At 51.5% G+C, this 140571-nt stretch overlaps 2 protein-coding genes across 3 annotated transcripts; one reads left to right on the top strand and one right to left on the bottom strand.

Moving 5' to 3' along the window:
* Positions 1-51567: 51567 nt before the first annotated feature.
* On the top strand, positions 51568-123782 carry GREB1 (growth regulating estrogen receptor binding 1). 2 transcript variants are annotated; one of them, XM_044262065.1, is made up of 32 exons: positions 51568-51956; positions 56620-56739; positions 59021-59197; positions 66710-66892; positions 68238-68381; positions 69386-69514; positions 72846-72959; positions 73398-73541; positions 75945-76130; positions 79604-79957; positions 80861-80989; positions 81609-81737; positions 82556-82753; positions 83472-83652; positions 85325-85520; positions 87030-87166; positions 94818-95157; positions 96134-96249; positions 98138-98337; positions 99926-100015; positions 102721-103349; positions 106058-106160; positions 108433-108591; positions 109516-109658; positions 112783-112944; positions 114655-114859; positions 115214-115388; positions 117607-117825; positions 118912-119047; positions 120004-120204; positions 120681-120819; positions 121977-123782. In XM_044262065.1, exons 1-32 carry the CDS (start codon positions 51800-51802, stop codon positions 122138-122140), a joined length of 5859 nt encoding a protein of 1952 aa, XP_044118000.1. In that variant the 5' UTR covers positions 51568-51799; the 3' UTR covers positions 122141-123782. The 2 variants fall into 2 exon arrangements, with proteins under 2 accessions (XP_044118000.1, XP_044117999.1); XM_044262064.1 differs by having other exon boundaries at positions 99926-100027.
* A 4514-nt stretch (positions 123783-128296) lies between these two features.
* NTSR2 (neurotensin receptor 2) lies at positions 128297-136871 on the bottom strand. The gene is made up of 4 exons (XM_044262556.1): positions 136248-136871; positions 131479-131728; positions 129812-129902; positions 128297-128819 (listed from the first exon to the last, which is right to left on the bottom strand). The coding sequence occupies exons 1-4, from the start codon at positions 136869-136871 to the stop codon at positions 128651-128653; spliced, it is 1134 nt and encodes a 377-aa protein (XP_044118491.1). The 3' UTR covers positions 128297-128650.
* Between the last annotated feature and the right edge of the window lie 3700 nt (positions 136872-140571).

The following is a 140571-nucleotide window of genomic DNA, read 5'->3' as shown; positions in this document are numbered from 1 at the left end:
CCAGATGCTGAGGACACACCTGCAGTCTGTCTTGGGGGCTGGCCTTCGAGGTGCTCTCCCGCGGGGGTGCTTAGTTCTGAGCGGTTAAAGAAGTTAAAGCTCCCGAAGGCCATGCAACTCAATTTTGTGCGTCCCTGGCTCTGGGTCTGACTGCCGAGCCCTGTCCATCCTTGCCCTCCTATGGTACAGTTGCTGTGGAAATTGTTCTCAGGAACCCCGTTTCTGGGGCGCCTGGTTGGCTCAGTCAGTTAAGCGGCTGCCTTTGGCTCAGGTCATGATCCCAGGATCCTGGGATCGAGCCCCGCATCCGGCTCCCAGCTCAGGGGAGAACCTGCTTCTCCCTCTCCCTCTGCCTGCTGCTTTGCCTGCTTGTGCTCTCTGTCTCTCTAACAAATAGATAAAATATTTAAAAAATAAAATAAAAAAATAACAGGAACCCCGTTTCTGCCCAGAAAGTCTCCATGCCTCGCTCTCGCACTGGTGAGCCGAGGCGCCGGCCACACCGTGTGCTGCTCTCTATTCACGGGGCTGCAGAAACCTCTCCGACGGAGGCTGGGTCACCACTAGGGCCTTCTTTCAATTATTTGATCACCATGGAAGGGAACAAAAATGCCTTGTTGCGATTTTAACCCCCTCCACTTATATTTATCTGAGGTCATTTGCATGGGTGAAAAGGAACAGGTTCAGACTTAGCCCTTGGAAGCTCCCTTCCAATCCCCGTTTATACCGTGTAAAGCTTGCGAATTCCCAGGGGGCTTCTCACGCGGAGACAAAGGCAAGGGATAACACCGCATCTTCTCCAGCCCTATGTCTGCACTTGAATATCTAATTCCCAAAGCAGGGTGTCTGGACAAAGCATTCTCTGCTGCTCAGATGCCAGAGTGTTAATGCAAGTCACTAGCAAGAAGAATATTTTTTAAAAAATGCTGATCATTGTTATTTTTCATTAACATTTTATTTGAGATAATTATAGATTCACATGTAGTTGCAAGAGAAAATGCAGAGCTCCTATGTACTCTCCCCTCCGTTTCTCCCAACGGCAGCATCTTGCAAAGCCGTGGTACGGTATCCCTCTGATTGTGCCGTCCCTGCACGGAGCCCTTATGTTGCTCTTTCAGGAACCCAGCTGCCCCTTCCCCACTCCTGTCCTCCCATCCCCGAGCCCTGACAGTCACGGTTCTGTTCTCCAGTTCTGTAATTCGGTTGAGTCACAAATGTTCCGTGCACGGGATTATGCAGTATGTGGTCTCTTGAGACGGGCTCCCTCCTCGTCCCCACTTCGCGTAATCCCCTGGAGACTGACATCCGTTGTTTTGAGTGTCCGTCCTAGATTCTGTCTCATTGTGGAGTCTGTGCTGCGCTGTGGGTATACCACGGTGTGCTGAACCATGAACCCAGAAAGGATATCTGAATTGCGTCCCGTTTTTGGCTGTTACGAATCAAGCTAGTGTGAACATTTTAGGTTTTTGTGTAAACGTGTTATTTTTTGGGGAATAAATATCCAAGGGTCCAATTGCTGGATCTTATGGTAGTTTGTCTGTTTAATTTGATAAGAAACTGGAGAACAGTTCTCCAGGACAGCTTTATCGCCTTACCTCCCACTACTGTTGTGTGAGGGCCCGGTTTCTCCGTATACTCAGCATTTGGCGACGTCGCCCTTTTGTGTTTTTGCCAACCTGATGGGTGTCTACTTATATCTTACTGTGGTTTTAATTTGTATTTTCCTGGTGGCCGCTGAGGCTGACCATCTTTTCATGGCTTATTTGCCATGTATCCTTCTTTTTTGGCAAAATGTCTCTTTATAGTTTAACTGTTGAGTTTTGAGAGTTCAAAAAAAAAAAAAAATCCCAGGTATTGGTACTGTGTTGGGCATGTGGTTTGCAAATATCTCCTTCTGTTCTGTAGCTTGTGTTTTCATCTTCTTCTTGGGTTCTTTCGCAGAGTAGAACTTGCACATTTCGATGAGGTCGCGTGTATCGATGTATCATTTTAAGGATGTGCTTATGGCATCAAACCTAAATAGTCTTTGCCTCGCCCTAGATCATGAAGATGTTCAGCTGTGAGTGTGTGTGTCTCTTCAAGTTCACTGTTTTATGTTTTACATATAAGTCTGTGATCCATTTTGAGTTGTATATGGTATAAAGGTTTAGGTCAAGGTTCATTTCTTTGCAGGTGGATTTCCAGTTGTTCCAGCACCATTTGTTGGAAAGGCTGTCCTGTCCTGCACCGAATTGCTTTTGCATTGATTTTTAAGATTTTAAGAATTGGTGTTTTTTGGAATAGCATGGAGGACATTAGGAGAAGAAAGGGAAAAATGAAGGGGGGGAAATCAGAGGGGGAGAGGGGCCATGAGAGACTAGGGACTCCAGGAAACAATCTGAGGGTTTCGGTGGGGGGGTGTGGGGGAATGGGTGAGCCTGGTGTTGGGTATTAAGGAGGGCATGGATTGCATGGAACACTGGGTCTTACAGGCAAACAATGAATCATGGAACATGACATCAAAAACTAATGATATACTGTATGGTGACTAACATAACATAAAAGAAAAAAAAAAGAATTGGTGCTTTTTATTACCGAGTCAAATATATTGGGTCACAAAAGGGCGTAAAGTTTGCACAATAAATTTGAGGTGCTCAGATACATACTTTAAGGCTTTAAAGAGATCATAACCGCACAGGGTCACTGTAGGTCAGGACTTGCTGGCCCTTAGGTGGGGGTGTGAGACATGGTATGGGGAATCTGGGTGGGTTGGGGGGGGCTGATGTCCTGGTGAATTTTGCTGCAGCTGTGCAGCTGGGCAGCCTTCCCCTCCAGGGAGGCGTGGGTGACCCTGGTGTCCTGGGTCAGTCTGGGGAACACTGACCTTTGGGGTGGAGTTGACCTTGCGGTAGGCATGGGCATGACCTGGTTAGGCTCCCACTTTGTCTCCTCTGTGAGCTGCAGCCTTGCCTGATCTCTGACTGATGTCAGCTGTCAGCTCCCGTGCAGTGTCCCCGCCTCCTCCGTGGCTTCCGGCAGCTGCTGGCCGTTTGGAAACCGGTGTATGGAACACACAGGGCTCGATTGCAGCTTTGGAAGTCCGAGTTGACATTTTAAAAATTATTGTTTTATTTTAAGATGTGTTCTGTTACTCTCTCTCTCGCTCTTGCTCTAAAATAGATAAATAAGTCTTTAAAAAAAAAATGGGGCGCCTGGGTGGCTTAGTAGATTGAACGTCCTACCCTTGATTGTGGCTAAGGTTGTGATCTCATGGGTCATGGGATCGAGCCCTGCACTGGGCTCCCTGCTTAGGGGAGAGTCTGTTTGAGATTCTGTTCTGCCCCTTCCACTTGCTCCATCTCTCTCTCTTTCTCTGAAATAGATAAATGAATGTTTAAAAAGATAAATAAAATGCTTTCTGTTACACAAATGTGTTCATTGGAGAAAAGGGAGATAACACAGTTAAGCAAAATTTATCTGTCATCCCCATGCCCTAGGATAATCCCTGTAAGCACACAATTGTTAATTTTGGAAGGAAGAAGAAGAAGATGATGGTGATTAATGCTTGTTTCTTTCATAAACTCTATTCTCCACCTGGGCCATTAAGACACAAAGCTGATTTGGGGGAAAAAAAGGAAAGAAAGAAATTGTTTTCTCATCAGCGGGATGTGGAGAGTTCTGATGTCGCTGACCGCATCAGCCATGAGGCCCGTGGTGGTGCAGTGGCTGGCGTGGGGGCACGTACCAGAAGGGGGGAGCAGGTGGGCTGCTGCGGTCAGGACTTCGAGAATGGTCTTTTGTTTCCAACGTTTGGCTGTCCAGGATGATGGCCGAGGACATCAAAGACATGTCTAAACACTGTTATCTGGCCCTGTCCTTTGCCCCGAGTGTGTAAGGGGTCTCCCCACAGGGAACCCTGGAGACCAAAGCTTCCATCATGCTATTAATTCCAGGCAAGAACTGATCAATAACATTTGCATTCACCATCTCCAGTGGTCTCTCTGTTTTGTTCTGAGGAAAATTTATTTACTTTGCTGATGAAAAGGCTAGAAAACATTTTCTTCACATTTGAAATGTTAGATGTGTGACACTGCAGAAAAACTCATAAAACACAGAAAAATACAAAACAAAAAACTATAATTCCCCCACCTAGAATAAGTTCTTCTTTTTTTTTTTTTTAAGATTTTATTTATTTATTTGATAGACAGAGATCACAAGCAGGCAGAGAGGCAGGCAGAGAGAGAGGGGGAGAAGCAGGCTCCCTGCTGAGCAGAGAGCCCGTTGCGGGGCTCGATCCCAGGATACTGGGATCATGACCCGAGCCGAAGGCAGCGGCTTAACCCACTGAGCCACCCAGGTCCCCCAGTTCTTATTTTTTTTAAATGTACATGTAAAATACCCGTTTTACCCTAAATGCCATCGCATTGTATGCGTGATTTTTCCGGTAGGTGTGCTAGGAACCTTGAAGGTGTCTTTACTATCAATATTCTACTACGCAAATTTTGGTATCTGTATTCTGTCATAATCCCTTTTTACATAATTGCATTCCATTATAGAATTGTTGCTTTAAAAAATTAAGATGGTATGGCTTTTTTGGTTAGTAAGAGAATTCTTACTGTAGCTAAAATTGTCCACTTGGCTAACAGGAACATGTCAGAGGTATCATTCAAGTAAATTGTTTCTTGGGGGCACAGTTGAGATTTACGGAGTTTTGTTGAGCGGCTCTAGCGTAATTCACATCTTCATGGCAGGGAATGGATACTGGCCAGACTTCTGCCCCTCACCGGGCGCCTCCCTGGGAGGGAGTCTGAGCATGGGTTACCGCTGGTAGGTCCCTGGCACATTTTCCAAGACCAGCTTTTGGCTAAGAAACAAAGAAGATGAAGAGGTAGAGAGAATATTGGCAAGCTACTGCTCGATTTCGGTGTTAGCCTGGAGATGTGAGAAAATAGAATAATTTGGGGGAGGCCGTGTCCCTCCCCCTGTTCGGCTGTCGTGTGACTTGGCTGCCACAAAGAGCTCAGGCTGGAGGTCCCCTCTCACAATCTCACAGTCTCAGATCCTGCAGGGACAACAGCTCTACCTTTGTGCTGACCGCACCGTGTCATGGTCACATGTTACCTGTGGCTCCCCCCCTCCCCCCGGCAGCACAGCCTGCCCAGCTCCTGGAGGGCAGGAACCAGGGCTCCCTCCTCCAGGCCTGCACTGGACCCGAGCAGGGTGCCGCAGCCTCCTGGAACTGGCCGGTGAACTTGTTCAGTGTTTCATGAAGGGACACTGTTTCATCCTGTGCTGTTCCCTGTGGACTTTGCATTTATTCATTTATGTCCTGAGCTCTTCTGAGTAAATTGCTGGCAGTGGTGGTGGGGAGCCCAGGGCAGCCCAGGGCAGCCCAGGGGCAAAGGGATGAGCCTTGGGGGGTGGGGGCAGGATTCTTTCCATGATGGGATGTGACGTGTTTTAGACATTTCACGTGAATCTCTAGGTTACTGTAACGCAGTTCATTACAGAGAGAACGAATTTTTAGATTCTATTTTGTGTTCTGCTTTTTAGGAAGATAATTTTGGGAGGTGCCCAACTGCAAACACGTGGGAAATGCCTGCTTCCTGCCAGGTCCGTCCTACTTTCATTTTCAGGAATCATACTCTTAAAGCCCCCCCACTTTTAAAAAAAGATTTTATTTATTTATTTATTTGGGAGAGAGAGTGAGACAGAGTGAGAGTGCTGGGGAGGGGCAGAGGGGGAGGGACAAGCAGACTCCGTACGGAGCATAGAACCTGACGCGGGGCTTGATCTCACGACCCCCAGCTCATGACCTGAGCTGAAACCGGGCGATGGACCCTGAACCGACTGAGCCACCCAGGCCCCCTGTAGGGTGCCCTTTTCATGTCTGTCTGGGCTGAACTGATTGTAATTTGGTAGAGCCTGCATTTCCTTTTAAGTGAGCAGAGCCAGTGTGAAGTGGAGCCTGGCTCAGCACTTGAAGTTGCTCCTTTAGCCCTTTCCCTGAGTAAAGGCAATACTTACCAATATGAAGATGTTTGCTGGCCACAAACCTTGTGCCAGGAGCTCTGTCTGCATCGCCGCCTGTGTTATTACTGTATCCACAGAATTTCACATAGTGAAGGCCCGTTGGAGGCTGAGTAAGTGCCTGATTATCCGAACTAGCCCACGGGGGAAGTTTCACTATCTTTGTACCTTTGCATGGGAGGCGGAGAAAGCCTCCCCAACGGGGGATTGTGCAGCTGGGCCGCTGGCAGTGGGCATCCACACCGAAGCTTGTCTGCTCTCAAGCCTGTGGTTGGTGCCTCTGGGCTATTCCCCTTCCAGGGCGGGAGGGGCAAGCTTCATTCCCGGTGCAGGAAAAGCAGGAGCTCCAGCTGGTGAAAAGAAAAGATTTTCAGGGCACCTGGGTGGCTCAGTCAGTTAAGCGTCTGCCTTTGGCTCGGGTCATCATCCCAGAGTCCTGGGGTCGAGCCCCGCATCGGGCTCCCTACTCTGTGGGAAGTCGGCTTCTCCCTCTGCCCCTCCTCTCTGCTCATGCACACACACACACACACACACACTCTCTCTCTCTCTCTCTCTCTCTCTCTCAAATAAATACACAAAATAAAAAAATTAAAAAAAAAGGAAAAAGAAAAGAGAAGATTTCCAGAGGATGGTTGTGAGGCCTGAGAGGTGGTCCTGTCCCTGCCTCAACCCGGTGTGGATAGGGGTTTCTCATGTGCCTTGGATCAGAGGTGACCTCCCCAGTCTAGATACCCTGAACTGCTTTAAAGTTTCTGGAAGATACCGTTTACTCTTTCATTGATTTCCTCAGAAACTCTAGTCGTCAATTTGTTGGGGGGGGGAGCAGAATTTAAAAAAAGGTGGTGGTGTTTTGGGTGACTTTGGGGAATGAGCTGAAAACCAGTGGCAGGAGCTGCTGCTTCTCCCCAGTAGTTCCTGATGTGGCAGAAACAATCAGAGAGCCCCCTTGCAAGCCGGGAAATGTTAGTCTGTCCCGCAGCCACTGCTAATTACGGTCTTCAAATTCTCTTTACATTTTGATATATTTTAATGGAATGATAATATTTCCTTTCCCGCTTTTAATTTTGATGTGATATAATTTTTACAGTAATTAATCGAAACTATTTCCACATCTTTGTGTTATATTTAATACGTTTAGAGAAAGGTACGCGTGCATCAAGATCATGATGGATAATAGAGCCCCAGAATATTGACTTTGTCCTTGAGGAACTCTGATAATAACAAATTGATAAATTGTAACAAATGATGAAAGTGGTCCGAGTTACTTATAAACAGACACTGGAAGAAAAGCAGTCGTAAGGTATGCTGTAATAACTAATTCCTTAGGGAAGACAATGGTGCGTAGGGTTGGTGATCCTGCAGGGGTGGTGCAGGGGTGCGGGGAGACGAGTAAGTTACTTACAGTTCTACAGTGAAAAAGTGACAGGCTGGCATGAAAGGTGTTACTATTTATTTTTCTTTATTTTTTATGTTGTAAAATAAATATAGGGGACACACAGTGTTACATTAGTTTCAGGTTGTACAACACAGTGATTCAGCAACTCTGTAATGCTGTGCTCGCGGCAAGTGTAGTGACCACCGGCCCCATGTGATGTTATTACAACACCATGGACTGGGTTCCCCAGGCTGTACCTTTCATCCCGTGACTTACTCATTCCCTAACTGGAAGCCCGTGTCTCCCGCTCCCCTTCACTCATTTTGTCCCCCTGGCCTTCCCGCAACTATCCATTTGTTCTCAGTATTTAAACGTCTGATTCGGCTTTTTGTTTGATCGTTTATTTATCCATTTGTTTTTTACTTTTTTTTTTTTTTAAAGATTTTATTTATTTATTTGACAGAGAGAGACACAGTGAGAGAGGGAAGAGAAGCAGGGGGAATGGGAGAGGGAGAAGCAGGCTTCCCGCCAAGCAGGGAGCCCGACGTGGGGCACCATCCCAGGACCCTGCGATCATGACCCAGGCCGAAGGCAGGGGTTTAACTGACTGAGCCATCCCCTTGTTTTGTTTTTCAGATTCCACATAGAAGTAAAACCATATGGCATTTGTCTAACTTATTTATTTTTGTTTTTACTTCTTTTAAAGATTTTGTTTATGTATTGGATACAGAGAGAGAGCAAGCCTGGGATCATGACCTGAGCTGAAGGCAGAGGCTTTAACCCACTGAGCCACCCAGGCGCCCTCTCGGACTTACTTTACTTAGCATAACCCCTTCTAGGTCGGTCCACGCGGTCGTGAGCGGCAGGATCTCACCCTTTCCCAGCCAGGCTGCCGCGGTTGCGGATTGCTGCAGCCGGTCTTTGTTCGGCGTCTGTGGTGGGTCGGGCACCGGGACAGGCTGGTGAGCCAAACACACATGGGCCCCGCGTGCGTGGGGGTTCAGGGAGTGGGGGAGAGAGACAGTCTAAGAAGCTCTGCATGGACGAGGGGGAATGCACTCATATGGGTAGAAAGTTCCAGGAGAGCAGAGAGCAAAAAAACCCAGTCTAGACTAGGATGAGTTTGCAGAGGGTTGGCGGTAACTGTGAGGCTGTGGGGTGGTCTGTCGTCACCCAGGAAACAGTGTCCAAGGGTGTCGCTGACGTGGCAGGAGTCTGCAGGAGGGCGATGCCAGGAAGGCAGAGGGTGCAGCCAGGGGCCGGCCCGAGCGGACTTTTCAGGGTTTGTTAAAGATGAGAGACTTTAACTTCGAAGAAACGGGAAGCTCTGCTGTGGGGGTTTCAGAGGGTGGGGTGCGAGTGGGGTGCAGGGGTCAGTTAGTGGGCTGTCCCCCAACCCTGTGTGCTTCCCAGGCTGCCTCCGAAAACCTGATGCGCTCTGTGAAGCTTCCTGCCAGGCCGCGGAATGCCCAGGCAGTTGTAGCTGAAGGGGTTGGCGGGCCCAGCCTCTGGCTTTCGAAGCTGGCTGGCAGGTGGCCTTTCTGGGTCCCTCCAGTTGGGATTCAGCTGCATGGATTGAGGGCAGTTGTGAGCTGTTTCAGGCCATCGCCACCACTGGTATCTCCTGCATGCCTTACCTCTACAGACTCCTAGTATTGCAAGAATTTGAGGCACCAGGGACCGTTAATGGGGTGACCTCCCTTCTCTTGCTTATCTGCACAATCCCTGTTTGAAAGCCTGGCAGAGTCCTAGTCTTGTAAGAGAGCTTCCCTGTGCTTGCAGATTTCTCCGATGTCTTCTTTCTCCTCCGTCTGAAGCTTATTGTTCACACTACAGAATCGAGGGGAGATTACTTGGGGGAAACCCTGGCACAGGCAGACCCCGATGGCAAACTCCTTGATGGCAGAGTAGGAAGGGGCTGGTATGCAGGTCCCGACTCTGCACACGTTTGTGCACATCTGGAGAGATGCCAACTCCTGCTTCTTCCTTTGCTTTCCTGAACTTAAGGGCTCCCGACTCCAGCATCTTTGATGAGTCGAGGAACCAAACCAGAAGGTCTGACATTCATAGATGCTGGAACTAAATTCATAATTAAAAAAAAAAAAAGATTATATTTATTTATTTTAGAGGGAGAGAGCGAGAGCACGAGTGTGAGCAGGGGGTAGGGCAGAAGGAGAGGAGAGAGAATCCTTATGCAGATTCCCAGTTGAGTGTGAAGCCGCATGGGGGCTCGATCCCCCAACCCCAAGATCATGACCTGAACTGAGACAAAGAGTTGGAGGCTTAACACACTGCGCCACCTAAGCACCCCCTAAATTCAGACTTTCTGACTCTCTCTCCAGTTTGCCAGCGCCTCGGGCAAGAGAGAGTGCCCCTTTCCTCCCTGCTTCTTCCCTCTGTTGTGTGGGGAGTGGGGGTTGGGGATGGGGGGCTTCTGTGCAGTAACCGAGAAAGGGTGGGCTGGGATTCCATGAGAGTCCATGAGTTACAGGGGCATGATGTTTGGGTGCAGACATCTTCTCAGGACGGTCACATGGGTGCGTAGTTGGAAGACGTATGCCTGTGTCCTCACCTTCGGGATCCCTTGGTAGATTAAATTCATTGAATCCTGAAAAGGTCAAGCAGGAGAGGTGCGTGTGCTCACACACAATGGCCCCACTGCCTCCACGAGCCTGGGTTACCCACGGGGCATAGAAAGTAAATAAAACTTTTCCCTTGTGGATGCAAACATGTACGATGTGCATCACATATATGGAAGAAAATATTTTCTGAAAGTGGAAGTCGAGTGTGTGTGCTGTGGATTTTCTTGCCTATTTGATTCCTTAGTTTGGCAGGGCTGGGACTCTGTCTGTCACCCACTTCCGGGCTCCTTTGCTGGGGAGGGGAACGGCATCACTTGGAACATGAAGGATGAGCCTGGGAGATGGGGTCCCGTTGAGCGGTACCGTTCTCTGTGCCCTCGCAGGAGCATTTCCCACCACGGCGCATCAGCTAGTACTTGAGTGTAGACAGTGTAGACAGCGGGACTTCCCATCGTGGAGAAGCATGGTTTGGGATGGGGGCTGGACACGTAAGCAGGTAGTTAACTCACAGCTGAGCAGAGCAGAGCAGAGAGACTGCACAGAAGCTTTCTCTGGCACAGAGCCTGTGCTGATGGCCCGCGGGCACCAGGCACAGTCAGTAGTCCAGGGCAGGTAACCGCTCAGGCCAGAAATCAAAGCTTCTCTTCTCGTGATCAGTGTCCCTGGCAGTCCTTTCTGTCCATCCTCACTGGATCAGTGTGTCTTGTTAATTGGATGATGGGAAACCCATTGAGGCAAATGGAGAACGTTGGGGGTCTAGCTGGTGTATTTATTATTTTTTCAAGACCGGATGCCTTTGCAAGTGGCTAGGAATTGGGGGTGGCTTTCTCCAAAGGAGATATAGCCTTCCCCTTCTTTCCTTCCTTCATTTGTTAAAAGTTTGTCATGCTTAAGTGTTGGGACATAGGCCGGGCAGGAAAGAAGAGAATAAGGCCTGGGCTTGCAGTTTGGCTGGTGGTAGAAGGAAGGAAAGTGCCCTGAAGGTATTCTGGGGATGCAGGAATGCTAAGGAACGCCTTTGGCTGGAAATGTCACGGAGAGCTTCACGGAGGAGGGTCGTCTTGAGTTCTAGCACTTTGAAGGGACGTGGTATGAGGACGTGGTATGAAGTATGTGAAGAAGAGAGGACTTTCCCTCTGGAATGGAAGGAGCTGTAGGAGCACAAATTTGGAGGTCAGATATCTTTTCTAAAATTGCATTTTTTTAAGGATCTCCAGTTTAGCATTATGGCATGGATAATGATGGAGTCCTCTGGGGCCTCGTTTCTATTTTTCCGTACAAATGAGGCGGGTAGACTCGGTGATTGTGAAGGTGTCAGCTGAGGGCAGCTTCTGGAGCTCAGATGGGCAGATGGACACATCTGGTTCTTGCTGGGCCCCAGGCAGAGCACTGAGCTCTTTACACCGGCTACTTCTGCTGCCAGCCAAAAACCAACACCCGGCTTTGCCTCGTCCTGTTTTGTGGACAAGGTCGGGGAAGCCTGGGGAAGTCACAAAACTGGCTCATGAGTATGGGGTGTGTGTAGCCAGGCCTCGCCAGACATCCCACAGGTCGGGGGGTGGCGGGTCATCCCCAGTGCTCCAGACCCACGGTGGGCTTATAACTTAACACCTTGGTTTTCAGAACTTTCGGGATCAGAGCTTCACCCACAGTAACCATCCTCTAAGTACAAAGTATTTATGTCACCTTCTGAGTTACATGAATTAAATATGGTGATTTTGATACAGAATTACAAAATAGTGAATAACTCATCTAACCAAGGCGTTAAAGCAATATATACTAGTTTTGCTCAGCGGATAATAAGACAAGCATGGATATTTCCTCACACTGAGCTGGTAGCACTAGCAAGGGCAAGACAGTGAAAATACTAACAGCAACAGTGTGGCTCTCCAGGGACTGTCTACTCTGTCTGGCCACTAGGTCCGATGCTTTATGTTTGATAACAAGAAACAGTAAAAGTGAGCCTGTGTCGGTTTACTTTTTAGTTTGTGACTATTTCAAAGAAGTTGTCCAGAACTTGCTTTTCTGTGCGACGGGCATGATTATTACTGACACCGGAGTCCCAGAGGCATGGAGCTCCCACCAGGACAGGCACAGCTACCTGCTTCTCCGAGTCCCTCCTTCCCTTTGCGGGTCTGGTGGTCCACACCAAGCTCGTCCTTCTGCCCCTGCTCTGGGCTGGGGTCCTGAGATCAGCTGCCACCTTGCTGGCCTTGGAGTGGATGAGAAAAAGGCTATTTCGTGCTTTCCTGAGTTATTCTAAGTAAGGATTCTGGTCTTTCCTCAATTCTTTCCTTTCATTCATCTAAACCTGGGCTGTGTTCCTTTGCAATAACGTATTAAAGAAATGGTCCCAGGAGGGAATCATAGCCTGGAAAACCCAAAACCACATGGTAGGTAGAATTGTTTTCCGAGGCTCCTAGACAGTCTGTAGCTCACTTCTCCGTGGTGGAGTCTGCCCTCTCCTTAGAGAGAGAATGAGCGGCTCTTTCAAGTCTGTCCCCACCATGATCCAAATCCCATCTGCCAGGCTGTTCTTCTTGTCTGCTTTCCATCCCCAGATCTTCCTTCTCCAGAGATCCTTAGCAGTTGGAATTTCTAATTCTCTCAAGAAAAAAACCCTAGTGCTTACAACTAGGGCTGGCTTTGCCCTCCAGCCCCACGCATCTGGGACTCAGGAGGACGACACTGGAATACTTCCCAGAGTTCATTTTCCAGTGAGTAGCCGCACCCCACGGGCTCTGTAGCAGCGTGGGCTTTCCGAGTGTGGCCTCCCCTCTGTCCTTTGTGTAGGCCGGGGAAGGTTTGTTTCCCCTCCTTCCTGACGTCTCTGGATCGCCTCTCCTGCTTTTAGGAACAAGAACACACACAATCCTTCCAGGAACAAACAGTCATTTTCCAGAACAGTGTAGTCTAAACCTATATTTAGAATGAAACAAAATAAAACAAAACATTCTTTTTGAAGCCGATATAAACCGTAGGGGTTTGGCTTTAACCTTGCTGAAGATGCTGTTTTTTCTAGATCCACACCATATGCCGCCATTGCCCGAGCAGAGTCCCGAGGACCACTGCCTGCCCAGAGTGCCCTCTCTGGGGTCTTCTGGAGCACACACAACCTGAAAGCAGAGTCCAGACTCCTTTCCCTCACCACTGGCTTGCCAGAAATTACCATCTCCCACCCCCCTCCCCACTGAGTCCCAAAGTTCTAGGGCCAAATCTGCTTTTTCCCTTTTTTCAGTCTTTTGTTGTGGAAAACTTTAAACATACACAAAAGAAAGAAGATTATAATGAGCCTCCAGATAGGCATTGCCCATCCTGAGAAATTAGCAACACATGGAAATCCTGTTTTATCTACCCCATCTCTCCACATACAGGTTTTTTTTCTCTGCTGGATTATTTTATTTATTTTTTTGAAAATTTTTTTTTCTTTTTTAATAACCTTTTCCTAAAGAGGTTGATTTGTTGGGGCACCTGGGTGGCTTGGCCCGGTAGGCATCTGCCTTCAGCTTGGGTCATGATCTGTGGGTCCTGGGATTGGGCCCGTCGTCATGGTCTCTGCTCAGCAGGGGGCCTGCTTCTCCTCTCCCTCTGCCTGCCCCTGACTGCGGCTCTGCCTCCTTGTGCTTTCGATCATATAAATAGAGTCTTTAAAAAAAAAAGGAGTGAGATTTATTTATTTGTTTTGAGAGATCATGAGTGTACATGAGTGGGGGAGGGGCACAGGGGGAGGGGGCAAATAGAATCCCAAGCAGACTCCCCGCTGAGTGTGGAGCCCGACATGGGGCTCAAACTCAGGACCCTGAGATCATGGTCTGAGCAGAAATCAAGAGTTGGACGCTTAACCAATGGAGCCACCCTGATGCCCCTAGATTTTATTTTCTTTAAGTACTCTCTACGCCCAGCATGGGGCTGGAACTCACAACCCCAAGATCAAGAGTCGCCTGCTGCCCAGACTGAGCCAGCCAGGTGCCTCATTGCTGGGTGATTTTAAAGCAAATCCCAGATACATTCAGAAATACTTCTGTGGTGGTGCAGCCTACGGAGCGGAGTCAGTGGCATTATAGTAGCGTTGTATGGGGACAGACGGCGGCCGCACCTGTGAGTATCGCGTGCCCTATCAACTGTTGAGTCAACTTTTACACCTAAACTAAGGTCACATCGTGTGTTAATTATACTTCAATTAAAAAAACAACAACAACAAAGTACTTCTGTGGGTATCTCTAAAGATATTCTCTTTAAAGAAGTCAGTGCACCTAAATAAAAAAATAATAGTAATTCCTTATAATCCAACTTATCCCGTGAGCATTCCGTTTCCCCGACGTATCGTTAATATGTTTTCGCGGTTGGTTTGCTTGTTGGAATCAGGATCCAAACAAGGTCCGTATGTTGCATTTTTATTGATAACTCTCTTAGGGGCCTTTTGATTTATAGTAGTTCCTTCCCCCATCCCCCCTTGCCATTTATTTGTTGAGAACACCAGGTCACTGGTCTCTTGCAAGTCCCTACTTTCTGGATTCTCCTGATGGCGTCAGTGAGCCGTTGTTGAATACGTACCTTTCCCCTGTATAGTCAGTAAATTGTAGCTTGATGTAGAGGCTGAAGGTCAGATTCAGGTTCAGTATTTGTCCAGACACGTCCAAGTGATGCTTTGTACCTTATATTGTGTCACGGCGGGAGGCTTGTGTCTGGTTGTCCCCTCTGTGGTGTTGGGATCAGCCAGTGGGTTCAGGGATCGTGAGCCTGATCTTTCCATGTAAAAATTCCCCATCAGTCTTTCAGCTTTGGATGCAGCCACAGCCGATGGTCCCTGCCAAGATCCTGATTTCATGAGGGCCTGATACCTTGATTCATAATTTCTTCTTCATGTATTTGCTGGAATCTTACGGAGGACGTTCCCTCATTAGTCTTTGGCTACTCTAAAATAAAGTACTTTAAGATACTCTAAAATTCCATGGGAAAGGCAGGGGAAGGGCTTGGCTCTTTGTCCATCAGGTTTCAGAATAATGGGTCATTAATCCCTAGCATCCTTCAAAGCTGACCGAGAAGTGTTGTTGTATTTTTATAAATGTGTGGACGGTTGGCATATTCACAGTGCTCAGTTAAGTGTTTAACTGTTAGTTGCTGTTTTGGGCACTCCTGTCGCCCACCTCTGTCCAGTGGATGGATCTCTTTCCATCAGCTCCCGCAGGCCGGGCTTGGAGAGGCCCAGGCCCGGCATGTGGGGCTCATCCCCTCCCACAGTCTCTTTGAGGACGAAGCTTTTCCCTGTGAATGGCCTTGGGGAACCAGATTATGATGAAGGGGCAGCCACAGGTCACTCTCTGTTTAAAAGATCAAACAATTCTTTGATCTTTTAAAAGTTTTGGGAAGGGCACCAGGACTAAATTTCTATGAATCAGAATTGAATTTTTGTATTTTCTCTATTTGTTCTTCCCACATGTTTTTCTTCCTGAAGTGGCTGACCGCGCCCTGCTTTGTGCCACCTTGACAAATAGTGTTCTGGCTGCTTTAAGAGGCCTCGAGGCCACACTCCCTTTTCTCGAGGTGCCCTGTCAACCACTGACTTCTGGAGAAGGACTCATTTCTTAGAATCATCATCATTTAATTTAGTAGAACTTGAAGAAAAGAATTGTAATTTTTATGGGGCTGAAGTAGAAAATCAAAGAGGCAACTCTTTTCCTATAAATAAAAATTAATTCACTCAACAAGTATTTATCGAGTACTTACTATGTGCTATGTCCTGAGTGTTTGGTCACGCACTAGGAAGATGTGGCTCCTGTAGGATTTTCTTGAAAACATTTGGGCAGGGGGAGAGGTGCATGTTTTGCTAAGGCTTGAGAAGAAAATGAATCTTGAGCTTGGAGGGTGGTGGGTTGAGGAGCCCTCCAGTTTTGGTGGAAGGCACAATGAGCTTGCCCGTGCTGGGATGGAGCAAGGTGATTGGTCCCCTGAGCCTCTTTCCCCACCTGACAGAGGGGGTCAGACCTCTTACCTCAAGAGGCCATCAGAAAAAACAAAAAACAAAAAACAAAAAACAAAACTCATTAAAAAAAGAAAAAAAACCCACAGGGGGTGCCTGGGTGGCTCAGTGGGTTTAGCCTCTGCCTTCGGCTCAGGTCATGATCCTAGGGTCCTGGGATGGAGCCCTGCATTGGGCTCTCTGCTCAGCGGGGAGCCTGCTTCCTTTTTCTCTCTCTCTCCCTGCTTCTCTGCCTACTTGTGATCTCTGTCAAATAAATAAATAAAATCTTAAAAAACAACAAGAACAAAAAACCACACAGGTGCTCGATGACCCAACACTGGATCTGAAGTGTCCTCTCAAGAAAACAATGAAAGAAATGACTCTTCCCAGCAACTCAGGAGACATTTTACGCAGCCTCACTAGTTGTATGTTTGACTTAAGTGAGTACGATGTAAAATTTATAGACAAAGATGATCAGGTCAAAGTGACCCTCCCTCTGTGGCTGGAGCAGCTCCAGGGAAGGATCCTTGGGTGAAGGAGCGGAGGGAGGGATTATGTAGGAAGATGATCATTGATTCTTCCTTGCGCCGTCTGCCTGGGACAGGAGAGTTCGATAAAGCCAGATTCTCGGTTCCAGAGCTGAAGAGAATGTTTTAAAACAGGAGGCCTTATTGGATCTGGTTGTGTTCCTGTTTGTTATTCATATATGGGACCGTAAGTAGGCAGGGCATGGTTCCAGGAACCTCTGCAGATTAATCAAATCTTCTCTCTTTGTTCCCAAGGAAGGACATTGCTTCATCTGTTCTGGGGGCGGGGGCGTCTGCGGGGGGAGGGGGGCCCATAGCTCATCTCCTGACAGAGAGACGGGGGCGTCTTTACCTTAGTCTCATTGCAGCAAGAGCGAGGCCCCAAGCCCCCCCACCCCCCACCCCGTGGGATTCCAATCTGAGAACCGAAAGATGGGTTTCTCAGGGAAGGAAGTCTTACACATCTTGGCTGTTGTAATTAATTTATCCAGGAACGACATTCAAGATCTCTGCCATCATTAGATTTCCCGAATCTCTAGCTCTCTAGCACAGTCCTGGGATCTTTTTTTTTTTTTTTTTTTTTAAAGATTTTATGTATTTATTTGACAGAGAGAAATCACAAGTAGTCGGAGAGGCAGGCAGAGAGAGAGAGAGAGAAGCAGGCTCTCTGCTGAGCAGAGAGCCCGATGCGGGACTTGATCCCAGGACCCTGAGATCGTGACCTGAGCCGAAGGCAGCGGCTTAACCCACTGAGCCACCCAGGCGCCCCACAGTCCTGGGCTCTTAGGGAACCTCTTAGTTACCCTTCAAGGCCTACATTTTTTAGGAAGTCTTCCTTAATCTTCCTAGCCCATAGAATTTTCTCTCTTTTCCGAACTTCTGTAGGCTTAGGTTGGAATTCTATTCTGACTTCTCAGAAACCTAACACGAATGTCCCATTTCCCGATTAGTCTGGTTCATTGAGAGTCCTCAGTCTTGATCTCAAAAAGCAAGAACATCCACCCATCCATCCATCTGCCCTACACCTACCCAACCTTTCATCCCCTTATCCACCCGTCCACCCACACCCCCCCTCCGCCCGTCCGCTCATTGCCCTGCCTTGTTTTCAGTGTTCTCTGAGTAACAGGCCGTGTGCTGGACATTATGGCCAGTGCTGAGGTACCAGAGCTGGAGTCCGAGGCAGACGGTGCTCCCAGAGAGCTCAGCGTCTGGACGTGCTAAGAGGAAGTGTGGTAGGTACAAAAAAAAAGATGATTGAATGCAGACACTGCTATCCCGATGCCTGGGACTCCAGGAAGATATCAGGTTGTTTCTTTATCGTAAATGGTGCAGATATGAACGAGGCAGCTGCTCTCCACCCCGTCTCCCCTGGGTCTTGGCCTCTGGGAGGTTTCTGCAGGCCCCATCTGGCTCCTCCTCCTGCGGGAAGCCCTCCGGAGGCGCCTGGACAGGGAGGGAGGGCAGGGGGCGCTGACCTGGCAGTTTCAAGGTGGTCGCTTCGCCAGCCCCTCCTGCGTCTCCCCGAGAGGAATGCTGCCTAGGAGGACAGAACAACAGATGGTCTCTGGGCAGAGCGATCAGTCATCGGCCCCTCCTCTGGGAACGGGAGGTGACAGCACATTTCTCTGAGAACAGAGGCCAAATCGCTGACGTTAGTCTTGATTCAGCCTGCTAGCGTTCTGTGAAACACTCCAGACTCCTGGGGCCAACGGACGTTCGTCCCCCTCCTCCGGCCTTTGTGATCAAGGGCCCCGGGCCGAGGTGCTCAGGGAGGCTGACTGGGCGGCGCAGGACAGCCGGTCGGGCAGGCTTCGGAACGCCATCCCAAAGAAATCTCTGTAGGGCTCAGCATTCCCGTGTTTCCAAACTGTCCTGGCAAATGTGCCACCTGGGCATTCAAAGTGGAAAAGTGGAGACGGCCCGTCTTGCCAGACATAATGGGTCTCACACGAGTGACAGGAACAAGGGCTCCCACCGCATCTTCAGCCTGGTGGGGGGGTCCCATGCCCGCTGGGGGGCTCCCCAGATGCATCTCGTCCAGGATGCACGCCCATCTTCGGTCTCCCCCAGCCTCTCCTGGAGGCTTGGATTCCAGCCGCCTGAACTTGGGCGTCCTTTCTTGTGTCCACAGTCAGGTGGTCGCCGGGTGCCAGAGCTTCCCTGGGCAGCCGCTGGGGGTGTGCTGGGGAGGGGAGGGCGTGTGTTCTCATCTTTCACTCTCCGTGACTGCTCCTCCCAGGGCGGCTGGAACGGGGTCCTGACGGGGTCCTGACAGGTCCCCACGGGCGGTCACGCTCCTACCACGGCAGCCTCCTGTGCCTTCCAAAACACAACTCGGGTCGTGCCGCGAGGGCTTCGAGCCCTGCTGTGCCTTCCCCTGGGGCTCATCCTCTCTTTACCCTCGTTCCAGCTGCAGTAGGTGGACGAGTCGGACGGAGACGAGAGCCTCACCTCAGATCTGCTGAGGATTGTGGTTATTAACTAGCCCAACGGCCTAGTTAATACTCCCTGCGCCCCCCAGCCCCAGGCTAGATCTTGGGGGGGTCCATCCAAGGGAGAGTTTCACCCTGACGTTACCTAGGAAACTGCCTCGCACAAGGAGGAAAAAAGGGACAGAGTTGCCAGTGCTAATGGGCTTTTTCTGGATAGTTCTGCCTGTTGGAGGGAAGAGCCGTGGCTGCCGTCACCCGGGTAGTGTGGTGAGGGCTCGGAGGCTGGGAGCCCTGCCCTGGGGAGCCCTTCCACCTGGAACTCTAGGAACAGAGCACAGGGATTTTCCGGACATGGCCTGCTGAGTCAAGCCAAGCTCCTTAGTCATCTGGCTCTGCTTATTTTTCCAATTTCCTTCTCTGCCAAGGTGTCTGGAAGGTTCTTTGGTGTGTGCCGTGGCCTAGGGTTACCCGGATGAGCCAGGCTATGGATGTAGGCATGGGTTTGCGTCCTGCAGTGCCCACCTCGATAGCCAGGCTCGCCCCCTTCCTCCCTGCTCCCCTGGCCTACCGTACTTCGCCTTCCTGTGGCATCTCTTCCTCTTCCGGAGGTGAGGCTGGGTTCTCTCTCTGCCTAAAGGTGCTGCTCCTGCCTTGCCCTGTCTGGCTCACCTCCCTAAGCCAGGCGCGGGCTCGTTGAGGCCACCTGCTTGACCGCCTCTTTCCCCGCTGAGCTGAGGTTCTTTAAGCCAAGATAACATGCCTCTTGCAGTGCTTGGTACATAGACGGCCCCACGCAAATTTTTTGAATAAATGAATGGATCATGTATCCGTTGGGCTCAGGATTTGAAATGAGAGAAGGGCTTGATTGGAAGTGGGATTGAGGTTAGCCGTTAGGAATAGGTGGCTAGGTATGGCGTGTGGGAGCCAGAAAGATTAGGAAGAAGGCCTCGCAAAGGTGTGTTCACTGACTGGAAGTGAGGGACCCCACAGGGGGAGTTGTCAGGGTGCTGCAGTTCAGCCTTCCAGACCTCTCTAACTCCTGTTGCTGTCCCTTCTCGATGAACTTCATAGCTCCTGCTCTGTTCCTCCTGTTTCAGCGTGTAAGAATTCCTTGTCTGGGCTCGTCCCACCCCCGATGTGCCCATCTTGTCTCCTTGGCAGCTCGTGAGTATGTGGTCTCTACGCAGTACCGTGACCGAGTACCTTTCCCTCCCTGGACAGTTGCCCCCTGACGGGTGTTCCCGCCAGCCCCCATGATATAGAAACATGGGCTACCGCAGTCCCTGGAGGCTACCTCCTCATTCTAGAGCCATCAGAGGGCAGCTTGGTGGCTCGTGACTGCCTCCAGCGGAATTCTGAACAGTGTTTGCTGAGCGTGGTTCAGTGCTGAGCTCCCGGTCAGGCACCAGACGTGGAAGTGGGCTGAGGAATAGCATCTTCTCTCTGTTCGCCGGGCTTTGCCAGTGCCTGGCAAGTCAGCCGCAGGGGCTTGATGGAGGTACCCGTGAGTGCCCTAGGACCCCGCATATTCTAATTTTGCCTCATTTGGTCAAAAAATAGAGATTCCCCGAAGTCACTGCAAATGAAGGAGCTTGCTGGGAGGGGCAGGAGGGGGCGCGCGTGACTGGGTCATCGGTGGTCATGGGCTGGCTGTGCCCAGGCTGAGACTGAGCGCGTCTGGGTTAAGGCTGTCCTGGGTCCTTGGTGTGGGAGCTGGTGGGACTTGGTCCTCTGCTCTGTCACCACTCTGACCTGGCAGCAAACCGTGTCCCCGCTTTTTCCTGTTCTCCTCCCCTCTGCATCTCTTGGGTTTGGCATCCCAACAGAGGGATTTGGTGCAGGTTCTCATTTTGAGTCATTGCATCCAAGGGCCTTCTTCCCACTCTGCAGGGAGTGCACCATCTCTTGTTTGAAAGGGGGAACCTTGTAACAGAGGGCAGGGCAGGGAAGCTCCTCTTTCTGGAGGGAGCCTGGAAAGGTCCTCTTGGGGAAGATAAGGCTTAAGTCCTTGCTGCAGACTGAATATTGCTGTGTCGCCCCATGAAATTCGTATTTTGAGGTCCACCCCTTGGTGTGATGGTGACTGGGAGGTGGGTTCCTCGGGAGGTACTAAGGGCATGAGGATAGAGCCCTATAAATGGGATGTGTGCCCTTATAAAGGAGACCCTGGGGAGGTCCCATGTCCCTTGTGCCAGACAGAAGGTGGCCGTCTGCAAAACTGGAAGGTGGTCCTCATCAGAGGCCAGCCACACTGGCACCTGATCTCGGACTTGCAGCCTTCAGAACTCAGAGAAATAAATTTGTTGTTACAAGCCACACTGTCTATGGTGTTTTGTTAAAGGAGCCTGAATGAACTAAGATGGTTGAGTAGTGGACTAAGATGTGTTGCATTGGTTTCCTTGGGCTACCATCACTGGGTTCCATACACTGAGTGGCTTACACCACAGAAATGCATTCTTTCCCCCTTCTGGAGCCTCAGTGTCCAAGGTCAAAGTGGCAGCAGGACGAGCTGTCTCTGACACGCTAGAGGAGGATCTGTTCCAGGCCCTTCTCCCGGCTTCCAGCGGGTCGTTGGCTCACGACAGCGTTGCTCCCCTGTTTACGTGGTGTTCTCCCGTGGATGTGTCTATGTTTAAGTCCCCCGCCCCCATAAGCACACCGGTCATATTAGATTCAGAGCCCAATCTACTCCAGTATGATCTCAACTACCTATGTCAGCAACGACTGTATTTCCAAATAAGGGGAGCATTCAGAGCTGCTAGGAGTTAGGATTTTAACCAATGAGTTTTGGGGGGCACATATTTAACCCATAACAGTTATGTTCTTGACTTGAAAGGTACTTGGACAGGCAGTGACGTGGGAGGTGGGGACACACGGGCGGAAGCACAGGGCGGGGGGCGGCTTCTATTTCTGCCAAGGCGATTCACACCTTACGTCTGATCTGTGGCTCACGTCACCCTGCTGAGAAGTTAGTGCTTGGGACAGACTTGGGCACTGTAATTACGTATATCGCTTCAGGTCCATGGGACCTCAGCCTGCCCCCCCAGCTGACTTAAGGACCTCCCCAAATGATTTCCTCCTCTTTTCATATTGGGGCAGCCCAAAGGTGGTTGAAAACGTGGTAACTGGGGGGACCCATTCACTGGTGGGAGACACTTGGCTTCGGCTTGGATTTTGTGTTGACTTCTCAGTTCTGAATAGAGTCACATCCGTCTTAACCAAACCAGAAGGATATGGTCCAATGCCCATTTTCCTGGGAGCAGATTTCTTAGGAGTGATGTCAGCATAATTGGGGGAATTTGCCTGTATGGCTAGTAAGGAAGTCAGGGCAGCTCTTCACTTGTCCCAGCCCGTCTCATGCCCTCAGAGTGGACAGCAGGTGGCTCTAGGGACAGCCTTCTGTGCCTGGTGTGTTCTCTTCCTAGCCTTCCTGGCTCCTGTGGCCACACCTTCCTGCTGTCGTTGTTGGTCTGGTGAACGGACGCTCACCTTCCAGCTCGCTCTCTGGTACTTCCTCAGGACACTCTGCCCTGTCCGTGGGGCTTGACTTGGGGCTCAGGCACACCTGGTTCTAGTGTCCACTGAACTCTTGGGGGGGCCTGGTAGACTTCAGAATCTTGGTTCCTCTCCTGTAAAATAATCCCCACTGGTCCACTTTTCTCAGGTGGTGAGGAAGGATGGAGATAACATGTGGAAGTCACCATCCCTGCTTAATAAACGTGTTCGTGGTTGGGGCGCTTGGGTGGCTCAGTCGGTTAAGCCTCCGACTCTTGATTTCAGCTCAGGTCATGTTCTTGGGGTTGTGAGATCGAGTTGGCTCTGTGCTGGGCACGGAGCCCGCTTGGGATTCTCTTTCTTCTTCTCCTTCTGCCCCTTCCGTCTCCCCTCAGCCCCCTAAATAAATAAATAAATGTGTTCATGGTCTTTCCACCACCCCTGATAGGGGTCACTCTGCCTTCCTGGGGGCCCAGGCTATGACCACGGGTATCACAAAGCGACATGTACTTTGGAGCAGCAAGGAGTCCTTTACCTTGAAATTGTAAGGAATGATCGCGTATTAGCTAGCCTATTTGAAAAGTCTGTTCTTTCTCCAAGAAATTATGCATTAACAATTGTTTTCTGATATAATTTATGACCAGCTTTGTTTGATAGGTGAGTTACTTTTCCAACGACTTCCCTGTTAGGTTGGCAAATATTTTCCCATTTCTTGTTTTGGAAATTCCCCCAAAAGTCATGACTCCCTGAAAATGCATATGAACTATCTGGCATAACATTTTATTGGAAACTTTCGGGCTTTAAGAAAATGTGCTGTTTGACATTCACGTTCCTCGACATTGCTGTTTTGTGAATTGTTTCCGTGATCGGATGGTGGAATGGCTGTGCCAGGGCAGGGCCAGTGAAGCCTGTGTGGTCCTGTAGGGTCAGTCTGTTCCTTCAACTGTAGAAGAGGTGACAGAGACAGCCATCGTGCTCCCTCGGTTACTGAAAACAAAGTAAGGAACTTGGTGTTTCTTCACCCATTTGAAGTTGTCTTCCTGTCCCACAGGCATTGTTCCAGGGGGCTTTCCTACAGGTCTATCTTGTTTTAATGTGTTCATGTAATCCTTGTGTCTGCTACATTTTGCAACTGGTGGGGAAACGTTTAGGAGTAATTAGAGGGTGCTGGTAACTTCTAAAGACCCAGAGAGTTTTCCTAAGAGGGCTTGTTGATTTAGTACTATTTCTTAAAGGGCAGAGGGGGAAAAAGAAACAGCCGCTCTAACAAACGGTCTCTGCATATTCAGTGACTGCTACTACCCAGCTCTCGTCTCCCGCAGCCTGGGGTAGACAACCTGCTGAGGAAACAGGGGGCTTCTTTCCAGATAGGGGTCTCGCGTCAAGGTCACAAGGAACGTATGAACCCTTTCTGGGGGAAGCTTATCGCCTCACAATCATTGAAAGCTAAAAATGAACACATTAAGCATTTTTAGTCCAGGAGAAAGTCATGCTCATTTTCGGTAGATTTGGATTGTCCAGGTAGTGTGACTGTATTTTCTTTTCAGTAGGAGAAGTCATCATTCCTCCTCCTGGGGCTTCTCATCTGTGTCTCAGACACTGAGTTTTCGAACTCCAGGTGCGTCAGATAGGATGAGGTTTCGTCTCTGCTTCCGGGAGGCACTGCCGTGGTTAGGGAGCGTGGGGGCCTTAATTAATGCAGATCTGTTAGGCCTTCCTGGCCTTGGGCAGGTGGTTTACTTAGCCAAGGCTAAAATCTGTGCAAACAACTTACATTATTAGACTCTGATGACATTTTGCTGGCAATTTGAGTATCATGGAGGCAACTTATCTGGGTCTAAATAGGTGAATAGAATGAAATGCGGGAAAAATATAAGCATAAGATAAAAAAAGCTTTTTTTTTTTTTTTTAAAAAACATGAAGGACCCCCTCCCAAGTCTCACCTTATTGGAAGATCTCGTTCAGAAAGTTTTGACAGAAAGACATTAATGATTTGTTTTCCCTTTTAATCAGACCAGTAGTTGAGTACATTTTGAGATAATGTAGTTGGATATAGTCACCTGTGGTGTCATAGTAAAGGCTATTTCGATCTTACCATCTGTGGTCTTGTTAACAGAAGGCATTTGGACATGGGCACTGACCGTGTCTGAAGGTCTTTATTAGGTCTCTGTGATGTTGGGAAGTCCGACCAGCTATGGCTGATTGTCCTGTGTTTTCTCTCATTTGGCCCTTTCACATTTTTTTTTTTTTTAAGGATTTATTTATTTGAGAGAGAGAGAGAGAGGGAGAGTGAAAGCATGAACACTGGGGAGGGGCAGAGAGAGGGGGAGAGAGGGAATCCCAAGCAGATTCCTTGTTGGGTACAGAGCCCCTTGTGGAGCTGGATCTCAGGACCCTGAGATCATGACCTGAGCCAAAACCAAGTTGGATGCTTAACTACTGAGCCATCCAGGCGCTCCTGGCCCTTCTACATTTTATGTAATGACTTGTTTAGTTGTTTTTTATCCTCCCCTACAAGACTGAAGCTCCGTGAAAACATGAACTATATGTATCTTGTTCCCTCTTTAAAAAGATGAGTACTTTTATGCAAGTCCTGCTTTAAGTGTCTTGCGGATTAAACTCTTCCTGTCTCTACAGCAGCTTTTGATGGCAGGATATGAGTTTCCTGTTGCTCTTGTAACAAAATGTCATGAATTCAGTGGCTTTAAAAGGGGGGGAAAAAAAAGAGCCCACCTCAGATGTATCTTAAGATTCTGGAGGTCTTGGTCTCTGCGGACTAGAATCTCTGCGGACCTGTCAGCAGGACCCTGTTCCTTTCTGGCTTCTCCAGGAGGAATCTGTGTTTCTTTGCTCACTTAAGTTGTTGGCGTAATTTAAGGTGGAGGCTGTCTGCTGAGGGCTAGTCCCAGTTTTGATCGTCTTTCTGCTTTTCTCAATCTTCCCTTCCTCCATCTTTAAAACTAGCCACAACTGGTCAGGTCCTTCTGACACTTGGAATCTCTCATTCCTGTTCTAGCCCCCCCAGCTCTCTCCCTCGCCCCCTCCCTTGTCCTCCTCCTCGTCTTCCTCCTCTTCCTCTCTCCTTCTTTTCTTTGTCTCCTTTCTGACCACAAGACAGAGGTTGCCCTCCTCTAAGGACCCGTAACTAGGCGGAATAGTCAATATCTGGGATAATCTCCTCATCTCCAAGTCTGTAACTTTAATCACTTCCCTCAGAAGTCCCTTTTGCCATGGAAGGTGACATTCCCAGATTCCAGGGAGCAGGCTGAGGCCATCCTTGGAGTAGGGGGGGGGAGGGTGGCATCGTCTTCATTTTACAGGTGGGGAAACTGGTACAGAGAGAGTAAGTCATGTTTTCAAGGTCACACAGTCAGCAGGCGGACGCCTGGGTCTCAGCCGCGGGACGTTTGGCTCTAGAACCTGCCGAGGGCAGCAATCATCTCTGTTGCCGCTCTGCCGTCACAGGAGCCCCGGGCAGGTCGCCGAGGTGCTGCACTCGCCAATCTAGCGTGAGTTCACACTGGGCCCTTCTTGGAATGGACTCATGTTCCAAGGTGAAGAAGAGTTTGCAATACACCAGTCCCTCCAGTTTTGGAAGATTAAACAATGGAGCCCTATGCAGATACCCATCTTTGCCAGTTGACCTTGACTTGCAAAGCTGCCCTGCAGTAAACTCCCTTCTGCTTGCCTCTTGGCTCTGAATCCAGCATGTTTCTCCTGTAGATGCTGAGGGCTAAGAAACGGCGGCAGCTCCAGATACCTCTACTTCAGTTGTCATCCAGGAGCTCGCTCTTACTCAGAACTGACTTTACCACGCCAAGAAGCTACCCACAAACCCAGTGCAAGTCGTGCATGCCGTTTCTTGTTTGCTGCTTTGTGCTGCGAGTAAAGATTTTCCTGCCGCTTTACTTTGCAGACACACTGCTGCAAGGAACTCCATGAAAATGTGATGATCAGGGCGCCTGGGTGGCTCAGTGGGTTAAGCCGCTGCCTTTGGCCCAGGTCATGATCTCAGAGTCCTGGGATCGAGTCCCGCATCGGGCTCTCTGCTCAGCAGGGAGCCTGCTTCCCCCTTCTCTCTCTCTGCCTGCCTCTCTGCCTGCTTGTGATTTCTCTCTCTGTCTAATAAATAAATAAAATCTTTAAAAAAAAAAAAAAAGAAAATGTGATGATCAGGGGCACCTGGGTGGCTCAGTGGGTTAAGCCTCTGTCTTCAGCTCGGGTCATGATCTCAGGGTCCTGGGATGGAGCCCCACGTCGGGCTCTCTGCTCAGCAGGGAGCCTGCTTGCTTCCCCCTCTCTCTCTGCCTGCCTCTCTGCCTACTTGTGATCTCTGTCAAACAAATAAATAAAATCTTAAAAAAAAATGTGATGATTAGAACCTCCACCCAGATGTAGGCTTCATAATGTGTGTCTTTGCTTGGACACAGTAACTAGGCATCCTGTCCTTAGCTCAGAGACCTCAGAGTTTGCCCTTGGTCATCTTTGGGCAGATGTCAAGTGTCTTAGGCAGAAGTCCCAAAGTTTTGATTCAAAGTCAAACCAGAAGCACAGGAGGCGCTGGGCATAGCTCTGCTGTTTCAGGAATGTCTAGTCGGTCTCCTTCCTGTACAGGGAGCATGACCGATCACAGGAGGCTGCCCCCGCGCCTCTGCCCCTGGCCGACTGTCTTCACAGCCCGTGTAGCTCACGGTTTTGGGGTCTCTGTGAATTGTCACTGTTGTTTTGACCCATTGGTTCAACGTGCGTGGCTCAGAATGGAGGCTCTCTAAGTACAGACTTGGGCAAGTTTTTTCTTGGGGCTTCTTCAGGCTCCACTGAAAGACTCTTTATTCCCAGAAAAGGGATGATAATTTAGTGCCTCCGAGGAAACACTCTCACACCGACCAATAACTTTGCTTTTAAATGTACCAGTGGGCATTTAGGAAATTCAAATATGAAATTCACCCCTTTTTTCCCCCTTCCTCTTGAGAAGTATTAGTTACAGAAGACAATTTGGGCATTACTGGGGAGGCTCAGTGAAGCCCCACACAAGGAGACCGCTTTTGCAAGGTCCGTGAGGGGGAGGCTAATCCGGGCCAGACCAGACCAGGCCTAGAGGCAGGGTGCACAGCCTGACAGCCGGGGTCGCATCCACTGGAGGCTTGGGTGGCCGGACAGGCAGAAGGGAAGGTTCCCGAGGACAAAGCCAAGGTCTGTCTGAGGGACAGTCAGACCTCTCTGTGGGAGGTGATTGTGACCTGACACTCTGGTCTGGCTCAGTAGTCAGAGGTCTGGGTTGAGCAGAACAGTGTGTGTGTGTGTGTGTGGGGGGTCTTACTCGTCTCTTCAGGCTGGTGTCCAGGATCCAGAAGTTGGAACCTGATAAGAGGAAATGTGTGTGTGGGGGGTCAGTGGCTTGCAAGTGTGATAGATTTGCATTCAAGTCCTATCTCTGCCTCTCACTAGTAGTATGTCCTTGGGTGAGACACCCCCTTTCTGGCCCTCGTGTTTCCTCTCCTGCTGAGCTCATAGGACTGTGTGGGGCGGGGAGAAGGGACGTGCGAAGTGCCTGGCCAGAGCATCCTCTGGGGCAGGTCGTGTGCCCTCCCCGTCGGGTGGATAGTGCATCCTTAAGACAGCTGCTGCTGCACGATGCAGAGAGCACCGCGGTATTTTGGCATTTGCCGTGTGGCACCGTGTCCTCTCGGAACATCCTCTTCTCCCTAGAAGGTCAGCGTGACCTCGTTGTCTGGGACAGATTTGGCCTTGGTCTGCTCCCATCTTATCATTGCTCTTCATACTGTGCTTTCCAAAACACATCACTCATCTTGTCGCTGGCTGAATGGGCACTGGACTCTGTGTGGTTCGTGGCAGACAGCTCTGTTCATCGTCAGCTCGGTGTGTCATGTGACGGGCCCCAAACCCGGTCACCGTTCAGAGACTCGGTTCTGAACCCCTAGTCTGGATGTCCCCACCACTAACTCCATCTGTGGCATATCTTCCCTCTTCTCTGACTCATGGCACCCTTTGCACACTGCTCTCTGAGCGGTTCTTGGTTGTGAACTTGACGTACACGGGCTTAAACGCTCTTCCGAGTTTAGCTTGCCCTGGGACCCACTGACAGTTCCCGTGTGGGGTGCGATGCTTCTGAAGGCTTGTCCCAGCATTGTGTAGAGGCAGCAGGCACTTGGTAGTGTTTTATGGGAGGCTTATTCTTATTTAAAAAAAAAAAAAAAAAAAAAAAGGAGGGGCCCCTGGGTGGCTCGGTGGGTTAAAGCCTCTGCCTTCGGCTCAGGTCATGATCCCGGGGTCCTGGGATCGAGCCCCACATCGGACTCTCTGCTTGGTGGGGAGCCTGCTTCCCCCCGCCCTCTGCCTGCCTCTCTGCCTACTTGTGATCTCTCTCTCTGTTGAATAAATAAATTAAAAAAAAAAGTCCATTAGGGACTTGAGTTTATGTGGCTTAAGATGGCCCTAGTTTTATGAATAGTCTTAAACATTACTCTTCTCTCTTCTTCTTCATCTTTCTCACTTTTTTCCATTTACATTCATTCTATGGTATTTTATGAGACCATGTGGCTCTAAGCTTTCTTCCTTTGTGTCATTAGTTCCCTTAGTATAGGAGAGTAGAGAGGGTGAGTAACATAGTGGCAAGATCGGGAACTTTAGATTTCAGTTAATCTGTGGTAAGCACTAGCTGCGTGATCTTGGTTACTTAATGTCTGTGAGCCTTAGTTTTCTCATTAGTAAGATAAGAATTTCAGCGAAGGTGAAATAAAGGTATCGTGTGTCCAATACGAAATGCAGTCTTAGTCTGTAATTACCCGCTATTTCATCCCTTTTGTTTTGGGGAGGCAACAACTTTCGATCCTTTCAACTGCTTCTTTTGGTAATTATCTTGACATTTCTAGAGAACATATTTTACTACTTCTTGATTTTTGAATTTGGGGTAATATTTATTAGCTTCTTGATAGGGAAGATAAGGATTTTTCTCTCACACTTGCCCTCTTCTCCCCATACAGATACACCCATTTGGGTCTCCATCCTTCCAATGGGGTCATTCATAGTTTTCGATAACTCGACTCCACGTACAGTCATTATGGCAATGTAACCATTTTGACAGCTGAGCCATGCACGTGGTATTAGTACATCAGTACATGTAGTATTAGTTTTTGTTTTTCCCACATAGCTTTCTGTTTTACCTGAAATTAGTAAGTGCCTATTTTTTTATGTGCGCTGATCACTGTGTATCTGGTGGTCAGCACAAAATGGTGAAGTGGTAAGTGCTGGTAGGCGTATTACCTGAATGGGAGAAATGTACCAGTTCTTCAGGGGAAGGAACTTTCTGCCCCTGGCATTAAATTCTCAAAATAATTCCTGTTGTGGGCTTACATGTAAATGATGTATAACACAGTGGACCTAATGTTAGCAGATTCCGAAAGTCACTTCCGAATGACCGTTTTCCATGACAGTGTTGGAAAAAAGTCAGTATTATACTAGTATAGTGAAGCTACCATTAATCTAAGAGGAACCCAGCTAATGGGGTTAAACATGTCCTGTGGTGAAACTTGATCCGAGAGTGAACTTGGGCGCCTGGCGGATTAGATGGGACCGTGTGTCTCTTAGACAGTCCTTTCTCTCTAAACAGCAGGATGGCACTCATTCATTCAATCAGGAAGTAAATGGAGACGGCCAGCGTGGGTTGGACACTAAGGAGTCTGTAATCAACAAAACAGATGTGGTCTTTGCCCTCCTAGAGTTCATGGTCTTGTGGGAAGACAGACATTGAAGCGTGAATTGTTGGTGTGGTGAGTGTTGTAAAGAAGGAGGCAGGGTGGCCTGGGAGGCTGTTCCTTCTTATCATTGCTTTCACCCAGTTCTAGGTCTACCAGTAATTGCACAAGGTCTGTACATCTATTGTTCTGCTGATACAGATTCACTGAATTCCTTAATTTCCCTTTCCTTTCACTGTTTTTGTGGCTTCTCTGCTGCATTGACAGTCAAACTGCTGCTGAATGGAGGAAAGGTGTGAGATTGCAGAATCAGTCTTTCTGAGGTTGTAAGATCACATTCCTTTAGTAATGAAACTTGCTCAGGGAAACAGGACACCTGAGATTAGGTTGGACACTCCTGGTCCTTCTATCCACACTGGAAAGGGGCCCTGAATTCATGTGTTTGCTGCTGTGTCTGAAGAAAAGATCAGAAAAATCCTGGGGTCAGTGTTCTGGTAGAAGAGAAGACCAATGACTTGCCAAGGATGGAGACCTTCCTATCGCTTTATATCCACTCCAGATTCACGTTTATGTCAGAGCGAGTCAGTGGCAGACCTCTCTTTCAAATCTGTTCGCAAACAGTGAGAGTTTATAACGTGTGAACTCCCTCGTTGAAAGTAGCAGAATTATTTACTTGGATTAAATGTCCTATTCTTTGTCTTTAGAATGGTAGAATAGTTTATTGTAAGATGGAGGGTTGGACCAGGTGATAGTTTTGAGTTCTCTTTTAGCTGTAAAATCTATGGTTATGTTTTATAAAGCCCTTTGCCAAGCTGTATTCTTTGAGCATTAAATGGTACACATTCTGTCTTTTCTGGGAGAAATCCTTAAAACCAGTACTCTTATGAAATGATATACATTTGTCAAATTTTACTTTTTTCTTCGTCAGTGATAGATAACTTTTCTAAAAGAATGGCCAGATAACTTTTTTAGTTTGGAAGTCATTCAGTAATCGGATTGGATGAAGAATTCACCCTTGACAATTTTTTTTCAACTGGCTTGGGCAATTTTCAACATGGCTCAAATGCCCTCCTAGAGTTCATGGCATATTACCAGAAAGCTGTGACTTTGGTCACTAAAGTCATGCCATAACTTTGGTCACTAAAAGTAGAGAACTGTAATGCAGTGTAGTTATTACCTTCAAAAAATAACCAGAAGACTAATTATTTTTATTTTCTCTGGTTTGTATGTTTGGTTTCCATAATGACTTTGAAAATTCCCATTCACCAGGACTCAGAAGAGCTTTCTCTTTGGAAAACAATGGGAAGAAATTCTAAAAATAAAGCATTTAAAATAATGAAATGGCCAGATCTGTAGTAAAACCTGTGAAGATGGAGGAGTTCCCCTCACCCCCATTAGGGAAAAACCCATGCAAAACAGTAACTGGAGAATCTAGAATATATTGGTCAGAGGCTAAAAGTATAAGGTAAAAATGAGATATTAATACTCACAGAAGCTTTCTTGGTTTGGTAAGAGAAATCGAAGGGCTGGTTAAGAATTTAGAATGGGGCAAGAGAAGCTTACAAACATGGAGAGACGCTTAACTTCACTAGTCAAGAGGAAAATTAAAACCACAGTGAGATACCATTTCTACTAGACGAGCCAGAATTTGAATGTCTGACAGTATCCAGGGTGGATAAAGACAGGGAAGAACCATGTTCCATGGTTCTTGTTCTCCAGACTCTTGTAGGAACCTAAATTGGTACAGCCTCTTTGCTCTGGGGGGCGCTGTTTATGCAGCCTACAATGTGAATGGTGCTCCCTGGGGTTGTGTGGCAGCCGTGACCCCTGTGCCTGGAGCAGGAGACACACACTGATGTTTATAGAAAGATGGGGAGTTTGGTGTTCGTGGAGGGGGCATCCCAGGTCTCTCTTGGGGCAGAGAAGTTGTGTCCAAGTTCACCCACCCCAGCCCGGACCTCTGTCGACCCCCATGTCCAGTTCCAGAGGAGAAGGCGTCCCGTAGGTGGGTGGGCTGGTGTTGCGGTGGGGGGCAGCTTCGGGCAGGGACTCAGGAGGACGGCTGGCCTGGAGGACAGCTCTGGGGACGTTTGCTTCCCATTCGGCCCCCAGTAGGGTGCCCCGTTTACTCTGGGGGGGGGGTTGTCACCTGAGATGCTGAAGTAGATGAGGGGCCGGAGATGAAGGGTGCTGCTAAGAAGACACCCAGCCAGGGCACCCCTTCCCGAGCGGCTCCAGACCTGCCTGGTGCAGGTGGCCGTGGTATGTCCGTGTGGCTCCAGCGCTCACGCCCCTTCACCTTCCCATATTGTGCTGCCCCAAAGTGGACTCGCACTTGATGGAATGTTATGATTCGTATCCACCCCCCTGCGGGCCCCCTGAACTTGTTTATACAAACTGCACATGACTACTTGTAAAAAATGTAAAAAATGCAGACAGTGGGCGCCTGGGTGGCTCAATCAGTTAAGCGTCTGCCTTTGGCTCAGGTCATGATCCCAGGGTCCTGGGGTTGAGTCCCCGCTCAGCGGGGTCTGCTTCTCCCTCTACCCCCACCCCCATTGCTCATGATTTCTCTCTGTCTCTCAAAAATAAAAAAAAAATCTTAAAAAAAAATACAGAAAATTAGGAAGATTTGTCCATAATCCCCTCTCCCCAAACATCCACTGTTAAAATTGTATATTTCCTTCCAGTCTCTTTTCTGTGCATTTAAACAAATTACAGTTGTTTTAGGTGCTAGGGACGGGAGTGAGATAGCTTTCCATCTGTGTGTGTGTTTTCTCCGTCTTCTGTTATTCATGCTCCTTTGGGATCCTTAGGTATGTTGTGTTGCATATACAGAAACTCTTCTTGACAATGAGTCAACATTAGCAAGAAGCAAGTAGAAAATGTCCACTTATTCCTGGAGAGTTTAGCAAATCTCCCACATTTTGGGTCATGACTTCTCTTTCTCCTTACTTTTGCAAAGTTCACCTGTAGTGCGCCGATAGGAGCTCTTCTTCAATAAACACTCTCTTGGTTTTTATTTCATACTGGGTTCTGGGGAAACAGGTTCTAGGAGCTCCCGATTTGAGGGGGGGGGCATCCACGAAGATTATACTTCTGTCTGGTAAAATCCAAGGCTGAGCATGAGTGGCTTCTGTGATTAGACCTTGCTTCTGAGGAGCGGGCGGGCGGGCAATGTCCTTGCTCTGAACCAGAGCCACAGAGCAGTTATCTTTTCCTAAGCCTTTGGCTGTTGTTGTTACAAGGTTCACCGCAGACTTTTGCAGTGAAGAAACAGTACAGTAACTGGGTCGTTCTGACCTAGAACCAACCAAAATACTTCTAATTACTGCAGCAGACAGTGATGAATCACGCTTAAGCAAGCTTGCCGCCTTTTCAGTCCGATGCGCGCACAGTCAGAGTCCTTGCTCCTCAGCCAGTGAGGCACGTGCTCCAGCAAGTTTGGGTCTGTAGGAGGAGAGAGGGCTGCAGACCTTCCCGGCCGGCCCCGGAGCTGCTGGTCCCCCGAGCTAGTGCAATGAAAGGGGGTCTTCATCTTTCTCAGAGTCGAAGCTCCCTGACAGTCCGGCTGTCCGTCATGATTTTCATCACCAGATGCCTGATAAAAGCTCAACTCTTTGTTGAGCACCTACTACATCCCTGGCAGTGAAAAGGTGCTTTCCAGTCCTGGGGTCATGTAAGGCTTCCCACAGCCTTATGATGATAGGTATTATTATCCTCCTTTTGCTGAGTAAACGGAGTGTCTCCGAAGTGTAGGGGATACGGGGCGCCTCGCGGATGCCCGGTAAACGAGTGACTGACAGCTCCAAGCTAATTAATGGGAGGGGGAGGCAAAAGGAGAGAACTCGGCCACCATGAGCCTGAAGAGCCGGTCCCAGAAGTTCAGAGGCTTTGTTCCTCTCCGTTATTCCTTTTTGCAATTTTTAAGCTCCAAATTGGAGGTGAGGTCAGGGAGGGAAGGGGGTTTCAGCGCAGGCAGATAATGTGACACAGAGGAGGGAATGGTTTGTGACTAGCAGGGACATCAGCTGACTAGTTCTAAATAAATAAATAAATAAATGGGAAAACACTTAGGTGCCAGCCCCTGTGCTAAATACTTTATTCCATCGTCTTATTTGATCCTCACCAAACCCCTTTGTTATCTTGGGCTCTTGACGGAGGAAACCAGAGCTCAGAGGGTCAGGGCGTCTGCCCAGGGCCACACAGCTACCAGGTGGGTGAGCTGTCGTGTGGGAACCCAGGTGCCAGCTTGCGGCTTCCCTGAGGCGTGGCTACTTTCTTGTAAACAAAAGCAAGGAACGGAGATTTCATTATTTATCCTTGGATTTTGTTTTCTATTTGGTGGAAGGAAAAAAAAAACCCAAAACGGATGGTAGGTGGGTTTCTTGTATGCTAATAAAACCCAACAAATGGCCTTATCCCAGGAACAGATTCCGGCTTGGTCCATGCGGGGAGAAGGCCAAGCAAAAGATGAAAGTTTTGGGGTCACCAGAAATAACCCACTAGCTGGGGCTGGCATGTGATTCACTGGGAGGGACCACGTATTCCAAACCAGAACCAGCACTCCGTGTTCTTTAAGATGATATAATACAATGCTCTCTAATAGAATGCAGTGTGCCTTTGTCCAAGGATCAGAGAAATTCTAGAAGGTAGTTTGTGTGCAGAAATAACAGTAATACGTCATGGCCGATTTTGCTCTAATGAGACATGCGTTCCTCAAAATCACGGCATCACGCAGAATTGCGTGGTAAGAACCACACGCGTCACCGGAAAATCGGGGTTACAGTACGCACTCAAAAACTTATCAGTGACACAGTGGGGGAAAAGATACAGTCCTGTTAGAAAGGAAAGCACAGTTTACACATGCAGAATGGCTAGGAAGTACATATTGCTCTAAGTGTGGGACTTGACTGTGAAGTGTGAAGTAAGAGCAATGAAACTTTGCCTGTGGAAGTGGGTGGTGGAGGGGTTGCAGCTCGTGAGTTATTGTGAAGAAGGAGGGAGGTGTGGAAGGTATGGAAAGTTCTAGCACCAGATGTGGATGGGCGTGCCTCACAGCGTGCACGTGGTGATAGAGGTAGCCGTTGGGTGTTGGAATCACTCCTAAGCACATAGAAAATTCACAGATTTATCAGTCTGTTGGTATGAATTTGCGGTGTAGAAACAAGTGTTACAGCGGAACTGACTGTATATGGAACAGTGTAACAGAATGTCTGAAACTTTCACATGGAAATGTATGGCTTTCTCATCCCCAGCCCGCCCACTCCGTAGACATGGGTCCCTGCTGTGGGCTGATTGGTCGTATCCTCCCCAAATTCACATGTTGAGGGCTAAGCCCCAGGGTGAAGGTGTTCGGGGCTGGGGCTTTGGGAGGTGATTAGGTCCTGGCAGGAGGCTCATGCATAGGATCAGTGCCCTTACAAGAGACCCCAGAGAGCTCCCTTGCCCCTTCCTCCGTGTGAGGACACAGTGAGAAGATGGAACTGGGGAGCCATTCCTCATGGTCTCCGAATCAGTGGGCACCTTGATCTTGGACTTCCAGCCTCCAGAATTGTGAGAAAGACATGCTTTTTGTTGAAGCCCCTCTGTGTATGATATTTTTGTTAACAATGACCTGCATGGCCCGAGACCGTCCCTCAGCCCTAAAACCAGGGGATGGTCTGGGTCACCTCGAAGGGCTCCTTCTCTGTAATTTTCGAGTCTCTTGTTGAACGGGCTGCTGACAAAGCATGGCCCTCTGGTCTCTCAGAGGATGATCAAGTTTTTTTTTTGTTTTGTCTTAATTCTCTTTGTCTCTGTGGTTTTTCTCTGATTGCTTTAATGTCTTTTCTTCTCCTGGATGTTCTTTTCATACCTTAGTCCTTCAGATGCTGTGACCCTCAGATTTCAGGTTGTGTAAGAACGAGAGAGAAGGTCAACTGGGAGCTTTGTGTCATCAGGGGGAGCTTATGGCCTCGAGGGTGTTGCTTTCTGAGTGCCCAGGACAGAATCAGCTAGTATTCCCAAGGCTTCTAAATGCAACGCTGTCTGTATCAGCGGACCTAGGTCTCCCCGGTCGATTCCATTTATGTCAAGAGGAACCTGGGGGTGTTTTGCTGGGGGTGAAGGCCTCCATGCTGGCATTCTGCATGTGGCCATCGGGTGGGAGTGGAGGGACCAAGCGCTCTGGACACAGTATTTCAAAAAAGCTTCCTATTTTCGTGTTGCTTCTCCACTTTACACATGCCAGAGCACTGACTCTCTGATTTTTGGTAAGACCGTTCAGCTTCCCCCTGGGTATGCACTGCAGTATCTTTCACCGGCATCAGCCACAGGTCCTGTCTCTCTAGTCTGGCTTCTAGAAGTTTGTTCAACCTAAATGAAGACGTTTAGGGCCCAGGTCTGTTCAGGGAGGTCAGGGCCATCACACAATAGAAGAGATGCCAGAACTGGGTTTTGAAGGATGAGTAGGAGTTCACATCACAAACGAGGGGCAAGGGCTTTCCAGGCAGACAGAACACACAGGATGCACAAAGGACGGGGAGGCATAACAAGACAGGGAGGCTGCCGAAGCTGAGCCATCAGCGTTCAGCAGATCTGCTTTACAAACCATAAGGTGTTGGTATGGCCGCTGCTGCCAAAAGCTGACAGCTTAGTGTCGGCAGTGGCGGCCGTCGTAAAGCAGATCTAAAGTGACACGAGAGGGGCGCCTGGGTGGCTCAGTGGGTTAAGCCGCTGCCTTCGGCTCAGGTCATGGTCTCAGGGTCCTGGGATCGAGCCCCACATCGGGCTCTCTGCTCAATAGGGAGACTGCTTCCTCCTGTCTCTCTGCCTGCCTCTCTGCCTCTCTCTGTCAAATAAATAAATAAAATCTTTAAAAAAAAATAAAAAATAAAAAATAAAGTGACTCGAGAAGCTCAGGGAAACCTTTGGTGAGAGCCAAGGCCTATTTATTTGCTAATGGTGTCATCGTGATCCGGGGCACTTTGTCGGACAGGTGGAGACTCCTCCTCTACTTTTTGAAGATTGTTGCGTCGAGCCCTTGTGGTCAGAAAGAAAAATTTGGCCAACACATCAGTCTCAAATGTCAGTGTTAGTGGCAGAGAATTAATCTCTGCTCGTTGTAGCTCCTGTGCAGGGCATTTGGCTGGGGGAGAAGAGCAATTGAGAGGGGACAGAGAAAGGGCTTTAGGGTAGGGAGCTACGTTGGCATTGAGATATATGGGATTTGCAGAGTTCCCTTCGAAGGGAGACTCACCAGAAACATCCTTCCAGAGCGGTGTTTTGAGCTCTCTCTTCCTTACATACCTCAGGGCCTTTTCACGTCAAAAGCCTATTTGGACAGCAATGGAAAAGCAGAGTCAATTCAAAGGCATTGGAATTCAGACTTAACGAAGACATATTTTTCTTTGCTACTTTTCTCCTCACGATGATGACAACTTAATACAGTTTAGAGTTAGCACATCATAGGAAAGCCTAAAGAAGCATTACAAAAATCTTGAATTCTTTAGAGGCAATCGCTATAGACATTTTTTAGTATATAAGCATAAATAGAATATAAATATATAATGTATGGTATACTTTGTTATATGTAATATAGAGTATCACACATATGTTATATAATGTTTTATATATTAATATAATACAATGTTACTAGTATATAAATATAAATTTATATAACATATAGCATAATATATATTCATAACATGTGTGCATATACATTTCTCTCTCTCTATATTTCTATAACAATTTAAAATTTTTTTGTTACTGCGTGTTATATCCTAAGTACATCCGGATCATTTAAAAACTTCATGCACATAGCTTTTGTGCACCTGGATATTGGGAGGGCATAAGCACCTCTTTCCTGTTGGACATTCCAGAAGTGTCCAATTTCTCGCCATTCCAGACCCAGCCAGCACTCTGTGCGTGGTCACCAGCCGTGGGTCCTCCTCGGACCCGAGGGCCTCCCCAGGTGGACAAAGCCATGGTGCCAGGGGTTTGCTGGGCCTCCCAGAGCCTCGCTCAGGCTTAACCACCAGGGGGCGCTGCCCCTGCCCTTGCTGGGAAGGTGGGGGATGCGTGGGGTCTCCTCCAGCCCTTTCTAGGGAGACACTGCTCAGCTGGGGAAGCAGTAGCTCTGCAGTGGGGGTTCTTCCTTCCACCCTGGAGCCTCTGGTACTTTTGGGAACCTGGCCTAGAAGCAGCTGAGAACTCTCTTTGCTGACTGGAGGGTTAACAAGAATAATCAGGCATTTTGGCCTTTGTCACAGAAGGTAGAGGACGTGAGAACCCCTGGTCATATGCAGGTCACCTTTGCGGGGCCAATAAAAGATCCTGATGAGAAGCTAGAAATAAACATTATTTCTAGTGGGAAATAATGGGAGTGCCCCCCTGCACTCTCCCCCCACCCCCACGTGCCTGACCCGGGGTTCAATCCCAGGACCCTGGAATCATGATCTAAGCCAAATGCAGATGAGATGCTTAGCCATCCGAGCCACCTAGGTGCCCCTCCTTTTCTTTTTTAATTAGGATTTGATTGGGGTTCCTGGACTTCAGAGTCAGTTACAGCAAGACTGTGCAGAAACCTCTGGCCAAAAGCTGGTGTTTCCCTTGATTTCCATAGTGGAAATGCTTTAAATAAAAGAAGTTCGAGAATGTGCATTTGTGGCTCTCGGGGGAGGTTTCCCTGCTGGGCTGCGCTCCTGGTGTCCATGGAGATTACACTGGGGGGCACGTGCTTCTGGGGGTCAGGGCGGCACCTGCAGCACACCAGAGAGCCGGCTTCCCGTAGCAAAGCCCATGCTCTTCTCCTGACCCTTTGTTCTCTGTGCAAGAGTACGTCGTTCCACTCCAAGTACAAAACTTTCATGTTTAAAAAAACTCGGTTTGACCACGGGCGGTCAGACTGACAGATTGGTATGTACCTGCGCGGAGAGCACTGTGACCCAGCCAAACACTTCAGTGCGAAGAAGACAGAGAACCGTGGCGTTTGCCGTCTGACCCAGTGGGAGCCCCGGGCAGATGGAGCTCCCCTTGGAAGGTCCGCTGCTGAATTTTTTTTTTCCCCTAGTTGTTGTTGTAGCCCCGGGAGCAGATATTAGCTTTGAAACCTTTCCCTTGCTGGCTTGACTGCCTCTTCTCCTCTGGGCCGGGGCTGGGGAGGCAGCATGTCAGGCTGACCGAGCATTCAGCCCCGTGGGGCACCAAGGGCTCCCCAGCGATCAAAGGCACAGCCCCCGGGAGGCAGCAGCCTCTGCAGGTGTCCCGCTTTGCTTTGCAGAGCTGAGCCTGCTTTTGGCTGGTTTGTTGATGGGCTGCCCGAAATGACCAGCTTTTTGTAAGGTACAGTGCATGCGACTTGGGGAGTAGAGCACCCCCCTTTTGGGGTTGGAAAGGTTTGTGTTGGCTTTTAGCTTATTATAAAGACAGCATTGGTCTGTGCAAGGGAGAATAATGGCAAAACATTAGCTTTCAGGAAAGTGCAGGGGAGTGTGGACGAGTCTCCTTTTTTTATTGTTTGCAGGGGTATCTAGAGGGGTTGGGAAGGATTAGTTCTGTACGAGGGGGACATGAAAGCCGCAGTGAGTATAATTATGAATGATATGCCAGAGAGCTCTACGACCTTTGTGGATCCTGCCGGGTTGTTTCTGGAGCAGAGTTTTCCAGGAGTCTCACCTTCCCTGAAAATCTTCCTGGGCTCTGTTGGGAAGGTGTTCCTCCCCCATTCCGGGTCTCACCGCAGCGGGAGGGGACACACCCACTGCTTTGGCGTTCCAGGGGAGAGAGCTTAGGGACGGAGGAAGCGCTCCAGCTGCGTGAGCAGATGTGAACAGATGTCTGCGTGGTGTCTTGGTTGTCGGGCGGCCGCGGCCAGGACAGCCTCCGTTAGAGAGCGGGAGGATTAGACAGAAGTCAGCCCCTCGCCCCGCTTTTCTTCCTTAAACAGCACCTGTGGAGTTTATGAGTTCCTCCAGGGAAAATCGGAGAAATCTACATTAGAATGCCGTTTCCTGTCCGGAGGACTGTCAAAGACTTTATAGGAGACCATTCTGTGTCTGAATGCATTTATGGCCATATCATATATTCAGGGCGGACCGTTCGACACCCCCGTCCTTCACGAGGGAGGGCCCCGGCGCACCTGTGGAAATGACAGAATAGGGCTGAGAACGTGGGCTGGAGAGGGCCGTGCTTCGTTTGTGTTGTTTTGGGATTTTTGGTTTTTTTGTTTTTTTTGAACTTCAGACTTACCAGTAATGTCCCCAGGGTTGTGTGGTGGCTGAAGGAGTCCTAAGTTTTGCTTTAAGGAACTTGGAGGAAAGGGATTTGTGGCAGCTCAGATCGGAGCTGGAGTTGAGGGGCGTCCTGGTGTGACCCTGGGGTGGGGGCTGTGTCGCTGTGGCCGGCTGGGGCCTGTCTCATCCCTTCCCGTGAGGCCCCGGAAGGGCTGCGGGATACAAAGGGGGAGGCGGTCACCTGCAAGGACTCGGAGGCCAAGGCCAGCGTGTCCAAGGCCTGCAGGGGGGCTGTGGTGTGATTCGGAATTGGCAGCCGGTGGCGGAGCGGAGAGAGGAGCCTGGCAGGCCGCTGTGGAAGGGCTTCCTCGCTCGAGGACTTGAACCCCCGAGCGGGGCTGCATTCGTCTCTGTCACAGTCACTGTCCAGTCAAGGATGAGACACAGAGAAGTGGGTGCCAGACCAAGGAGCCTCTGCTCATGGGAGGGGGTCCGCAGGGGTTCGGGAGGGAACGGGAGGCCGGCCAGAGTGAGGCTGGAGGATCCTGGCACTGGGCTCGCCAGGTTCCTGTTTTCCTCACGGAAGTCGGCCCGCCTCCCCCGTCCTTCGTCGTCCGTGGGGGGCCGGTCTGGGGCCGCGGAATTTTACAGTGTTGTCCTGTAGACCTTCCCTAGGAAGCCTCCGTGACCTCTGAAGTACGCAGGTCTGTGGAGAATCCTTCCCTCGTTCTCCGGGGCTGCTTCTGAACACTTTGGCCGGACACGGCCCCAGCTGGCCCTTCGCCACCCTCCTCTCCCTGCTCCCCACCTCTGTCCAGATCTGTGCCAGTGTCTGGAAGGATCTGCCTTCCCCAGTCAACGACGTCCCCCTGGGTGCATTGCTCCCTTTCTTTCCAGGATGCCCTTTCTTCTCTGCAGCAAACCAATGCTCATCCTTCCTGATTCAGCTTTTCTTCAAGAAGGCCCTCTGAGATTGACCTGAGATGGAAACTTCCACACTTTTCCATATCCCTTGAGCCACCTCCTTGCCTGCGTCCTCACTAAGGCAACCACCACCCTGTACTTTGTGCCAGGGCGTTTACCAGCTCTTCCTACACAAGTGTGTCTTCAGGTCAGGAGGAGTGCCTGGTTCACTCTTCCCTTAGCTCCAACTGGGAAGGAAGTTATTTCTGCTGTATGTCTCAGTTAAACTATTTAAGCGTTTCATTTTAAAACATTCATCTTAAACCATGATCCTGGAAGGGGAGAGTTCACTTTTTCACAGAGGAGGCATAGAATGGGCTAGAAGTCATAGATTTGTGGCTTAAGACAGATCCAGCTGTCTCAGACTGGGGCTGAGACCCAGGAGGCCTTCAGCTGGCTCTTCTCTTCGGGCCTGGCGGGGCATGGGTGGAGGTCAGAGACCCCCCCCCCCCCCATGGCCTGGGATGATTAGCAGAGGCAGTGGCCGTCTCTCTGGCAGATCTGCTCTCTGTAAGAAGCTGCTCTGGACTCGGTTGCTGTCTCCAGCAGTTCAAACCCCCGAGGAGGTGGGAGACGCGCACGCACGCTGTGTTCTTAGTGGGGAAAAGCCCAGGTGAGTAGTTTTTCATGCTCTCCCTGAGCACGCATTTGGCTTAAGTGGAAGAAGAGGCACAGACAGGGCCCGTGGAGCGGCAGTGTGTTCATGGGGAAAGAACAGAAGTGCACGTCTTGTACTTTGATGTTCAGAAGAGAGGGCTTCCTTCTGACGGCTCTTGGAATAGGGTACAGTGAGGTCAGTTCAGGTGATATCCCGGGGCAGGCGGGGAGGAGCCAGTAGGCTTTCTGGAACTGTGGCAGCAATGGCATCCCCCGGGGGGGCCCCCCGGTTAAAATCTCAGGCACGTTTCCTTGGTCCAGCTGGGGTTTTAGTCTGGCCCCTGAATGCTTCCAGACAGGACCAAGCTCCGTTTTCATATGGTCCTCGCTGTAACCTCCCACGGCCCTCCCCGTCCTCCCTTTTAGGAGGTATTTTCTGGAGGCCTGTGGTGTCCTGGGGAAATGAAGAGGTGACTAGAAGCATTCCTGCTGTCAGGGAGCTCCAGGTTTTAGAAGAAGGGGGACAAGAAACGTAGAAATCATGTCTCTGCTTGGGTTAGCACGTTTCAGTTGGTGCCAAAAGTTTTATGATTTCTGCCGGAGTAGAAATTAAGTCAGCGTCTCTGGTTAGCATCTAGAAACTGGAATTCCGAGCAGTTAATTCCATGTTTAGAGAGGAAACTAGAGTTTATGAATCTCTGTGTGCCAGCCGCCCTCCGCATGTTAGTTTATTTGGCCCTCCCTACAACTCCAGAAGGTTCTTAGCCTCATGTGATAAATGAGGGGAGGGTGGTTCAGAGAGGTTAGGTAACTTGTCCAAGGCCACACAGCTTGAAAAAGCCTAGTGATGTATTAAGCCCCTGGTGGTCTTATTCTAAAGGGCAACCTCTTTACCACTTAGCAGGCAGATCATGGATGCTTTGCAAGGTCCAACTTTGAAAAGTTGTTTGAAGTTGGTAAAGTCGAACTTGACCAAGAGGCTGATTGTACCTGGAAGGGAGTTGCGAGGCCTCCTCTGAGGGCCCCGCTGGTTTCGATTGAACTGGACACAGTGACGAAGGACTGAAGAGCTTATTCTTAGCTCGTCGTGGGCCTCCGTCTCCGTGCAGAGGGGCTGAGCCTGTGTGTCCTGCGCGTTTGGGAAAAGAGCTGGCTTGGACGAGCGTGCAGCAGGGGAGGTGGTGGCTTTATTTTTATGAGCCGAATGACGCATGTGCAGCTCCCAAGGGTAACACCCAGGATAACCCAGAGCTGGGTGTTATCTTGGGCCTCCTAGCCCCTTCCGTGAACTCCGGAACTGTTGTCAGATTTGGGCTCCGGGTTTAGGCTGAGGTGCCCCATTCCTTGACTGATAAAAGCAAAGTGAAAAGTGCTCAGAAAGGAACTGGAGAGTAATTGTGGGCCCAGAGGTCAGCTGGACACAAGTCTTCAGATTCCCCAGCAAACGTCTGTGAGCCTTTTAGGATAAACGGATTCTTCTGCCTCTTGGGCAAAACTTTTAATCTTCTATTCAGAAGGAAAGAAAGAAAAGACAAAGTGGCTTTTCAAGGAGAGGCTGAGCTAGAATATTTTTCTTTGAATGGGCTGGAGTCTGGGTTTCCTGCTTTAATCTCCAGGGAATGGCCAGTCGGGCTGACAGAGAGGCAGACACTGTCCAGGCCCCCGGCCCGCCGGCGGCTGGTTGTTTGCTTTGTGGGCTGCCTCTCGGAGGGGTGGTCGGGCTGCCCCCCTCCTGCCTCCTGCAGACCTGTCTTCAGGCAACATTCTTAGAATGCTCTCGGTCTGTTGTCTGGCTGGAAATGTGTCTTTTTAAATGGGGCTTTCCATTGACAGAAGCTTTATTTTCTTAGCCTGGCACCCCCTCCCCTTTGGTAAAGGATCTTTCAGGAAGAGCCCAAGCCGACTTTTTTTCTTTTTTCCTAAGCAAAAGTTTTAGCCTGGCTGGACACGTGAACATGACGAGCAAAACCCAGCAACTGAAAAAAACCACTCCCTTTTCTGAAGTCACCGGCACCCTTAAAAGCCAAGACTCTGCTCCTTCGGGCCGTTATTGGGCTGTCTAAAATTGTGTAAAATGTAGGACTTTGGACAAGTCACTTAATCTCCCCCTGCCTCAGTTTACTAAAGTGAAACGAGAGCCGTGCTCTGTGGATTTTAGAGCCGCGATGGGGAGAATCTAAAATGACAAATGGGAGGAAAGGGACCGCCCAGAGTGGTGACATGGGTCTCTGTATTTGGATTTTAATGTGTTCTTGGGGCTCGCCTTGCTAGAGGAGATAATAAAGATGTGAAGACAGCACATGCTTTAAATCCCAGGGTCTGTGTGGTCCTCGGCAAAATGAGGACAGTCCTTTTGTCACAGAGGGTGCTCCCCGCGGAGTGACGAGACAGGTACTGGTTTTCTCTCCCTTCCACTCAAACTGGGGTCTCTCTCCATGTATACATTTGTTTGTTGGTTTACAAATTGTGCACATGGACCGCAGTATATCGTATGTATTATTTACGTTCTAAAACAGATGCCAAAAGCTAATTGGAATTATTCGATGAAATAGCTGTGAACAGAAGTGTTGATGTTTTCTTTTCCTGGGCTCCTTGTGGGTCTGATGCCGAGATCTGTAGGATCTATAACAGGGACCTACCAAGCTCGGTCACGTGGTTCTGTGAGTCTAGGTGGAACGTTCTGTGAGTAAGGGGGCGGGTGATGGGCTCCCAGAGATGCCGATGGGTGTGCACGCTTTGTCCCCCGGAGGCCGACTTCCTGGCTTTGTCCTTGAGAAGTTTAGAGGAATGCCTTAGCTTTCGGTGAAATTGGGAAATGTCTTGTCACTACTGGAAAAGGCGCGGGAAGAAAACGGTAATCCAGGTTTGGAACCCTAACGGGGCGTCTCAGGTGTCCTTTCCCGCGTATTGAAACTGCTCCCTGTGGCCTTGCACGGAAGTCGCTCTTTGCAGGTGGCCTTTCTGTTCCAGAGCGGGCAGCTGCTGTGTGTCGTTAGACACGACTCCCAACCTTTCTGAGCTTCAGTTTTGTGGTCTGTAAAATAGCGATAAAGAAAGGATGGCAATAATGGCCAGATAGGATCGTTGCTGGGATTAAATCTCCGTCTGCTGTAGGGGCCGTTCTGCTGTGGTTCTGCATGTCTGTCTTTCATTTTTATGCCTGCATTTTATTTATTTTTTAAACATAACCTTCAGTTTTTAATAAGCGTGATGATGAACACAGTCTAAAAAAGTCATAATTGGAAGCTTTAAAATGAAAAATACCTATTTCTACTGCCAGTCCAGCTACCCAGAAGGCAACTTTTAACTTTTTAGTTTTTTAATTCTTTCCTGGAATTTGCCACTTAATATACAAATAACCTATGCTGCATTGTTAATTTCTAGATCATCTTTTCACTTGTACTGTGGCATAGGAGAATTTAGCTTTCTCCCGTCTCTTTCCCTGGTCCCCAAAACATGCGCTTCTGTGCACACACCCAGACATACATGTGCACACTCCACTCCATTTCCCCATCCTTCCGAGGTAGTTCTAGCACAAATTTTGCTGGAATCCATATTCAGCGTGGACTTATAGCTATAATTAACTTTAATTTCTAGTTCCTTACATCTTATTTTTCTGCAGCTGCTAATTGTCTCTATTTTTTGTTTGCTTTAATTTTTAGGGCCATACCAGTAATTCATCCCGATATCCTGATAGAATTGATAATAAAACTCCTTCCAGCATAGTTCAACACATCAGCTGATACGATCTGCTACGTTGTCTTCTTGGAGACATCCTTTTCTGAGCTGTTGTCCTTATCTTGTTTAGAACCCCTTTCTCTCCTTGTGCTGGATCCCCTGTCCTGGGTCTCGTGTTTTCAGATTTGTCAATACTTTCTGTTCCCCAGGAGCTTCTGCAGAAAGAAGAGTTGGGAGACAGTTTTGATTTTGTTTTGTTTTGTTTTTAGATCTTGAATTTCTGAAAATGATTTTATTCTACTCATACTTTGGACTATTATTTTAGTTGGGTATAGAATTCTAGGTAGCACATCACTTTCCCTCAGAATTTCCGGGAGCATCATTTCACTGTTTCCTGGAATCACTGTTGAGAAATCCAAAGTCATTCTGATTATTTTCAACTTGAGAACATGCCTTTTTTTTTTTTTTTTTTTTTTTTTTTTCCTTTCTGGGTCTTTCTTTGGGATTCTCTCTTTATCCTTGGTGTTCTAAAATCTCCTTCTTATTTATTATGCCGGGCCCTTGGGTTTTTTGAAGTTCAGAAACTTAAGTTCTTTGGTCCTGGAAATTTTTTGGGATTATTTCTTTGGGAATATAATTCCCTCCTTTTTCCTTGTTCTCTTTTCCTGGAACTGTGATTGGAACATGGATCAATCTAATTTTCTTACCATTCTTCTCCTTTGTGTCTTTATCTTCAGCCCCACTTTTCAGCACGTTGTCTGTAATTCTCCAGCCTTTTCTGGCTTCAGCTGTGGTTTGAGTTAGTTTGCTTCCTAGAGGATGCCTTAATTCCTACTCTTTCAAAATCTGTCACCTCTTCTCCTGCATTGCATCTTCCAGATTGTGGGCACATTGTGTCTCCTGTTATTTTGTCTCCTCGCTCGTGTGTGTGTGTGTGTGTGCGCACACGTGCGCGCACGCGTGTGTACTGATGTAGTCCTCCGTGTCCTCCTAGGGCCCTTTGGGGGGGAATAGAGCTAATGCATGTGTTCCATCTGTCCCCTCTCCCCGGAGCCGCCTCTCTCTCCTTTGTCTCTGCTTGTGACCATCCTTGACCTTCCTGGAAGCGCCTGCCCCACACTTACTGAACTTCACCCAGCTGAGAGTCTGCTGCCCTAACGGAATGCTCCGAAGGACACAGCTTGACCCACACGTGCTGTAGGAGGAGAGTGGCTCGGGCTGGATGTCCCAGCCATCGAGAGCCGGCTGAGATCGCCGGCCTGGGTGACTCCATACTCACCTGGGATCAGTCTGCTTTGTCTGGTCAAGTTCGCATGTGCTTCTGGGGCCAGATGAGCCAGCGGAGGGGTGGTACTGACCTAGAGCTATATTTGAGATTGATCTGGTGAAGTAGGCCCCTATCTGATGATCTCCTGTGGGGCTGCCCAGCCCTCCTGGGGCATTCCTAGGCACAGAGTTTTCTTTTCTTTCTTTCTTTTTCTTTTAAGATTTTATTTATTTATTTATTTGTCAGAGTGAGAGAGAGAGAGAGGGAGAGAGCGTACAAGCAGGCAGAGAGGCAGGCAGAGGCAGAGAGAGAAGCAGGCTCCCCGCTGAGCAAGGAGCCCGATGTGGGGCTCGATCCCAGGACCCTGGGATCATGACGAGCTGAAGGGAGCCGCTTAACAACTGAGCCACCGAGGGACCCTTGTGCTTCCATCTTAAAGGCACTCAGATATACAGAGGTCCCATGGAAACTGCATCCTCTGGGCCCTCAGTTTTGATCCCAAACACCTCTGTCTGCCTGACCTGCCTAGAACACCGCCTTTATCCCTGGAACCCCTAGCTGCGAAGCTTCTGGGGCTGTTACCTACTCAAACAGTGTCTGATTTTCACCCTCAGTTGTGATTTTACTCTAGCACAAGGCCAACCTATAAGCCATTTACTACCGCCAGAGACAGTCTTCTCCTTTTTCTAGGGCCTGTCTGTCTGTCTGTCCTCATGAGGCTTTCATTCCTTTGTACTCTTTCCATCCCTTTCTTAAAACTGTTCTTCCAAAATCTTTCCCAAATACCCGTCTCTTCCTTTCTGGCCCACTCTGAGTTGCTGCGCCTTGGCCCAGGTTCTCCCTGGTTGCCCCAGCACCCCCTACATTGTAGCACTTTGCGTCACTTATCCTTTATGATCTGAAATTCTTCTCAGGTGAATATTCAGACTTTGCCAAAAATAAATGATGTGCGTGCCCTGACCGCCGGGTGCTATGCTGGGCGCTTTCCTCAAACTCTGCCGCTTTTACTCTCCATCGTGACCAGTCAGCCCTGCAAGAGTGCGGAGAACACGGAGGCCCAGTGAGTCAGACACTTGGCTCAGGGTCACACAGGCCCTTCCTCCCGCAGCCAGGCTCTCGTGGGAGGGTTGTGGTTCAGGTTCTGGGGTTGAAGAGCGTGGGGCGCCAGCATGAGGGGCAGCGGCCCAGCCTTGGAAGGCAGGCCGTGCGGGGTGCTGCGTGCGGGGTGGAGGAACCCCCGCAGCTCGTGGGCCCGCACAGCTGGAGCGGGAGGCCTGCAGGGACCTGTGCAGGGAGGGCGCAGACCCAGCCGGGCAGCGGGGGACAGCAGCCCTGGGCCTTCCCAGCTGTGGCCTTCCTTCCACGAGGCCTCAGGGAGGACACTGAAGCTTCCAGGTTGGGCCCTGAGCGAGGCTCTCCTGTTCCCCATCTGACTGGGGCGAGGGCGGGATTCTCAGGCCCCCAGAGCCCCAGCGCTGCCCTCCCCCCATACAGCCTGTCCCCTGGCCGGTGGTTCTGCCTGTGGACTGGAGCTCCGAGTTTCCTGGTTAGGATTTCAGAGGCATCATTTGAGTAGGGCGTGGGGCAGCTTTTCTCTGTATTTGCTTATAGATAGTAAAGCTTCGATGTTTGCTTAGGGTTGTACCATTTTCCGTCCTTGGAGTGTGAAGACTCTTCTGTGTCTTGGGTCCTTTGTGTTTCTCCTCTCCCTCCCCCAGGCTCCCTCCTTCCCGCCCCTTCCCTCGTTCCCACCCTGCCCCTTCTCTTCTCTCTATCCCCCCCCCTTTCTATTTCTTTTCTTTGAACAAGAGTTTCTTCAGGTTACTTATCATCTCCAAGACTTGAGTGTGTCATCTTCAGAATGGCCTTCACAGTAGCGCTCACGTGACCCCTGAACGTGGTGGGCAGGGGAGCCCGCCCAGAGCCTGGCACGCAGTAGCTGGACCATGAACGTTCGAGTTCTTTCTTCCTCTTACTGCTCCGTCCACCTTAGGCACCGTCTGCTCTAACTGCTGGAACCCTCTGTGCTCAGGGTTCCCGTCAGCTGTCAGGGGAGCAGAACAGGACTTTGGGAAGGTAGGCTACGGATACCTCGGTCATTTGCTTTCAGTTGTCGAGCATGATTCTGTAGCGACATCATGTAAAACGGGGTGGACCTCAAGCTCCTTTCTGTGGGCCCTAAGCTCTTCAGACAGAGGTCGACAGAAACAGACATTTGTGATGCTCCTAACTTGTGGCAACTTTAAACAGACCACTCTGAACCGAGAGTAACGCAAGCGTCCCCAGATGTGGCCAGTGACCCCGCATTAGTGCATCAAGGGGTCAAGGCTTTCTTGTGTCAGATCAAGGAAAAAGGCAGACACGAGGACCCTAGGGGCTCTTCTGACCTGGGGTGTTTGGGGGCTCCCGGCAGCTGACCTCTTTCTCCAGCACCTTCTCTGTGTCAGGCTAATTCCGGAGGCTCATTTCCCCAGGCTGGAAGCAGGGGCTGGCCGAGGGGCCCCACGGCCAGGGATTATTGCTACAAGCAGGAAGTGTGTAATGGTTTTCATTTACTTGTCGTTGGAAGAGGAAAGGCTGGACCTTCCTGACATTAGAGGCAGAAAAACAACGTGACTACTCTGCCCATTGTATGTTCCGGAGGGAAACCGGAGCTCCCTCAGGGCACCAGCAGCCCCGTCGTGAAATGGCTCTGCCACCCAGGCAAGGGAGCCTTTGCTCCCCGAGTCTGAAGTCAGAGCGCCGTGTGAGGAGGCGGCTGGCTTGTGATGCTGGGCTCATGGCCACTGTGACCGCGTGATCGCCGCAAGGAAGCGGGAGCTACTGCTGCCTGTGGTCAGGCCGGCGCTGGCGTCTGCGGGAATTCTTTGCATCAGATGCTACTTTGGCTGTCAACAGTGGTAGATGAGATGAGAAATACATCAGAATATAGAAGAACTGAGGGCTCTTTTGCCTTTCCTCCCTTGAAGAGAGTTGATATGTCTCTCTTCTTACACCATTAGGCGACTTGTGAAAATTCATCTGGTATCTGTCAAAAAGAAACCTATAACATTTTAAAAGTCGAGTTTCTAAAGGCCACAGTCATGATTATAACCCAATAAAAATTAGAAATAAATAAGACTGGGGCATCCGACGGGCTCTGTCGGTTAAGTGTCTCACGCTCGATCTCAGCTCAGATCTTGATCTCAGGGTCGTGAGTTCGAGCCCCGCTTTGGGGTCCACGCTGGGTGTGGAGCCTACTTAAAAAAAAAAAAAAAAAAAAAAGGAAGACTGATCTCCTGCCCCTCAATCTTGACTATTTAGAAATTAAAAATCCATTCCTGAATAATTAGCCGATTAAGGAGAGAATCAAAAAGGAGGATTTCCGTCTCAAAAGAATTGGAAAGGAGAGCACTTTATTCCAAGCCTGTGTGCCACAGCGGAAAATAAGTAGCCTGAAATAGCTTTATTATTAAAGGAGGAGGGAAATAAGAACAACAAGGAAGGAATCATTTTAAGAAGTTCGGAAAAAGGACAAGAGATTAAGCCAAGAGGAGACAGAAACACAAAGCTAACTTTAAGGAAATAGAAAATAAACAGAAAACAGTAGGAAGGAATATAAATTTCCGTGCTGCTGCTTGGGGAGCGCTAAGCAGGGAGGTTCACCACGTACGATCCGAGGGACGTGTCTGAGCCGGTATCGTTCCTTTCGCTCAGCAGACTCTGGTGCAGCCGTGACCGTCATTGTAAAAGCGTTTGTAAGAGGACTGGGTGAGATGTTCGTGTCCAGTGAAAAGTGCAGAATCAAAAACTTCGTTTACAGAATGATCGTAACTGTGTGAATACAGTCTCCTGTTTCTCTCCTATCCCTAAGTTGTGAAGAAAATGAAGTCTGGAAAGAACGCATCATCCTAGCTCCGTGGGGATGAGGGGCTGGGGCTCGACCACACAGAAGGACCTGGAAAACGTTGTGCTTATCTGGAAGAAGCCAGTCACCGAAAGACCATAGACCGTAGGACTCCATTAATAGGAACTTTCCAGAGGACACAAATCTACAAAGGCAGAAAGTAAATGAGCGGTTGCCAGTGGCTGGGGTGGGTTGGGAGATGCAGTGACAGCGTGAGGATACGAGGTTCTTTTTGGGGTGATGGAGATGTTCTGGAATTGATCGTGTGAGCGTCGCACGACCTTGAGTACACTAAAATCCACTGAGTTGTGTACTTTACCTGGCTAAATGGTATGGGATGTGAAGGGTATCTCAAACTGCTACCAAAAAAATCACAGTGGTTATCTTGGGGGATGGGCATATCCGTGCTTTTTCCTTTTGTTTGTCCACCGTCTTCTGTAATTTCTAGATTTCCACATTTTCCAGATGTAACTCCACATTACTTGGACAATGGAAATGGAAGTAACCTACAAAAACACTTTAGGGGAAGAATGTTAACAATTGGTCTTTTAGCAAAAAATGGCAGGGATGGGAAATCTGTTAGCCCACCTTCTGAGAAGGCGCGGGGGGGTCTTATAATCCTGCAGTCTGGAGCCTCGCTGTCCCGGGTGGATGGTGGACTTGCCGGCCGCTGTCGCACACGTAAAGTGGCACGGGGCTGTTCTTCTGTGAGTCAAGGAAAATAAACCATCATTTGAGCTCTCTTGAGGGCAGGATCCCATCTCAGGGAGAACCGGGTGGGTGGAGGGGAGGACGGCGGGGGAGGGCGGTGGGGGAGTGGTCTGTGAAACCAGGGATGACCGGTTTCTAGGGAAAACTGCGAAGAGGTGCCAGACTCTGCTATCGGAGTGCTAAATTAGAGATAGCTGTTACTTATATAACTTCCTGTAATTGCGGGGCAGGAGCTGTCGCCCACAGCCGCCCTCTCCTTGGATCCAGAGCCCTTCCCTCCTGGCGACCGGCTCACTTCTGCCTTTGGGCTCCGGGCGCAGGGTCAGCCTTTCCAACTGACGCTGAAATGTCATTTTAAACAGCAGCCTCCGCCGTCCTTTCTGAAGATGGGAAACTCTTACGCCGGACAGCTGAAGACGACGCGGTTCGAAGAGGTCTTACACAACTCCATCGAGGCGTCCCTGCGGTCCAGCAGCCTGGTGCCCCGGCCCGTCTTCTCCCAGCTCTATCTGGAAGCCGAGCAGCAGCTCTCTGCCCTGGAAGGTAGGCGATGCACCGGGTGGGTCCTGTGTCCGTGCAGCTCCTGTTAGAACAGAACTGGAAACCCTTTCTCCCCTCTGTGTGGAAAACATTGGGTCTAGCAGAAAAGAATTATTAGAAAAGGAAAGATGCACTTACATTTTTCCTTGGCTAAGACCGAGTTTCAGCCAAAAGGATGCAAGGAATGTGGTTATTCATTGGCTCACGAGGGAAGGAAGAGGGCTGTGTTGGGATTGTCGTGCCTGGGTTGTTTCTGATGCTTTTGATAGAAGGTTTGATGTTCTCCCTGGGCAAGTCAGAAATTTGAACACCCTTTGGCCCTTAGTGATTTTTTTCCGTCTCTGTCCAGGGATTCATGGTCCTGTCTTTGCAAAATAGTCTCTAGGTAGTTTCTCTTTGTGATTGCAGATTTGAGAGCCCTCTAGAAACTTTGAAACACCAAGACTAAACCCTTATGAATTGAGTGTGTGCCAGGAATAAATGAATCAGTTATATTCAGGCATGGGGACAACTTTAGGATTTGCTTAATTATCCAGAGGATAAAATGGTTGTTTTCAGTCTTTAGTGTGTCTCTTTCATAGCCACGTGTTTTTTATGCCAGAAGTAACCCACAGCAGTCCATGGGATGAGACAGTGACCATTACCTAAGTTCTTTTGGGCAGTGTATGCCTTCTGCTAGAAGTTCCCTGCAGACTTCACGTAGATATTGAAGGCGAAAAAGGACCATTGTTGAAAAGAAAAATTAATCAATTAAGAAGGAGTGCAGTATGCCTGGTCCTATACTGGGGGTTCGCCATGTGTATGGGTCAGTCTTTGTGCGTGTGTGTGTGTGTGTGTGTGTGTGTGTGTGTTGGCAGGGTGTGGGGATGGCTGGCTGGGAGGGTTGCACATAAGAGAAAATGAGGCACAGAGTTGCTTGTGTGGGACCTGATAGTTCCTTATTCTCGCAGGAAAGCGTTCCTTGTGTCCGTCTTTGAAAAGTCCTTACGTTAATTTTGCAAACAGCCACAGTAAGGACCTAAAAGAGCTAGAGGAGGGTCTGGGAGAAACTGGGCTGTGCCCAAAAGCACGGATTAGGAAAATCAAGAATTCTCTGGTATCGAAAGCAGGCACGTCTTCCAGCAGGGGAAGCATCAGCGTGGCGCTGGGGGAGATGACGGATGAGTGGAGGATACGGGCTGTGTTTCTGGCTAGCCCACAGACGTTCGTAGAACGTATGCATTAACCAGTCATCCGGAGCTACTTTCGGTACGGAAAGTCTTTGTTGCTAATCATGAATTACTGACGCTGACCGTGATGACTTAGTCCACGTGAATGGCACCTTGAAATCTACAAAGTGCTTTTCCACCTTTCCCTGCTAAGGTGATTAAATGCCACGGTTTGGGACCCTTTGCTGGCAGGTTGCAGTGTTGAAGGAGTGCCCGAGTCAGGGAGTTGTACTCTTAGCTTTGGTGGCTCTGGGATGGAAAGGGGGCAGACCGGTGGTTAAGTTGGCAGGGGACAGGGGACCGTTGCTCACCTCGGGGGTAGGAGAGAGGAGCAAGCCCTGGAAGGTTCCCCCCCCGCAGCTTTTCCTCTGCCCAAGTTCTCTGCAGACTCCCCGGGAGGCTGCGTCTCGAACACTGACTTCTTAGGATGCCCTCCCCTGCCGATACCGCATTGGGCAGCTGGCACTTTCCAGGGACAGCTGGAGGCGTCCCCTTCTCGTGCCTCCCGTGTTGAGTGCTGTGGGCGCCCTGCCTGCTGTCGGTGCAGAACCCCCACACTCCCCACCCCGTACGAAAACCAGAGCGGAACCTCCAGCTTTTCCTGTTCGTCCGCAAACAGAGAAATCCTCCCGAGGGGCAGGAAAGACAAAGAAGGGGTCTGGTGGGAAGGGGGAGACTCTCTCAGTTGGCTGGACGTCACCATGAACAGGATGCACACCTCTGCCCCTGGATTCTCTGTCATAAAACTTGGTGTGGACGGCTTGTCCTGGCCACACTTTGTTTTGTCTGTCTGTCTGCCAGGGTCTCTTTCTGTTGTCCTTCCTCAATCACATGAGAGGTGGTGTTTATGGCCAGGGTGCCGGCATCCTAAACACCCGGGGTCTGTAACATCTTCTGTGCTCCTGAGTGCCTTTCAGCTGGGGCCTTGGGGCTTTGTTCCCCGGATTAGAGATTAGAGGATTTACCACACCTCCTCCCAGGGGAGAAGGCTTTTATGTGCTATTTACTTTTTTTTTTTTTTTTTTTTGAGAAAGACCAAACAAAACACCACCCCAGCGTTTTGAGATAAGTATTAATTAATTAAACAAGATGCAGTTCATTTTTGTAACCCCACCTGCTCAAAATGTCATATGGTTTCTTCTCGTGGAAAGAAAGGAAAATCCAGCTCGGCAGAAGGAAGTGCGGCCGCATCTGTGGGCGCCTGGGTGTTCTCGTGTGAAGGTCCTCAGCTCCCAATCTGCCTGGTCTTGTGTGACGCCGTGGTAATGCCCTCCTCGCACCCGAGACCTTGGCCAGCAGGCCGGTGGGCTCCGTTCTCGCTGCCTGACTGATCCCACCACTGGCGCTGGGAAGTCTGGGGTGGACCTTTGACCTTTGAGGTCTGCTTTCTCATCTACCGGATTCTGAGCTCTTTCTTTGACTTTCTGAGGCTGAAGGCCCTCATTTTTCATTCTTTTGGGGAGTCTTGGTTCTTTCCTTGGGCTTTAGCAGAGTAATATGCAGACAGGCCCCCCTGCGGGGCTCTGAGTTCTCCAGCCTTCTCAGGCAGATTGTTGGGGTCTGTGCCCTTCCCTCGGGGCCTCTGGAGTCCTGGCTAGGAGAGTGGCTGGTCCCACAGAAAACAAACAGCTCTGTGCCGCCCACTCTGCAGGCAGGACAGTCCCAGCCCCCATGGGGACCTGTGTGGCATTGCTGGCGCCTGGGGTCTGGGCGTGACTCCACCCCTTAGGCTAATGGCCCACTGGGCCTGCATTTAATGGCAGGAAGGAGGCATCTGAGGGAGGCTGGGAGCTATCCCCACCCCCTGCGTGTGCTTCCTGGGTAATCTTTTTATGGTCTTCCTGCCACCTCCGTGTTCTCCAGGCTCAGAAAGACGGGGACACCAGGGATTTTTCAGTTCCTGCTCTGACCTACCCAAGGTCATGGGCCTGAGCTGGCTTCAGATGTTCAGTTTCTTCTGCCTCTTGTCCCACGGGCACCTTTAAAGTGGCGGCCACCGTAGTAATTAAATCACATCAGGAAGAGGCTGTGTGACGCTGATGGCCGACGGGAGCAGCTCAGAGGCCCTGTATAACCACCTCATTTCAAAGATGCAGGGTCTGATGCACAGAGAGGTTAAGTAACTTTCTCCTGGCCACATAGGCAGCGGCAGGCTCGAGAATTGAGAGTTCCCTGATCCCCAGCCCTTCTCTTTCCCCTGCACATGATTTCATCACTCGCCTAGAACCACCGAACCCGCTGGATAGACGGAGGGGGCAGAGCCGAGAAGAGGAGGCAGGAGAAACGGGAACACAGAAAGAGCGCTAAAACAGGAGGCAGAGAAACAAAAAAGAAGAAAAACGGTCTTCCAGCCCGGCCCCTTCAAGGATGCTTGTAATGACCCTATTCCACGAAGAAGTTTGCATGCTGGTTATTAAATGACAGTTAAACCCGGACAAGCAGAGAGAGATTTTTGACCAAAAATGTCTGTTAAAAGGAGTTAGGACGGTACTTCCGTAGCCTGGGAAATTCATTCAGCTGAACCCCCTTCTCGAGCAGTGCTGGGCAAATGGGGCTCGAGGGGCTGTGCCCCCATCAGCTGGGCGTGCGTGTCCTGGGCACTGCGTCTGGGGTCACAGAGGTGCATGAGGGCAGGGGCCCCATTCTCTGTGAGCCGAGAGGCTGCGGGGAATGACCAGAAGCTGTTTCACCACCGCGACAGAGCTCATGAGCAGGGAGCGGGGGGGACTTCGAGGCCAATCCCTGGCTCTTCCGGCCAGTTCCGTGTTTGCCAATATGCGACGGCACTTAAAAAAAAAAAAAAACGTTTCCCCAAGTCATAACCTGCCTGGCCGTGTTCTGGAATGGTGCTTTGTGTGTCTGTGCCAGACTCGGGTGTGTTTGTATTTCTGGTCCTCCCTATGCGTCCGTTCCTCCCCTGGGGTTAAACGAACACGGACAGTTTTCGTGCCGGAGAGAGACAGCTCACACGACGCTTTGTATTCCAAGCCACACAGGACAGTCGAACATCAGCGGGGGCCTCCGGTGACCCTGGGAGCTGGCTGTCACTGGAGCGCTGCAGGACAGCCATCGGGTCCCTCTCTGTAAAATGGTCTATACCTGAATCTGTGGCCCCTCCCCCAGAAGGATTCTGGAAGGATTCTCAAAGTTATGTGTGTGTGGAACCCTCGTGCATGAGCAGACGCGTGCAGCTCTGCCGAATGGAAAGAGATGTGAACCTGAATTTGAAGTCACGAGGCCAGGCTGGGAGCCTGAGTCTGTGACCTTGGGAAAGTCCTGTAACCTCAGCTTTCCCCTCCGAGCAGAGCCGGCTGGGGGGGGGCTCTGGGGGCGAGGGAGTGAGGGGTGATGCCCGGCTCCCAGCAGGCCTGTAGGGACTGGTTAATTGTTAAATGGCTGAGACTTGCTGACCCCTTGCCTCTGACTGCTGTCTCCTCCCTCCCCTTTGCCACTTGCAGGTGGTAGCCAAGTGGACAATGAGGACGAGGAAGAAGAGGGAGAAGGGGGGCTGGAGCCCACCTGTCCCCCAAATCCCTACCAGATGCACCCTCCGCCCGAAGGCTGCTGTACCATGGATGGTGAGGCTGGCAGCTGGCAGAGTCTGCGGCTGTGCGCCCCGGGTCCCCTGTGCCCCTGGTCTCTGGCTACATCCCCCTCCTGCCCCCGGGGGGCTGTGGGCTCACTGCCCCTTGGCACTCTGTGCACAGCTCGAGTTTACGAGTGGAGTGGTTGTTTGGAAACTCAGATATTTTCCTAGTTCGGGTCTGCCTGCGCCGAGCTTTCACTTGGACCGCTCAGTGAAAATAATCTTCCTCCGCGATCCTGCTTTACCGTTGAGGAAGGGAGACGTGTGTTCTCTCAGGATCAGTCCGTGGAGGAACCGAGGCGCAGGAATGCCGGGGGCGGGGGCACCCTGGTCTGGTGATAAGAGCTCGCGCTCTGCCCTCAGAGAAACTTGGGGCTCTGCCACTCCCTAGCGGGACAGCCTCTCGGAGTGCTGTGCGTTCATCCGCCGGTCACCACGCCAGTCGAGGGGTGTCACTAGTTAGTTAGTCCACTCCTGACTGGGCCCCTCCCCACTCTGGCAATATGGAGATAACAGGTACAAGAGCTCCCAGCTTCATGGAGCTATGGAGGCAAGCAGACACTTTGCACACGAGGTGGAAAGTGCTGACAGGGCGGGGTGGGCAAGCACGGGTGCCTGGGAGCTCAGGAAACGTTCCTCCCACAGGTAGAGAGTTTAGGGAAGGCTTCCTGGAGGAGGTGGCCCGTCATCTGGGTTTTGGAGGATTAGCAGGAGTCTGTGAGAAGGTTGGGGGAAACTGGAACATTCCAGACAGAGGAATAGCATGTGCAAAGGCTCAGAAGGGGGAGAGTATGGCCCCTCTTGGGAGCTGCTGGCAGTGTGTGTAGGTAGGAGTCTGAGGTCTGGCCGGGCAGGGCGTAGTGCTGAGGTCACACGGGGTGTAGAGGTCCCAGGTGCCGTGTGTACGGGCCTGGACTTGGCCTTGCACAGGATGGTGGCAGGAGAGGCAGTCAGCTCTCACGGAGGCTGCTCTTCTAGGGAGAGAGAAGCCAGCAGCGTGGCTCTTTAGGACATAGGACTTCTAGTGTCCAGATGTTAAAAGGTCACCTGGTTAAAGAAGGAAACCGTGAACTCTGCAGTGGTCATTACAGAGATTTTCAAAGAATTTCCAAGCCAACGCGGTAACCACGGACTGTCCCCGGCCTCTTTTCCTCCAGCTCTTCAGAAGGATGGGCCCAGGCCATGTAGGGAGAAGGCCTGCAGGGTGCTTGACCTCAGCCTCAGGGACCTTGCTGAACTTGCCCAAGATGCTGAAGGGGAAACTCCCTCCACCTGGCCCAGCTCTCAGCAGCTCTGAGCACATCCCGTAACCTCTTTGAGCCTTGATTTCCATCTTTGCAAACTGGGGGCAGAATCACTTCCCCATGAGATCTTTGCAGAGCTGCTTCTGGTCCAGTGCCTGGCACACAGTGAGCACTGTCTCTATGCTTTCCAAGCCCCCGCCTCCCCCCGCTCAGGGCCCCTCCGTGACCCTCCCCGGGGGCATATGGGAGACTCTGGACCCACGTGCTGTAGACCCAGCACCTGTGAAGCAGGTGCGCGCCGGAGGGCTCTGTTCGCGTTGTAGAGTTTGGCAGGAAAGCCTTGGGACCATCAGGATCCCATTAACTCTCATTGTCTCAGTTGGTAGCTAAGGATGGAGCAGACGCAGGGGATGGGGCCGATTGTGCCCTCAGCCGGGAAGACCTCAGAGAGGCCCATCCGAATAAATCTCAGCTGTTTCTCCCCTTTTATTTCTAGACATTTTAGGGCACTTATTTTTCAAATGGAAAATACATTTAAAAGCTCTAAAAACAAAATGTTCAAAAGGGTCTAGAGTGCCAGGCTCGCTGATGATCTCTCGCCTTGTGTCCCAGTCCCCTCCCCAGGGGCAGCCAGCACCAGCAGCCTCTGGCTCCCTCTTTGTGACATTTCCCTGTTTCTCATACACGTGAAAAGTGCAGGGTGTGGAAAATACCACATTACTCACAATTTCTTGGGGCTTCATCATGTGTACATTTTAGTTGACCCTTGCTCGTCCACCGTTTTTCCTGCTGAGTTTCATTTGTACGTGAATGATGCTGAAACCGTGTCTTCAAAGGAATTAACATGCGTCAGGTGTCCCGAGTAACTGTGGTTCTAATTTTATCTCTTGGAAGTAATATTAAAGTCAGCCACATGCAGAGGTGAGGTTTGCTCCTGGCAAGACCTGGAACGTCCTCCCTTGGCCCACGGGGAGCCTGGTTCTGGGGAAGCCCCTTGGCGCGCATGTGAGTCCTGTCCATTCCTCGTAGGGTTCTGCCAGGCGGGGAAGGACCTGCGTCTTGTCTCCCTTTCCAGTGAGCCCATCGACGTCCCCGCAGGCTTTCTCCTTGTGGGGGCCAAGTCCCCCAGCCTGCCGGACCATCTCCTGGTGTGTGCTGTTGACAAAAGGTTCTTGCCTGATGATAACGGACACAACGCTCTTCTTGGTAAGTCCTTTTCTGTGGTTCCAGCTGCCTGTGGGGGTGGGGATATTGTAGGCCTTTGGCCGGGGTGGGGGTGTGGGCCTCCTGTGGGGGCCTCTTCTTCAGCAGGCCTTGTGGGCCCATTTCTGCTTTTCAGTAAGCTCTTCCTGTGTGGAACTGGAATGTTAATGAGATTTATTTATTTATTTACTTATTTATAATTTTTAAAAATGAGATTTATTTTAAAATGTGATGAACTTCCTATAGAGAACCTGACCTTGAGAATGAACTTTTTTAGATGTATGTTCATCAGACCTTTTCTAAGTGCCTACCCATGTCAAGAATAGGATAAAGGGGCACCTGAGGGGCTCAGCTGGTTGAGCGACTGCCTTCGGCTTAGGTCATGATCTCAGGGTCCCGGGATCGAGTCCTGCATGGGGCTCAGGGAGTCTGCTTCTCCCTCTTCCTCTCTCCCTGCCTGTGCTCTCTCTCACTCTGTGTCAAATAAGTAAATAAAATCTTAAAAAAAATATAAAGAGTAGGGTAGAGACCTGTCCGAGATGGTTTCAGAAGCCATCAGACAGGAGACGGAGGGAGAACAGGGCCGAATGTGTGTTCCTGCTTGCAGAACATTCATACCTTCTCCATCAAGTGCGGAGTGATTCCCACACGTGCCCTTGGCCGTTCGGCAATCTGGCCCCTTCGCCGGGCCTGGTGTCTCCTTCGGAGGAGGAGCAGACAGGCAGAAGGGCTGTAGTGATGGGGGCCAGACATAGCCCCAGAAGCCGTTTTCTCTGTAGCACATGTACGTTTCCTGCTTGACCCCGCCCCTGACGCTGAGTTGGTCCGCGCTTGTGCGTGGGTATTTATAGCACGTTTTATGTCTGAGACACCATGGGAAGGGCCCAAGGGGAGGAGAGACCAGGGGGGCAGGATGGAGCCGCAGAAAACAAAAACATGGTTCCTGCCTCGAGGCGACAGGGCCGGGGGTTAATGCTGGGAAGCAAGGCAGGTGACGCTGCAGGGACAGCTCTGGGACGGTGACCAGGGACCGAGCTCGTGAAGACAAGAACAATCCTGGAAAATTCCCAAGGAGCTCATGGAGTCCTTCCGTCTCAGATTTAGCATGCTCCTCGAGACCACTCCGGAGGCCATGTGCCGGTAGGACGGTGCTGGTGACTTGGTCCCCGTTCGATCCTGTGGTGGCCGGGGCTGTGGCTGCATTCCCCCACTTTGTGACTGTAAAGGAATGGCGAGGGCAGTAAATCAAGGAGGTTCTGGGTCTTGAAAGGTGGAGACAGGAATCTCTCCGTGCATTCACCACCGGCGCCCCCTCCCCCAACAGCTCCAGCTCCTCAGGTGGCGAGGGCAGAGGAAGTGGGGTCTTTGTTAACTGCTCGCCAAAAAGCCATCGGAGGTCCGTAAGGAGGGGCGGTTGGTAATAACCAATGCTTTCTTCTTTTAAAATAACTTTATGCTCTCAGCTTGCACACTTAACACTGTTTGGGTTTCCTGCAATTACCCCTGATGGTTGTGCAGGACGAGGGGGCCCCCCAGCCCTCCGGCGGCCCAGGCTCCGTGCTTTTTAGTGATCTATAAAATGGAAGCTCTGCAGGATCTTGGGGGAAGCAATGGCTTTAACTCCTAATTTATAACCCCCCACCCCCTAGTTTATAATGAAGGGAATCTTGTTGTAGCGACTTGGAATCAACCAAGGGGTTTTGTCTGAGAAGATGAAAATCTCGGTGCGTGTTTCCAGGTGTTGACGATAATTCAGCGAAATGGGCTGACAGCTCAGGTCAAAGAAAACATGGGGCTACAATGTTCATTTTTCCCCTTCGGTGTAATTGAGTCCTGTGTTCATTCAGCAGGCAGAGCATTAAGCATTTATGGAATGTGTACCCGGATGGGATGTGGACTTTGAGTTCAGCGCCGGGGCCCCAAAGTCAAATTCACGGGTCCGTCCCTGGGAGCTTGCCTCTTGGGGCGAAAAGTCAGGCAAGCAGGGACTTAGCTCAGAGAGCTGCAGAAATCAATCTTTTACTACATCTCTGTGCAGCACGCTGTATGGGGGGGCTGCGGAAGGGCGCACTGAGCCCCGGTGATGGGCGGGGGGTCCCCGAGGGTGTGGTGTTGAGCTGGGCCCTGAAAACCAGCTGCGTTATGTGTGCTGGCGAACAGCCACAGCAGCAAAGCACTCAGAGCAGCCCCGTACGGAGCCCTGACCGCGCGCCCGAAACTGCTCGGAGGGATGGGATAAGCCCGTGAGGTGGGTACGTTATTACCTGGCGCTTATATAGGAAGGAACGAAGGCACAGAGAGGTTAGGTGACTTGCTCAGGGTCACCCAGCTAGTAAGTGGCAGGTCTTGAATTTGAATCCGGGTGCTCCGGCCCTGGTCTCCTATTCCAGAAGATGAGATGCTCTCGGGCAGGAGGGGGGCTGCGTGCAAGGAGGGGGATGGTGTGCTGGAGGAACAGGGGCTGCTTGGGCCCAGCCTGGGAAAGGCTCTGGTGCCCCAGACGTCACTTTTTTTTTCCCCTAAAGATTTTATTTATTTAAGGGAGAGAGAGAGCGAGCAGGTAGGAGCAGAGAGAGAGGGACAAGCAGACTCCAGGCTGAACAGGGAGCCCGACACGGGGCTTGATTCCATAACCCTGAGGGCATGACCTGAGCTGGAACCAAGAGCTGGATGCCTAACCAACAGAGCCGTCCAGGTGCCCCAGGAAGACATTTTCAAACTGTGGAAGTAGGGGGAAGCCTGCGGTGGTGTTATGTACCTGTCTTGTGTCTGCAGCAATTACTAAGACACGGTCAGTTGCATTTCACTCCTAACCCTTCCTCTGTCCCTACCGGATTATTTGGAGGCAAATCCCAGAAGTGTCATTTCATCTGTGTGCATTTCACTGTGTGTATCTTAAAAAGAAAGGGCTTTTTGTTAAAAACCCAACACCGTTATTGTATCTAAAACATGTAGTCGTCATTTTATAACATCAAATATCCGCTGTGTTCAAATTTTGTCTTATAGTTTTTGTTGGTTTGTTTTACAGTCAAGATCCAAACAAGATTCTCCCACAGCATTGGTTGACCTGTCACTTATTCTCTCTCCATGTATGGTCCCCTCCTTCCGGTTTTCCCTGAACAGTTTCTGTGTTCGGAAATGTTCAAACGAGGGGATGGCTGTGTTTTTAACTTGCATTTTAGAACAGTCTCTCAGAGGTCACATGAACAACAGATTTCTCTCTGCCTCTTCCTCAGGGAGAACTAGAGGCAGGGGACCTAGTTCTGAGCCTTCCTGTAGGATTCTAGATAATCCCCGGGTCTTGTTGGGTATGTTCCCAGCCTGCTTACCAACCATCACTGTTTGTTTCATCTTTCCACGCCCATCACCCCTATCTTGTTTCTGTATCGTCGGAACCCTGACTCAGATCTTAAGGCTTTTCCCGCCTCTCGGGTGTGGGCCTGTGCGACCGTGTGCCTCTCGCCCACTGCCTGGTGGGCGCTCTGGTCTGGGTCCCTCTTCTGAGGCACACCCAGGAGAAAGCAAAGGGAGGTGCGCCTGGAGGCCCATGTTCAGAGACACAAGTAGAAGGGAGATCCCCCCCTTTTTTTTTTTAATTTTTAATTTTTTATAAACATATATTTTTATCCCCAGGGGTACAGGTCTGTGAATCGCCAGGTTTACACACTTCACAGCACTCACCAAAGCACATACCCTCCCCAATGTCCATAACCCCTTCCCCCAGCAACCCTCAGTTTGTTTTGTGAGATTAAGAGTCACTTATGGTTTGTCTCCCTCCTGATCCCATCTTGTTTCATTGATTCTTCTCCTACCCACTTAACCCCCCATCTTGCATCACCACTTCCTCATATCAGGGAGATCATATGGTAGTTGTCTTTCTCCACTTATTTCGCTAAGCATAATACTCTCTAGTTCCATCCACGTTGTCACAAATGGCAAGATTTCATTTCTTTTGATGGCTGCAGAGTATTCCATTGTGTATATATACCACCTCTTCTTTATCCATTCACCTGTTGATGGACATCTAGGTTCTTTCCATAGTTTGGCTATTGTGGACATTGCTGCTATAAACATTTGGGTGCACCTGCCCCTTCGGATCACTACGTTTGTATCTTTAGGGTAAATACCCAGTAGTGCAATTGCTGGGTCATAGGGCAGTTCTATTTTCAACATTTTGAGGAACCTCCATGCTGTTTTCCAGAGTGGTTGCACCAGCTTGCATTCCAACCAACAGTGTAGGAGGGTTCCCCTTTCAGGGAGATCCCTTCTGTACTTCAGTTGGAATTTGGCCAAAATATCAAGGCTGGGGTCCACGGACGTGTTTTTTTCCTCATGGTTGTGAGGCAGTATTTACCTCCACAAGCAGGATCGTGGCAGGAACCACAGAAGTGAAGCACGAAGTGGAAGAGGAGGAAATTGCCCACCACGCCGCAATGAACATCTGTTTTACTTGGCCCCTTTTTCTTCTCCATCCACCATCCACGTGGGGCTTTGGATCTGTCTTCACGGCTTGTGTTCACAGCCGGACACAGTGTTCGATGCCGGGTGTTTTCCCTTCGTTTGCTGAAGGAAGTCAGAGACGATGCTGGTTTTGTCCCGAGTCGCCGTTCATTTTCAGGGAACAGGGGCGCGGCCCCCTGGCTCCCCAGTGTGGCACGTGCCTGCCTGTGATGGCTCCGTCCTTAAATAGAGCGCGGAGCCCCTCTCCAGGTCTGACCTCGGCTGCACGGCCCTGTTGAGCCCTGCCTTGCTGGGGGCTGCCCACCGGCGGCAGAGCCTGGCTCTGTGCGCACATGCAGCAGGCCGTCTGGGCAGACGGACACGGCTAGACGGGGGCCCGTAGGACCCGCGGTCGTGCTGCCGTGGGTGCTCGCGGGAGACTCGGTTTCATGCAGGGGACCCTGCGCCGTAGGCATTGGAGGAACCGTGTCTCTCAGCTCTGGGCGTTTGTGCCGCGGAGTTGGAGCCCTCGGGCTGCATCCCGGGCTTTCTGTCTTCGCAAGAGATGATTATCAACGCCCCAGTCCTGAGGCAGATTTCCAAAGAGAATGGCTCGTTTTATGCATCCTTGTGAACATTTTTATTGCCTTGCAGACAATTTCCTTAAACGTTAGAATTACCTTATGTGTTCAGTTGGGGTGATTTCATCCATTTCCCTGGTCTCCTGGTACTGGTTGGGAAGCTGTCCTGTGGTGTCCTTGGTCGCCCCCTTCTGTGGTCCCAGATCACCTCTCTGCAGGGCAGCCTCTTCTCCTGGCCAAAGCAGGAGAGCAGCTTGCCTGCCGGCTCCCTCAATATGTGCTGGACCCAGAAGACCTGGGGTTTTCCCTTCTGAACCACAGGGAGACATTCCTGATGGTCTTTGCTTCCCAGTCCTGCTTCTGAAAGGGAGCCGTGGTCCCGCAGCCCATGTTGCTCATGGGACCAGGACCTGACATCCAGGTAGCTGCTTCTGGACGGCAGTGTTGGCCTTGGCACGGTTGGCCTTGGCCTTGGCTCTTAGCATCGCACGGCCTGGCAGTGGTTCTTGTCCACCCATGTTTTCAACACTTGGGGCCAGAGTCCCTTCCCGAGAGCTTGGAAGGTTTTTTGGGGCCTTATTCTTTGATGGCGGGTGAGCCAGGTTGGAGACAAAGCCGTAAATAAAAATCAGATTATTATCTCAAAGTATATGCAGAAATCCCACAGCGTTCACAGGGATAGTTTCCTTGCTTCTCCTGGCTTCCCACCTGGTGTTTACTGACTGTCTGCCACGTGCCGGACGCTAGTCTGTGCACATGAACTTACACGGACACACACAGCCCACACCTACGTGCACTCACACCACGATGCCCGTCCTTTGGAGCATGGGGAGAGTTAATGGGGAAAAAAAGATGCAAATTTCAATAAAAACGAAAGAAGAGGTTACCATGATCCTCTCAGCAGAATAAAGGGCAGTCGAGGGTTGAGAACAGTAAGCTTCAACCCTTTGGGTCAAGGACAGGTCTGAAGAAGTGGACATTTGAGATGGGCATTGAGTGACAGCGGGACACAGGCAGGTAGGGCTTCCATGGGAAGGAGCCTGAGCCTGGTGGGAGTGGGCAGGGGTCCCGTTGGGGATTCGGCATAGCAGAGTGGGGAACAGGAGCGGAAGCTGGAGGTGGGTGTTGGGTAGGATTCGGGGTGGCCTTCCATGTCATGTTTGTGGTCGACACTCTGTTCTCAGGCCAGAATGGGGCCACTCACTGTCTGCATCGGGCTGGGACTCGTACGTAACCTTTCTCGTTCTCAGCCTTCCCCAAAGAAGGTTCTGCTGTCCCGATCAACCAGTTGTTATGTCAATAGACCCGAGTGATCTGTCTGGGGGACAGCAGATGGCCAGAACGTCCCTGGTTCTCTGGGCACGTTTGTTCCCTTTCTGTCCCCAGTAAGTTTCTATAACATAAGTGTCTTGTTTCTCCGTGGACATGTGTTGAACCATCAGCAACATGTTATTTTGGCGGGGTCTCGGGAAGGCCGTGTTTAAACAAGCCGGGCTTACATACGCGGCCGTGTGGCCCTCCTGGGCTAAGTCACAGTGGCCTTCGTAAGCTTGAAGCCAAAGACTGTGACAAAATTAGTCAATCTCAGCTTCAGCGGCTTTGCTCCCAAAGGACCTCGTACCGTGGGAAGCCGACGCACCAGTGGGCGAGGAGGGGTCTGAAGGAAGGCTTTCTTGAGATGCTGGGCGTAGAGGCGAGCGGCCCCTTCCTCCTCTGCGAACCAGCGGTTGCGAGTGTGGTTTGGTTGGACTTGATGGTTTGTAGAGGTCTTCCCACGCGTACTCTCTGGATTGTACCTGCTCATAGGGGGTCGTTTTGTCATGGGGCAGCCTTTCTGGAGCCTCACAGCTGGTGGGAACCTCTGACCCTTCCCAGGAAGGCCCATTCGGGCCTCCCCAGCGGGACCCTGACACGGTGACAGCCACACTCTCATAGACGGTCTCCGCTCCCCTGGCTGCCGAGCCCCCAGCATTTCCTCCTGCTCTTCAGGCCAAGCACCATGATGCTTTCCTTTCTTTTCAACAACTCCTGGAGCGGGATGGAAGCTGGGGCTCTTGGGAGGTCCCTCCGTGCATCCTAGTGTCGGTGGTCTGAGGACTTTGAGATTCTGTGACTGGAGATGGGGACGTACCGCCTGTTACAAGCACTTGGTCGGTATAGACAGTCGAACACGATAGTTTGTGTAAAGTTTGCTCTGCGTAACAGGCGTGAACACTTGCCCCTGGGGCCAGTTCAGTATTCAGAGTTTGCTGGGAGGTGCGGCGGGCGGGGGGGGCGGTGGTGGTGAGGTATGTTCGTGACTGAGTCTTTTTGGTCCCTCTTCTGAGTCAAGGTCATCCTGACCCCTGGCCCAGCATAAGGTGCCAGGGGCCCTTGCCCTGTGGAATCGTCTGGTTGGTGGTACAGAATGTGCACAGAGTTTCCATAAAGTCTGTATTACTTGCAGAGGGTGTTGGAGGTAAGCTAGAGGCTTTCGTGGTCCTTCCTCCCGCAGGTTTCTCTGGGAACTGTGTTGGCTGTGGGAAGAAAGGCTTCTGTTACTTCACGGAATTCTCTAACCACATAAATCTTAAGCTGACCACTCAGCCCAAGAAGCAGAAACACTTGAAGTATTACCTGGTCCGCAACGCACAGGGGGCTCTCACCAAAGGACCTCTCATTTGCTGGAAAGGCTCAGGTGAGCCCTTGGACTTCGGGCGGGGTTGGGTGGGCGAGTGGGGGTCCTCCGAGTGGGCCCTGGGGCCAGGCAGCAGGGCTTAGAGGAGAGCAGGCTCCCCAGTCTCCAGGGAGGCAGGACTGCAGGCCGGGGGCCAGCCCCGTGCCATCGCCGCGCTGCCGTGACTTAGGGGTGTGTCCGGTACCTGCCGAATTGCGCGGGACATTGAAAAGCTGACAGAGGGCCACACTGTGCCGTGCCTGTGCTTGTAGCTGGTGTTTGGGGTAGAGGTTCTCAACCGGGGCTGATTTTGTCCACCATGGACATTAGGCAGTGCTTGGAGACCTTTATGATCCCCGTGACTGGAGAGTGCTGTCGTCCAGCTGGTGTAGACCAGGGACTCTGTAAAACAGCCACCCCACCCTCCTGCAAAGAATTATCCAGTCCAAAATACCAGTGGTGCTAAGGCTGAGGGACCCTGAGTTAGGGGAATAAGGGCTTGAATAATGCCCCACTTTTTCTGCCCCGAACTCTGTGAGCAGAATAGAAAGTCCAGCCTCAGAGTCCTGTCCTTGAGGACATTCCTGGGCTTCCCTCCTCCTTCCTATCTCCCCATATCACCCGTGGCTAAGTCATCTATGGAGGGAAGTGGGGGGATGGGTTTTCAGCCATAGGTGGTCCCTGAGATGCCTTCACTCACCCAGGTCTGGAGGGACATGTCCCAGGAGGGGTCTCAGCAAGAATCTTTTGTCCCTCATTGTCTGCGTCGGCTCCCTTCCGGTTGTCTGGCCTCCCCCAGCCAGCTGCTGTGAAGAGAAGGACAGGCTTCAGGAGGGGCTGGCTCTGGGCATTCCTCCCCTCCCCCCTCCTCTTCTCACATCACTCCATAGGTATTTCTTGTGTCAGTCATTTTCTAGGTCCTGGGGGCCAGTGGTTCTTCCACTGTGGGGCCCGTTAAGAGTCTGTGATCACTTGCTATGACCACGCACCTCCCCGGCTGGCTGTGCAGCTGGGGGTCCATCTTTCTGACAGAGGGTGACTTTTAGGATGGAGGGTGGGGAAGGATGTTGGCGCTTCCTCTCCTTCTGTCTGTTCTTTCCTTGGACATGAAGGCAGCAATTGGGTGACTCATCTGTGTCCTCTGTTTTTCTCAAATGCTCATGATGCCTCCCACTCCTGGTCGTCAGAGCTGTCCCCCAGACGGATTCCCCTGGCAAGCCCACCTCCCTCCAGCTACCCTGAAGCAAAGCCAGGAAGGCGTTGGCACCATTTTGGTTATCTAGGTGTCTAGCTAGCTCTCTTGTTTAGGAGAGCATTCCAGAACTGGTGCAGAATTGGTTTTGATGCGTGCGTCTTGCTCCTTTAGAGTTCAGAAGCCGGCAGACCTCAGCCAATACTTGCTCCAGTTCCCTCTTCCTGCCCGCGGAGAGCTCCGGGCCCCTGGCGGCCTTCTCCAGCGAACCCGTTCCTGGAGCGACGCCGAGCGTCCCGATGGGAGCCCAGCAGGCAGGTGAGTGGCGGCGAAATGCCAGCCATGCTGCATCCGTGGGCTGGCATGTCCCCGGCATGTCCCCGGCATGGCAGCTCCATGACGCAGCCACACATTTTTCAAGATAACTAGAAGGCTTTGCCTGCGCTGTCTGCAGCGCCTTTGTGTTTCATCGTGAATTTGTAGTAGTTTCCGGCACAGTGTGCTATGTTTTTAATTTAGAAAGATGTCCTGCCTTCCTGTTGGCAGCAAAACGTGATCTCCTTGTCGGTGGTGTGGGGCATGGGGGTCCCTCTGCACCCCCAGTTTGCAGCGTAGAGCTCGCTCTAGAATGGCACCACGTCTGTGCTGGACTGGGGTTCCTGGGAGGGGCAGGTGAGACCAGCTCGTGGCCCGCAGTCCCGCGGGCACCTCCTTGAGTCCTAACAGCACTCTGCATGTGGGCTTGAGTTTCCCCGGGTCACCACCCGGGAAGTCGAGGCTGAGCTGGCTTCAAAACCATGCTCTGGACCCCTCCTCATGCCGCCGCACCCACTGGAAATGGTCTGGGCTGCCCTCGACTCTGGAGGGCCTTCCAGACCATTCTGGCTGATGCAGGCACGTAGGTGTTGTGGTGGGGCTCCCAAGACCAGTACCCCCAGTGTCCTCCAGGATTATCCCCAGGCCCCGCGAGCAGCCCGGAGTGGGCGACCGCAAGCCCGATGGGATTCCCAAGCGTGTCTGCTACAAGCCTGAGCCGGGCGGGGAAGGGGAGGGTGGCAGAAGAGCCTTGCGTGCCCCCCTGGGATTCAGGGGCCCCACTGGCTCCCAGGTCTGCCTGGTCCTCCTTTCACGCAGGCTGTGCTCCCTGGGACAGGAGCATGTGTGCATCTGTGTTTGTGTGTTCTCAGTGGGCAGAGTCACTTGTCGGCCAGAAGCTCGTTTATAAGTTTATAAAAATGGAAGAAGAGTAATTTCCTGCCAGCTGGGCTCACAGGGCATCCTGTGAACTGAGTGTGTGCTCCCCCTTCTCTCTCCGCTGCCAGGACCGGCCTCCGAGCACCCCTCGCTAGCGGCTGCCGTGGGTCCAGCCGTTCTCAATGGCAAGGACTCCCCGAAGCACCAACAGCCGGTGAAGAACGACCTGTCAGCCATGCCGCGGCCCTCGGCGCTCGGTAGTGTTGCTGGTCCTGCCGGGGCGGGGGTTGGTGGTGTCTCGCTTTCCTCTGGGCTGGGCTGTTGGGGGAGTGAGGGGGCGACCATGCTGGGGCCCCCGCGCCTCCTGGAGTTGGTGTGGCATGGACGGGGAGTTGGGACCGGCCAGCAGGTGCCTCCAGAGTCTGGGGGGCCGTGCCCAGGCCCCGGTGCTGGGGGGATCCTGCAGCTCTGGCCACCGACTGGGGTGATGGGCGTCTGCCAGGAAGCAGCGGGTGGCCCGTCTCCTGTGGGCTCACACATCGGGAGGGCTGTAGAGTTCTGGAGAATTCGGGGGCAGCATGGTGGCAGGGGAGGAACGTGGGCTCCCAATACAGATAACTGTGAATTCGAAACTCAACTGCGGCTCATATTAGTTGGGGCATCTTGGACAAGGCTTCTGACCAAACTGCCTCATCTGGAGATGAGAATTCTGCTCTCAGGGCAGCCGCGAGGGTCAGCTGAGGGGCTGTGTGGAAATTCAGGGCACATCTGGCAGCTCACAGGTGGACACCATTAGGCCACCCACATCATCATCATCCCTGAGCTGGTCTTCTCAAGGAGGGCTTCCTGGAGGAGGTGACAGCTGAGCTACAGCTTACAGTTTGGGAAGCATGAGAGATGGTAAGGGAGGAAGCATGGAAGAGGGTGAAGAGGTGAACAAACAGGTTAAGCAAATCTTCTGCCAGAGTCCGGGACATGGAGTCTGACCCTGGGCTCTGTGTTTGCCCCTCCGTGCTTGTGGGAGCTATTTAAGGAGCCAGGCTTCCTTCTCTCTTCCTCCATGCACATAGCTAAGTGGATTTTGGGATCCAAGACTGTTCACTGGAAGAGCCCATAACAACTGTCCAGCCCCACACTCTGGTAGAGGAGGCACGTGAGGCCCAGAGAGGCAGCCCAGCCTCGCCCAGGCTTCCCTGCTTCCGCTACCCGCCAGCGGAGGACTTCCCTGGAGGGAGTCTCCCTCTTAGTTGAAGGACCATTGTGTTTTCTGAATTGGACCTGAGACTCCCCCGTCCTAACCAGCGTGGAATCTGAGGTCAAGCTCTTGTCCCTCCTCTGGTAGGAGGAGTCCCAGGCAGGCCCCCCCTTTTCTTCCTCTGACTGGTTCTTCTCAGCGAGGGGCTGAATTTAGAGTGGCCAAGGACCGGGCTTCTGGGACGGTGACAGCAGGCCTGACCTGTGATGCCTGCCCTGCCTGTGGTGCACAACCAGCCTTTACCCTGGAGAATGGGCCGTGTGGGAAGGAGAAAGCCCCCAGGTCCCCAGTAATGCTCGAGCCCTTCTGGAACCTGCCCCCAGCCAACCCGTACAATCCCATTATTCCCTGTGGCTTCTGCACTGCAGTGTGGGATGGTCACACATCAGGCCACACATCAGGATCTGAAAGCATCTCCCCACCCCACCGCTAATGCACCTTTCAGGGCATAGCTCAGGTGTCCCCTCCTACAGGGCGGCTCCCTCCCTCCCTGGCACGCCCCAGGGCTCTGTCTCCCTTCTGTGGCCATCTGTGTCCTGTAAGCAGTGACATTCCCAAGGGCTGCGCCGGTGTCCTCCCCATCTTGGGGCCCCAGGTGCCCAGCTTTAGTGGATGCTGACAGAATGGAGTTGCTTTAACAGCCCAGCCGAAATGCCGGAGGGCCTGGGTCTTCTGGCCCCCTCAGGGGATAGAGGAAATCAGTTAAGAAACGGTTTCTGAAACTGAGAAGTGTTGGATTTGGGCTTGAGGGCTGTCGCTCTGTGGTTCTCAGTGGGGAGGTATTGCCCCCTGCTGGGGGCTGTTAGCAGGTGCCCAGGATCCTTCCTTGGTGGTCCCACACTGGGGGTCGGGGTGCTCCGTGTCCCGCAGTGAGTGGACTGCGTTAATGAAGACTTGCTCACCCAGAGTGCCAAGTAGTGACCCCTTCCCCCAGTATCAGGAGCCACTGCGGGACATGGTCCACGCTGGGAGCACAGGGACAGCTCCCGGTGACATCACTTTGGGACGTCACACTAGGGTTGGCTAGAGCTTGCGTCCCAAAGGGGAAAATATTTGTAGACCTTCCGTCCTCAGTGTTGAGGCCGAACCCCTCTTTGGTAGTTTAATGTGGTTTTTAGGGGCGCGGGGGTCTGTATCTGTGGGAGCGCCTCTGTTGGCACCCGAGGACAGATGTCCCGGCAGGAGAAGCTGTGGTCTACACGGAGCAGCCGTTATTGTGTCTGCCTCCCACGCTGCTGGGGGTTGGGGGGGTTGAAGGAGCCCATCTGCTTGAAAGCTCTGTGTGAACAAAGTACCTTGTATTTTACCTTTTTATTCACTTTACTCATTTTTGGTCAGTCTAAGGAGGAGTGAGAATAACTTTATGCCATCTAAGTGGCTCTAGGACCGCAGTGCCCTTAGGTGTAGCCAGCGTGCCTGGGGATCATGGCATTCTTCTCACCCTTGTTTCCAGAGATCCGGTTCTAGAGGTCAAGGCAGGCCCAGGAGCGGCTGTTGTAACAAGCCTCTGCTGCGTCTGTCCAGCTCCTTCTCAGACCAAATGTACAGAAATGTTGCTCTAAACTGTGGTTCTCAGTCCTGCTTGTGACTTAGTCACCGGGAGCTCGGGGCCTCACGACACCCGCCCCCCCAACCCCGGGGCTGGGTTTGGTTTACTTGGGATGGGCTCGCGTCCAGGCGCTCAGAATTTTAAGGGTGTCCCGGGTGACTTTAACGTGCAGTCATGGTTGAATGCGTGCATAGCTCTCAAGGTAGGGGAAATTTTGTGTTGGATTGCTCAAAAAAGCAGGGTAACCAGTTCCTGATGTTTTGAATAACCCAGGAACATACCCCTAGTCACGCACACGCTGCTGTTGTCTAGAAAACCAGTACCAGCGGCGCGTACCGGCTGCTGTTCCCCGGGACTTCTCTGGTCTGCCCCGGGTGGGAGCAGGTGGAGCAGTGCTGCCCCCCAGCGGTGAGGCTGTGACGGTGGCGTCAGAAGAGGAGCTGGAAGAAGATGGGATCTTGGGGGCTGCCAGCCAGCGGGCCAGACTCTGCTTTAAGCTCATGCTCCTTAGTCTTTCTCAAACCACCACGCACGGTTCGTGATCCCGTGTTACAGACTGGGGTGCCGAGGCTCAGAGATCAGCCTCTCCGTACTGGGCTGGTCTGGAGTGAGATGTTCACTGAAAGGGACGGAATGTTTCCTCATGCGCATCACATGCTTCAGTAGACAGCGGAGAACCGTCGTGAAGCTCTGAGGTTTAAAACTGACACGTGTTCTCCAAATCGGGGATGTTTTAAAGCTCGTCCTTCGTGGCAGCCTCATCTATACTCTGCATGTTGTCCAGGTATCCTGTCAAACTCCGGGCCCCCCAAAAAGCGCCACAAAGGGTGGTCTCCAGAATCCCCCTCCGCTGCAGATGCTGGCTACTCCCAGGGTGGCGGGAACAGAGCCAAGTACGGTAAGTGACGGCAGCCTCGCCTGCGGTAGGACTCGGCGCCCGGGGTGTGCGCGCGCACGTGTGCACTGTGTGAATGTGTGTGCACTGGGGGCAGGATATCCCGGGGGCAGACTTCGGTATCACTGAGGGGTCTCCTATGGAGGAGCTGCACAGCGGAGCCCAAGGTCCTTGCATAGCAGTGACCTAGCTCCTGGACCCTAAAGAAATTTAAAAGGGGCTTGCCTGTCACGTGGCTGTGTTGTTTGTTGGGGAAGGTTGGGTGAAGTGACCTTAATAGGTACTTTGACCTCAGGGATCTGTGATTCCAGGGTGGGGGTATTCCTGTAGGTGGGGGTTCGCGTTAGCTGTAGCAGGTGTGCAGGCCGGCCTGACATCAGGTCTGCTGGAGAGGGAGGTTCCCTTCCGTGTGTCTTCCTAATACCCTCGGCATGTTTCCAGAGAGCGCAGGCATGTCCTGCGTGCCCCAGGTTGGCTTGGTGGGACCAGCTTCGGTCACGTTTCCTGCTGTGGCCTCTGGGGAACCGGTGTCCGTTCCTGACAACTTGCTGCAAATATGCAAGGCCAAGCCGGTGATATTTAAAGGCAAGTACAACAGTGGGACGGGGCGGGCAGGGGGCTGGGGGCTGGGGGAGTTTGCATGGAGCAGGCCATGGGCTGACGCATGGGTGTCCCCCTGAGAGACCTCACAGGCCCCGTCCAGGCCAGTGAAAGAACAAAGCTGACCCGTCACTGCTGTAACCCCTGATCAGATGCCGAGTTCTGGAACGGGTCACCAGCGGGTCTGGAGCGGGTCACGATTTTTCACGAGGATCCCGGGTGAAATGAAGTGGTTCTGCCGTGTCCTTGTGTTCATTCATGCACGTGTTCATTCGTTCAGCCTCACTGAGCGGCTGCCCTGGGAACAGGCCCAGTGCAAAGCCCCGGCGCTCGGACAGGAGCCGTCGGCCCCCTGCTTTGAGGACCCCTGATGGGGTGGGTTGTCCTCTTGTCACCCTGGGCCCCTGGTATATTTTGGCTCTGGAATCTGACTTTAGGCAAGGATGGCTACGGGCGCCACGTGAAAGCATAAAAGACATCAAGATTCGATCTGTTTTGTGACCGTAGGCTGATGTATGCCATGTGGGGGAGGTGTTCGGTCAGCTGAAGAGGTCCCTCTTCAGTTGACGCAGGAGGTGTTGAAATGGGAAGCTCGGGTGGGACTTGTCTGAAGATGGTTTTCGCTGGTCCCGCATGCTGACCTGTGACAACACGCGCACACACACGGTGTGCACATGCTTGCACACATACACATGTGCCTTCAGATCCTTCATGAAGTTAATGCTGCATTCGGTATGGTGTTCGTAGGAACAGAGGAGAGAGGGTGGTAGGAGGGCGGGAGAGGCCTTCCTGGCAGTTAACTAAGAGGGACGCTCCTTTTTCCTAAAAAACCAAAAGTGAACGGGATATTTAGGAAGAAGGGTGCAGGTCTGGGTTTTGAACAAGGCACGGGACAGAGCCGATATCCCATTGGGCCTATTAGCCGACAGGGTAGAGGTCAGCACGCGGCCGCCTTGCCTGTGTCCTGCACACGGCCAGCGCGGGACCGCGGCAGGCCCCGAAAGCACAGTGATGGGAAGGCAGAGCACGCGGATATGGGTTGGACCTGCACCTGCTCCTGCCCCGAGCCGGAAGCCCTAGGAAAGTTGGGGTGAGGGTCCGGCAGACCTGTCTAATGGCTAGCGACCTCAGGTGGAGGCCGTCCTCCTTGTTCCTCGAGTTCATGGCACTTCCCGGTGAGGCTGCTCGTCCAGCCGTGGGCTCTTCCTAAGGTACTGGCTTCCCTGGCTGTCCCCTCCCGCCCCCACCAGTGCAGGTCCCGACCACCTCTGTGCCTTCTCCGCGAAGCTGCCTTACCTTCTTATACACCTCCGCGCAGTTTGAGTCAGTGTTGGTAAGCAGTGGTACCCAGCTGTGCTCCCTGGCCAGAGGACCAGCCCCTCCCGGATCTCTTAGAGGCGTGAACTCCCAGGAACATCTCAGCATCACAGTCAGGCCCCACTCCTCAGCCGGACGCTGTGCAGTAGGGCCCAGCAGTCGGTCTTAGGCTGCCTTTCAAGGGAGCCTCCCGCATCACAGGTTTGGGAAGCAGTTCCTTGAGGGGTGTGAACCGTCTCACTCATCAGGTTCTCCCTGGAGCCAAGCGTGATGCCTGCATGTGGCATACAGCAGGCGTTCAGTAAGTGCATGTTTGGTGCATAAGTGAGGACCATCTGAGTACAGGACGCCACACAGGCATTTAGCACAGCCGACCATCTCAGCACCCCCATGGGGACTGCGTGTGTCCCCTCCATTGTACAGATGTGAAGACGGAGGCTTAGGGATGTCGGACTTCCTGCCCAGGGTGCCCCAGCTGATGCACGGTGCCAAGGAGAGTCCAGCATAGTCAGGCTCTTCCGCCTCTGGGGGTTGTCATCGGAGCGAATCTAGAATGTGCGCTGAAGTGTCGGTCGAGTTCCATTAGGACCTGGAGCCTCCAGTTCATACCATGGTTTATTTTCCTAACCCAGCTTGCTGGAGAGCCCTGGGAGAACGTGAATCAGCATCCTATGTTGGTGGAAGGGGGGGCGCTTGGGGACCGTGCAGGCTGGCGGGTAGGCAGTCGGCAGAGAGCCAGAAGATGGTGCTTCCACGGGGCGTCCTGTGGTCGGAGCTGCGGGGCGGCCCAGGCGACGCTTCCCCTCGGGGCACATTCCCGGGCTGTAGCTCACTCGCGGGGGAGACGAGGCACTGACCACCTGCCACGGCACCGGTCTGGGATCAGAGCTGCCAGGGCAGTCAGCAAGGGCCGGACGTCTGAGGTCTCCCCGGAAAGGGGCACGAGGGTTACCCCAGTGGCTCTGGCCTGCACGCTGGCGCCGCACCCCCGGATTGGGAGACCCTGCGGGGGGGGGGCCCACACTGTGCCTGCGGGCGGCCGCCAAGCGGGTGCGGTTTCCTGTTCCGCAGGCCACGGGAACTTCCCCTACCTCTGTGGGAACCTGAACGACGTTGTCGTGAGCCCCCTCCTGTACACGTGCTACCAGAACTCACAGTCCGTCTCGCGGGCCTACGAGCAGTGCGGGGCGTCCGCCGTCCAGCCCATCTCCGAGGAGATGCAGCTGCTGCTCACCGTCTACTACCTCGTGCAGCTGGGTGAGTGTCCCGCCGCAGCCTGGGGTCGCCGGAAGAACACCCCGCGGTGGGGGGACGTGCGGGAGCCTCGATCCTAGCCTGGCCCTCGGAGCCCCTGTGAAGCCCCGGGGCCGGTGGGATGGCAGCCCAGGAAACGTGGGGACGCTGCAGTCAGGTCACCGCTGGAGGGCCTGGGCATGGCTTAAAGTGGGTCAGAACCACTGGAGCTAATCCAAAAACCCTGCGGCTGCCATTCCAGAAGCACAGAGGGACCAGGGGGTAAGACAGAGATGCTGGAGAGGAGCCGTGATCAGATGGAGTGTGGAGCCCAGAGAGGGAGCCCTGGGGCAGGGCGGGTGGGGTGCGGTGATTCAGCCTCACGGAGGAAGGCCTCTGAGATGATGCTGGAGTGGGGAGAAGCTGCCCTGTGAGGACGTGGGGGAGGCCAGGGAGATGCTGTGAGGGCTGCGGGCCAGGCCTGGTGGTTACAGCCCAGTGGGGGAGGGGGTGCCGGCGGAGGGGCGGGGCCTCCGGGTGCAGCCAGGACTTTGCACTTCAGACACGGCTGAGCAACAGCTCGGACTGGTCAGCTGCGGCCACTTCCCGCTCCACAGCAGAGCCGGCCCGAGGGCTTAGACCTCAGACGTTTCTGTCTCAGGGCTCTGGAGGCTGGAAGCCCAACATCCAGGATGCCAGCCGGGTTCTGGGGAGGCCTCCCTTCCTGGCTCGCAGACAGCCCCTGTCTCTGTGCTCATGGGGCCTTTCCTGAGCGCACACGTCTGGGGAGAGGGACAGAGGACTCCGCTGTGTCTGTTCATGCCGGCACCAGAGCGGCTGGACCAGGGCCTCACTTGTGACCTCACTTAACGTTAATCCCTCTTTAAAGGCTTTATTTCCAAAGACATCACAGTGAGGGTTGTATCCACAGATGAATTGAGAGGAGGGACGCACAGTCCCGTCTGCAGCAGCTCTGGAATGGTTTGAGGCAACGCGTGGATATGATCTGACCTTTGCTTCCAGGAGACGGCAGTGGCTGCTGTGTGGGCCTGGCTGGTGCAGGGGCCGTGTTGTCCCAGTTGAAGTGGAGGTGGCTTTGACCACGGAGGGTCACGGGAGGGAGAGGCTGGGTTTATTCTGAAGGGGTAAGGGCAGTAGGCTGTCTGTCTGAGGGAGGGGAGGGGACGGGCAGCCCGGCTTCTGCCCTGAGCCCCCAGGTGGATGCTGGAGCCACAGGGCGGGTGCAAGTCCTGTCTTGGCTGTTTTGAGTTTGAGAGGCCCATGAGGCCTCCAAGGAGCTGATTCCAGGACGTGGCCAGATAGGACTTGAGCCTCAGGGAGAAGGTGCAGCTGCTGGTTCCAGTTTGGGGAACATGGGCCCAGTGATGAGCTGTACTGAAGCTGGGAGATTGGACGAGTCCCGGGGAGAAAGGCCCCGGTGCATGAGCCCGCGGGCTCCCCAGCAGTCAGAGATCTGGAGGACGAGTGGATGGAGCAGCCAGGGAGGCACACGCTTGGGCAGAATTTGGAGAATGTTGCCTGAAATGGGGAGAAATCTGGGAAAACGGGCGTGTGTCTTGCTCTTTCTCACGACCCACATCCCATGCACTGGTAAGCCCTGGTTCGTCCCCAACCCACCCTTGCCCAGCCTCCCCATCGTGCCTTCCTCGCCAGGCACTGCTCTTGCCCCGCTGTGCACGTCTGTCACAGCTGTGAGTCTGCTCGCATTGGTTCCCTGCTGGAGCCTGCCACGGCTTCCTAGCACAAGCTCAACCCACCTTCGTTCCAGGGGCCATGTGACCGGCCTGCCTCCCGCAGCTGCTTGCTTTGCTCCAGCCCTGCTGTGCCCTGGGGCACCCCAGTCCCCGTCCCCCCTCCCCCCCCTCCCCGTGCCTGCTGTTCCTTCCCTGAGAAACGCTCCTGCCCAGGACGTTTGCACGGCTACTGCTTTGTGGCCTCTGGGTTTTGGTTCCCATGTCATCTAGAGAGGCCTCATCACTGTATCTAAGACTGCGCCCCTCCCCAGCCCCTGGGGTTCTGTCTCCTCTTTATCTTGCATTTGGAACACCAGCACTCCCGGGAATTACACGCCTGTGTATTTGTTTACTTCAGGTGCATGTCCCCTGGGGAGGGTGTCGGGGCTGTGAGATCAGGAATGTCGACTTCATTCACGGCTGCGTGTCTGGGATCACGTGCAGGGTAACGCTGGCACCAGCCAGCACGTGTTGAAGGAACAGTCAGCAGACGCGGAGTCCAGTGAAAGCATTTCAAGAGAGGGACTTGTTCCCTGAGTCAGGCTGAGAGCAGAGTGAGGGCTCATGGTTAGCCACTGGGTCTGGGTGTACGGAAGCGATCGGCACCGTCAGTGGTGAGTGAGTACGAGGAGTGGGGGACGGAAGCTGCCTGCTGCATGACCTGGGGAGGGGAGGTGAAGAAATAGGCGGGTGAGGGTAGACAACTCTCCCAAGACCTTTGCTTGGTGACGGTGATTCCAGAAGAGGGTGTGGGCTCAGGGGAAGGTTTTAAAGATGGGAGGGCTAACAGCTAACCTCATAAAATCGTGGCCCAGCCAGTGGAGGGGATGGTGGGATCCCCATCTTCCCGGTCAGGAGCCGGTGTCCTCGGACAGCTAGCGCTCCGCCGGAGCCGGGGCTGGGTGGAGCCAGGAGAGAGCGTGTCTCGTGTCTTTTGAGCTCCGGCAGGCTGCTCTACCCTCCAGCTCACCCAACTCTAAAATTTGGACAAATACACCAGAAAATGTCTGTAGGAAAGAAATGCTAGAAGTATTCAGTGTCACTAGGCATCAGAGAGGCACAAATGAACAAATCGAGTGATATTTTCCAGTGAAATTAACACAAGCGATGGTATCCTGTGGCACTAAGGGTGCAGTAAAGTCAGGGTCCTCATCTGTCCTTAGTGTCGTGGCAGGTTGGTACACTTGGACCCCTGAAAACAGCCTGATCACATGTATTAGTTAGCTCCAGAAGCCCAGTTCTGAGAATTTAGAAAGTAGGTTCTATCCATAAAGACATGTGTCGGGGAGGTTATTTATCGCAGTGGTTATTTGGAAGCACTAGGAAGATCAACAGTGGAGTGCCTGCTGAGTAAGTGGCGGTGCCTTGCTCGAAGGGACCCGCTGTGCCCAGTGAGAGCACTGGCTGTGTAGACTGCAGACAATGTGACCCCTGTCTCCACATGACCGTCGGGGAAAGGAGACAAGCCCTGAAGTTGGAGGCTTCAGTCCTTACAGCGATTTAAAACCTGTCGCTGAAAACCAGACTGAGAAATGGGTGGAAAGCATTGTGGCTCGGTCAGGCTGGGGAGTGGTGGCTGCTCGTGTGCCCGCCCGGTGCTCGCAGCCCAGCATCCGTAAGACGATGGACCCCGCACGATGCCCACGGCGATCTCTTGGGCTCGCCTGCACCTGTTGCCCCGGAGCCGCACTCTGTGCTTGTAGGCGGACGCTGAAGCCTCTCCCGCCGTCCTGTCGTTGCCAGCAGCCGACCAGGTGCCCCTGATGGAGGACCTGGAGCAGATCTTCCTGCGTTCGTGGCGCGAGTCGCACCTGACGGAGATCCGGCAGTACCAGCAGGCGCCGCCGCAGCAGCCCTGCCCGCCCGCGCCCAGCACGGTGGCCCCGGTGACCTCGGCGCAGCTGCCCTGGCTGGCGGGCCTGGCCGCCAGCTCATGCAACGACAGCGTACACGTCATCGAGTGCACCTACTCGCTGGCCGAGGGCCTCTCGGAGATGTTCCGGCTGCTCATCGAGGGCAAGCTTGCCAAGACCAACTACGTGGTGATCGTCCGCGCCTGCCGCAGCCCCGCCATCGACTCCTGCGTCGCTGTCACCGGTGAGCCTGGCAGCTGCGGGAAAACCAACTGCGTCCTCTCCCCTGGCGCGCCTTGCCTCTCGCGGCCGGGTTTGTGGCAGCCGTTGGTTCGTGACCGGGGTTAGGGTTCTCCTGGGGTGAGAGGCGCGTGCCCGGGCTGGCGTGCCGGGGTCGGAGTCGTTCCTCCTCTGCGGGGAAGGCGAGTGTACCCATCTCCCCCTAGAGACCCTGGCCAGCTCTGGAGGCCGGATGGACGGGGTCGAAAACCTGGCTCCGTGCACCTGGTGATGTGCCCGGTCGCCTCCCGACTCTGGCGGTCCGTTCCTTCAGCTCACTCGTGCAGAACAGGAATGACCAAAAAGCCACAGCAGCGATCTTGTATTGTGTAGATTAATGAGTCAATTAACTCTTCAGTTACACAATGCTCACACAGTATCGCGTAGATTAATGAGTCAATTATATAGTTACTTGTTGAAGCCCAGCTATGCGCAGGCGCTGTTCTAAGGGCTGGGGACGCAGGCACGAAGACGACAAGGTCCCCACTTTCCTGGAGCAGACGCCAAACAGAGAGCCGGACCGCTCTGGTGGGAGGGCCCTGGGATGGGGATCCCGTTCGGGACGCTGGCTGTTAGGAGGGTCAGGAGAGCCTCTCTGCAGAGGGGACGTTAGAGAGGGGCCGGTGAGAGACAGAGGAGGCAGGCGAGGTTGCCACTGGGGACAGCTGCGCCCCCCCCGCCCCCCTCCCCAAGACCACATGGCAGCACACTGTAGGGAAGCAGGAGCCCAGGGCAGAGGATGGGACGAGGCCATTGTCGGGGGTTAGGGAGAGAGAGACAGAGTGATGAGCACAGACTCTGCCACCGAGGGGCTCGCATGCAAATTCTAAGTGGGGGAGCCCAGTGAAAGGTGTTGTTGTTTTTCCAGGAAAATACCAGGCCCGAATTCTTTCTGAGAGCCTTCTCACCCCAGCGGAGTACCAGAAAGAAGTCAGTTATGAGCTGGTGACAGGGAAGGTGGACTCCTTGGGGGCCTTTTTCAGCACCCTCTGTCCAGGTAGGTCTGTAGGGAGACAGCTGTGAATTCCCAAGTGGGAGGGACAGCCCTCCCGGAGCCCGTTCCCCAGAGCCTGCTGAGGCCGACCGGGGTTTGGGTGGGCAGGGTGACCCCTTCATTCTCTGTGTTAGCATTTACAACCCTTTCCTGGGGGGTCTCTGGTTGGCTGTCTTCCCCCGCTGGCTGTGGGTTCTCCTAGGTCCTGTGCCTCTTCCCCTGTGCCCTGTGGCTCCCTACCTCTGCCTCCGAATCACTTGAGTCCATGTGTTCTAGGCTGGGAGTTCTCTGCCCTGCTTTCTTCTTTGCCTGTTTCCTCAACCCATTTCCTCCCAGGAATTCCTGCTGGCCTTTCCTTCTCTAGGATGGGCTCGGACCCCTTTCTCTTGGCCTTTAGCATCTGGCTCTTCCTTCTGTCCCATCACCTGCCACCTCACAGTGTGGTTCTCTCTGATGTATTTGCCTTCCGTACTGGGCTGCGGGCTCCTCAACCGAATGGGCTGTGTCCTCCCTAGTTCCATTACCCTAGGCCCAGGACAGTGCCTTGTACGCAGGTGTGGCATGGAGGTTTGCTGGGTTTCACTGGGATGGAAAACCCATTTTTCTGTTCTATTTTGGGCAGAGGGTGACATTGACACTCTGCTGGACAAATTCCATCAGGAAAATCAAGGCCATATTCCGTCCTCACTCACTGCATCCTCTGTCCCCAAATCAGCATCCTTGGATGTTGGTGGAGCTCCAGCGTGCACAAGTGAGTGATGCTGGGAGCCAGCAGCCAGGGTCTGGGCTGGTGAGACAGCACCCTGGGGTGTGTGTGGGTGGCTAAGAGGCATCTTCTTAGCATCAAAGTTTACTAATATATAATTTTTATTTTAGTCCTTAAAATACTAGTAGTCTCGGGGTGCCTGGGTGGCTCAGTGGGTTAAAGCCTCTGCCTTCATCTTGGATCATGATCCCAGGGTCCTGGGATCGAGCCCCACATCAGGCTCTCTGCTCAGCGGGGAGCCTGCTTCCCCCTCTCTCTCTATGCCTGCCTCTCTGCCTACTTGGGATCTCTGTCTGCCAAATAAATAAATAAAATCTTAAAAAAAACAAAAACAAAACACTAGTAGTCTCATCCAAGCCTGAAATGAGTGCTTGTATACTTTTCCTGAGATGATACATTTCTTGGTGTAAATTTCCAGCTTATCAGGGCATCGCTGTGACATTTCATGCATCCTGGGTTCCCAAAGAGCTGTGATGGCCACCCTCCCTTCTAGACAACTCACAGGCTCTTCCGAAGTCCTGTCTCACGGTCGGCTTCCCTGCGATGCTGTCTTTGTCCTCTTCGGGTAGAGTAGGTCACTGCCTCTGTGCTCCCTGAGCACTGTTCATCCTTTTATTATGAAATTCCAAAAAGCGTCAAGTGTACACAGCTCAGAGTAGGTACTTGATAAATGTTGCTGTGACTCCCCTTTGGTCCCTCTGCGCACTAGACAGGGCCCTGTGGCACAGTTTCCTAGCAGAGGTCAAGGGTTTTGGCTCTCTGCTCTTGGGTGCATCTCACCTTTTGGGGGGCTCTGGTTCCAGGTTACAATTTGGAGCCCCACCATATCCGGCCCTTCCAGCTGGCCGTGGCCCAGAAGCTCCTCTCCCATGTGTGTTCCATTGCGGATTCCAGCACCCAAAATTTGGACTTAGGATCCTTCGAGAAGGTGGACTTTCTGATTTGTATACCCCCTTCAGAAGTCACCTATCAGCAGACCCTGTTCCATGTCTGGCATTCAGGTACGGGGCATCTGGGGGGCAAGTTGTGACGTCTGCATGGGAGAAGCTTTGGTTCCCTTAAATTCAGATTTGGCATCTAAACATCAGTCTTTCCCTCTAAAGTAGGTGGGGCGAGGATTAATACTCCCATTTTATAGATTCATGAAACAGATGCTCAGAGATCGCAAATTGCCCCAAATTTTATAATCTGTTAAAGCTTGAACCATGACTTGAGTTCCCACTCCATCCCACTCAGGTCCACAACCAGCGTGTTGTAACGTGCTTCAACTTCATGTATTTTCTATGTACTTTCAAGGGGGTGAGATACGAAATACACAAAGAGTCAATGTCTGAACTCAGAGGATTTATTCTAGAGTTCTGTAACCTCCAGCTCCCCGGCCTTCAGGTTGGGGGATGGTTTGCGGGGGATGGCAGGGAGGTGGGACCTGACCCTTCCCTTCCGTCACACCGAGCCTAGGATCACCAGCTTCATGAAGCCAGCCTGGCTGTCCTCGTTGGGTGGCCGCTGTGCACACACCTCGCTAGGAAATGGGCCGTCTCTTTGCCCAGGGGCCAGATGCCGCGACCCCCATATCTCACACATCCCGTAGGCTCGGGGCTGGCCAGAACGCCGGCCAGACAGCAGGCGCTCACCAGGGGTCTGTTGAGTGAGTGAGAAACTCGGAGCAAGGGTTGTCCTTGCCATGGATTACTCGTGATGTATTTTTACACATTACAGGGGTTTTGCTGGAGCTTGGCTTGGAAAAGGAGCACATGACCAAGCAGAGGGTCGAACAGTACGTTTTGAAGCTTGATGCGGAAGCACAGACGAAATTTAAGTCCTTTCTGCAAAACTCCTTTCAGAACCCACATACGCTCTTTGTCCTCATCCACGACCATGCCCACTGGGATCTCGTGAGGTGAGAGGGGGTTTGGCCTACCCAGGCTTGGCGGGTTCCTTCCTTGAATTACTACATGGGTGATACTTGGGACTCTGGGTACGAGCCTTGACGAGATGAATGATGCTGGGGTTTCGGCATTTGTAAGCAGATGTCATGGATGTATTCCAGAACCGTAGAGCGGGAGATTATATCAGGGGACATCCAGTAGAGCCTCTGACAGGTACCATCATGGAAACAGGCTCAGGGTCTCAGGGCTTGGGTGGGGGCAGGGGGGATTAGTGCCAAGCTGGCCTTGATCTAGGGCCTCTTTTCCTGTACCCCACTCAGTGAGATGATGCCCCCTGGTGTGGGGAGGGGACCCTGACCAGAATAGGTCCCTTCCTAATGGCGGGCCCATTGGCTTCAGCACCGAGGGCCATTGCTGGTGCCACCCTTCTGTAGGGGCCATTTGATGGACTCAGTTCAAGTGAACGTAAATCCAGATGCATTTTATTTTATTATTTTTTAAAGATTTTATTTATTTATTTGACAGAAATCACAAGTAGGCAGAGAGGTAGGCAGAGAGAGAGGAGGAAGCAGGCTCCCTGCTGAGCAGAGAGCCTGAAGTGGGGCTTGATCCGAGGACCCTGGGATCATGACCTGAGCTGAAGGCAGAGGCTTTAACCCACTGAGCCACCCAGGCGCCCTACATGCATTTTAGATGCTGTTAGGCTCTGAGTCTGGCAGGATTTCTGATTTACTGGGGCCGTCATCTCCATAGACTGGCCTGGGGACTGTGCATTTAGACACTGCTGCTGACTGGGTGAGGAGGGAAGGGAGATACCAGGTCAGATCGCCGAGAAAGGCTTTGATTTCACATGGATGCAGGCGTGTAGGGCTGGGCTGGACCTCAGAGATCACCTGTAGGCAGGGCATATGACTTAAGGTCCCTGCTTAGGCTGGGAGGGATTTGAATGCCCTGAATTCTAGGAAAGGCTAGCTTGTGCGTATTCACTGGGCAGGGGGTGGGTTCTCAGAGTAGCCTCCTGCCACCCAAAAGCCCGAGAGTTTTCTATTCTGCTGGGTTCCCAGGAGAGAAGGTCGAGGCCATGGCCCACAGGGAAGAGCTGAGCTGGGCTTTTCTCCTGGCCCCTTGCCCAAAATGCCTCCCCTTCCTGGTCCCAAATCTTTAAATTTAATATAGAATGTACCGTTTTATATCCTCTGAGGATCCTTTCAGGCCGGTAGGAATTTAGGGGAAAGAATTTGAGACAAGTACACCGTCAGATGGGGCAGAAGGAGCACTTGTGGGTGAGAATTCCCGCTCTGGAGGACTGGGTGGATTGTGTGTCCCCCAAGCAATCCTCCATAAATACTGGTTCCCCCGGCTAAGTTTTTAATAAGCAGTGAGTGTCCGGGGAGTCCCTGGCAGGTGCTTGCAGTGCAGTCATTTTTTTTTTTTTTCTTAAATTTTTCTCATCATGGGCAGAGCCAGAAGCTTTGATCACTTGCATACTTTGGGGCAGGGCTCGTTAGAAATGTAATGTGGGCGGAGCTAGTTAGAGAAATGTAATGTGGGCGGGGCTAGTTAGAGAAATGTAATGTGGGCGGGGCTAGTTAGACGTGTATTCAACTGCTTGATCCTTGTAAAGTTACCAACCAGGATTCATCTTCCCACTGACTGCGTCTTCTCCCCCCTTTCCTCCCCCAGTAGCACTGTTCATAATCTCTATGCCCAAAGTGACCCGGCCGTGGGATTGGTGGACAGATTGCTCAATTGTAGGGAGGTGAAGGAGGCCCCCAACATCGTGACGCTCCACGTGACGTCCTTCCCCTACGCGCTGCAGACACAACATACCCTCATCAGCCCTTACAACGAGATCCACTGGCCTGCCTCCTATAGCAACGTGAGTGCCTCTGGGCTCCCTTGCCTGGTGTCCTGATGGCCCTTGAGTCGGGAGAAATTCTGCTTGGTAAAAGTCTTGATTAACTGGTGTAGTTGGGGTCACATGGGTCCCCAGTTTCTTGGATCTTTGATTTGACCCAGAATTAGATATAAACCCTTCCTTGCCAAAGGACATTAGTTGGCTTCCCCATCTGAGGACATGTAATGTTTAGTCTAGAAGCCTTGGAAAGGTTCCTGCTTTTCCTATGCCCACATCCTTAAGCAGCATGCCTTAAAATCTCCTTCTGAATGGAACACACATCCGTAAAACCTGGTGAGGTTGTGCTTTATTCTCTGCCTTTTCTTACCAAAATAGAAGGCTACAACTGATAGTCTGAGAATTCTGAGAATAATTGGAGAGTTCTGGGTGGTTGGATTCTAGTTAATGGTTCAAGTAACAAGCAAACCTCAAATTCTAGACTTCTTTGGGGCATCCCAGAGTCATCTGAGGAACTTACAAAGATACTGATGCTTGGTGTCAGTCCGTTAGCGTTGGAATCAGTGGTAGGGATACCGAGTGTTTCTGTGGCGCTTTGGTGAGCTAGGGAGGCACTGTTCTGAGCGCCTTATCATATGAACTCCTATCAGATGCAGGGGCTAGGATGATTTCTCATTTACAGAAGGAGAAAATGAGGCAAAGGAGGTTTGAGCTACTTGCCTAAAGGGCCATGCAGTCAGAGAGCAGTAGAGCCTGGCTGTGACCCTGTCCTGCTGGCTGTGGCCCTCACAGAACCTTGGTGTGTGAGGGCAAGTTGATGGCTTTGCAATTTTATTAACGTCTCCAACTCATTTGAGCGGCTCTGGTGTTAGTCTGGGAGGAATGCTATGTCCATGGGGTGAAACTGATTAGATACATGCATTTCTTTCTGCAGGTTTTAGTAGCAGGCCAAACACAGGATAACTGATTGGCCTGTTCCTAGAACTAGCTTAAGATTGTCGGAAAGAAGCCGTTTCACCCAAGAACGTTGTGAGTTTAAAAACAAGGCCAATGTTGTTCCTGGCAAAGACACCAGGTCAGATGAAGGGAAAAGTCTTGACGGACATGGATGCAGCATCCTTTAGTCAGAGAGTGCTCTGTGCTCTGAGTCTGCAGAGGGAAGTTGTCTGCGGGACTGCAGACTCAGCACGATTCATTTTTATTTTTTAAAAAAGATTTTTTATTTATTAGAGAGAGCATGCATGTGTGTGCACATGCCATGAGCTGGGGAGGGGCCCAGGGAGAGGGAGAGAGAGTCTTAAGGTCTCCAAAATGACTGTGGAGCCCGATGCGGGACTCGATCTCATAACCCTGAGATCATGACCTGAGCCAAGGTCCAGAGTTGGACATTTCACTGGCTGAACCATCGAGGCAGCCCCCATCAGCACAATGTAGATCAAGATGCCTGTGCCAGCCATTTGGGTGGCCAGCGTGTGACTCTTCCTGTCCCCGCCAATGCCGTGTTCGTGTGACTGATGCTCTTCTCTGTTTCAGGGGGTCGACTTATATCCTGAGAATAAGAAGTACTTTGGGCTGTCAGAGTTCATTGAGTCCACGCTCTCGGGACACAGCCTCCCTTTGCTCAGATATGACAGCTCCTTCGAGGCCATGGTCACGGCATTAGGAAAAAGGTACATGTCTTGGCTGGGAGTTACCAAAAACACTCCAGAGTTGTGCGTGTGCTGAAGAGTGTGCAGCCCGAGAATTCCAGAAGGGGCCACCACCCTCCTTTCCTGGGTGACGCCGTCCCTCCACTAAAGGGACCTGGTTTATTTCTTGCCCTGCCTGTGGGGCTACTGATACCTGTCGTGCTGTTGTTGTTCTAGAATATTTTAGAGAATGGGCTGCAGCATGTTGCAATGTGGAGGGGTGTGCTTGCGATGCAGGGAAGTGAAGAAAGTGGGAGGAGGTAAGACACGAAGGATTTGAAGGTGATGAGAGTGACCGTCCTAGTTGGCTTCGTGTTTCGTGTCCCGTGTGTATCACCTGTCGAGAGTGTATTTTCTGCTGTTTGCTGTTCTAAGGACCTCACCGTCTCTCCTAGCCAGTTGCTGCTATTATCTCCATTTTGCAAATAAACTGAGGCTCTGAGAGACCCCAGCGACTTCCCTGGGCCGCACATCTGGCCACGGATAGAACTGGCTGTGAAGCCACAGTCAGCCTGACTCTACAGCTTGCGCTCCGACGCGGGCCGCAGCGGACCGTGGAGGCAGATGTCAATGCTGCCGTTTCTCAGATGAGGAAACCGAGGCCTGGGAGGTTAAGCGATGGCCATAAAGCGAGGCCAGGGTTTACAGACTGGCTACTGCGGAGCAGAATGGGTGGCTCTGCCCTGAACTGTCAGTGTCGAGCCGGGGTCTGCCACCTTCCCTCGTGGAGCCCCATTCTTGTGCCAACGAAGGGATTACGTTACACGTGGGCTCCTCACGCTGTGTTCCAAGCTGTACTGCTTGGGCGGGATGCAAAAAGCTCTTAGGCCTAAAGGGGTGCCTTGGTCAAATGTGTTTGAGAAACCTGACATTTAAGGTTTTCCTTGCCACAAGAGTTCTCCGAGCCTTCCCTTGCCACGCGTGCTGTCAGTCCCGTGGAGGCTAGAATGTGCGGCATCTCCGGTGTGTGTCATGGAATCCGTGTTTTCCAGAATGTCCTTTGAGAAGCTACGTCCCTTTGGGTATGGGATGCTGAGGGATGTCATCTGCTCTCCCCGCCACACGTGGGCAGCTGAGGGCTCGAACACCTGCTCAAGGAAGGAGTCCTGCCTCTGTCTCCTCACATGGCTCCTTCCGTCGGGTGCTCAGTGAACTGTCACTTCGGGTCCAGTGCTCTGTGTTTATTGCCGAAAATATCCTCACAGTGGAATAGGCCCTGTTATCCCTGTGTGGCAGAGGAGGGAACGGACTTAAGTTGGGTCACCTGCCCTAGGTCACATGGGTTTGTAGTGAGGCTAGACCCGATCCTTGTCACTTGACTCCAAAATAGTAGAACTTAAGCCATATGGGGCAAGGGCTCATGGCTAGAAGGCCAGACTGGCCGCAGGACCATATGTTCTGGCTTAAACATGAGTTTTAACCTTTGGCAAATCACAGAACCTCTCTGAATTTCCGTAACGTCATCTGTGAACAACTCTACTTTTCTAGTGGCTTCTTACGAGAGTTGGATGAAGCAGGAACCTGGGCCGACTCAGGAACGGTTGTATGCTGAGAGCTGCGGCTCCAGAGTCACACTTCCAGGGTTCAAGGCCTGGGTCTGTCACTTACCAGCTCTGAGACTTTAGGGATGCCTCTCCGTCCTCCGTGGGGAGAAGAATGCCTACCAGACGGGGATGTTCTGAGGACTAAATGAATTAATACATACAGAGCATTAGAGCATGGCTGGGGCACATTACATGCTCTTGGTAGCTGCAGCCAACACCATCACGGCTTTGTCCCCACCGTCACCACTGTCACCATCATGGTCACCACCATCACCACCATTGTCAACACCGCCATCAACACCGCTGTTACGGTCACATCCCATGATCACGATCACTACCACTGTGACAACTGTTGTCATCATCATCACCGTCACTGCTGTCACCACCATTATTACCAAGAACATCACCATCACTGTCCCCCCTGTCACTACTGTCACCGTCACCATCCCATCATCATGTCACTGCTGTCACCACCATTACCAAGATCATGAGCATCACTGTCACCACCATCAGCACCAGTGTCACCGTCACTGTCCCATCATCACCGTCACTGCTGTCACCACCATTGTTACCAAGAACATCATCACCCTCACTGTCCCCACCATTAGCACCAGTGTCACCATCACTGTCCCATCATTACCATCGTGATGCACCTCACCCCTGTGGTCATTGCTGCCATTACCACCAGCAGCGTTACTGTAGCCACGACTGTCACTGTCATTTTCACCACCATCCTCTTCCTTTCTGTCCTCTCTCCCCCTCTGCTGAACCGGAAGTGTTGCACAGAGATTAAATTTCACTGCATGAGAAGAGAATAGAAAACTCTGGAATGTTGAGTTATGGAGAATCATAGGACCACCTAGGAATCATGTAACCCAACCACCCCACCCCATCTTATAATTGTGGGAATTGAGACCCAGAGAGGGGAAGTGATTTGCCCAGGGTGGTATATCCTGTTTGTGGCACCCTGGATTATAGCCAGGTTTGGTGTTCTTTCCACCATGTCATGCTGCCGTTCCTAGGAATCCACTGTCTGGGTATCTCTTTGAAACAGGCAACTGGACAGAAGGCACTGAAGGTAAGAACACATTCGTTACTGGCTCTTGCCACCATGTGCATGGCCAGCCTGTTGATATGCCCTGTGCTGCACACAGAGCCCAGCCTGTGGCTGGGAAGTCTGCTTGCAAGACCACAGACTCCTTGGTCCTTAAGAGATTTAGACATTTAACGACTCCTGTTTTCATTCCGGTATGTTTTCTGTGGCGCTTCCTTTCTATGGGGCCGACCACAAAGGCTTAGGGGCAGGCACGTCCTACCTGTACCTACGTTTGGAGCTGGGCTAGTTGCTGCCTCCCACGTGGTAGTTCTTTTTTTCTTTTTTTTTTTTTTTAAACAATAGCTTTCATGAGGACTGACTGGCCTACAGTAAACTGCAGATATTTGAAATGTTTGATTTGGTGACTTTTGACGTATGTAAACCCTGGCAAACCCTTCACCACAATTAAGCTAACAAATAAGAGATTCCTTCTCCCCATTGCTAATTATTCCTTCCTTTCCCTTTCTCACTGTAGACTATGTATTTTCTAGTGTTTTATATGAATGAAATTACACAGTATTTGTCAAAACTTCATTTGTTTCTCCAGTTTACTGATAATGTTGAGCATCTTTTCATGTGTTTGTCACTTGTATGTCATTTTTGGTAAAGTGTTTCTTGATGAATTGACTCTTTTATCATTATGAAAGGACCCAAAAGATATAATTCTTTGTTCCAAAATCTACTTTTGCTGATATTATATAGCTGCTCCAGCTTTCCTTTGGTTAATGTCAGCATAGTTTATGGTTTTCCATATTTTCACTTTTAACCAACTTGTGTCTTTATAGTTAAGGTTTTCATGTAGATAGCTTATCGTTGGGTCTTACTTGTTTTTTGCATCTGGCAGTCTGTGACTTTTAGTTGAGGTGTTTAGACCATTTACATTTAGTTGAGTTGTTTAGACCATTTACATTTAATTATTGATGCGGTTGTACTTAAATCTACCATCTTACCACTTTGCTCTTTGTTTCATCTGTGGTATGGACTCCCTTTTCTGTCTCCCTTTGGGTGAACTGAGCATTTATGGTTTCATTCCCTCCTCCACTTGCTTATTAGCTGTAATTCTTATGTCCTTTTAGGTGTTGCACTAGACTTTACAGTGTATATTTTTAAGCTACTTTCTCCTTTCAGGTAATATTATACCAGTTCATGGATAAGAACCTTACAGCAGTGTATCGATATCTCACCTGCTAGGCTTTGTACTTCTGTGTTCAGACATTTTACTAATGTACATTATAAACTTCACAATAAATTACTTTTGCTTTAAATAGCCAATTATTTTTTTAGAGATATTTAAATAATAACTTTTTAAAAACATTTTTTTGTATTTATACACGTAGTTACTATTTGCAGTGCTTTTCATTTCTTTGTTTGGATTTATCTGGTTCTGTTATCCTTTCTCTAGGACTTTTTAATCAACATTTGTAAGGAAGGTCTGCTGGTGATGCAGTCTTTATGCTTTTTTGTGTCTTTATTTTTACTCATTTTAAAAAGATATTTCCCTAGGTATAAAATTTAGGTAGTTTTCTTTTTCAGTGCTTTAAAGATGTCGCTCTACTATCTTCCGACTTGCATTGTTTCAAACAAAATCTGTTGCCATCACCTTTGTTTCTCTCTATAATGTGCCCTCCCCTCCCAGGTCCTTCCATCCCGTGACTAAGCCACTTTAAAATTTTTAAAAATTTGTTACTGGTTTTAAGTAATTTAAGATATACTTTGTTAATAATTTTCTTCATGTTTCTTGTACTTAAGTTAATTGAATTTTCATTATGTTTGAGAAAAAATCAGTTATTATTTCTTCAAATATATTTTTCTACATTCTCCTTCTCTCTTTTAGAGTAATCCAATAACATACATTAAGCTGCTTGAATTTGTTCTGTAACTGTCTGGTGCTGTAGTCATTGTTTATTGTTTCCCCTTGTTTCATCTTAGAGAGTTTCTATTACTGTGTTTTTACATTTGTTAATCTTTTTTCCTGCTGTCAGTCACATCTCGATTGTTTCTTTATGTATATGTGTGTGTGTGTGTGTGTGTATTTTTTTTAAATAAAAGCAAAGGAGTCTTGTATAACAAGAAGGAACTTTTCTCCTAAGAGAGAAGGTGTCCTCTAAGAAAAGAAGAAAAAAATTTTAGGTAGCACATGCATGAATGAAATACACATTGATGGATGGATGATAAACAGTTACTTGTGTTTGTTTATTAATCAGAACTCTTCTTTGCAAGTGACAGAAACTCAACTTGAACTACCTTAAGAAAAGGAGAGCCTTGTATTGAGTCATGAAATAAAAGGAGAGGTTGAATAAATGAACCACTGAATGTCAGAGATGCAGCTGGTTTCAGAAGGAACTTACATTAGGTATTAAACACCGTGGAGACTGTGTTGTCTTGTTTTTGGTATCTCTCTTTGTGTTGTCTGTATTGTATCTCCGTGCACAGTGGCTTCTTCCATGAAAACATCACCTCTCATTGCTGCTGAATTACAGTCTTCGGCTTCTAGAGGGGAGCTGATTTTTTTAAACAGTTTGAAAAATTCAGAGAAGAGACTGATGACCTATCCTGAGTCAGGTACTTATCCCTGAATGCATTATCACTGGCTGGGCAGGGCAAGTCCAAATACCAAGATGGCAGCTCCCATGAGAATTCAGGGTCCAGTTTCATCTTCTTTATGAGGCTTTTTAGTTTTGATCTCTAGAATTGGAGTCTTTTTTTTTTTTTTTTTTTTACATCTCTAACATTCTCAATCTTTTGTTTTTTAAATGGATAGAATTTAATTACAATAATTGATTTAATGTTCTTATCTACTAATTCTATCATGTGTGTCATTTCTGAGTCAGTTTCTATTGATTGATTTTTCTGCCTCCTTATTGTGGGTTGTATTATCGTCTTTAAATATCTGGTAATTTTTGAGAGGATTCCAGACATTGTAAATCATACCTTGTTGGGGCTGGATATATTTGTATTCCTATAAATGTTCTTCAGCTATGTTCAGGGATGTAGTTAAGTTACTTGGAGATGGTTTAATCCTTTTAGGTCTGACTTTAAGCTTTGAGCTTTGTTAGACAGGACCAGTTTAGTCCAGGGCTGTCCCTACTAAGGCAAAACCCTCTAAGTAGTCTATAATGTTCCATGAATTCTGAGGTCTTCCACGCTGTTAGTGGGAACAGGAACTATTCTAAGCCCTGTGTGAACTTGAGGCATTGTTCCATTTAATTCTCTTGGATGGTTTCTTTCTTGGCCTTGAGTAGTTTCTTCATCTAATACACTGATCACTTCTCAGCTGATGACTTGGGAGACCCTCTGTAGCTCTCCTGAGTTCTCTATTTGTGCGGCTTACTCCTTTCTGGTTCTTCCCCTGTGAACTCTTGATACCTTGATTTCCCTGGATTCCAATGCTGTTCTTCAAGTTAGGTAGAACAATGATGATTTGCCTTTCCCTTTCCTGAGCACATTCCAGAAACTTCTTCCAGGAAGAAGCTGGGAGCTCACCCAATTTGGTTCCCATTTCTGAGGATCACTGTCTTTCACTTCCTGGTGCCCAATGTCTTGAAACACTCTCTTTCATATATTTGTCCAGTTTTTTGGCCATTTCAGATGGATAAATATGGTTCCTGTTCTGACTCTGCTTGTCCTTTGAACAGAGTTGAATGCAGGTGCTTCCCACCACATCAGAGTTGGGGAAAAAGAATGCTTCCTCCCAAATGACTTCTGCCCTTCTTCATCCCCCTTCATCCCACCTTGCTCAGGGTGACATGGGGCCACCACAGCTGGGACAGTGCTGTAGGACAGGGGAGACCATGCGTTTTCCACCCTGCTCTCTGCTTTACTTCTTAAGCACTGTTTGGCCAGTGTACCAGGGGTAGGGCAAGGCAGTCCTTGGAGGGCTGACTCCCCTCTGTTGCAGAGTCTGCAGATAAGTCGTGCCTTCCTGAGAGAGCAGGCACGTGGTAGTGTTCAGTTTGCCAAGCCAGCTCTCCAATGTATAGAACTCCCGGTGTAGTTGAAATGCTAAGGACAAAGAATGAAGACAAGGAGAATAGTAGATGAGGGAAGACCTCAGAAACTCTGCAGAAGGTGACTGATTGCCCTGGTAGAGCTCTCAGGGTGGCATGGCCATGCTAAGGGTCCGATCTTTATAGACCCAGAAACTTCTCTATCTTTGCTCCAAAAAGCCAGTGTGTCAGGAGATGCTTTCCAGTGAAACAAACCCACAAGAACATCATTGATTGGTAAAGCAGATGTCGACTTGTTCCTACTGAGAAACACGGTGGCCTACAGGGGTGGGGTTTTCTGCTGGGGCTCTGGGTCTGTTTCTGATGTGCGGGTCATGAGACCGTTAACAGGGCATGTGGTCATGGTGGGGTTGCCACTTTTGTGTGTAAACACAGATGGTAACAGTTTCTGAAGCCCAAACTGGGATTGGTTTGACTGAATGTGTTCTGATTTGTAATTCATGTCAAATCACATTTAGGTACCTTTTTGGTTACTCATTGGCCTTGAAATGAAGGCCGAGGTGTGCCTTCAGGATGGCCGCCCTCAATCTGGGGAAGGTGACAGCCGCGCTTACGTGCTGAGCCTGGTGGTTCTATTTTCAGTGGGAATGGGGGCAGATTGCAAATTAAGCTGATGAGAGACGGAACAATCATTTGTTTCCTTCATGCCTCTTTGCTCATTGCACAATATTTATTGAGCCGCTCCTATGCACCAGGGCTGGAAAGTGCCGAGAAATAGCGGACCCGTGCCCTTGTTTCCTAGCTGGAAGTGCCCGAGCAATTTTCGATTCGACCTCTAAGGAAGCCTTCCCTTTCAGGTTGGAAACAACCAGCTTTGGAAGGAAACACAGGCTGCGTGCAACCTGGGAGTCGCCGTGCCTGCATTGGTGGCTGTGCTGGGTTCCCTGCTGGCTGGGCACCGGCCCCGCTACTCCTCCCGGAGCGCTCCGGGCATCCCTGAGGGGGCCGGCAGCCCGGTCATGGCCCCGTGTCTCCGTTTGTTGCAGGTTCCCCCGCCTGCACAGCGCGGTGATCAGGACCTTTGTTCTCGTACAGCACTACGCGGCCGCGATGATGGCCGTGAGCGGCCTCTCGCAGATGAAGGACTACACGTCGGTGGAGACGCTGGAGATCACCCAGAACCTCATCAACGCCCCCAAACAGTGCCCCTGCGGCCACGGGCTCATGGTCCTGCTGCGGGTGCCCTGCTTGCCGCTGGCGGCCGTGGCCTACGAGCGACTGGCCCATGTGCGGGCGCGCCTGGCCCTAGAGGAGCACTTCGAGATCATCCTGGGCAGCCCCAGCTCTGGCATCACCGTCGGGAAGCACTTTGTGAAGCAGCTCAAGGTGGGCGCTGGGGGGAGGGGCGGGAGGGGTGCCACCGCCTCTGGCTGCCTCTCTTGTCCTGTCCCTGCCTACTGGACCGAATTACTTATAAATGTTGCCCCCCCCAATGCTTTGTCTTTCTCTTTTTTTTTTTTTGAAGATTTTATTTATTTGAGAAAAAGGGGGAGAAAGAGTCAAGTGAGCCAGACTTGGGGGAGGGGCAGAGGGAGAAGCAGACCCCCCGCTGAGTGGGGAGCCTGACACAGGACTTGATCCCAGGACCCTGAGATCATGATCTGAGCCGAAGGCAGAGGCTTAACCGACTGAACCACCCAGGTGCCCCCGTCTTGGAGTCTGTAAGATCAGACTTCTGGGCTGCCGTGTGCCTTTCCTTCTTCCTGGGAGTGCTTTTCTCCTCCTCCTTGGTTTAGTGAACGGTTTAGCCTGTAAACTCAGCTGCTGCCTTTTCCACTCTCGGGAAGCTGCCCCTCCCTGCCCCTTGGTTCTCCTCTGCATGGAGGCAGGGGCTGGCGTGGTGCTGCCTGTCCTCTGGCTCTTTCCCCAGGCGGTGGAGGGCAGGGGCCACCCCCACAGCTCAGCACCCCCCGACTAGCACAGTGCCCGGCCCTTAGCTCCTCACTGAGCCCGCAGAGAGGGAGGGAAACGCAGGAGAGTTACACAGGTTCCCGAGGGAAGAGTTGAGCAGCAGCTGCGAGGGAGAGGCCCGGTTAAGGAAGCTCCGTGCAAACGGTAGACACAACTGCGAACGCACACTTGGTCCCGGGGACGCGGCCGCAGATGGCCCGTGACGGCCGCCACGGGCCATGCCGTGGGGCTGGGAGTACGGCCGGGAAGCCGACGACACGCTTTCTTGTCCTGCGAAGAACTGTCCTTTTCACGAAACGCTTCCGGTCAGGAGGACGCCGTAGAGCTGTCCGAGCTGGGCCAGTCCGGACGGGAGGAGGCTCGCCCGCCTCACTGCTTTCCCTTCCCGCAGATGTGGCAGAAGATCGAGGCCGCGGAGTGGCGGCCTCAGACTTACCTGGAGCTGGAGGGCCTGCCGTGCATCCTCATCTTCAGCGGGACGGACCCGCACGGGGAGTCCTTACCGAGGTGAGCCGAGGGGCTGTGGCTGCCCGTGCCCGCGGCTCTGGGGGGCGGCCAGGCCGGCCTGCCGGTGCCCGACGGCAGGTGGAGTCTTCACGTTCACGGTCACCACGGAGTTGTGTGTTTATCTGACAGTTTTCCGGCCTGTGGCGGTGGAACGTGTCTGAGGTCTGGGCACCATTCCCTCATTGGCCGACAGGCCCCTTTTGGGCTGCCTGGGCGGGGGGGTGGCTGTTGCTGGGCCTGTGGGTGGAGGTCTTCCAGCTGGGGTAGGGTCGATGCCTCTCTCGGTTTCTCCCCGCGAGGATCACCGTGTGCGCTGGGGAAGGCTCTTCTGTTTAGGAAAGAATCTGATCATCTTGGGGGTCAAAGCTTCATTTTTCCTGGGGTGTCACTGCTGGGAGAGCGGGGCCCTCCCGGTGGAGGAGGCATTCTAGAAACGGGGAGGCGGCGGATGCCCCTCAGGAAGGGCTGCTTTCCACACACAGAGCGGACTGTCTCAAAGGCTGTCTTCCGTTGGAGACCACAGCCACACAGGTCAGCTGTGAACCCACTCAGTGTCTCCCGGGGTCTCTGGGCCGTCACACGGACAAGTAGACACTTAGGACAGAAGGTCACTGGGTCTCCAGTAAGGCAGTTGCTTGAATGAGTGGCAACAGTTTGGTTCCTAAAGGTTTACTTAATACCATGGCGAGGGGAGGCAGCCACGCACTCTTCCCTGTAGAACAAAACAGTACGAGGGGACACTTCCTGAGTTCCTGTCTCGTGCTGGCACTGTACCAGATGCTTCTCAGGTGCTGTTGTTCATTTTACCCTCACTACTCTAGCCCTGGGGGGAGGTCCTATTTCACTGTCCCCTTTGAGCAGTGAGGGAATGGGGCTTAGAGATTAAGTGTGGGTGGAAAACCACGGACTCCAGGCTGCCCACCTCCAAAGCTGGGGTTCCTTCCCCTGGGCCACCCCACACATACACAAGGGCTACTGCACACGGCATCCTCGCAGGCCAGTTAAAGGGGGCTCTAAAACATTTGACCTTGGTTGTTGCATTTCACACGGATTATTTCTTCCATCCCTCAACTCTCTAAGAACTAAGACAATGCCTTAAGCCATCTTAAATTTGAGCAAGCACTTACTGAGCACCTTCTCTGTATTAGACCCAGTGTTGGACTTTCCATAGAGAATTTAGTCTTTGCAAGGATAGCATCACTGTCCCATTTTGTAGATGAACAAATGAAAGGCCATTTGCCTGAGGTTGTAGAGCGTGACTGGAACCCGCATTTCCTCTCTCCTGGCGTGTTGCGGTTTCCATCCCACAACCTGAGCCCGCATTGGCCTGACCTCTGTGCCCACTCCTCTGCCTCTCTCATTGCTTGTTGGGGTCTGTCTTCCCAGACAGACTCCTTTCTCATACGGCGGTGACTTAATTGTCCATCTGTCCCTAGCATCTAGCACCGTCCTGGCACATTTTAAATGCTGCTTGACTCATTAAATGTCCGCCAGCTGCATACAGTCCTCAAACAGTGCACTTAGATGGCTGTTAGTTAATTCTCATCTTTGAGATGAGAATCTGAGCCTGCAGGAAGTTCCGCTGCTTGAGAAACATTCTGGCCCTAGAAAGTAGCAGAGCTGGGGTTCAGGCCTGCTCTTCTTCTGGCCTGCAGACGCTCTTTCGATGACAGGACGGGGCTGAATCCATGGCAGGTGCCCCCAAGACGGTTACTTTTCAACTGACCTGGTTGCCAAAGGCTCACCATCTGGTGATCTGTGTTTCCGTTTGCACAAGTCCGAGGCCCTAACGAGCGGCAGGGGCTGGTCCTGATCCCCATTCCCACCAGCACTGGGAGAGGGGCCTCACTGTACAAGACACTCAAAAGATACTATCTGTTTCCTCCAGGTCTCTGAGGTACTGCGACCTGCGTCTGATCAACTCCTCGTGCCTGGTGAGGACGGCGCTAGAGCAGGAGCTGGGCCTGGCTGCGTACTTTGTGAACAACGAGGTTCCCTTGGAGAAGGGGGCCCGGCATGAGCCCTTAGAGAGCGACGCAGAAAAGCTGAGCAGCACGGACAACGAGGATGAGGAGCCCGTGACGGAAGGTGAGGGGTGGCGGGTCTGCCTCGCCTTCTCATCTTGGGGGCAGCCTGCCCTTGTGCGGCCCTGGGGCTTGTCTCGTGGGCAGGAGCTCTGATGAGCGTGGTCTAGAGAGGTCTTTGCAGGAGATGGCAGGTCCCTTGTTGCATTCAGATTTTGCTTCCTGCCCCTCTTTCTGGAGGTACAAGAAAATGGAAATCCCAACTGTGTTCTTCCGAGCTCCAGAATTCTTAGAGAATAGGAAGGGAAATCACGATTTCTCAGGACTCTGTTTCCTGCTCTGTGTGACTTGGCGGTGGCATTCCTGCCCCAGATGAGTTTTCCTCTGTGGGAGTCTGCGGGATGGGTCAATTATGGGGACTGATGATAAAAGGCTGGTTTCATTCAAGGACATGAAAATCCAACACTCTATTTTAATAGGGCCCATGCATCAGAGCAGGGCTTGGATTCAGACTTGTCAATAGCACAGCAAGAGAAAAGACACAGATGTTTATACAAACATGGGAAGCGTTTGTGGGGTGTGATGCGGGGTCTTCCCGCTGACTGTGTGACTTGGAACACCTCCTGCTTCCTTTACTGGCTTCAGATTGCTCATCTGTAAGACAGACTAGAAGACCCTCTGGACAGACTCTGCTGGGGCTGTAACGACCTTGCACAAACATGATTGTGACCCTGACATTAAGATGCCTCAGTCTCCCTGTTGTCCATGGGATGAATGCACATTCCTGGCATTTTACAGCCTGCCTCTCTAGTCTCTCTGTTCATGCTTCTCACACTGTCCCCTGTGCTGTGGGTCTCACTCAGCTCATCGGGGTTCCCTGGCTGTTCCCTGCTCTTGTTACTCTGGGCCACACAGAGGCTGTCCTGTGACTTTGAGCTCCCTCTCCTCTGTGCTTTACCTGGAAGCCCCTGCCAGCCCTTCAGGGCTCAGGTTGGGTCACTCCTTCCAAGAAGTCACCTGCTCCTGTTTTCCCGTTCCTGGTGGGAGCCTGGCTCCCAGGTCTCTCTGTGCTCCTTACACCTGTACCTGTGGGTCCTGAGAAGGAGTCTGCGTCAGCCGGGAGCGCCTGAGTGGCCTGTGTTCCCCACTTCTGTCTCCTCGGGGCTCTGTCAGAGGCAGGTGCCTGCAAGATGGTAGTTCAGTCGGCAGATGGATGGACAAACGCATGAACAGATGGTTGGACCCATGGATGGATGGATGGATGGATTCATGAATGGATGGTTGGATGCATGGATGGGTGGATGGATTCATGAATGGATGGTTGGACCCATGGATGGATGGATGGATGGATGGATGGATGGATGGATGGATGGATTCATGAATGGATGGTTGGACCCATGGATGGATGGATGGATGGATGGATGGATGGATGGATTCATGAATGGATGGTTGGACCCATGGATGGATGGATGGATGGATGGATGGATTCATGAATGGATGGTTAGACCCATGGATGGATGGATGGATTCATGAATGGATGGTTGGATGCATGGGTGGATGCTAGGTGTGAACACACTCTGCAAACTCAAGTGCTGGGCGAACACATGAGATGATGATCACGAGGCATGTTCAGCATATGTGTCTTGAAACAGGCTCCACCTCGGAGAAGAGGAGCCCTGTGAAGAGGGAGAGGTCCCGCTCCCACGATTCCGCGTCTTCGTCTCTGTCCTCTAAAGCATCCAGTAAGTCTCCAGGTGGGACACAGTGCACTTCTGCAGAGATAGTGGATATTTTTGGATATTAGAGAATGAGAAGAGATCTTTATTTTCACCTAGAACTGGAAAGAGAAGGGGGTCTTTGAAAACTGGAGTTTCTTCAGGAGTGATTGTGTTTCTGGATTCGGGTCTGGGTTGTGAGGAGTTTGGGCAGGAACTCCGAGTTCCTGGGAGAAGATCGTGGACTCTGTCCCTCTCAGTGGCCTGTGCTGGGTGGTGTCCCCTTGCTGCTTCCCAGGCAGTTGTTCGTTTAGGGAATGAGTTGCCCCGAGGGAGGAGGGGGGCTGGGGTGAGGTGTTCTTGTCGAGTCTGAAGGCAGAGAGAAGTGCACCCAGATTTCCCTGGGGGAAAAGCAACAGAAGGCAGCAGGTGTCCCCTGAGCCCTGGACCCAGACCGCAAGGAACTGTGGGGAAAATGCCCAGTCTCTGCCTAAGGGAAGCTCCGCGTCTGGGAGTAGTCAGGACTGGCCACATGAGACAGTATTGCCTGTCTTCCTGTTGTGACCGTTACCGAGAACCCACTCTGTATCTGAGTCCGGGTGGAAAGACAGGTCAGGTACAGCCCGCTTTTGGGGAGCCCGTGGTCCCTCGCCACATGTGCCGCAGAGGCCTCCTTGCAGTCTGTGCACACGCTCCTGCATGTGAAGTGGGACAAGCGTGTGGGTGAAGAGGCAGATTTAGGGGTCGGGTTTGGCCCCTGCAGGTTTCAGCGAGCAGCTGGCCTGTGTGTCTCGGAGGAGAAGATAGGAGGGAGGGGGCTTCGGCGGTGGAGGCGTGTGTGGGGTCTGGGCCCAGGACGCGGTCACGTGGGCTGCAGCTCTGTGCTGACGGGCGGACGGGCGCCTGGCTGGGGTCAGGGCGCAGCTGTGGGGTCAGAGCGCACCAGGGGGTTTCGGGTCAGTCAGAAAGCCAAGTGCTGTAGCCTCTGGTGTCCTCTGCCCCAAACAGGGCCCAGGGTGGAGCTGGCGAATGGCTGAGTGGGGGACTCTGCTATTCCGATAGCCAGGAATGGGGCTTTGTTCTTCCCCAGTCCTGATGGGATTGCTTTTTAGAAGGTTCTGGGGACACACTGCTCTGTGCAGTGTCTCCAGGAGTAGAATGTCCAGGCTACAAGCCCGGCTCTCTCCATCTGGAGTTCTTCTGTTAGTGAGGTGACTTTCATACTTACCTGGCAGGGGAGGTACCCTGGTCACTGAGGTGACTTTCTTAGCCGGGACTCTTCAGAAGGGCCTGAGATCCTTAGGGGTCTCTGACGAGGTACTTCTCATGGTGTTGGCTACTGTAGACTTCAGAGATGAGGGGATGGAGGCCCAGGGAAGTGAGATTTGGCCACAGCCACATGAGTTGGGGTGGGGACCTGGGTGTCCCTGGGTCTCATCTTTATAGACCGGCAGTTCCCCTGGATTCAACTGGGGACAGACCAGTGGAGGTCTGGGGTTGATGGAAAGAAACGTCTGTGTGGGCATCTGTCCTCAGGGTCCCGCCAGGCTGGCCCTCACGACCTAGAGAAGCGGATGAAGGCACCGGGGTTCCCTTGGTCTGCTTTTGGGATCTTGTGCCTCTTTGATGTCCTTCAGGCCCGTCTGTCCCCTTGCCCCGGGCCAGGACACAGGTCCGGGTCCCTCACAGCCTCCCCGTATCTGCTCTTCTGCTGTCACTGTTTCAGGTGCCTTGCTCGAGGGCGAGGTGTCAGCCGGAGCCTTCAGCGGAGGGGGCCGGCCTGTGAGGAGGGGGCCGGCCAGTGCCGTATTTCCTCCTCTCATGGTTGCGGAAGCATCTGGAAGGGCAGGCTGGCCGCGCAGGCCATTGCTGAGTGGCGGGACCCCTGCTGGGGAGCTCGGATCCACAGGGGAGGTTGCCTGAGCGGCGTGGTGTGTGGGGTACGGGCTGAGCCAGGGGCAGGGGGGCGGGAAGGCCTTTCTGCGGAGGGTGGTGCGGGGCTGTTGGCCTCCCTGGGTCTGTCTCCTGGGGAAGGACGGAGTGAAGGCTGCGGTGCAGCATCCTGTCTGCCCTGCTTTCTGCGGGGCCTGAGGTCTGCAGGGCTGATGCGAGCCGGTACGCGCGGCCTCGTGTGTGAGGCTGGGGTGGTATGAACTGCCCGGCGTGGGGCCACACTCACCCAGGTCTCCGCGGGGTGCACGTGGGGGAGGGGCAGCAGGAGGGCCCTGTGTGGGGGGCTGCTGTGCCAGCTGCCCCTCCTCTCCCGATCCTTCTGAAAGTTGGGGGTTCTCGCGTTCGGTTGAGGCTGCTTGTCCTGCGAGTCTCGCCGGCACTTTGAGCTCGAAGCTGCCCGTGCTGGTGCGGAGGCGAGGCGAGAGCCGCGGGAGGGACGGCAGGCAGGGGTGCTCCCGGAGCACCTGCACGGGGTGGGGGGGGCTCGAGCCCACAGGGCAGGGGCTTGGGGAGCACACTGGTCAGGCGGTTGCGACGGGGCAGCTGTTGAGGCCGGGCACCAGGTGCCGGGGTGGGTGTCGGTGACGCCGGCTGTGTCCTGGCGAGCCGTGGCTCTGTCAGGAGGCGAGACCGTTTCTGTGGACCCAGAGGGGGATTTTGTTCGTGCAAGTGTCCGGTGGTTGTGAGGCACGGGTAGTTTGTGTCGCAGGAACAGGAATGGTGGGTGCCTCGGCGAGGGTCCTTCCTGGGGCGTGACTGACGGGCGCGTCCCTCCCCAGGCTCAGCGCTGTGTGGCGAGTCCTCGGCTCCGCCCGGGGCACCCTCGCAGGGGGAGCGGGCCAGATCGCCACAGCCCTGCGGCCCCTCGGAGGAGGCCAGGGCCCCCGGGGAGAGACAGAGGCCCCGAGCGAGTCGGGGGCCACCGTCGGTCATCAGCAGGCACAGCCCTGGGCTGGCCTCCCAGCCGGACCCTGGCCCGAGAGCCGGCCAGAAGAGCGTCCAGGTGTCGGTCACGCCGTTGTCCTCCCAGCTGCCCTCCTCGGGCTCCTCCCCCTCGTCTGTGGCCCCCGCGGCCGGCACGCTCCTCCCGCAGGCCTCCCAGTGCTCCATGACCAAGGCCTGCCGGCAGCCCCCCGTCGTCTTCCTGCCCAAGCTGGTGTATGACATGGTCACGGCCACCGACAGCAGCGGCCTGCCCAAGGCTGCCTCGCTCCTGCCCTCCCACTCGGTCATGTGGGCCAGCTCCTTCCGCCCCCTGCTCAGCAAGACGATGACGTCCACGGAGCAGTCCCTCTACTACCGGCAGTGGACGGTGCCGCGGCCCAGCCACATGGACTACGGCAACCGCGCCGAGGGCCGCGTGGACGGCTTCCACCCGCGCAGGCTGCTGCTCAGCGGGCCCCCTCAGGTGGGTGCTGCCCCGCGGGGCCCTGGGCTGCGTGGGGGTCCTCGTGTTCATGCCCGCGGGGCAGGTTTGGGGCTGACAACATCCCCTTGGTCACATCCTGCCGTTCCCGTGGCAGACCCTGCAGTGGGCAGGGGGTTCGGAGGTCGGGACCTGCTGCCGCCCACGGCTGGCTGACATCCAGGCTCGGGCCTCATGTTCCTGCCTGCATGATGTGGGGGCGGAGAGCTTCTCGGGGGTGGGGGGTGCTTCTCCTTCCCACGGCCAATCTGTGCCAGTTAGAACCCCCCCACCCCGCCCGCACCCCTGCCCAGGGTTCTGCACCAGAAGATTGTGGTAGTAACTGGGAGGCAGGAGGCCCGTCCCCGTCCCAGCCTCTCACCTCACTGTGTTTTCCTAACGACAAAAGACTGTCGCCGTTCTCAAAATGGCAGCCTCTGCCACGTGCTGGGAGTGTGTGAAGATGACCGTGTCCGGTCCTGGAAGGTGCTTTGTCAGGACAGCACAGAGGTGGGAGCTGGGCTCCGGAGTGGGCTCGGATTCTGGCTCAGATAATACCTGGCGCCCTGGGCAGGAGCCAGCCTTCTCCGTGCCCCAGTGTCCTCTCTGAGAATGAGGATAAGCATGGCACCTGAGTCGGAGACGGGAGCATTAAACGAGAGAGTAACCCCAGGGCATCTGGAGGACAGCCTGACTGTGGGGGGCACATGGGGTCAGTTACTGCTCTCTTCACCCCTGTCGGCACCGTCCTGTCCCGAGCCGGAATGTGCTGCCTCCAGACTCAGCCTGTTCCTTATAGTCTGGTCCAAGAGATACAAACCCGCAAAAATGTGTATAAGAATGCTCATTTTAGGGGCGCCTGGGTGGCTCAGTGAAGCCTCTGCCTTCAGCTCAGGTCATGATCTCAGGGTCCTGGGATCGAGCCCCGCATTGGGCTCTCTGCTCAGTGGGGAGCCTGCTTCCTCCTCTCTCTCTCTGCCTGCCTCTCTGCCTACTTGTGATCTCTGCCTGTCAAATAGATAAATAAAATCTTAAAAAAAAAAGGAAAAAAAAGATTGCTCATTTTAGAATTATTTACAATAGTAAAACAAACTGGGAACAGCCAAAGTTCCGTTGGTCAAGGTTGGTTGAAGAACTTGGGGTACAACTGTATCGTGCAGTTCGGCCATAGAAAGTTGGAGATCGATCTCTAGATGCTGACATGAAAATTTCTCTAAGATTTTAAACTGAAAAAGTTGAAATCAAAATTGAAAAAAATCAAAAATAATATATACACGGTGTAATATCAATTAGGAAATTAAGCATCGGTGTATATATACGTCTCTGTGCATGAAAATCCCAAAAAATCCCTGGTGGAATTGCCACTGAGGAGGAAGTGGAATTTGTAAACTTTCTTCTTCATCGTCACTCTGTATTTCTTGAATTTTTTAATGGGTGAGCGTATATTAACTATCTGTAAATTTGAAAAAAGGGGATCCTGGTTTCTTCCTACTGTCATGTTATTGGATGGTATCTTAAAAAATTTCACCCATTTGATAGGTGAAAAATAATATATTATAGTTTTGTTAAGGTTGAATATATTTTTATATATTTATGGATCACTGCTATGACTTTCACAGTGATTTTTCCAATGTGTTTCTCTTGTTTATTTTTCCTGTAAGCATTTGACCTTTCCCTGTTGCTTTGCAGGAACTCTTTACAGGTTACAGATGTTAATCCTTTGTCTGTTACTTGTATGGCAAATACTTTTCTCTGAAGGTTCGCCTGGTGGTATTTCATATTTTTTCTAAAGTTAGTTATTTCTGTTCATCTACATTTGTTGACTACGGACTGTGAGCCAGGCACTGAGCTGAGAACTTTGAAAGGGCATTCCCAGAGCAACAGGGTAGGAGGTTAGCCCACAGGTGCCTGTTTAACCACCTGCAACCAAAGTGAACGAGGTCTCCTAGTGTCCTAGCCTGGTGTGGGGCAGACGGAGTGATGGACTCTGTGATAGAAGAAGGAAGACCAGGAGGAGAAAACTCATTTCCTTTTCCTGGCCTTAGGAGAAGAAAAATGAGATGCCAGACTTTAAAGTCTTAACACAACAGAGTTTATTCTTTTATTAGAGACCTCTCAATTAACACAAATAGCAATCTAATTATGCAAGATTTTTTTTTTTTTTTGAGAGCGTGTACAAGTGCATGGGGTTGGGGCAGCCGGAGAGGGAGAGAGCAAATCTCAAGTAGGCTCCACACCCAGCGCGGAGCCTGATCTCACGGCTCGATCTCACAACCCTGAGATCATGACCTGAACCGAAATCAAGAGTTGGACGCTTCACTGACTGAGCCACCCAGGCTCCCCAACCCAAGATCTTTTTGAGACATTATTATGCTTTGTATCGGCAGTTCATCTTTCGAAGCAACCTTTCTTCAATATCGATTCAAGTCCTAGTTCAAACAGCTTAGAAAGTGTGGCCGGTTAGAAGCAGAAGCGTGCTGCCATGATTTATAAGCGGGCAGGTCTGCTGCTACGGGAGTCTCTGTGTGGCCTGCCGTGCTTCTTCAGGTCCCATGTCCCCTCAGATGGCTTTGCACACCCCCGGCTCCCGCTTTAACGAGGTGGGGTCTTTGAAGGGGACAGGTGACACAAAGCATGTCCGGTGCTCCAGCCAGTGCCTGCTCGTGGACGGGGCGTACTGAGCACCAGCTCCAGTTTTAATGTCTTCACAGATTGGGAAGACAGGTGCCTACCTGCAGTTCCTCAGCATTTTGTCCAGAATGCTCATTCGGCTGACGGAAGTGGATGTTTACGATGAAGAAGAGATCAATATCCGTGAGTTTTGCGTGGGTGACCCTTGGGCTTGGAAGCCTCTTCAGTCCGTTTCTCGGGTGACCGTGTGTCCTTTACCCTCTAGATGGAATTCTCAGATCAGTGATCCCACTCATCCCAGGGGCCTTGAGGGCTGCTTTTCTCTCTCCCTTGTTTGCCGTCATTTTGCTCAATATCAGAGTAGCGCCTGGGAGCTCTTTGTGGAGATAAAATTACCACACTAAAAATAACCACTGTTTGCTGTGTATCTTCCTCGTGTCCAGCCCTGTGCTGGATCCTTTCCATAAATCGCTACATTTAACTTCCGGCACATCCCAATGAGAGTAACTACTTATTTGCTGGTAAGTAACTCGCTCAGGCGCCCAGCTGGGAGACGGCAGAGCTGGAGCTGAACCGGATTAGGCAGCTGCCCCTGGAAGGCAGGACTGTCCTTTGGGGAGGGTCCCACTCAGGCAGCTGAGCGCAGAGATCTGTATCTTAGGACAGAATGGAAGTATATCATTTCTCCTTACTCAGGGAACAGAATTTGCCCAGAGGAAGGTAAGACGGCTGTCTTCTGCTCCCTACCTCACCTCCTCGCTCCTTCCTCCAATGGCTCATCCACTTGGTCTGGTAAATGGATCTGATGCCTTGGGAATTAAAATTTGCATGAGGCGTCCTGTCTGTGGGCAAAGAAAGGGAACCAGTATGTTGCCCTGACGTCAAAAGAGCACTATTTTTTTTTTTAAGATTTTATTTATTTATTTGCGAGAGAGAGAATGAGAGAGAGCATGAGAGGGGAGAAGGAGGGAGACGCAGACTCCCACGGAGCAGAGAGTCCGACGAGGGACTCAATCCCGGGACGCTGGGATCATGACCTGAGCCAAAGGCAGTCGCCTAACCAACTGAGCCACCCAGGCACCCTGAATCGCACTTCTTTTTATTGTATACATTTGAAGTGTACAAATGATTCGATACACTTATGCATTGTGAAATCACCACTACGACGAAGCTAATGGACATGTTCCTAGTTGCCATGTTCCCTGCAGTGTTAGTCACCACAGGCAAGACACAAGAGCCACCGTATGTTGCCCGTCGGTGGGTAAATGTCTATCAGCAGATGGATGGATAAAGAAAAGTGTGGTATATACATGTAATGGAATATCATTCAGCCTTAAAAGAGAAGAAAGTCCCACCATTCCCAAACACACTTCTTTAGATGCTCCTGACTGTGAGTTTTGACTTGGAGAAAATTTGGAACCAAGGAAGCTCATCCATCCTTTAGTCTTTCCTTTGAAGGAAAGAGGAGGGAGGCTCTTCATCCAAGCTCTGAGCTTTCACACATCCCTCCTCACAGTTTGGAACTGAATTTCAGATGAAAATCAGCAGACCTGTTGAGTGTCTATGTCCTCACTTTCTTGGCTATCCCCATGACAAGGACAGGATTTGAACTCAGTTTATTAAACTTCAAAGCCCATATTTTCAGAAATTCTCTTATTGCCTTGGTTTTTCCTTTGGATGGATAATTGCTGTTTAAGAGGTTTGTGAAGATTAAGATACATACGAAGCAGTGAGCGTCTGTTACATATGCAGTAAACATGCCTCTCATCTTCTTTGTTTCTTCTCTTGTGGACATGCACTCTGCCCCTGTGTACATAGCATGGATATAAAAATCAGTATATTACATAATTTGTGTTGGACCATCTAGATTTTTTTTTTTTTTTTTTTTTTAGCCAACAAGCATTGAGTGAGCATCACAGATTACCCCAGTTATGATATAAAATGTAAGATAGAATTTGGACCATGAATGGTATTAGCATTCAGAAAGGAGAAACCAGTGGCCTTGAACGCTCAGGCTTTCTAGAACTACAGGGGTAGGAGTTGGACATATTAGCTCTGTAGCATTTAGACAGAAGACAAGAACGGGAACTATGTTAGGTTCCATTGGCGGTGGGAACCAGTGTGCTACATATGGGGGTGGGGAACGGTGCTGGGGGGAAGTGCAAAAGGAGCAGTAGGTATATTGGGAGGGGCTGAAGTCAGCATGGGAGCCAGAAATGCAGGAAACGTGGCACAGGCCACGGATAAAAGGTAGACCCAAAGGCACCTCTTACTTCCTTACTGCAATCCTGAAAATGTGATGTGTTCCAGGAGCCTTTGAGATACAATAGCGTCCCCCAGGAACCCAGAGACTCAAGGACAGCTCTATCGCAAGCATTGTCCTTACACACATTCAAAAATCAGTCATTCTCACTTCCTAGTTAGTCGCTTGTCTGTGTTTCTACCAATCTTACAGATCTCCGAGAGGAATCAGATTGGCATTACCTCCAGCTCAGTGACCCCTGGCCAGACCTGGAGCTGTTCAAGAAGTTGCCTTTTGACTACATTATTCATGACCCGAAGTATGAAGATGCCAGTCTGATTTGTTCCCACCTCCGGAGCACAAAAAGCGAAGGTCAGCCTTACAAAGCTCCCGCGCCACCTTCTTCCGGAGTACGTAGGGAGAGCCTCTGAGAGAGCTGAACTGTGTTGGCGATGAGCTCAGTTGTCTGGGGGTGGGAATTAACCAGTAGCGTCTGGGAGAGAAGCGAGGTCACTGCCTCAGTGGACAAGGAAGGGCTCTTCCCGTGAAGGTGGGCTGGCGGCTCCGCACGTGCGGACAGTGATGGGTGCGCTCCTGGGGGTGTGTCATGGTCAGGGCATCCTTGAGGTTCTGGTTCATAGGGGACACAAGACACAGATGCTAATGTATGAATGGGGGTTGTCCTAATGAAATGCACATACCTCCCTCTCTAGCCTCTGTGTCTTGTTCCCCCTCCTCCTTCAGGGACCACCGACTGTCATGGTATTAGGACCCCATAGGGTTTTAGGGTCACCATCAGCAGACATTGGATATTAGTGGGCCAGTATGGTTTTTAGCACAGACTGGGAGAGTTGAATGAGTGGAAAGGGCAGGAGGAGAACCGCTGTCTCACACCAAGAATTCTTTCTGTCTCTCTGAAGCATTTTCACTGACTGGTCCTTCCCATAGACCAGTCTCTAGCTCAGGTTTGGGGTTAAAATCTCCATCTTGCCAAGTCGTTCGGCAAACCAGAAGCCGTTCCTCAGCAGTATGGCATCTGCATAAGAAGCTGGCAGTCCGTTTGCGTTGCCGGGGAGCGAATGCTTGAATCTGTGTTTACAGCCGTAGGTCCATTAGTAAGACCCGCTGCAACCACGGTCTGTTGACTCCTCCCGCCGAGTCACCCTGGGCCCAGGCCGACGTGGTCCCCCCAGATCCCAGCACAGAGTCTCGGTCCGCTGCATTCCGAGCGGGCAGCGGAGGGCGCAGTGGCTGTGCCCGCGGCTGCTCGGTGACCGTGACCGGTGTTTCCTGCAGACGGGGGCGTGTCCCGGAAGCCCGAGGAGCTGCATGCGCGGCGGCAGACGGCGCGGATGAGGCTGTCCAAGTACGCGGCGTACAACACGTACCACCACTGCGAGCAGTGCCACCAGTACCTGGGCTTCCACCCCCGCTGCCAGGTGGGCTGCGCGCCCGCCTGGCTCCCTTGGGCGCACACCGTCGGTTCTCTGTTCCGCTGAGTTTCAGTTGTCATTCCAGAGTGGGACGTGGAGGGTTCTGGAAGCCTCTGCCTCTTGGTCCACGTGTATCTCCAGTTCCCTGCAGGGATCTGCACAATGCTGACGCCACAGAAGCGCCTCTCCCGGGGTTACACTTTGCTAGTGACTGTGCATGTCCGCATTTTCTTTACGTTCTAGCAATTTCCAAAGTGAGTTCAGGGCAGCAGACTGAGTGCTGATGGACCAGCCACAGAGATGAATAAACTCTGTCCCCATAGTCAAGGCACACAGTCTAGGGATGGCGAGATGCCCATGGAGAGAAGAGTGAACAGAGAGAACAGTGAAAAGCCGGCAGGAAAGGCAGTAAGGGGAAGCAGAGAAATTATGCAGAGAAGGAGAGCCGTTTGCACTTACTGAGCGCCTACTGCGTGCCAGGCAACGTGCTGGGCACTTCTGACGTGTCGGTACTTCCTCTAACCTTTTTACGTAATAGAGAGTGACACTTACTTTAGACACGGGTAGATGGGTAAGGCTACAGATGCCGGGCCCTGGCTGGTCACCTGGAGGTGTCCGTGTCTAAGCTACACCTATTATCCATTCAACACGTGCTGGAGAGGAAACTCTCCTATCTGGTTTCTTACTTCATTCTCACTAAAACCTTGCAAGGCAACATTATCTCCATTTTGTAAATGAAGATACCATCTTGGGTGGGGAACAGAGGAGAGGGTTTTGACGAATCAGTAAGGATTTGCCAACGGGCCTAGGCAGACAGGAGGAAAGGGAACCATGTCTGCAGGGGAGGGAAAACATGAGGTCTTTGGGGGAATTAGAAGTGATTTTAGTCAGGCATCACTGGACGTTAAAGTGCAAGGGGAGGGTGGTCCCAGGAGAGGACACTGGGAAGGGGGGTGGGCAGAGGGCCCGCCACAAAAGGCATCAGGTTCCGTCAGGACAAATACCATATGATCTCACTCATCTGTGGAATTTAAGAAAACAACAGAGGAGCACAGCAGGAGAAGGGAAAGAAAAATAAGATAAAATCGGAGAGGGAGGCAAAGCATAAGAGACTCTTAACTCTAGGGAACAAACGGAGGGTGGGTGGGGGGCTGGGGTAGCTGGGGGATGGGCATTAAGGAGGTCACGTGACGTAATGAGCACTGGGTGTGGTGCGCAGTGGGTAAATGACTAAATTCTACCCCCAAGACAAATACTACATTCTATATGTTAATTAAAATTAAATAAAACGTTTTAAGGAAAGGCATCAGGTGCTGCAGGGAGGGTGGAACGGGGACCTCTCCAGGGAGAGCTTCAAGGGGCGGCCTGATGCGGGCAGAGCTGCATTTTGCATAGTCCGTTAGCATCCGTGGGTGAGTGCACGGAGGGCCTGTGAGCCTGGTCCTGAAGAAGGGGCAGGCAGGACTTTAGACGTAGTGTTTCATTTCAGACCTCGGTAAGGGAAAGGGGAGGAAGGAATAGCTGGGACAGCTGGAGGTGGTGGGAGCCAGGACACCTGCGAGGCCCACAGGGTGTGCAGGATAGCTCATGCCCTTGACTGCTTCCAGAAGGTTCTGCAGCAGCCTGAGCATGGGCTTGCCAGCTCTGTCCCTTTTGCACAGGGAAACAGCAGACAGTGGCTTTAATTCTCCCAAGTCTGCCCAGCCTTCAGCTATCCCTGAAGTAGCATCAAGACTGATTCTTTTTTAAACTATTCAATTTTACTGGAGACAAAATTGGAGAATGCAGATGAGCAGTTTTTTAAAGAATTAAAAATAGTAATTCTATTTGCTCCAGATAAGCTGTCCTAACATTTCCTCCTTGGAGATGAAATTTTTCTTTCAAAGCAGAGAAAATGTAAATGGAAATGTTCCTTTAATTTTGAAATTTAAGGAACCGGAGGAGACTCACGGGTTTCAATCATGGTCACATCAGTTAATGTCTGCAGAGAATTAACAGAACTGAGGTCCAGAGACCCTGGACTGGACTGGGTCCAGCTCCGGCTGGACTGTGCCCCCGTGTCCAAGGGTGCTCGGGTCTGGGGGCTGCAGTCACAGCGGACTCAGAACCAGGCCACGTGAGAAGTGCTGAGGGGGGCCGCTCCCTCCTGGCCTCTCCAGCCTCAGTTCCCCCCGCTCTTTCCCTCTCTCAGACCTCCCTGATCTTTTTCATAAACCTTCCTCAGCTGCATCCCCCCCCCTTGCTCCCTCCCCCACGTCAAAATCTATTTCTGTCTCATCTCTGCTCCCAGAGGGCTCTGCGGTTTTAGTGGAGCCACGGTAGGCATGTACGGCCGCTGTGTCCTGCGTGGCCCGCCGTCTCTGGGCCCTGGGGATTCTCAGGAGTGCAGGGCACATGCCAGCTGCCAGTCTGGGGAGGGGCTGTCCACTGGAGGCGGAGAGGGGTCAGGGAATGAGGCTTGGGTAGAGCCGTGTAGCACCGTGGCCTGGGCAGGAGTCACACCAGGGGGTGGTGCAGGCAGACGAGGGGTGAGGGGGCGTGAGGCTAGGCCTGGGGATGGGAGCAAGCCCAGGACCTCTGAGTGTCAGTCCCCATGTCCACACAGTGGGGACGGGGACGGTACCGCCTCATAGGATTGCTCCTGACGGCACCGAAGGGATGGAAGGGGGCGCAGACACAGTGAGTGTGACAGAAGTGTGTAAGCGTAAGCACTTAGTGACACGGTTTATTACTATGTTGTTACGCGTCATGCCTATGATGGAAAAATGCATTCAATAGAGTTAAAAAGTGAGGTGTGGCGTGAAAGCCTTTGTGGGTAACCTAGCGGTTGGGGTCAAATCCAGGGTCCAGAAGGCGTCGGTGCCTAGAAGGGTGTAGCTGGGTGAAGCACGATCCGAATTAAAGATGGGGAGGCCTCCGGCCGAGTGGGGGTGCGCTCGCGCGTGTCGGCCCAGGAGCAAGACCTGGGGGTCCACACTTCGTACCGGAGCCGGTCTGCGGGCGGGTTTCTCGAGCTGCGGGGCAGGTGGCACCGAGCTTTGCGTTGTCATGCCCGCGACGGGCCTAGGTTCTTCCGAGCGGTGGCGGTGGGCTCTGCTGACAGGCTCTGTCCTTTCCCGCCACACCTCAGCTCTATGAGTCCACGCTGCACGCCTTCGCCTTCTCCTACTCCGCGCTGGGGGCGGAGGTCCGGCTGCACTTCATCATCCCCAAGTCCAAGGAGCACCACTTCGTCTTCAGCCAGCCTGGGGGCCAGCTGGAGAGCATGAGGCTGCCGCTCGTCACCGACAAGGTACTGGCTCCCGGGCGGGGCGGAGCGGGGGGACGGGCATTCTCGTGGCCGCAAGTGACCATTGCGCTGGGACCTGGAGACCACGGCCGCCTCCTGAGTCAGGGCAGGGGGAGATGGGCACGGTGGCTGAACTTGGAGGAGGCCGGGGGTGCTGGGGCTTTGGGTCACTCCGACTGCACATTGAACTTCGCTCTGCCGCTCTCGAGTTGTGTCGTTTGAACCTGGTCCTGAATATTGCTGAGCCCCTGTTCGCTCACCCGTGAACCTGGGCCGTAGTAAGTCCTGCAGGAGCTTCCCGTGAGCGTGATTTGGGGCGACTGAGGGAAGACACCTGCGCGGTGCCTGGACGATGACAGGTGCCCCCTAGATGTTTGTCCCTTCCCCATCTTGCCTCTACTGCTGTTACAGAACGGTTGAAGCTGTCTGAGGCGGTAGACTCGTGCAGTGACTGGCCCCCCACCCCTGGGCCTGTTACCTGCACACAGTGACGTGTCTCACAGCCAGCCTCGATCCGTCCGTCCTTCTCTGCCTTCCTCTGGTATTTCGGAAGCAAATCCCAGATGGGGCATCACGTCACCCATAAAACATGCATTTTCTCTCTTTTCAAGAGGCTGTTCTTCCCAATTCACTGTCTCTGTGACCGGCCTCCTTAGGGGCGCTGCTCCCAGGGACACCTGCTCTGTCGGATGAGCCCGACCCTGCAGGGTCCGCTCGCTGCCCTCCCGCCAGCCCCAGCCGGTGTCAGCCTGCTGTGGAACGCTGCTTTTCCTTCTCCGGGTGACGGGGCCGGGATGATAGGGTGGAACAGCCTTTCAGGCCCGACAGGCTTTCACCGAGAATCAAAAACATTAGTGAAGAACCAGTGGGACCTTTGTTATGGGGTGTCTCGTATCCCGCGGGCTGGGGTAGGCTGTTGCCCCGGAGGAGGATTTCTCGGTTACCCCGCTCACTTCTCCAGCCAGCGCCCACCAGAACTTGCGGGCGCTACCTACAGCACAGCCGTACGGCAGGTCCTCTGAGAACCTCAGAAGGAGTACAAGACCTAGCTCAGCCAAAGTGAAGAAAACATAGCTATTTATGTAAAAGATTCACATCCCGAGTGGATCAGGAGCTAGGCTGTATGGATAAGGCATTGAAGGACTTGCAGACATCCAGAATAGCATGGACTCGGCACACAGCTGATGCTAACTGGGCAGGGTCATGCGTTTGGGTCATTGGGAGATGCTAGTTGGGGTTGTGTAAGACCGTTTCCAAACAAGCACTGACTTCGCTTCTGATTTTCTGGGCCAGCAGCTGGGGCTTGGTCCCGGTGTGTGGGGACGCTGGCTTGGATGCGCTCACTCATGTCTGCGCTTGGCCACCAGGTGGGCTGGGGGCTGGCGCTTAAGGGTGGTCGCCGTGGGAGGCCCGTCCCCGCTCTGCTCCCTGTGGTGTCTCCTCCTCCAGCCACCAGCCCTGGCTCATCCCTGAGAGGGTTCTGAGAGAGGGAGCCTGTGCCCGTCCTCTGGAGGCCAGGCCCGGAACTGGCATAACCATCATTTTCACTGTTCTGTGGGTAAACGCAAGGTCCCAGGGCTAAGCTGGATTGCGTGAGTGTGGGATGGGCTCCATCTTCTGACGGAAGGTGCTGCAGGGTGACCTTTCAGAGGGAGGGGAGTGACTGTGACCATCTTTACAAACACTTCCCCTCGCGATTCCTGTGTTTTCCAGAGTCACGAATATATAAAAAGTCCGACATTCACGCCAACCACCGGCCGTCACGAACACGGACTCTTCAACCTGTTCCACGCCATGGATGGTGCCAGCCATTTGCACGTGTTGGTTGTCAAGGAGTATGAAATGGCCATTTACAAGAAATACTGGCCCAACCACATCATGCTGGTACTCCCGAGTATTTTCAACAGCGCCGGAGTCGGTGGGTTGTTTACCTTGCCCTACTCGCTAAAATTTCTGAGACTGGGGACTTGGAAGAATATTCTAGAAGTGAACGTGCTTAACATTTTTCATCAAGCTTTTTGATTTTTAAAAGCTGTGTTCGTCTGCTGGAATATTCTTCTTTGATGTTTGGTTATTGATTTAATTCACATTCTCTGTGATTAGCAAGGATAGGCTGACCCGTGTGTGTGCGGGTTGGTGATGGAGGCAAGGACCGGACCATGGGGAGCTGGCTGGTCGCAGGGTGCTGCTCTAATTCTGACAGGGGCTTTGCCCCCAGGCGGGTGTCCCCGGAGCAGAGACCTGATAGCGGGAGTGGTTTGGGCCCTTTCAGGTGCCGCCCATTTCCTGATCAAGGAGTTGTCCTACCACAACCTGGAGCTCGAGCGGAACCGGCAGGAGGAGCTCGGGATCAAGCCGCAGGACATCTGGCCTTTCATCGTGATCTCCGACGACTCCTGCGTGATGTGGAACGTGGTGGACGTCGACTGTGGTGGGGAGAGAAGCAGGTGAGCCACCTGCCCCGACCCTGTCCCCTTTCAGCCGGGGATTCTCAGCCACTGTCTGAGGACCACAGGGGACACCTCATCTTAGAAGGCTTGGCATGTGGTGGACAGGGCCCTGCACGGGGCAGCCTCCTGTTCCAAGCCCAGCTTTATTTTGAGTTTTAAATTTGTTAAAATTGTACTGATGTCTGATCCATACAGAAAATCACAATATGTATAGTTTAGTACAGAATGTCTATAGGGGCATCTGGGGGGCTCTGTCGGTTAAGCCTCCAGCTCTTTGATTGCAGCTCAGGTCATGATCTTAGGGTCGTGGGATCGAGCCCTGCGACAGGCTTCCTTTTCAGCGGGGAGGCTGCTCTCCCTCTCCCTCGCTCCTTCCTCCCATTCAGGCTTGTACGCACACTCTCTCTCTCAAATTAATAAATAAATCTTGGGAAAAAATGAAGCATCCACAAAAAAAGGCAGCATGAAACCTATCCGGAAGTCTCCACACACTGAACTTCCGCTTAAGCAACTCCTGTGTGAAGAAATGGAGCCTCAGGGCGCCTGGGTGGCTCAGTGGGTTAGGCCGCTGCCTTCGGCTCAGGTCATGATCTCAGGGTCCTGGGATCGAGTCCCGCATCGGGCTCTCTGCTCAGCAGGGAGCCTGCTTCCCTCTCTCTCTCTCTGCCTGCCTCTCCATCTACTTGTGATTTCTCTCTGTCAAATAAATAAATAAAAAAAATAAAAAAAAAAAAAAGAAATGGAGCCTCATGCGTGCCCCAGAATTTCCCTCCTGTGGTCATCAGCGCCTGCCCCCCAGCCCCAGCCTAACTTTTAACACCCAGGTGTATTTTCATTTGCTGTGCCACATTAGGGTAACAACTGAAATCTTTCTGGGTCCTCGTTTCTTCATCTTTTGAAGAGGCACTAAGACCTGTGCTGGAGGTCCGTCGTGATGGTCACTTAGACTCTGAGCGGCCTGCAGGTGGCTGTTAGAGCAGCAGCAGGCGGAAGAGGCTCGCTGGATACAGATGCCCAGCGTCACTGGGAAAATGGTTCCTTTTGTGATTTGCCTCAGGAGTGTTTCAGTTTAGGGTAGCCTGGTTATTTTTGGCTTGTTTTTAATTTAAAGTTTTTAAAAAGATTTTATTTATTTGAGAGAGAGAGAGAGCGCACCTGCATGCATGAGCTGGGGGTGGGCAGGGAGAGGGAGAAGCAGGCTTCCCGCTGAGCAGGGAGCCAGATGTGAGGCTCGATCCCAGGACCCTGAGATCGTGACCTGAACTTAAGGCAGACAGACCCTTAACCAGCTGAGCCACGCAGGTGCCCTTTCTTTGTTTTTTTAAAGAGACATGATGTTCATTTACTTCTTTTATGTGAGTGATATCCTGGAGAAATAATGACCGTTGATCACTGTTTTTCCAGAAAAACATTTTCTGAATGATCGAGCTGCCCGTGGCTTATGGGAGCAGTGATTCCGCTTTGCTTGCCGTATTCGCCCAGACGCTCTTCCAAAGGCTAGAGCGCGGCCAAGAGCTGAGACTGGGAGAGGGCTGGCTCTTATTCTACCTTCCTGAAGTCCATTCTGAAGCAGCAGTTAACGCCCTGGGATGTTGGGACTGGCCAGGGCCCTGGGGAGCTTACTGAAGCCCCGTGGAGTGGGGAGCAAGCTAGGGTCCAGAAGAGTCGAGCTGCGGGCCTGCACCCAGCTGCTCGCTCCGGAGTCCCTGCCATCAGCCCCTCCTTGGTCATCAGGTGTCCCTGTCGTCTTCACAGACAGCAGGTGCTGGGGGCTGGGGCTTATACGCCATCTTCCTCCTTCCCATCCCCTCACTGGAATTCACAGCCAAAAGCTTCATGCTTTCCCTGCGACATTAACTTCAGGTCTGCGGACCAGAAATGCCAAGTGTTTTAACACGGGATGGAAAGAAGGGCTTTGGAGACCCCCAGCACTGTCTGAATCCAAGCCCCGTTGAGTCACATCGGGCTAGTTACTCGGAGCCTTTTTTCCCTCCGTGGTAAAACGGGGGTGACGTGTCCGTGGCATGAGATTGCCGTGAGAATAAGTGACAGTACAGTGACATGCGCAGCGTGGTGCCTGGCACTCGGGGAGGGTTGTGGCGGTTTCCACCCACGGCCACCCTACCCGCCGGCACGTGAGCTCCCGTTGGAATGCGGCCCCCGGTCCGGAGTTTGCGCCTCAGCCCAGGGATGTCAATCTTCCTCTTTCGAGCAGGGAATTTTCCTGGTCAGAACGAAACGTGTCTTTGAAGCATGTCATGCAGCACATCGAGGCGTCCCCCAACATCACCCACTACGCCCTGATTGGCCTGCGGAAGTGGTCCAGCAAGACCGGGAGCGGCGAGGTGCGCGAGCCCTTCTCCCGCTGCCACGTGCACGACTTCATCGTCCTGAACGTGGACCTGACCCAGAACGTGCAGTACAACCAGAATCGGTGAGTCGGCCGGCGGAGGGGCAGTCAGCACCGCCCACGGGCCCAGGGCCCTCCTCTGCCCGTAGCATCGCTCCGACCCTGCTTTCAGTCCTCGGGTTTTATTTATTTATTTATTTATTAAAGATTTTATTTATTTATTTGACAGACAGAGATCACAAGTAGGCAGAGAGGCAGGCAGAGAGAGAGAGAGAGAGAGAGAGAGAGAGGAAGAAGCAGGCTCCCCGCGGAGCAGAGAGCCCAATGCAGGCCTTGATCCCAGGACCCTGGGATCATGACCTGAGCCGAAGGCAGAGGCTTTAACCCACTGAGCCACCCAGGCGCCCCATCCTCAGGTTTTAAAAAAGAATTTACATCATAGAATTTCGTGGAGGGGAGATTCGCATGAGATGATGCCGCTGGCTCCCCCGTCCGTGTGATGCTTTACTCAGCGATTGATGTATGCGCCGCATTGTTTCTCTGGCTTTCCGTCTCCTTGCAACACATTGCTTTAAAGCTAAAAAGTAACTTCCATGTGATACTCTCTCCTGGTCTAGCCACGGGAGTGCTCACAACTCAAGAATAACCCACTGGCCAGTGCTTACCGGGCCTCTGGGTAGGCCGGGCAGTGGGCACACAGCCAAGATGGCCCTCCTAGGAGCCTCGATCTGGAAACCAGGCTGCCCGGCTGGGAATCTGGGTTCTGCCACTTAATATCTTTGCACTTTAGGCGCAGGCTTCCATCTCTGAACCTTGTTTTCCCCGCTGTAGAAAGCGGCTCCTGTTTTTATTCTGGGCAGTTTTCACTCTAATCAGTAGATGAAAAGGTGTTTGTGGGGTCCCTCACGCAGCACCTGTACATGGGTTCGCCCGTGGGAGTGTTTCTGTGGTGTTCACCTTGGGTGCACTCCGCCTGCCTGGTGCAAACACCCTACAGCTGGGCCTGCCCTCCTTGTTTGTTTTGCCTTATTCACATGCCTCTGTAAGGTGGGAAGGAGCCTACCCCGCCTCCGAAGCAGGGGCGCCCCCTCCACATGGCTGGTGGGGGCGTGCCGGGGGGTGGGGCGGGGCCCCCTCCAGTCCTATGTTCTGTCCTCTGCTTCCGCGCAGGTTCATGTGCGATGATGTGGACTTCAACCTGCGCGTGCACAGCGCCGGCCTCCTGCTCTGCCGATTCAACCGCTTTAGCGTGATGAAGAAGCAGATCGCGGTGGGCGGGCACAGGTCCTTCCACATCACGTCCAAGGTGAGCGCGCCCGCCAAGTCCGCTGCCGAGGGCAGTGTGGGCTGCAGACTGGGAGCCGGGCGGAGCCGGGTCTGCGGGGTGGCCCAGGAGCGTACAGCCTTGCAACCCCAGGCAGATGGGCCTTCGGTAGCAAAGTGTCCTTGCGACAAGCACCACTAGAGTGATGCGTGTCACAGAGACCTAACCGTGCGAAGGGCGGGAGTGGGAGTCTGCGTGAGTGTCCCTGAGAAAGTGACGTTAAAGCAGAGACTTGGGGGGCGAGAAACGTATTCATATCCAGGTTTGGGGAAGGATCTGGGTAGAGGAGCCGAGCAGGTGGGAGGGAGGAGGTGAGTATGGAAGAACTGTACCAGGCAGGGAAAGAGGCAGAGATGGGCTGGAGGGAGCAGGCGGAACCTTAACAGCCATGGGAACATTCCAGACTCTCCCTCGGAGTAATGAGAAAGCTGCTGATGGGTGTCCACTGGAGGAACCTATAAGCTTTATTTAGGTCAACAGTATCTCTGGCTACAGCTTGGGAATCGCGTTGGCCCTGGAGTAAGAGGCGGTGGGAGAGGAAGGCCAGGGGTCAGCAGGAAGGGCTGTGGGGGTGGGTGCGAGGTGGACAGGATCTGGGGGCTGGAGAGGCTGACCCTTCCCGGAGATTCACATTCTTGGATTTGTGGGGGAGAGCCCCTAAGGACCACGGGTTCTCTCGATTTTTCTAGACCAGACAGCCAGTTTTCTGATGGAATGCTCAATGTCACACTTCTTCCCGATCTCATTCATTAATTTCACACATCTCACTTGGGAAAAACCCCAGTGTTTCTCTGAACAGAGGATTTTATGGTTGAAGGTTGGGTTCTTCACGGCCAGCCCTACCATGTGACAGAGTCTTTTGGGCCGGGGCCACTCCCGGCAGAAGCCTGGCTGGAGGTAATGGCTGGGAGTGGCTGACGCCTTGCCTCCCCACGCAGGTGTCCGACAACCCCGTGGCCATCGTGCCCGCCCAGTACATCTGCGCCCCGGACAGCAAACACACGTTCCTCGCGGCCCCTGCGCAGCTCCTGCTGGAGAAGTTTCTACAGCACCACAGCCACCGCTTCTTCCCGCTCTCCCTGAAGAACCACAGCCACCCCGTGCTCTCCGTCGACTGCTACCTTAACCTGGGGTCTCAGGTGACTTTCAGAGGGGGCCCCGCTGAGCCCTCGAGCCAGCAGAATTCCTAAAACAGATGCGCCACCGTCCCGGACTAGCTCTTTTACTGGCTACTCGGCCCCTTTGCCTCAGGTGTTTGCCTCTCTGTGCAGCTGAGAGAGCCTGAACGCTCTGCCCGATGCCGTAAGTTAGGGATGAAAGCCGACTCGGAGGCCAAATCGCTTCAGACTCTCAGATGAATTAATGAGTAGATGAATCGGGAGAAACTTCCTGGAATTGGTTTTTAGGATTTAGATTTGGAAATGACACTAAATATCGTCCTTATCCGCACTCCCCCACCCCACCCCCCGCCCCCGCAACACCCTGCCCCGCCCGGCCCCAGCCTTGAGCTTGACCAAGCCGTTAGTATTTGCTAGATGGAAAGCCCTAGCCTAGCATCATGTGGTTGAGGATTTCGGGGAAAATGATGGTTTCTCTTGGATTTCTTCTTTTTCAGATTTCGGTGTGCTATGTGAGCTCCAGGCCCCACTCTCGGAACATCAGCTGCTCTGACTTCGCGTTTAGTGGGCTCCTGCTCTACCTCTGTGATTCTTTCGTGGGAGCCAGCTTCTTGAAAAAGTTTCATTTTCTGAAAGGTAACTGCTCATACATTTTACTCTGGATCTCGATTTGAATGCCTTTCCTTAGCCAGTGCATCCGAGGAGGTGACTTGTGGCCCTTGTCCTTATTTGCCAGTGGGTACACTGAGGTTCAGAGAGGAAACAGGACTGCCCCAGTTTCCAGGAAAGTCCAAGGAGGCTGATGCAATCCCAGGGCGGCTCTCGTTCCCTTGTCCCTGTCTGGAGAGTCAGGACACATCCCCTTTCTTTTAGGCAAAGGGGTAATTTCGACTTCGTGTTCCTTTTCAGCCCAAGTTCTTAACATCAGCACCTGGTTCCCTCCATTCCCTCCTCCTGGTGCCTGAGCCCTTCCTCCTCGTCTTGGGGGTACTGCCTGCTTTTTGCCCTTCACTCGGACCTTCCTCCTTCTGTAGCTGTTGTGCTAGAGTGGCTGAGAGTGACAGACATTCATCCTGTAAGGCATAAAAAGATGGGCTTCCAGCCAGCTGGGGTCCCTCACCGATCTTCATGTAACATTGGGTGTCTTCACTCTGACCTTCTGGAGCAGGTGTTTCCTGCGCACCAGCACTCTCTAAGGCTTGGCAGTAGTAAGAGGTTTCTAACGCCGTCTGCCTTTGGGAAACATTTTGTGTGACAGGAGGACAGGACACGTGGGTAGGAGGGAGGCGGACCAACAGCAACCCCGAGTGATGGGCTGACGGGGCGAGGAGTGGAGAGGAGGGAGAATTCCCAGGCTGGGCAGGGAGCGGGGGCTGCTGCGCCGGGCCTGGGTGCAGGCAGCTTGCGTGGGATGAGAAGGTAGGGCCCCGCTGGGAGGTGGCCTAGCACGGGGCAGTGCACACAGAGCTGGAGCCGGAACACTTGGTTTGCAGCTAGACCCACGCGTGTGTCTGCTTCCGGCTCTCCTCCCTTTGTTCCCCCCACTTCTTTCTGGACCTTTCTTCTGGCCTCCCTGTTGTCTCACCTGCCAGATCTACCGACTAACCGTTGCACTGTGCACGCTGCGAAGATAATGCAGCGTTCCAAAAGTCGCAGGAGGCCACCTGGAGGTCGGGTCCTTCCCTCCCAAATAGCATCCCGTTTCCTTACTGCAAGTCAATGCAGGCAGTCGCTTGCCTTTGGATAAACTCACCCGTTTTCCTCAATGCCTCTGCCATCGCCCGTGCATGCAGGTGCCACCCTGTGCGTCATCTGTCAGGACCGGAACTCCCTGCGGCAGACGGTGGTCCGCCTCGAGCTGGAAGACGAGTGGCAGTTCCGGCTGCGGGACGAATTCCAGACTGCCAACGCCAAGGAAGACCGGCCGCTCTTCTTTCTGACAGGGCGGCACATCTGACGGTGACAGAGGCAGGTTTTCTGCAAGACCGGAGCCTTCAGAACCTCATGCGCTCGAGGCTAAAGGAAATCCGAGATCCCTGGGGGCTGGACCAGGAGCGGCCCCAAGATTGGTGTGCCGCCCCCTTGTGCTGTACGTTGGGGACCCCGGGCCCGGAGGCGCCCGGAGTCTTAGCGAGAGCAACGAGGAGGAGTTGGCGGCAAGCAGGAGGGCACACCACTGCCTCCCGGGTTCCGGGCCAGGCCACGTGGCCCTGGGCTCTGTTGAAACCTGTTTCATGAAGAACGAATTGTCGCCTGCTGTCATGTCACCCATGTGCTTCCACGGACAGACTTGACTTTTCTCTTAGTGCTAAAGGATCGCTCTTGGATTTTCTCGTAGAGGTGCTAGTATCTTGGGCGAAGGGCAGGATTTGGGCTATGTGGGTTTCCTTATCACCTACTACAAAGCAATATTCCAGAAGGACATTTTAAGTACAACGGCAGGACACAGGAAGAAACTAACATCATTTCCCAAAAATTACGTCATTGCCTACAAGTTTGCTGTTCTAGAAGCTAGCCCAAAGGCATCGACGCTGGTAAAGTAAAGCAAGTGGTTTGACGTCAGAGCACATAAGATTCTATTAAAATAATATAGTAGAAGGTCAGTACCCTACCTCTTAGAAAGGGCAAAAGTGAAAAGACGCTTTCTTTACAACAAAAAAGCATTTCGGAAAGAAAATTAGGGTTGCTGAGGTTGACCTGAAGAGACAGACTTTGCCTTACAAAGGAAAGAGGACCAAATCGCTTGCTTTGAAACAACAAACACAACCAAAGTGACATAGAAAAGAGTTGGTAAAAACTAAACTTTTGACTAATTTATTGAAGCTGAGTTTTTGGTTCCTTAAATAGCTTGTTTTCCCTTATGAGTGCTTGGCCCCGATCAGAGTGGAAGGGGACAGAGCAGAGAAGACAGCAGGAATGTTCCATGATGCTCCCGGTCCGTCTGTCGGATGGGATGTGTATCAAGCCGGCGTGTGAGAGCGCCACCTGCAGGCCAGGCGTTGCTTTTACAGTTCGGGTCCTGCTTAGTCCTTCCAGCAGCCCAAGTGGGGACAATTACCCTCCACTTGGAAGACGAGAAGGTTCAGATACAGAGAGGCTATACCTCTCCGAGATCGCAGTTCAGGAGAGGAGCAGAGGGATGGGCAAGTAGACTTCTGCATCCTGGACCAGAGTCTGCCCTGCCCTGGAACCACGGTGCTTTCGGACTGTCTCTAACTCAAGGAAGAATTGAAGGATACTCAGAAAAGAGCCATCAGCATGCGTTCCAACACATCCATGTCAGACTCTTACAAGCACTCTGACAGGTAACAGTCCAAGAGAAATTATTTTAAAAGATGATGCCAAAGAGTTAATCCTTTTTCCCCCCAAGAAAAAAGAGCCCATGAGTATAAAAGATTTGTTCAATGTTTATAAAATGATCACTTTGTATATGCCATTATTCCTGTCTTGGAATAAAAACTTACCTTCTTTAGTTATATTTGTTTTTTGTAAATAGCAGCTTCTGTGCTATTCTTCCCATTTTATTAGTTAATTTAAACTTGAAAAAAGTCCCAAACATTCCTCTTTGTTCCAGCCTTATAAATAAAACATAGAGTGCACTTATGGTTTCTTTGATGAGTATTAATTGCTTTATTTTGAGAGGGAATAGTGTGGTCAGTGATCTCCAGGGGCTCCCTGCTTAAAATCTCAGAAAAGACAGTTTTGGAAAGGAAATGATAAATCCATAAAAACAAACATATATTAACATGTGGAGGAATCCCCAAAAGAGGAAAGCAGACAAATTTAGGTGTACAGAACAGGAAGGAAGCAAAGCATGGCTCAGACCATGCAGAGAAATGCGCGCAGGCAGTTGGGTCACTGTGCTGTGTGCTTCAGAGTGGCTAAGGAAGCTGGAAAGGGGGCCTGGAGCAATTGTCAGGGTGATGATAGTGCGGAGCAACTGGGCTATCCAGTTCCTTCCGGCTCTTCTGCAACACTTAGAGATGCCACCAGCCTGGGCTAAGCAGGTGGCCATTGCTAGGGCAGAGTGTGGAGCAGACTGTGGAGCCTCGAGGAGGAGGGCACAGGGTTCCAGCAAACAGTAGTGCTTGTGCCCATTGATGGACTCTTTTCTGTCTTAGGTGCTTCCAACATGAGAGCTGGGGGTAGGAGTGGCTTGTGATGTGGCTTGTGATGGAGGAACTGACAAGGAGTGAAATTGAACTAAAATTCTGGATTTAATGGGGCAGGAGTGATTAACATGTTAGCAGAAAAGGAACATATAAATATATGTTAAAACAACAGTAATCTCGGATGTTCAACATCTAAACGGTAAAGGGAAAGCAGCACCAAAAACAAACAAACAAAAAAACCCAGTGTATGTGGTGTAAGGGAAGAAAAAGCTGGGGAAGGGAGAGAGAAGCAGCGTGGTAAAGGAAGAAGGTGGCAGAAACACATTGAAATGTATCCCTCCTTACAATAAATATAAATGGATTAAATTCACCTAATAGCAGATTGAGGCTCTCAGACCTGGTTAAAAGAGCTAACAGACTGGGCTTCAAAATTTTAGAAAATTAATGGACAAAGAGATATTTTTCAAAGTTAAATCCAGAGGGATGATAATGGTCACAAAACTCTGTAGATATGCCAGCACTACCGTGAAATCTAGAAAGCCAGAACAGGAAAATAATAGGGTAATGATGGGATAGTTGCATGACCATGATTGGAGACTAGTACATCTCTCCAGAAATACAGGTAGAAGACCAATAGAAATGAGAGTCAACTGACACAGTAACACGTTTGATTTAAAGTCATTAACCTCCAAAGAGGAGAGAGTTCTTGTGGAATAGAAATTCCAGGAAACGTTCTGCAACTAGACAGAGGCAATGTTTGCATTACATTGTGCGTGTGCTAAATTACACTAATGGTATTTTAGGTGTATTTTGCCATAATGAAATTAAAACTATTCCAGAGCATTGAAAGGTATGGAAATCTGTACTTTAAAACTATTCCAGAGCATTGGAAGGTATGGAAATCTGTACTTTAGGAAGACCAGAAATAGCAGTCACCCTCAAACCAGAGAAGAGTAATAAATACACAGATGGTGACTCTTTTTCCCTGAGTACTTACAGCAGTTTGAGAATTCTTGGAGTAAAGGAAGAGAAACTGGGCTGTAGGAACAATGTTCACATGGATGTCATGGTTCTCCCAGCAGATGTGGCAGCAGAGAGAGCACAGAACTTGAAACTCAGAGACTTGGTTTCATGCCTTGATTCCTTTGCCAGGTCACTTGGCCCCCTGGAGAATGTGTTAGCTATGAAATGAGCAACAGTCAGTAGCAAACATTTTTGAGCACCTAATAGGTGCCAGGCATTTAACTGGGTGACTGATTGCCTATTATTTAATCAACTCAACAATACTCTGAAGCAGATACCATTGGGACCATCTTACAGATGAAAAGCTGTTGCTCAGCGAGTTTGCATGACTTGTCTAAGATCACACATCTATCAAGAGACAGAACAAATCAGATTCATATTACAGTTGTAAGCATAGTTCCACTAACATCTCTGCTGCTTTCCGTTTTGAGTAATTGACTTCCACCAAATGTCACATATTAGAAAGGCACTATTGGCTCCAAAGGTTCTCTATACGATTAAAGTCTGGATCCAAAATTCTTTCACTGGGAGAGATGTATTGGGTCATCTGTGGGAGATAATGCTGGATGCCAGCATAGCAAATACATTACATTATATATCATCCTGAGTCTGGGCAATCCCAGCATTAATGTTCAGAAACCCTTTTAATAACAAGATTTGCATTATACTTCCCAGATCTGGCTTCAGAGTCTGCAGACAGCTCTTTCAGTGAAGGCTATGAACCAAGGGCACGTCCAATGTCGACGGCCTTCATTTCTTTTTCAGTCTACTTGCTTAGGCAGACTTCCCAGCTCAGAAGGAATTAGCATTTTAATTACAAAACAGTTGGAAAGCCAGTGCAGAGTTTTCAAGCCCTTCATGTCTAGAGAAGAAACAAGAATCCATGACTACATTTGTCATTCACTGAATATACTGTCCCAGTTTCCCTCTGCCTTTCTTTCTTTAACTCTGACGAGCACTAATTTCTCTCTCTTGGGATCCCTGGCTACTCTAACTCTGGTTCCTGCTCTATAAAAGGATCTTTCCCAAGGGTGGCAATCCACCCTATTAAGAAGGGTGGGTTTGGTTGCTGTTTTGGGTTGAATCACATCCCCGAAAATATATCCAGGTCCTAACCCCGGATACTTAAGAATGTGATCTTATTTGGAAATAAGGTTGTTGCTCATGTAATTAGTTGAGATGAAGTCATACTGGAATAGTGGGCTCCTAATCCACTATGGCTGGTGTCTTGAGAAGAGAGGGAGTAGCAGAGGAAGGCTTGCCATGTGACCATCAAGACAGAGATCGGAATGATGAACCTACAAGCCAAGGATTGCTGGGAACCACCAGAAGCTGGAAGAGAAAAAGTAGGATGCTTTCTTTAGCCTTTGGGGAGCATGGCCCTGCTGACACCTTGATTTTGAACCTGTAGCTTTAAAAATTATGAGAAAATAGATTTCCGTTGTTTTAAGCCACCTACTTGGTGGTGCTTGCTTATGGCAGCCCCAGGAAACTCATACAGTGGACAATGCATCCTTCATCTTTCAAGGTTTGGTGGAAGCTTCCTAAAATTCTGGCCCTGGATGAAGTCACGGCTGTAGGACTAAGGCGGATGAAAGGAACAATTTTGGGGTCTTTTGATCTTAACTAAAGAGGCCAGTGGTCCAGGCAACCACACAAATAGACCTTAAGAGGTTTAGAGAATTAGGAAGATAATTTGCATTTGGTAACCAAGATCCTCTTTTATATTAATGACAGCCGCTACTAACCGAGCTCTCTTTGGTGCTTTTTTCATATTTATGATGCCATTTAATTCTTAAAGCCCAGGGGACAATTGTTACAATGTCTATTTCACAGATGTGACACGAGGCCCAAACAGGTGAAGGAACTTAAGTCACACGGCTGGTAAGTGACAGAGGGAGGATCCGCCCCACAGTCCGGCCTCTGCGACCACTGCTGGTGCTGCCCGTGGGATGATGGGGGAACTTAATTTCTATTTGAAATTTGTTATTTAGATGTCATGCAAACAATACTATACCAACAGATGAGAAGAAAACAAGCCAGGTTTCCCCATCCTTCCCCAGACATCTGTCTGCTGCATGCCAAGGGCCACTAGGCCCAGATCCCGGCGTGAAGGAAACAGAAACCACCCCAGTCCTAGGGTCACTCGTGCCTCCTTAACAAACCCATCATTTTCACTAAGGGCTTCATTCTAGACCTTTTCTCTGTATCTGGATGATTTCTACATATCATCCTCATGTAATTTTGTATTGTGTTCTTTTTGAATAGTACAACCCCATTGTTTTTGTTGCGGAATGAGATTTATTCTTATTATTTAATGGTGGCCTGATAAGTGGGATTTGGGTGGACTGAGTGGTTGATCATGATTCACTCAGTTCCTTCATGGTGAGCCTTTCTTTTCTGTTGCTCTTTGGCCATGAGACTCTTGGGAAGTTGCAGGAGGCACCGGTGGGCCTTGCTGCTCATTCCCGAGCCTGAGCTTTGGTCCCTGAGTTGCTAAGCAGAGTGGGAGAAGGACCTTCCCTAACTTCTCTTTGCTTTTGTTTTCCCCATGTAGAAGATGGCAGTGGTCATGAGCGAATATCTAGGATCTCCAAAATAAATAGTAGTTTGACACCCTGCCACTTCTGGGTCAGTCACATAACTGTCCTCTGTCTACCCCCGCCCCCTGCTCCTGGCCCTGCATGCCTGGTATCAGGCAATCTCTCCAGCCAGAGGCCACGGGAGGGGAGTGGGTGGCCCCAGGGCCTCCCACAGCTCATGGAGTCCTACTGGGCAGACTGGAGAAGGTTAGTTACTACAGCTCATGTGATGTGACAGTACGGTAAGCTTCTGGAACACCATCCTGTCATTGGTGGAAATTCTTAGGACATCTGAGCCTAAACTGATGAGCACGGAGCTATAGGAGAATGTGGCTGACTTCCAGGAGAGCAACAAACAGCAATAATAACACAACAATGACAAACATATGCCAGCCAACGTTTATTATTTATTATGCACTAGGCACCGTGCTAAGCACTTTAATCTTCGAACAACTCTAAGAGCTGGGTACTGTTCATCTCCATCACGCAGATGGGAAGACCAAGGCTCAGCGTGGAAGTGACTCGCCTGCAGACACACAGCTGGTAAGTGGGGGGGCCAGGGGTCCAGGTGAGTGCATCTGACTACAGAGCCTGAGTTACTTGTGAGAACATCACTCGTCAGAGTGCTAGGTGACCGAGCTGTCAGTCACTGCTTCGTTCAGTCTTCTGTTTCATCTGGGCGGGCGTGTCTGGGGGATCCCCGGAGCCCAGAGCTGGGTACATTCAGAGGGTCCCTGGGGCTCCGAGGGCTCACGGCTCCATGTGGTGGTTCTCTCGACACAGGGAGCCGAGGGCTTTCAGGAAGAGTTTTCTGAAGGAGGAGGACACGACGTTGTACAGGACAGGGGTCACCGCTGAACTAACGTAGAAAAGTGTGTTTGTCACCAGGTAGAAATAGTGATAGAAATTGTAGAGTGCCCTGGAAGAGAAACACGGGAGGGCGTGTTAGAAGGCCTGCATCTCCTCACCGTGCCTACCCCTTTCTTCCGGAGAAGCCATCTCTTCTCCGAAGGGCAGGTGAGGAAGGCCCGTTTTCTGCTACCAGGAGGCGTGGCGGAATTCGATAAATGGTCCGTCAACAGCTGCCCTTGGCAGGTGCGCTCCACCTGGCCTCCGAGTCCCTGTTCCCCATGTAGTTCCTGGCCCCCTGCATAGTGAAAAGGGCACGTGCCGACTCTCAGGGGCCATTGCTGAGCCCACGGAGATGCTGAGGACCTCCTGCTGTTGGGTGAGGTCCAGGAGATGTGGCTTCCCTAAGAAGTGAACGCCTTTCTGAGAAGCCACACTCTTCGCTACCAGGATTCTCAGCCGTGGGAAGGACTTTGCATGTGCATCTGTGTGTAAGGGGAGGTAGAAGCTCTTGAGGATGTGGTTTCTGTTGGCACAGCCATTTCCTTGGAGGCTACATGGATCTCTCTTTTCCTGGATGTTTGCCTTCCATTTAGGATCAGGGGCATAGTGATAGCCCAAAGGAAGACAGTAGATTCTCTCCTCTTTTCCAGTTGGGACCCAAAAGACATATATGGTCTGTCTCTGTCTAAGGGGCCCTTTAGCTCATGGACTCAGGGAGGCTCTGAGGCCTCCTGCCCTCCCTTTGCAATAGCAAGGTCTTCCCCCTGTTCCCCCCACCTGTGAGCCGCTCCATCCTGTGGTCAGGATGCCCAAAGCCTTGATCACCATTAAGACCTCTCACACACATGACCATATCAGTTCAGTGAAGTTGCTAGAAAATGCCTGTTCCGCACCCCCAGCTCAGAGGGTTTGAGGGCACAGACTGGGCAGGACCAGCTAGAGTGGAGGTCAGAGTTCCAAAAGATCCAGCGACTGGGAATCCCTGTGGAGAGCATAGAAAGTCCCAGGCCCAGCCCAGTGGCCCTTCCCTACACGCTTGGGTCCCTCTGCTGCACCTACCCAGTCCACCCGTCATCGGAAACGTAGCAGTACATGAGCCTGCGGACGTGGTACGGCATCCAGCAGACAACATACACACCCACAATGGCTCCTGCAGAACAGGTGGGGAAGGACAGAGCGACAGAGAGCAAACGTTCCCAGTTACACCATCTCCAGGAAGATGCCAAGCTGACCACAGCATTTCACTGGAACTTGTTCCCGGAATCCAGGGGTTGGGAGGGAACTTTGTGGCTATCGGACACATTCTTATCTGGATCTGCAGCCAAACCTGATGGTACCCTGCTGTCTGGGTGAATACCCACTTTAACCCCCACCTGTACACTGACATGCTTCTAGAAACTTCTACAACCTCTATAGCCTCCTCCTGACTACCAGAATATACTCTCAAACCAGGACTAGATATTCCCACCTGATGGTCTAACTGCAGAGACAACTGAACTTAAATGTCATAAGCCTCTTCTGTTCCTTTTGCTGATTGACTGGTACTCCACCATCCGTCTCGTGCTCAACCCATAAGCCAGATTGTCTGTTGATAATTCCATTACCCCCAGATCCAATCTATTAAAAAGCTCTTTCCTTGCATCTCTCCATTCCTCCCTCCTCACCTCTACTGTCCCACCCAAGGGGCTCATATCTCCCCTCCACCAGACTGTGAGAGCAGTCTCCCAATTCACCCCTTTGTCGCTAACCTCCTACCCCTTCCATCCCCTCCTCTACACCTGCCATGACTGGTAAATCCATTTTGTTGTCCTGTGTGTCTTCTGGACCAGGACATAGACATCAACTGGCAGCTTGGTAGAAATGCAGATTCTCGGGCCCACCCAGAGCTACAGAATCAGAATCTCTGGACTGGGGCTGGGCAGCCTGTGTTTTACAGCTCTCCACAGTGTTCTCATGCACATGGAAGCTGGAGAAGCATAGCCTACACTCCAGGAACTGCAGAGTGAAACCTATCTCCAAAGCAAACCTCCGTGCATTCTTGGACATTGAGTCTCTGTGCTACCCCTTGTCTATGGAAGAAAGTCCAGGCACATCATGGGCTGCCTCTATTCTTGTCACATCATATGACACTTAGCTTTTGCACTGCTGTCCTGTGGACGACACTGGGGGCATTGATGAGAGCAGACCCTGATCTCATTCAGTCTTCCCAGACCTTAGCGAGCACCTGCATTACTGCAGATGTTGGGAAAGACTTGTTTCCTGTGCCTCTTAATTTCTGCCCTAGCGGCCAAGTTGACCTAGAGACTTAGAAAAACCAACCAACAATCAATGTTGTATCAAGGAAAGCAAGGAGTTGGTGGGGAGCTAGGCCGGGGACCCAGCTGGCCTGAGTTTTCCACTCCCAGACTGTCCCTAAATATAGCTGCTGCTTATATTCACCCATAGGCTGGACTCCCTGAAAACCAACTGGGAATCTGCTTGTCTTTATGCGCTACTCCCTGGAGCAGATGAGGGTTTCATGTACAGAATTTGCATTCTAGCCTGTAGTCATACCACCAAACCTTATGGAAGCCTGTTGGTGATCATACAATTTCCCTAAGGCGTAGAGAAAAAGTGAGGCCTGGAGAGAGGTAACAACTTGCTCAAGGTCACTTGGACAGGGGTTAGGGGAGACATCCCTGGAGCCCCTGCTCCTCCGCTTAGGACAGTGTTACTGAGTACTTAACTGAGAACCTGGACGCTGTGCTGGAGACGGCGGAGACGGCTGGAGTCCTTGTGTCGCACCAGGCTGGCCCGGCCCCCCGGGGGGAACGTCCTCCTCGCCTCACTTGTTAGCTCCATGTGGCTGGGGGTGGGGCTGGCTGGGGTAGAAGTGGACGGCACCTGGGAGCAGAGGGCCACCAGGTGGCTCACAGTGACCCCGTTCAGGAAGGCAGTTAATGCCAAGGGGAGCACGAAGGATACCAGCACATTCACCTGTAAAGGTAATTCCATGGCTTATGGTGGTGGCCCCAAGGCTCTGTGATGCTCTGGCCTTCAGGCTGTGCCCAGGGCCCAGGAATCTGCAGCAGCAGGAGTGGGGTGGGGGGAACGACAGCAGGGCTACAAGATAAGGTTGAGAAGCTTCTCAGAAAGATGGGAAAGTACAATAAAAATAGGAGATACAACAAGAACATTTGGGATTAGTTGAGGACACTCATGGTCTAAGTGACAGTAGGTTCCAGAAAGCAAATAGAGAAAACAAAGGGGAGGAAATAATTTTTTAAAATAAACCACATTGAAGAAAGTTTTTCTAAGAGTGAGGGACATAAGCTTCCAGATTGAAGGGCTGCTTGAGGGCCCAAGGATGGAAAATAAGTCCACATCAAGGCACGTTCTTGGGACTTTGAGCATGCTGTGAGTAAAGAAGACCTTGAAAACTTCCAGAAGGATAAGACAGAGCGCATACAATGGTGGGGAACCAGAATGGCACTGGACTTCTTTAAGGCAGCAGTGGGAGCTGGAAAACAGTGGAGTGATGCTTTACAACTTGTGAGGAATTCTGTGCCTGGCCATAATCTGGAACATTTTCAGACATGCAGAATTGCACTTTTTTTTTTTCTTCTGTAGACCTTTTCTCAGGTCACAGGAGGTTACAAGAGCATGTGTTCCATCAAAATAAGGTTGTAAGCCAATAAAGAGATACCCAGGATCCAAAAATAGGGTCCATGGCAGAAGGACAGAGTGGGGGGAGATGCGGCTGCACATCCAGCTAGATTGGAGCAGGAGCGGGGGCTCCAGGGGCGGCCGGAGGATGCGACTGACAGTTGTCCGAATGGGTCTGGACGTACTGAGATAGCATTTATACTTCTAGTAGAGGAGCAAAACATGCATGAGAAATAGATCACAGGAAACTAAGCCAATTGAAAAAAGACCATTGATGGTGGCAGGGAAGCAAACGTAACGTGGGGAAGGAACTATAATGGAACTATGTGACGTTTCATCTGTGAAGAACGTTTAGCATGGCTCCAGGACGCAAGTACTGAGCGTAAGACGAAGCTTATTATACCCTGCCGTAATTGCCCTCGAGGAGCGGTGAGAAGTGTGTGTGGCTGCGGAAGGAGGAGGGGAGGGTGGCCGTGTGAGAGACAGCAGGATGCTCTTTCTTTCCAGTGAGAAGACACTGCATAAAATGAAAAAACTGCGAAGTCAAGCAGGTGTGTTCTTTAGAAATACGTAGGCAAAGAGCAGCTAGAGCTAAGGGGGACAGAAGCTGCCCCTCAACAAGAGAATATAAACCAGAGTGTGAAGGGGCCGTAAGGGGAACAGATGTTTTATGTTACAAGCCTTGTAACATAGTTACTAGTTGATATTTTTTGACTTATGGAAAACAAGCTTATTACATAATACCTTGTTTTTTTATGTTTAATTTTTAAAATTCAAGGTTTATGGGGCACCTGGATGGTTCAATTGGTGGAAGTTTCTCAGTTTCAATTGGTGGAAGATTCTCAGTTTCAGCTTAGGTCATGATCTTGGGGTCGTGGGATTGGGTCCCATGTCAGGTTCCACACAGAGAGCAGAGTCTGCCTGAGTTTCTTTCCCCTCTGTTCTTCCCCATGCTCGTGCTCTCTCCCTCTCCCTCAAATAAATAAATGAACAAAATCTTAAAAAAAAAATTCAAAGTGTATGTGCTATAGGGTTTTTCCTTATTGGTTCTGTGTGAAAATTTTGTTTTAAACTGAACACTTTAAGATATTATTTTTTTTCTTTCTTTCTTTTTTTTTTTTTAGATTTTTTATATATTTATTTGACAGAGAGAAATCACAAGTAGATGGAGAGGCAGGCAGAGAGAGAGAGGGAAGCAGGCTCCCTGCTTAGCAGAGAGCCCGATGCAGGACTCGATCCCAGGACCCTGAGATCATGACCTGAGCTGAAGGCAGCGGCTTAACCCACTGAGCCACCCAGGCGCCCCAAGATATTATTATTTTTTAAAGATCTATTTATTTATTTTGATGGGGACGGAGAGGGAGTGGGAAAGAAAGACTCCTCAAGCAGATTTTTGAGCTGAGTATAGGGTCCCACAGGAAGCTTGATCCCAGAACCCCAGGATCACGACCTGAGCTGAAATGGACAGTCCAACCCTTAATCGTCTGAGCCAGCCAGGTGCCCCTAAACTGAACATCATGTTCTTTTTACTTTTTTCTGTTAAAAAAAATATTTATTTGAGAGAGTGTGCGAGTGAGAGAAGGAACAGGGGGAGAGGGAGGGAGAAGCAGGTTCTCTGTTGAGTAGGGAGCCCAATGCGGGGCTCAATCTCAGGTCTCTGGGATCATGACCTGAGCTGAAGGCAGACACTGAAACATTTTAATAACATTTTAAAGCGTTTAATAACACTTTAAAATCGGTAGAAAATACCTGCGTTGGGCGCTGTAGCTTTTTAAGGAGTTCTCACTCATGCTCTTTTCTTATGTGTGCTCACAAATCAGCAGCACAAAGAGATAAATAAAACACTGAGTGACGGTCATTTTAGGTTGTTGCCAAACCAAGCAGGGGTTTTATCAGCAGCAACATGCTTATTATCAAATTGTAACTTTAATACCAGTCAAGACAGAAATCGAAGGTAAAAAATATATTCATCAGTTAGTAATTAATCTTTGGGAGCTTTGAAGTACTATACAGTTTTTTGTACTTTCAATAACTATGAGCAATATATATATATATTTTTTGGTGGTCAAAAAGCACACAGATAAGGACCGTGAGCGATAAGGCACTGAAAAAGAAGGTGCACCGAAATAATCCTAATTTGAGTTTGGTTACCTTGTTGTGTTAACATAGACTGTATGTCTCAGGTTAAACATTTTAAAAATTTATTTATAAATATAAATATTTATGAAGAATATTTTATAAATATTAATATATAAGAATAGAAATATTCTTCAAATAAAAATATTTTATAAATATAAATATAAATATTATATAAGAATATAAATATCCTTCAAATAAAAATATTTTATAAATATTAATATATAGGAATAGAAATATTCTTCAAATAAAAATATTTTATAAATATTAATATTATATAAGAATATAAATATTCTTCAACATTTGTTACTGTTACTGTGAAGGAATTCGCTACACATGTCAAAAACTTGCCCCTGGTGCATTTCGGTTTCTATTGCGTTAGTCAGTTTGCACCACATAAAGTAAACTATGCAAGCTGCATATTCACAGCACAGACCTTGCTAGGCTCTCTCCCTGCCCTAAGCCTGACTCCAAAATAGGTGCAGCCTGGAAGCTACCACCGTAGTCTGTGAAGACTGGTGGGCCTTGGCTCCCAAGCCTTTTGAGCATGTGGTTGCTGGCTCATTGCCACGGCCACACCAGGGTGCAGAAGGGAGCTGCGCAGTCAGACCTTAGGCAGGAGCTGTGGGGCTCCGACTGTTCAGCTAGATCATTCTGCTGCAGCTCAGAATCTGCGTAGAGGCTGCTGGGAGGTCGATGGGTGCTCTGGATATGTGGTTCTGTGGCGGTGATGTGCTTGGGCTGGCATGGGGCAACAACATGTGGACTGGACCCATGAGGTCTCAGGTCATGACTAGTTGACCTGATGTGCTAGGAGGAGCAGCTCCCACTATTTCACTTTTTTAAAAATTTAAAAAAAATATTTATTTATTTGACAGATATCACAAGTAGGCAGAGAGGCAAGCAGAGAGGGAGAGGAGGAAGCAGGCTCTCCCCGGAGCAGAGAGCCTGATGCGAGCTCCCACTATTTCAATGGGTCCCCTCCTTCTGACTGCTGTCTGGAGTCCCCGCATGACGAGTTTCCTTAGTGTCATTACTGTTCTGCCTGCTGTGTGTTTGCTTTTGTTTTTGTCTTTTTTATCATTATGTCCAGATTTGGGTAAAGAATTTGACAACCCACGAACATGTCTGATATACGAAGTGGATTTTTAAAAATTAGGGATTCTACCTTGCGGCTTCTGAGTAATTCCCCGTAGTGACCATAGTCAGCAACTTCTGAAGCCAACTGGAAAGTTTTCTATCAGGTTTAACTTAAAATTTTCCAAACTCTTGTTAAGGCTACAATTAATACATGTATTTCTTCTAAAATCCTTCATTAATATTGAATATTCAGGCCTGTCTTTTGTATCTCCACAAAAATCACTTTAAGCTGGATATTCTGCAGTGAGGCTGAATAAAGATGGTTAGTTTTATGCTAAAAAAAAAGTAGAAAGCTGGAATGGGTTATGAAATCTATATTTTTACAGTCTCTCCTCCCCCACAATTATTTTGCCCAGTGATGTTTGGTCACTACTCCTATAACACTGGGAAGAACGCAGACTTTCAGAGTTAGTTTTGAATTCAAATCTGAACTTCTCTTAGTGCCTCATCTTTGCCAAGCCCCGTCCCGGTCCTTCCTAAAATGGGGCAGTGAGACCCAAATTTCCGGGGGTGGGGGGGCGGTCGCGAATATTGGAAGTGAAAACACAGGCCCGTTAGCCTCCCTCCCCCTTACCTGAATGAAAACCTGGAGCGTGGCGCGGCTCACCAGCACGGTACACACGCGCGAGGCGGGCTCCGGCTCCCCGCCAGCCGTCTCCACCTCGTACTTCTGCCCCATGATGATTGCCATGGGCAGGGCGAGGCCGAGCGAGACGGCCCAGATGAGCGACAGCAGGCGGCGGGTCCGACGCGGGGACAGCAGGCGGCGGGCGCGCAGGGGCTGGCACACAGCCAGGCAGCGCTCGGCGCTCAGGCCGGCTACGCTCAGCACGGTGGTGTAGGCGCACAGCTCGCGCACGAAGTAGTAAGCGCGGCAGCCCAGGTCGCCGAACACCCAGGGGTAGTGGAACCACACGAAGTTGTAGAGCTCCATGGGCACGCTGACCAGCAGCAGCAGCAGCCCGGAGAGCGCCAGGCTGAGCACGTGGTAGCGCAGGCGCCCCGGGGGCCCGGCGCGCCCCTTCAGCACCACGTGCACGGACAGCGCATTGCCCGCCGTGCCCAGGGCGAAGATGAGCGAGTAGAGCGCGGTGAACAGCACCTTGGCCCAGAGGCGCGTGTCCACGCCCAGCCGGGCGTCCAGGCTCAGCGCGGGACCTGAGCTGGGCCTCGGGGGCCGCGGGCTGCTGCTCTCCATCCCGCTCCCGCGGCCGCCGCTCCCTCCCTCTCACTGGGCGCAGACTGGGCGAGCTGCCCAGGGAGGAGAGCGAGCGCCTCCTCCTCTCCTGGAACCTCCAGAATGGGAGGACCCGCCCCCCGGGAGGGTGCCCCTGAGCAAACTCCCTGGCGGGACAGGACAGAGCGTGTAAGCCCAGTTGCTGCCTTTACATTTCTCGGTTCAGTTCAACCCACGGGAGCACTGGGTGCTGGGTGGGAGGGATACAGAGGGGTTGGGCCTGACTTACCAGCTGTGTGAAGTTGGGCGAGTTTTTTAACTTCTCAATCCATGTCTGCATTTAAGAAAATATTATCTACACTGCAGAATCTCCTACACTGCAGAATCTCTGTTAAGATTAAATGAGCCAATCTGTGAGAAAGCTCCAAACCTTCAGCATAAAGAGGCATCCCTCGGGTCCCATGCACCTGACCGGCTTCTGCTGTGCTGCTGTGTGCGTGGAGTCCCAGAGACAGCTGCCCAAGGCCTTGCCCGAACTTGGCTGCTTTGCAGCTGGTACTCTTCTTGCTGAAGGGCTGTTTGAGCACCCCACGAACATGCTCTGGGGATTCCCTGGTCACCGATAGATGTGTCCTTAGGGTATCAGGCTTTCCTGGGGTTTTAGGATGTTGTTCCCATGGAGCAGGGTGAGGAAGTAAAGTGTGTTAACATGCTTTGAAACCTTTCATTGGTCTCTCTCCTTAACCCTTGTAAATGCCAGAACTTTAGAGTTAAAAGGCCCTTAATTATCTTGTACTTAGGACCCCTGGTACTTCCTAGAGCCAAACCCAGGTCTCCTGATTTTTTTGTCTTCGGCAAAGTCGCCATGTTCCACTGATGGTTTAATCTTCCATCCAGATAGATAATCTTACAGTCACATTGTGGGCTAAGGAGGCAGCAAGTGGATTCTGGCGGGGCATGATTCAGTCCACAACAAGGATTCCATTCATGAGTTTTAGACAAATTTTCTTTGAAGCAAAAGATGTGTATTAATGAATTTTTAACTCTTTACTGGGTTTCGTGTAACTCAGTAAGTCCTGTAGGATCTGGAAAAAGACGAGTTCCTGCTTCCCTTCGGAGAACTTCAAGTACTCCGTCTCCCAAGGTCTAGGATGGAACAGTGGAGAGGACAGTGGGTTTGGGACCAGGAGAGGCGTCTAGGAGTCTCAGCACTGCTGTTCACTAGGTGTGTCTCCGGTGAGCCATCAGCCTCTTACTCCTGTGTGTTAGAGCACTGAGCAGACAGGAGTCTTCAGCACTGGGTTCCCCGGGCTGTCTCTATGGGAGTCCAACCTTAACTCCTACCTGTTAGAGAAGCTCAAAGACAAAGGGATCGGTTCTTGGTTTTTCACTTGTGGCACTGGTGGGGCTATCCAGGAGGTGAACGAGGTACTGCCGCCGTTTTAGGACCGCTCTAGGTAAGCGTTCTCTGTCATGTAGAAAGAGGAGACTTTCCTCGGTGTCTTTGATGGATGAGACCCTCCAGTCAGGTCAGAGGCAGCCTGCAAAATGCAGTTAATGTGGAAGTGAGGAGGAATCGGCCCCGTTGACTGCCCCTGTGGGTTCCCCCTGTGGCCATGTCAGAGTGCTCACAATTTCTCTCTTTACCCAGGGGACCACAGCAGAGTGACCGACGTGCCCTCTGTTTGTATATCTTGTTTGTGGTCCTTCTAACCTGAAACTCTCCTCAGAGAGTGTATCCGTGTGTGGATGCTCTGGACCTAGAGCTTGCTTCTTCCATCCCCATATGAACCTAACTTAGCCTCAGAATAGAAACAAAACATCATTTGTGTTAAGACTGGTTTCGGTCTGTCTTGGAAGACTCTGATCCCCGATATACTCCGTGTCTATGTTAGAATCAAAATCTTGGCTCTCCCGTTGAGCCCCAGACCAGGATAAATGATTTCACCTTGAACTATGCAGCCAGTAATTCAGAACCAGTCAGTGCTAGAGGGACCCACCATGTATGCAGAAGGTCAGCACTTCTGAGCCCAGGGAAGCCAGAGATGGAGAGATGATGTTTTGGGCTGTCAGGTCAATCATGTAAAGTATTAACGAGGCTTCCTGGCCAGAACCTAGGGTGTCTGAGGTTAAGACCCTTTGCTTGCTTTGTGTGCCCAGATTCCTGAATTTCTTGCCTGTTATAAGCAAGATACAATCAAAAGGGCTTCTGCTATGTACTACTTTATGACCCCCTTCCCCCAATTCATATGCTGAAGCCTACGCCCCAGTGTGACTGTATTAGGAGTAAGGAAGTATTTAGGGTTAAATGAGGTCAGAAGGGTGGGGCCCTGCTCCCATAGGATTAGTGTCCTTGCAAGTGATGGTACCAGAGAGCTCCCTCTCTCTCCGCCGTCTGAGGACACCGTGAGTTGCTCGCCAAGCAGAGTTTTCTCAGCAGGAGCCGAATCGGTTGGCACCTTCATCACTTCCAGCCTCCAGAACTGTGAGCAACTGAATTTCTGTTATTGGGGCTTCCTAGTTTGTAGTACTTTGCTGTGCTAACATAGCTTCCAGTCCCTATGCAGCTTTGGATCCTAGCGCCAACTGATGACCTGGAGAGATTATTTGCTACTTGAACCTTAAAAAAGAAGAGTTAATGCCTGTTTTCCTCACTCCAGGATTGAGTCAGGGTGTGATTTTCTGACTCGGAGAAACAGAGTTTACCTTCACAGCAACCACAGAGTGTGTGGGTGAGAGAGAGAGCTAGGCAGGCACCTACACACACACACACACACACACACACACACACACACACACAGACACACATCTCTTTCATTATGCATTCCCATATCGTTTTTCATTCTTCTCAGCTCTGCCCCGAGTTCTCTGGCTTCCTCTTGGGTTCAGCACATGGTGACAATGAGAAAGTGGAAGGGGAGAGATGAAAGTATTGTTCTATTTCCCCCCCCCCCGGATTACCACGGACTGGCCCCCACCCTTGGCACCCTCCACCCAAACCCCTGCAGGGTTCTCCTCCAGCTACTTCGTATGCTCGCCTTCCATGTCTGCTGTCAGGTGGCTTCAGACGATGCAAAGTAAGTGTCTCGTAGTTCAGTAGTTCAGAAGTACAGGTCTGGCGGGGCTACCATCAAGGTGTTGGCAGGGTAGGGTGTGTTCCTTCTGGAAGCCCTAGCAGAGAACCTGTGTCCTTGCCTTCCGGTTGCTGCAAGCTGCCAGCGCCATTGACTTGTGGTCTCCTCCTTCTCCAAGTCAGCAAGGTCATGCCAGATCGCTCCTATGCCACTGCTTCTGCCTCTCTCCTGCCTCCCCCTTCTTCTTTTAAAGATCCTGTGATTATATTGGGCCCACCTCATATACACAACAAGGATAGAGATTTCTGTGACAGGCAGTGGTGACAGGTGTGTTCCAAGCTCTGCAGTGGCAAAGCTAGAGGACGGTCTGGGGCAACTACTCAGGTGATTGGAGATAATCATCCCCATTTTAAGCCCAGCCAACCAGCAACCTTAATTTCTCTTTGTCATGTAATGTGACCTCCAGGATGTGACATAGACGCAGGGATTAGGACGTGGACGCTTTTGGGGGTGATCCCCTGCAATCTACACCTGGGCTCAGGCCCCGCCCCCTTCTCCTTTCCCCAGCCCAGGCTGGCCTTGGCCCCTCCTCTGGCTGGTGCTGGTCTTGTCACTGCCCCCTGGCGGTCTTCTTCAGGTCTGCCCAT

This window comes from Neovison vison, chromosome 8, assembly GCF_020171115.1.
Source record: "Neovison vison isolate M4711 chromosome 8, ASM_NN_V1, whole genome shotgun sequence".
NCBI classification, from domain to species: domain Eukaryota; kingdom Metazoa; phylum Chordata; class Mammalia; order Carnivora; family Mustelidae; genus Neogale; species Neogale vison.
Note: the sequence above shows the minus strand (reverse complement) of the source record. Positions and strands in the feature narration are given on the sequence as shown.

Excerpts from the sequence above, each read along its gene's own strand:
- GREB1 (XM_044262064.1), top strand. The coding sequence starts at position 51,800 with ATGGGAAACTCTTACGCCGGACAGCTGAAGACGACGCGGTTCGAAGAG. Across the intron at positions 103,350-106,057 it reads TGCTCAGCGGGCCCCCTCAG|ATTGGGAAGACAGGTGCCTA; the intron begins GTGGGTGCTGCC and ends ATGTCTTCACAG. Across the intron at positions 119,048-120,003 it reads CCTTCCACATCACGTCCAAG|GTGTCCGACAACCCCGTGGC; the intron begins GTGAGCGCGCCC and ends CTCCCCACGCAG.
- NTSR2 (XM_044262556.1), bottom strand. The coding sequence starts at position 136,871 with ATGGAGAGCAGCAGCCCGCGGCCCCCGAGGCCCAGCTCAGGTCCCGCG. Across the intron at positions 129,903-131,478 it reads GCACAGCGTCCAGGTTCTCA|GAGCCATTGTGGGTGTGTAT; the intron begins GTTAAGTACTCA and ends CCTGTTCTGCAG. Across the intron at positions 128,820-129,811 it reads TCCGATGACGGGTGGACTGG|GGCACTCTACAATTTCTATC; the intron begins GTAGGTGCAGCA and ends TTTCTCTTCCAG.